Source organism: Coregonus lavaretus, assembly GCF_964263955.1.
Source record: "Coregonus lavaretus genome assembly, chromosome: 4".
Classification (NCBI taxonomy): domain Eukaryota; kingdom Metazoa; phylum Chordata; class Actinopteri; order Salmoniformes; family Salmonidae; genus Coregonus; species Coregonus lavaretus.
Window position 1 is genome coordinate 73,785,626 of NC_139991.1, and position 144,179 is coordinate 73,929,804.

General features: G+C 43.4%; 3 protein-coding genes across 3 annotated transcripts in view; all 3 read right to left on the bottom strand.

Moving 5' to 3' along the window:
- Positions 1–45,494: 45,494 nt before the first annotated feature.
- auh (AU RNA binding protein/enoyl-CoA hydratase) lies at positions 45,495–96,246 on the bottom strand. Its single transcript, XM_084158989.1, has 10 exons — positions 95,984–96,246; positions 91,876–91,943; positions 91,703–91,790; positions 91,166–91,252; positions 88,042–88,134; positions 84,074–84,130; positions 50,342–50,529; positions 49,697–49,747; positions 46,701–46,748; positions 45,495–46,357 (listed from the first exon to the last, which is right to left on the bottom strand). The coding sequence occupies exons 1-10, from the start codon at positions 96,204–96,206 to the stop codon at positions 46,280–46,282; spliced, it is 981 nt and encodes a 326-aa protein (XP_084015115.1). The 5' UTR covers positions 96,207–96,246; the 3' UTR covers positions 45,495–46,279.
- A 1,515-nt stretch (positions 96,247–97,761) lies between these two features.
- On the bottom strand, positions 97,762–104,576 carry nfil3 (nuclear factor, interleukin 3 regulated). The gene is made up of 2 exons (XM_084158990.1): positions 104,405–104,576; positions 97,762–99,569 (listed from the first exon to the last, which is right to left on the bottom strand). Exon 2 carries the CDS (start codon positions 99,412–99,414, stop codon positions 98,029–98,031), a length of 1,386 nt encoding a protein of 461 aa, XP_084015116.1. The 5' UTR covers positions 99,415–99,569; positions 104,405–104,576; the 3' UTR covers positions 97,762–98,028.
- A 17,183-nt stretch (positions 104,577–121,759) lies between these two features.
- The window catches only part of ror2 (receptor tyrosine kinase-like orphan receptor 2), a gene marked incomplete at its 5' end in the record, with an annotated part of 55,587 nt that continues 33,167 nt past the window's right edge, over positions 121,760–144,179 (bottom strand). Inside the window, 5 exons of the mRNA XM_084159354.1 lie at positions 121,760–124,673; positions 127,584–127,789; positions 128,569–128,826; positions 129,266–129,580; positions 132,200–132,321. Coding sequence (XP_084015480.1) covers positions 123,204–124,673; positions 127,584–127,789; positions 128,569–128,826; positions 129,266–129,580; positions 132,200–132,321 — 2,371 coding nt within the window. The 3' untranslated portion in view covers positions 121,760–123,203. The remainder of the gene's footprint in view (positions 124,674–127,583; positions 127,790–128,568; positions 128,827–129,265; positions 129,581–132,199; positions 132,322–144,179) is intronic.

The window sequence follows — 144,179 nt, forward strand, 5'->3', positions numbered from 1 at the left end:
TGCTTCAATACAGCCCCCATACGCGCTGCACTACAAGTCACAGCAAGCACTGCCAACGTGCTGCACGCCAAACGGCAGTGCATTGCCACACACACACCCCTCCTCCCAGACCTGCACACCCACACAAGAGCCAGCCAGTGCGCTGTATGAAATCATCACTAATGGCACTGACTGAGTCTTCTACCGGACCGAAAGTTTAAACGTGTTGTAGGCCAAATGTCCACGCCAAGTTTAGATTCCAACAGGTCATTGTTTAGATTCCAACAGGTCATTGTTTAGATTCCAACAGGTCATTGTTTAGGTTCCAGCAGGTCATTGTTTAGGTTCCAGCAGGTCATTGTTTAGGTTTCAACAGGTCATTGTTTAGGTTCCAACAGGTCATTGTTTAGGTTCCAACAGGTCATTGTTTAGGTTCCAACAAGTCATTGTTTAGGTTCCAACAGGTCATTGTTTAGGTTCCAACAGGTCATTGTTTAGGTTCCAACAGGTCATTGTTTAGATTCCAACTGGTCATTGTTTAGGTTCCAGCAGGTCATTGTTTAGGTTCCAACAGGCCATTGTTTAGGTTCCAGCAGGTCATTGTTTAGGTTCCAGCAGGTCATTGTTTAGATTCCAACAGGTCATTGTTTAGATTCCAAAAGGTCATTGTTTAGGTTCCAACAGGTCATTGTTTAGATTCCAACAGGTCATTGTTTAGGTTCCAACAGGCCATTGTTTAGGTTCCAGTAGGTTATTGTTTAGATTCCAACAGGTCATTGTTTAGGTTCCAGCAGGTCATTGTTTAGGTTCTAACAGGCCATTGTTTAGGTTCCAACTGGTCATTGTTTAGGTTCCAGCAGGTCATTGTTTAGGTTCCAACAGGTCATTGTTTAGATTCCAACAGGTCATTGTTTAGGTTCCAACAGGCCATTGTTTAGGTTCCAGTAGGTTATTGTTTAGATTCCAACAGGTCATTGTTTAGGTTCCAGCAGGCCATTGTTTAGGTTCCAGCAGGTCATTGTTTAGGTTCCAGCAGGTCATTGTTTAGGTTCCAGCAGGTCATTGCTGTAGCCTACAGAAAATGTCATCTTGGTTGTCAAAAAGTTATAAGATTAAGGAGGGAAAGTTTACAGACACATGCCACAGTCTTAGCTAGGCTACTAAAATGTAATAGTCTGGCTTTGGTTTTTAAAGCTTGACTAACCAAAAAACAAAACCTGCAACAAAGCACCATGCAAAGGAGAAACATCTCTTATTTTGTTTTAATATGTAAAAAAAATGCTATATACAGCATCCTATGTAGATAAGAGGACATTATAAAGGGCCATATTTTTTCATATAAAATAAACATACCATAACAATCTATGTATGGCCCTCCAATCCCTTGTGTTTTTTCAATATGGCCCACCAATCCCTTGTGTTTTTTCAATATGGCCCACCAATCACTTGTGTTTTTTCAATATGGGCCCCGAATCCCTTGTTTTTTCAATATGGGCCGCGAATCCCTTGTGTTTTTTCAATATGGCCTGCGAATCCCTTGTGTTTTTTTCAATATGGCCATCGAATCCCTTGTGTTTTTTTCAATATGGCCCACCAATCCCTTGTGTTTTTCAATATGGGCCGCAAATCCCGTGTTTTTCCAATATGGCCCGCGAATCCCTTGTGTTTTTTCAATATGGCCCGCAAATCCCTTGTGTTTTTTAATATGGCCCGCGAATCCCTTGTGTTTTTTCAATATGGGCCGTGACTCCCTTGTGTTTTTTTCAATATGGCCTGTTGTTACACAAAAGCACAGTGCTTTATATTTAAATGTAATTTCCGCTTGAGCCGACATCTGCAGCATTTACCCAGCCTAGATGTAGACATCCATCTCTATACATCTAGACGGACTAGAGCTAGACTGGACATCCAACTGGACCGTAGATCTAGACCAACTGGACCGTAGATCTAGACCAACTGGACCGTAGATCTAGACCAACTGGACCGTAGATCTAGACCAACTGGACCGTAGATCTAGACCAACTGGACCGTAGATCTAGACCAACTGGACCGTAGATCTAGACCAACTGGACCGTAGATCTAGACCAACTGGACCGTAGATCTAGACCAACTGGACCGTAGATCTAGACCAACTGGACCGTAGATCTAGACCAACTGGACCATAGATCTAGACCAACTGGACCGTAGATCTAGACCAACTGGACCTCCAATTCCACTATAGAACTAGACAGACTAGATATTGTACTCCACTATAGAACTAGACTGAATAGACTAGACATCCAACTTGATTACAGGCCTAGACCGTCTAGACATCAAACTCCACTATAGACCTAGACAGACTAGATTAGACTTCAAATTCGTCCATCCATCCACTCATTTCATAATGGCAGTTTTGTGTTATTATATTACCCATTAACACTAGATGGCAGTATTGATTCATTTCTAAGTAGGCTCAAGACAGGCAGACCAAATGTGGCACTTCTCATCAACAGTGACACACTTCTGATAAAGACCACCACTAGGCTTGCTAGTTTCACAATAATGTGTTTTTAGATGGAACCAGATAGTGCAGTCCACTATAATGGCAGAAATAAAACAGAGACATTTGTATCTATTAAGGATCCCCATTAGTTCCTGGCAAGGCAGCAGCTCCACTTCCTGGAGTCCAGCCAAATACATTTTTAAAACATTACAATACATTTCACAACATATTTCACTACACATTAAGTGTGTTCCCTCAAGCCACTACTCTCTACTACCACATATCTACAACACAAAATGAATGTGTACGTGTGTGTATAGTGCGTATGTTATCATGTATGGTGGGCCATATGCATGTCTGTGCCTGCGTGTGTGTGTGTTTCTCTTCACAGTCTCTGCTGTTCCATAAGGTGTATTCTTATCCGTTTTTTTAATCATATAATACTCCTCATATAATAACAATAATTTCAATATTTTAAGTGAAATTAACAACATGCTCCTATTATCTTATACCTCTTATGCTGCTGCCATACTGTTTACTATTTTTATAATAATTTATCCTGCTACCAGTCACTTTCTCCTAATCCCTGCCTACATGTACACATTTCAAATCAAATCAAATCAAATCAAATTGTATTGGCCACATGCGCCGAATACAACAGGTGCAGACATTACAGTGAAATGCTTACTTACAGCCCTTAACCAACAGTGCATTTATTTTTAACAAAAAAAGTGTTGAGAAAAAAAGAGCAGAAGTAAAATATAATAACAGTAGGGAGGCTATATACAGGGGGCTACCGGTGCAGAGTCAATGTGCGGGGGCACCGGCTAGTTGAGGTAGTTGAAGTAATATGTACATGTGGGTAGAGTTAAAGTGACTATGCATAAATAATTAACAGAGTAGCAGCAGCGTAAAAGGATGGGGTGGGGGGGCAGTGCAAATAGTCCGGGTAGCCAGGATTAGCTGTTCAGGAGTCTTATGGCTTGGGGGTAGAAGCTGTTGAGAAGTCTTTTGGACCTAGACTTGGCACTCCGGTAACACTTGCCGTGCGGTAGCAGAGAGAACAGTCTATGACTAGGGTGGCTGGAGTCTTTGACAATTTTGAGGGCCTTCCTCTGACACCGCCTGGTATAGAGGTCCTGGATGGCAGGAAGCTTGGCCCCAGTGATGTACTGGGCCGTACGCACTACCCTCTGTAGTGCCTTGCGGTCGGAGGCCAAGCAGTTGCCATACCAGGCGGTGATGCAACCAGTCAGGATGCTCTCGATGGTGCAGCTGTAGAATTCTTTGAGGATCTGAGGACCCATGCCAAATCTTTTCAGTCTCGTGAGGGGGAATAGGCTTTGTCGTGCCCTCTTCACGACTGTCTTGGTGTGTTTGGACCATGATAGTTTGTTGGTGATGTGGACACCAAGGAACTTGAAGCTCTCAACCTGTTCCACTACAGCCCTGTCGATGAGAATGGGGGCGTGCTCAGTCCTCTTTTTTTTCCTGTAGTCCACAATCATCTCCTTTGTCTTGGTCACGTTGAGGGAGAGGTTGTTATCCTGGCACCACACGGCCATGTCTCTGACCTCCTCCCTATAGGCTGTCTCATCGTTGTCGGTGATCAGGCCTACCACTGTTGTGTCGTCGGCAAACTTAATGATGGTGTTGGAGTCGTGCCTGGCCATGCAGTCATGGGTGAACAGGGAGTACAGGAGGGGACTGAGCACGCACCCCTGAGGGGCCCCCGTGTTGAGGATCAGTGTGGCAGATGTGTTGTTACCTACCCTTACCACCTGGGGGCGGCCCGTCAGGAAGTCCAGGATCCAGTTGCAGAGGGAGGTGTTTAGTCCCAGGATCCTTAGCTTAGTGATGAACTTAGAGGGCACTATGGTGTTGAATGCTGAGCTGTAGTCAATGAATAGCATTCTCACGTAGGTGTTCCTCTTGTCCAGGTGGGAAAGGGCAGTGTGGAGTGCAATAGAGATTGCATCATCTGTGGATCTGTTGGGGCGGTATGCAAATTGGAGTGGGTCTAGGGTTTCTGGGATAATGCTGTTGATGTGAGCCATGACCAGCCTTTCAAAGCACTTCATGGCTACAGACGTCAGTGCTACGGGTCAGTAGTCATTTAGGCAGATTATCTTAGAGTCCTTGGGCACGGGGACTATGGTGGTCTGCTTGAAACATGTTGGTATTACAGACTCAGTCAGGGACATGTTGAAAATGTCAGTGAAGACACTTGCCAGTTGGTCAGCACATGCTTGGAGTACACGTCCTGGTAATCTGTCTGGCCCTGCGGCCTTGTGAATGTTGACCTGCTTAAAAGTCTTACTCACATCGGCTACGGAGAGCGTGATCACATAGTCATCCGGAACAGCTGGTGCTCTCATGCATGCTTCAGTGTTGCTTGCCTCGAAGTGAGCATAGAAGTGGTTTAGCTCGTCTGGTAGGCTTGTGTCACTGGGCAGCTCGCAGCTGTGCTTCCCTTTGTAGTCTGTAATAGTTTTCAAGCCCTGCCACATCCGACGAGCGTCAGAGCCAGTGCAGTACGATTCAATCTTAGTCCTGTATTGACTCTTTGCCTGTTTGATGGTTCGTTGGAGGGCATAGCGGGATTTCTTATAAGCGTCCGGGTTAGAGTCCCGCTCCTTGAAAGCGGCAGCTCTACCCTTTAGCTCAGTGCGGATGTTTCCTGTAATCCATGGCTTCTGGTTGGGGTATGTACGTACGGTCACTGTGGGGACGACATCATCGATGCACTTATTAATGAAGCCAGTGACTGATGTGGTGTACTCCGCAATGCTCAATGCTGTCTGAAGAATCCCGGAACATGTTTTTTTTTTTTAATTTTACGTCATTTAGCAGACGCTCTTATCCAGAGCGACTTACAGTTAGTGAGTGCATACATTATTTTTATTTTTTATTTTTTCATACTAGCCCCCCGTGGGAATCGAACCCACAACCCTGGCGTTGCAAACGCCATGCTCTACCAACTGAGCTACATCCCTGCCGGCCATTCCCTCCCCTACCCTGGACGACGCTGGGCCAATTGTGCGCCGCCCCATGGGTCTCCCGGTCACGGCCGGCTACGACAGAGCCTGGATTCAAACCAGGATCTCTAGTGGCACAGCTAGCACTGCGATGCAGTGCCTTAGACCACTGCGCCACTCGGGAGATTATGTTCCAGTCTGTGCTAGCAAAACAGTCCTGTAGCTTAGCATCTGCGTCATCTGACCACTTTTTTATTAACCGAGTCACTGGTGCTTCCTGCTTTAGTTTTTGCTTATAAGCAGGAATCAGGAGGATAGAGTTATGGTCAGATTTGCCAAATGGAGGGCGAGGGTGAGCTTTGTATGCGTCTCTGTGTGTGGAGTAAAGGTGGTCTAGAGTTTTTTTTCCTCTGGTTGCACATTTAACATGCTGGTAGAAATTAGGTCGAACGGATTTAAGTTTCCCTGCATTAAAGTCCCCGGCCACTAGGAGCGCTGCATCTGGATGAGCGTTTTCCTGTTGATTTATGGCCTTATACAACTCATTCAGTGCAATCTTAATGCCAGCATTGGTTTGTGGTGGTAAATAGACAGCTATGAAAAATATAGATGAAAACTCTCTTGGTAAATAGTGTGGTCTACAGTTTATCATAAGATACTCTACCTCAGGCGAGCAAAACCTCGAGACTTCCTTAGTATTTGATTTTGTGCACCAGCTGTTGTTTACAAATATACACAGACCGCCACCCCTTGTCTTACCGGAGTCAGCCGTTCTATCCTGCCGATGTAGCGTATAGCCCGCTAGCTGTATGTTATCCATGTCGTCGTTCAGCCACGACTCGGTGAAACATAAGATATTACAGTTTTTAATGTCCCGTTGGTAGGATAACCGTAATCTTAGGTCATCCAATTTGTTCTCCAATGATTGAAGATTGGCTAATAGGATTGATGGAAGAGGCAGTTTACTCGCTCGCCGTCGGATCCTTACAAGGCACCCCGACCTACGTCCACGATATCTCCGTCTCTTCCTCATGCGAATGACAGGGATTTGGGCCTTGTCGGGTGTCTGTATGATATCCTTCGCGGCCTCCTCGTTGAAGAAAAAATCTTCGTCCAATACGAGGTGAGTAATCGCTGTCCTGATATCCAGAAGCTCTTTTTGGTTATAAGAGATGATGGTAGAAACATTATGTACAAAATAAATTACAAATAACGTGGAAAAACACACATAATAGTACAATTGGTTAGAGGGCTGTAAAACGGCAGCCATCTTCTCTTCTCCGGCGCCTACGTGTACACATCTATCTCAATACTCCAGTATCCCTACCTACATGTACACATCTACCTCAATACTCCAGTATCCCTACCTACATGTACACATCTACCCAAAATTACTCCAGTATCTCTGCAAATTGTAAATTTGGTATTGCCAAACTACATGCCCTTTAAAGTCCTTGATATATTTTTCATTTCAGGTTAATATTCCACAGTATATGACTGCTTTAACTGTCTCTGCCTGAACATCATGGAGATGAGAATCAGTTGCTAACTAACATAACATGAGATTGTTGTATGCTATACAGGTTTTAATACAGTGGAAGTGGTGTAACGTGCACTAGAGGCATCTGAGCTTGTGAATAACTAACTCTTGACCCTCAGTTGACACAACTAGGAGTCTGACACAACTAGGAGTCTGACACAACTAGGAGTCTGATAGAACTAGGAGTCAGAACTAGGAGTCTGATAGAACTAGGAGTCTGATAGAACTAGGAGTCAGAACTAGGAGTCTGATAGAACTAGGAGTCTGATAGAACTAGGAGTCAGAACTAGGAGTCTGATAGAACTAGGAGTCTGATAGAACTAGGAGTCTGACACAACTAGGAGTCTGATAGAACTTGGAGTCAGAACTAGGAGTCTGATAGAACTAGGAGTCAGAACTAGGAGTCTGATAGAACTAGGAGTCTGATAGAACTAGGAGTCTGATAGAACTAGGAGTCTGGTAGAACTAGGAGTCTGATAGAACTAGGAGTCTGATAGAACTAGGAGTCAGAACTAGGAGTCTGATAGAACTAGGAGTCTGATAGAACTAGGAGTCTGATAGAACTAGGAGTCTGGTAGAACTAGGAGTCTGATAGAACTAGGAGTCTGATAGAACTAGGAGTCTGATAGAACTAGGAGTCTGGTAGAACTAGGAGTCTGATAGAACTAGGAGTCTGATATAACTAGGAGTCTGATAGAACTAGGAGTCTGATAGAACTAGGAGTCAGAACTAGGAGTCTGATAGAACTAGGAGTCTGATAGAACTAGGAGTCTGATAGAACTAGGAGTCTGACACAACTAGAAGTCTGATAGAACTAGGAGTCAGAACTAGGAGTCTGATAGAACTAGGAGTCAGAACTAGGAGTCTGATAGAACTAGGAGTCTGATAGAACTAGGAGTCAGAACTAGGAGTCTGATAGAACTAGGAGTCTGATAGAACTAGGAGTCAGAACTAGGAGTCTGATAGAACTAGGAGTCTGACACAACTAGGAGTCTGATAGAACTAGGAGTCAGAACTATGAGTCTGATAGAACTAGGAGTCAGAACTAGGAGTCTGATAGAACTAGGAGTCTGATAGAACTAGGAGTCTGATAGAACTAGGAGTCTGACACAACTAGAAGTCTGATAGAACTAGGAGTCAGAACTAGGAGTCTGATAGAACTAGGAGTCAGAACTAGGAGTCTGATAGAACTAGGAGTCTGATAGAACTAGGAGTCAGAACTAGGAGTCTGATAGAACTAGGAGTCTGATAGAACTAGGAGTCAGAACTAGGAGTCTGATAGAACTAGGAGTCTGATAGAACTAGGAGTCTGATAGAACTAGGAGTCTGATAGAACTAGGAGTCTGATAGAACTAGGAGTCTGGTAGAACTAGGAGTCTGATAGAACTAGGAGTCAGAACTAGGAGTCTGATAGAACTAGGAGTCAGAACTAGGAGTCTGATAGAACTAGGAGTCTGGTAGAACTAGGAGTCTGACACAACTAGGAGTCTGATAGAACTAGGAGTCAGAACTAGGAGTCTGATAGAACTAGGAGTCTGATAGAACTAGGAGTCTGATAGAACTAGGAGTCTGATAGAACTAGGAGTCTGATAGTACTAGGAGTCTGACACAACTAGAAGTCTGACACCGCTAGGACACTACCAGCCATTCCACATACACATACGTTTATTCCGTCTATTGAAATAATACCAACATGTCTCTGACGTGGAGTACGTGTTTTACACTATGAATAAACAACTGAGACACTGTTACCTCCTAAAGCATTTGCTAATGCTACAATATATATTTTGAAATGTTGTGGTTCTGAAGAACACTCCAGATGAACCTCAGCCTCCAGCTTTGTACAGTAGAAGGGAAACGGTTACTCGACTTGAGGAGGAAGAGAAATCCGTTACGCTGGTTGGGCTGCGGTGACAACAAACCAACAACAACAACAAAAAAGTAGGCTTTCTCGAACATCTGCTCGGAGTGGATGTCGACCACAGTGCCCCTAGGATGTCTCCCACGAGCCTGGCCAGCGGAAAGAGTCGGCCCTCAGGTTGAAGGAGGGAGCCTCTCTTTTCTTACTCTTTTATTCTTTTTTTACGCAACCCTCACTTTGTGGTGGGATCCCCCTCGGCTCAGTGCTGGGGCATCTGCCGGAAACAGGGCAGCCACAGTGGGGATGTGCATGCTGCCTTGTCAGGCTTCACAGGCCTGAAACAGCAGCTCTGGTCAGGGCCCTAACAGTCTGTCTGCCTGTCTGCACGGGGGGGGGGGGGGGTGATAGATAGCCAGAGACCCCCTGAAGACTTCTACATGCACACACTCATGCACAGACACACACACACATTTATTTGCACAAAAACACACAAATGCGAGTGCATACACACACACACACACACTCTCTTTTTTTTTTCTCTTTCTCTCTCACTCTCACACACACACACACACACACACACACAATGGCATGAGAAACACTGGGCTGGTAAACCAGATATTATTTCTGTCAGAAGTAAGACTAGTTCTGAGAGGCATTGTGTCTGCTTGTGGTACACTGGGTTCTAGTGGAAAGTGGCACCTGTTACTCCTGGTTCTGAGGTATTTTAGTCTTTGGAGCGGTTCAACTGTCAATTTGAGTTAAAGGCACAGTTTGCAATACTAAACGCAAGCGGACTGTCAGAACACAGTGCTAAATTCACCTCTATGCTCCTTGTTCCTTTTCACCAATTATTATTCTACAATAGTATCACGTCAGGTCCTGACAAAGACCTAGTTGTCCTTTTCTCCTTAAACACTTTGGGAGCAGCATAACAGTATGCAGATTAATATTTTTCTAATCTATATTATTCTATAACAATGAGTTAAATTCAAAGAGCAAAGCAGGACCGAAATCCATTCTTCCCCTCCACAAGGGAAGAAAATTAGTGTTTACGTCAACAGAAATAGGCCTGCTCTGATCGCCAAGTGTCTGTGTCCTGGATAACACCAAGTAACAATAAATGTCTTAGAAAGTAAATCATCTGGGCTTCCCGAGTGGCACAGCGGTCTTAAGGCATCACTACAGACCCGGGTTCGATCCCAGGCTGTGTCACAGCCGGCCGTGACCGGGAGACCCATGAGGCGGCACACAATTGGCCCGTCGTCGTCCGGGTTAGGGGAGGGTTTGGCCGGCCGGGATTTCCTTGTCCCATTGCGCTCTAGCGACTCCTTGTGGCGGTCCGGGTGTCTGCAAGCTGATTTCCGTCGCCAGCTGGACGGTGTTTTCTCCGACGCATTGGTGCTGCTGGCTTTCGGGTTAAGCGAGCAGTGTGTCAAGAAACAGTGCGGCTTGGCAGGGTCGTGTTTCGGAGGACGCATGTCTCTCGACCCTCGCCTCTCCCAAGTCCGTAGGGGAGTTGCAGCGATGGGACAAGACAATTGGGGAGGAAAAAGAGGTAAAAGTACAAAAAATATATACCAAAAGAAAGTCAAGCATCTGCAAACTACTAGCGTAGTAAATCGCTGGCATATTGTCAAAGGACTACATCCATTCCTTCATAGCATTTGTGAACTTCAGCGACAGTGCTTCTAACCCCTTCAATCTACAGTACAAACATATTACACCTACAGTGAGCTCCATAAGTATTGGGACAGTGACACATTTGTTGATGTTTTGGCTCTGTACTCTAGCACTTTGGATTATAAATTATAAAATGACTATGAGGTTAAAGTGCACTGTCAGCTTTAATTTGAGGGTATTTTCATCCATTTCATCACACTTCGACATTAATGTGGATGCTACCATGATTACGGATAATTCTGAATGAATCGTTAATAATGATGAGTGAGAAAGTTACAGACGCACAAATATCATACCCCCATCATACCTCTCTCGATTACAATAACAGGGGGGGGTATGATATTTGTGCATCTGTAACTTTCTCACTCATCATTATTCACGATTTTATTCAGGATTATCCGTCACCATGGTAACATCCACATTAATGTAGAAGTGTTTAGAAACACATTACATTTCTATTTACAATAAAAGTGACTCCAAAATGACACAATACATTATTTACCATTAATTTCTATTGGACACAAAATAATCTCAAACACAACCAAAACAAACACCAAATGCATCCAACAAATGTGTAGATTCACAAGCCTGATGTAGTCATTGCGTGCTATGAATATGGGACCAAATATTTCACTTTTTACTACTTTAATACACGTTTAAGTGAATTTGTCCCAATACTTTTGGTCCCCTAAAATGGGAGGACTAAACCGTGCACCCGATATGGATGAAAGTACCCTCAAATGAAAGCTGACAGTCTGCCCTTTAACCTCGTAGTCGTTGTATGAGCCAAAACAACAAAGAATGTGTCACTGTCCCAATACTTTTGGAGCTCACTGTACTGATGGTGTCAATAAAACTGTGCCCTCTCTAAAGTCAACGAAGCATGTACTAAACAAATAGAATTACAGTCAAGCAACACTATCTCTAATCCCTACAGTCACTTGCAGCCTCAACCTGATGTGTAATTATGAGGTGTTGTATTGAATAACCCCGTGTGAGGAGACAGTGACGAAGGTGCTGTGTGGTGCGGTGTTTAATTTATTACGCGGTGCGCAGTGGAAGCGGCTGCCAGTTTCAAACCACCGGATATCTATTAGAAGTCTATAGAGTCAGACTGAGTCTTCCCTGGGCCCTGTGTGGTTGACCTGCGGTAGACCCTCGCCAGTCACGGCACTGCAGAGGCACTAGCTGAGAGCTAATGCTAAGCTAATGCTAAGCTAATGCCCAGAGGCTATCTAACTACAGCAAACTAGTAGATCAACGGACTACACACAGAGCAGATTCTTTCAACAACTGTCCATAGATGGTTGGGTTGGCTATAGTTGAATAGTTGGGCTCCCGAGTGGCGCAGCGGTCTAAGGTCACTGCATCTCAGTGCTTGAGGCGTCACTACAGACCCCCTGGTTCAATTCCAGGCTGTATCACAACCGGCCGTGATTGGGAGTCCCATAGGGCGGCGCACAATTGGCGTCGTCTGGGTTTGGCCGGTGTAGGCTGTCATTTTAAATAAGAATTTGTTCTTAACTGACTTGCCTAGTTAAATAAAGGTAAAATAAAATAGGTGTGTAGAAGCCTTAACAACCCTGTGGCTATTTAAAGTTTGTAGAAATGTTTTGGGGAAATGTGCAAAAATGCTACACTGGGCTTCAATGGTTGGAAACTTTTGTGGTAAGAAAACGGTGAAATTCTATAAAAATCGCATCAAAATGGATAAAAAGCATTGACATGATGGAAAATATTGTATAAATGTATACAAATCTGAAATGAAGTTCTATTTAGTCAGAAATCGCCAAATGTATCAACTTCACCAATCCACATTTTTGTATTTTGCTATCAAATACATCTATTCTTGAAAGAATCTATGTATAGAGAACATCTAACTTATTTTTTGTCATATTTGGTTGTCCTTTCTGGTTTGAAGCGATAACCTCATATATTAGCTTATTCGTTACCATAAAATAAATGGTAATCAATGGCAGTATTCTGACCTCATAAACCACAATTGTATTTTTTAAGATATTCATTTTTGTTATTTTGATGTTGAGGGAACATCAAAGTCACTCCTGAAGTATTTGGTTGTCCATATCTGCAGTATTTGGAAGGGAAACAATCTCTAACTTGTCTATCAATATATGAATGTGGCCTTATTTCTTGGTTTTGCAATGAGAAAGAGATGTTAAAAATGGATTTGAAGTACAGTGAGAGCTAGTGTACAAAGTGAATCACTGAAAACATGCTTAGTCCCTTTATCAACCACTAGAGGGGGCCCGTGCACAGAAGAAGACATTTGACTCGCTGTATCTTACCACTGTCTCAGGGCCGTGTCTTACCATTCCCTCAGGGCCGTGTCTTACCACTCCCTCAGGGCCGTGTCTTACCACTGTCTCAGGGCCGTGTCTTACCACTGTCTCAGGGCCATGTCTTAACACTCCCTCAGGACTGTATCTTACCACTGTCTCAGGGCCGTGTCTTACCACTCCCTCAGGACCGTGTCTTACCACTCCCTCAGGGCCGTGTCTTACCACTATCTCAGGGCCGTGTCTTACCACTGTCTCAGGGCCGTGTCTTACCACTGTCTCAGGGCCGTGTCTTACCACTGTTTCAAGGCTTTGTCTTACCACTGTCTCAGGGCCGTGTCTTACCACTGTCTCAGGGCCGTGTCTTACCACTGTCTCAGGGCCATGAATTACCACTCCCTCAGGACCGTGTCTTACCACTGTCTCAAGGCTGTGTCTTACCACTGTCTCAAGGCTGTGTCTTACCACTGTCTCAAGGCTGTGTCTTACCACTGTCTCAAGGCTGTGTCTTACCACTGTCTCAAGGCCGTGTCTTACCACTGTCTCAGGGCCGTGTCTTACCACTGTCTCAAGACTGTGTCTTACCACTGTCTCAAACAGTCCTAACCAACAACTGCTCCTCTATTGCATCCTCTACAGCAGGGATCATCAACTAGATTCAGCAGTGGGACGCTTTTTTCTTGAGCGGATGGTCAGGGGGACGGACTACTTTGGAACAGATTTCCGTAATTAAAATCAATTGGAGCTGATTTGCTCGTGTTTTATGTCCAACAATAATAATAAAACTAAAATAAAACTTGGGGCTGCCAGTTGGGGAACCCTACTCTATTCTTTGTACATTGTCATTGGGAAATCCACTGAATAGCTATAACAACCTCTGCATGTTATATCATCATGTGCACATGCTTCACACATGTTGTGCCAAAGACCTCATACCTTTACTCTACAGGAAGAGGATGTTGACATAGTCCAGCCCACGCTGGTGATTCAGGACTATGACATGCAGACGCAACAGGGCTATTCACAGCTAGGCCTGTCTTAAGAAAAAATTTGTGGGCTTTATGTAACTTTAACTTCCTTAATTGTGACTTAAGAGTGTATCATTTGGAAGTTATGGTGTTTGTTGCAGGTTAAAACTTAAAGTTAATCATATTGCTCACTGTACCTTGGTGAACAGGTTTGGTGCCTAACCTTAACCTTACCATTAACCATTTTACATTTCAACTTCAATGGGGTAGGGACGTCGCAAGGATTCCGGATAGCGAGGACCTTAAACAAATACAGTGGACTGCCTCTTGGCTTCTGTTTCCACTGACTGGTGGTGACATCAAGTTTTGGTAGAGCCACACCCAATTGTAAATGCCCCACAGCCGAGCATGCTAGGCATGCAGTTGTGACCAACTGACATTAGTGGACAGAAGAATCAGTCACAAACCCAAGGGGATATACCTTCACCATTTACTCAACTTACGGACGTTTGGTAACTTACAGCCAACGGTTATAATGCATTATGATGTGGTTGTAATGCATTGTAACACTTGTCATCAGCATGTATGACCCCCTTATAATGTCTTCTTTTTTTTTTCTTCTTTTTTTCATCATTAGGGTTAAGTGCCTTGCTCAAGGGCACATCGACAGATTTTTCACCTAGTCGGCTCGGGGATTAGAACCAGCGACCTTTCAGTTACTGGCACAACGCTCTTAACCACTAAGCTACCTGCCACTCTTATATGTTAGCCATTGTAAATCAGTTGAACATTTGCTAGATGGAGAGCTGTAATATATTAGAAGCCTTGTAATAAGGCATTGTGAATGCTCATACATGCTTCTGACAGGTAATAATGTGGTACAAGACATTTCGACAGAGGCATCAACTACTTCCTGCTTGAGAGCTAGAAATAACAGTGCTGATTGTTGCTGGTTCAGTCTTGTATGAGATAAATTAACTTGATACTGGTTTTATCACAGCCTCCTAAGTGAGACCAACTCTATCTGTGTAGAGAAGAAACAAGTCAAGTGGTATTAAGTGAAATTAAAAGCTAAAAAAATAATCAACAAGGTCTGGAATCCAAAGATATTATTGTGAATGTGGAACCAAACTATCGTACAAAAGCTGCCTCCCAAAGGCCCCCGGGCAGGTGGCCAATATGGGCAGCCACAGGAAGTAAAGTGCCTGTTTTGCCTGCTTTGTATTTGTGCCTGTCACTCAAACCTTCCACTGTAATCAAGGTCCTGTTGCATAATGCCATGAATGGGCATGTTCGCTGTGGGTGGATTAACCCACACCACATGCAGGCTTAGAGGTGTGTGTTCAGAAGAACTAAACATTGTTGTTGTGTTTTTCTTTACTGATCTTGTTTTTCATGAAGAGTACTTTATCTACAGTAGAGTACTTTATCTACAGTAGAGTACTTTATCTACAGTAGAGTACTCTGTAGTCTACACAACCATCACAGTAACTGCAGAGGGGGAATCTTTCTAGAATTACATCTTCATTTGGGTCATTTCCAGTTGACTGTTATATTTGTCTTTACGCAATGTCTCTATTTACACATCTAAGAAACAGCCCACTGGGCACAGAGGTCAGTTCTAGCTTTGATTTAGATTTGGTTGAGTTGTCAACTAACGTGAAATCAATGTGAAATCAACAAAAAATTTCACCATGTCATTGGATTTAGGTTAAAAATTAGATTAAAAAAAAAAAGCTCAAATTCCCTTACGTTGATGACTTTTTTCAAATCCAATCAGTTTTCCACATTGATTTAATGACATCACTGTCGTAGCCGGCCGCAACCGGGAGACCCATGGGGCGGCGCACAATTGGCCCAGCATCGTCCAGGGTAGGGGAGGGAATGGCCGGCAGGGATGTAGCTCAGTTGGTAGAGCATGGCGTTTGCAACGCCAGGGTTGTGGGTTTGATTCCCAAGGGGGGCCAGTATGAAAAATAAACTAACTGTAAGTCGCTCTGGATAAGAGCGTCTGCTAAATGACTAAAATGTAAAATTTCATTTTTTGGTTGAAATGATGTGCAAACAATGTTGATTCAACCAGCTTTTGCCCAGTGGGTGGTGCCTTTGTCAAGGGCAAATTTTAACAGTCCAGAGAGGGTGGATTTACATTTCTAAGGGAGCTGATGGTTACATTTAATATAGCCTATTTCTAGACATTGTAACACAAAACCAACTATTTTATTCTACATTCAGGATGAAAACAAAGGGATAGGTGCCCTCAGTTTGAATAGATACAGTGGCTTCAGAAAGTATTCACACCACTTGACTTTTGTTGTGTTCCAAAGTGGGATTAAAATTGATTTGTCATTTTTTGTCAATGATCTACACAAGGTACTCTGTAATGTCAACGTGGAAGAGAAAAAAATATATACATATATATTAATTGATTGTACAATATTTGCCCATTATTCTTTAGAGAATTCTTCAAGCTCTGTGAAATTGGTTGTTGATAATTGCTAGACAGCCATTTTCAAGTCTTGCCATAGATTTTCAAGCCGATTTAAGTCAAAACTGTAACTAGGCCACTCAGGAACATTCGATGTAGTCTTGGTAAGTAACCAGTTAGGTTATTGTCCTGCTGAAAGCTGGATTTGTCTCCCAGTGTCTGTTGGAAAGCAGACTGAACCTGGTTTTCCTCTGGGACTTTGCCTGTTCTTAGCTCTATTCCTTTTCTTTTTATCCTAACAAACTCTAGTCCTTGCCGATGACAAGCATACCCATAACATGATGCAGCCACCACCATGCTTGGAAATATGAAGAGTGTGACTCAGTGATGTGTTGTGTTGGATTTGCCACAAAAATAACACTTGTATTCAGGACAAAAAGTTAATTTCTTTGCCACGTTTTTTGCAGTATTACTTTAGTGCCTTATTGCAAACAGGATGCATGTTTTGGAATATTTTTATTCTGTACAGGCTTCCATCTTTTCACTCTGTCATTTAGGTTAGTATTGTGGAGTAACTACAATCTTGATGATTCATCCTCAGTTTTCTCCTATCACAGCCATTTAACTCTGTAACTGGTTTAAAATCACCATTGGCCTCATGGTGAAATCCCTGAACAGTTTCCTTCCTCTCCGGCAACTGAGTTAGGAAGGACGCCTGTATCTTTGTAGTGATTGGGTGTATTGATACACCATCCAAAGTGTAATTAATAACTTCACCATGCTCAAAGGGATATTCAATGTCTGCTTTTTATTTGTTTTTTTTACCCATCTTCCAACAGGTGCCCTTCTTTGCGAGGCATTGGAAAACCTCCATGGTCTTTGTCGTTTAATCTGTGCTTGAAATTCACTACTCGGCTGAGGAACCTTACAGATAATTGTATGTGTGGGGTACAGAGATGGGGTAGTCATTCAAAAACACCATTACTGCACACAGAGTGAGTCCATGCAACTTATTATGTGACTTGTTAAGCACATTTTTACTCCTGAACTTATTTCGTTTTGGCATAACAAAGTGGTTGAATACTTATTGACTCAAGACATTTCAAGCTTTTTGTGTTTTATTAATTTATAAAAATTTATAAAAACATAATTCCACTTTGACATTATGGGGTATTGTGTGTAGATCAGTGACACAAAATCAAAATGTAATCCATTTTTAAATCAGGCTGTAACACAACAAAGTGTGGAAAAAGTAAAGGGTGTGAATACTTTCTGAAGGCACGGTATATCTGAAACTTTGGTTAGGCCAGTAACCGAAAGGTCACGGGTTCGAATCCCTGAGCCGAGCAAGGCACTTAACCCTAACTGCTCCTGTAAGTCACTCTGGATAAGAGTGTCTGCTAAATGACTAAAATGTAAAATGGGTAGAATACACAGCACATCTCACCTCTAGCCTCAGTAAGGCTCAAATAGAGGGGACCTGAACCAATATACTCCAAAGTTTAATAGAGGGGTCACCCCAGTAAGTAGACAGTGTGCACGGCAGTGGGCTGTATACGGGACTACAGGCCATGTGAAAAGGCCACTCTCGTCTTACTTGGTTCTATGCTTAATCAACCGCTATTATAGGTACATTCAGCACTATGACATCATCACACTCAATGGGGTGACTTCCTGCAGCTTGGAAACACACATTCACATTGAAACACACATTCACGTAGAAACAAACCCCCCCCCCCCCCCCCCCCCCACCCTTATTCCTAGTACACCACGGCCGAACTTGTTGAACCCCCGGCGGCAAACATGCCGGTCCGACTGGGCCACGTGAGGGACGACACACAAGCGCTGGCTAGCTAGCATTTGGCTTCTGGAATGAGTCCAGCGGGCATGGCTGTTCACCGTTCAACATTCCAGCTGCATTCAGCACATCGAGCTGGTTAATAATCATGGACCAACCTTACATCAGAATTGAGGGGTATATAATATAGTCACTGATAAGCAGCTAAAATTGGGTCAGCTGTGCCGGGGCTAAAACAAACTGGTCTTTGGACTTCAAAGCATGTTTGGCTTGTGTCTTCGGTAGCTGTGTTATTTGTAGCTCTCTATTGCAAGAGCAGGCCTATATAGGCCTACTAAATTTAGATACATCTCAGATACTACACTTAGACCAAGACACTATTGTTCAACAGTAGTCTATAAGACAGTCAAAATAGATAAAAAAAATGTAATAAAAAAGGAACTAAAAGGGGATGGCCTCTTCAGCTGTGGATACGACAGCTGCTGAAAATGTACTTGTTTGAGGCCGGCTGATAGGGAAGCAGAGATAAGACTCTCTAGTACTAGTGAACTGATTACTTTGTTTATTTACTGACAGAGGGGACAGATCCCTGGACAGAGGGGACATCGTCCTAGGCAGAGGGGATATAGTCCTAGGCAGAGGGGACATAACCCTGGACAGAGGGGACATCGCACAGGACAGAGGGGACATAGCCCTAGACAGAGGGGACATAGCCCTAGGTAGAGGGGACATCGCCCTAGGTAGAGGGGACATAGCCCTAGACAGAGGGGACATCGCCCTAGGTAGAGGGGACATCGCCCTAGACAGAGGGGAAATAACCCTGGACAGAGGGGACATAGCCCTAGACAGAGGGGACATAGCCCTAGACAGAGGGGACATAACCCTGGACAGAGGGGACATAGCCCTAGACAGAGGGGACATAGCCCTGGACAGAGGGGACACAGGCAGAGGTAACATAGCCCGAGGTAACATAGCCCTAGACAGATGGGATATAGCCCTAGGTAGAGGGGACATCACCCTATACAGAGGGGACATAGCGCTAGGCAGAGGGGACATAGTCCTTGACAGAGGGGACATAGACAGAGGGGACATAGCCCTAGGTGGAGGGGACATTACCCTAGAAAGAGGGGACATCGCCCTAGACAGAGGGGACATAGCCCTAGACAGAGGGGACATAGCCCTGGACAGAGGGGACATAGCCCTGGACAGAGGGGACATAGCCCTAGGCAGAGGGGACATAGCCCTTGACAGAGGGGACATAGCCCTAGGCAGAGGGGACATAGCCCTTGACAGAGGGGACATAGCCCTAAGTAGAGGGAACATCACCCTGGACAGAGGGGACATCGTCCTAGACAGAGGGGACATCGCCCTAGACAGAGGGGACATCGCCCTAGACAGAGGGGACATCGTCCTAGACAGAGGGGACATAGCCCTAGACAGAGGGGACATCGTCCTAGACAGAGGGGACATCGCCCTAGACAGAGGGGACATTGCCCTAGACAGAGGGGGCATAGCCCTAGGCAGAGGGGACATAGCCCTAAGTAGAGGGAACATCACCCTAGACAGAGGGGACATCACCCTAGGTAGAGGGGACATAGCCCTAGACAGAGGGGACATAGACAGAGGGGACATAGCCCTAGACAGAGGGGACATAGACAGAGTGGACATCGCCCTAGACAGAGGGGACATAGCCCTAGACAGAGGGGACATCGCCCTAGACAGAGGGGACATAGCCCTAGACAGAGGGGACATCGCCCTTGACAGAGGGGACATAGCCCTAGACAGAGGGGACATCGCCCTGGACAGAGGGGACATCGTCCTAGACAGAGGGGACATCACCCTAGACAGAGGGGACATCGCCCTGGACAGAGGGGACATAGCCCTAGACAGAGGGGACATAGACAGAGGGGACATAGCCCTAGACAGAGGGGACATCGCCCTAGACAGAGGGGACATCGCCCTAGACAGAGGGGACATAGACAGAGGGGACATAGCCCTAGACAGAGGGGACATAGCCCTAGGTAGAGGGGTCATCAACCTAGACAGAGGGGACATAGCCCTAGGCAGAGGGGACATAGCCCTAGACAAAGGGAACATAGACAGAGGGGACATTGCCCTAGACAGAGGGGACATCGCCCTAGACAGAGGGGACATCGCCCTGGACAGAGGGGACATAGCCCTGGACAGAGGGGACATCGCCCTGGACAGAGGGGAAATAGCCCTAGACAGAGGGGACATAGCCCTAGACAGAGGGGACATAGCCCTAGACAGAGGGGACATAGCCCTAGGCAGAGGGGACATAGACAGAGGGAACATCGCCCTAGACAGAGGGGACATTGCCCTGGACAGAGGGGACATAGCCCTGGACAGAGGGGACATAGCCCTAGACAGAGGGGACATCGCCCTAGACAGAGGGGACCTAGCCCTAGACAGAGGGGACATAGCCCTAGAAAGAGGGGACATCGCCCTAGACAGAGGGGACATAGACAGAGGGGACATAGCCCTAGACAGATGGGACATAGCCCTGGACAGAGGGAACATCACCCTAGACAGAGGGAACATTGCCCTAGACAGAGGGGACATCGCCCTAGACAGAGGGGACATAGCCCTGGACAGAGGGGACATAGCCCTGGACAGAGGGGACATAGCCCTAGACAGAGGGGACATCGCCCTAGACAGAGGGGACATAGCCCTAGACAGAGGGGACATAGCCCTAGACAGAGGGGACATAGCCCTGGACAGAGGGGACATAGACAGAGGGGACATCGCCCTAGACAGAGGGGACATAGACAGAGGGGACATAGCTCTGGACAGAGGGGACATCGCCCTAGACAAAGGGGACATAGCCCTGGACAGAGGGGACATAGCCTAGACAGAGGGGACATCGCCCTAGACAGAGGGGACATAGCCCTGGACAGAGGGGACATCGCCCTAGACAAAGGGGACATAGCCCTGGACAGAGGGGACATAGCCATGGACAGAGGGGACATCGCCCTGGACAGAGGGGACATATCCCTGGACAGAGGGGACATATCCCTGGACAGAGGGGACATAGCCCTAGACAGAGGGGACATCGCCCTAGACAGAGGGGACATAGCCCTTGACAGAGAGGACATAGCCCTAGACAGAGGGGACATAGCCCTGGACAGAGGGGACATAGCCCTAGACAGAGGGGACATAGCCCTGGACAGAGGGGACATCGCCCTAGACAAAGGGGACATAGCCCTGGACAGAGGAGACATAGCCATGGACAGAGGGGACATCGCCCTAGACAGAGGGGACATAGCTCTGGACAGAGGGGACATCGCCCTGGACAGAGGGGACATAGCCCTAGACAAATAGAGATATCTATTAAAGGACAACACTCAAAAATGATATTTTGGTATTTTTTTCATTAGCCACTGATGTTTTGCATGTCAGCAGTCAGGTTTTCAAGATATTGGACTTTCAAGAAGCAAAGTGTCACCGGCCACATCACCATGATGATGAAATGTAATGACGAAATGTAATGTAAATGTAATGTGGGGCAAATGACACTTTGCTTTTCTGGTCAAAAGTAGTGCACTATGTAGGGAATAGGGTGCCATTTGGGAGACATACTGTGTTTGTGAGTCGAGACAGTGGTCAGACGGGTTACATAACCCTATGGACGAGAGGCCAGCGGCAGTGTATGTCCAGTGTGTGTCCAGTGGGGTGTCCAGGGTGGTGTCCAGTGGGGTGTCCAGTGTATGTCCAGTGTGTGTCCAGTGGGGTGTCCACTGAATGTCCAGTGTGTGTCCAGTGGGGTGTCCAGTGTGGTGTCCAGTGTGTGTCCAGTGTGTGTCCAGTGTGGTGTCCAGTATGTGTCCAGTGTGGTGTCCAATGTGGTGTGCAGTGTGTGTCCAGTGGGGTGTCCAGTGTGTGTCCAGTGTGTCCAGTGTGGTGTCCAGTATGTGTCCAGTGTGGTGTTCAATGTGGTGTCCAGTGTGTGTCCAGTGGAGTGTCCAATGTGGTGTCCAGTGTGTGTCCAGTGTGTGTCCAGCGTGGTGTCCAGTGTGTGTCCAGTGTGGTGTCCAGTGTGTGTCCAGTGTGGTGTCCAGTGTGTGTCCAGTGTGGTGTCCAGTATGTGTCCAATGTAATGTCCAGTGTGGTGTCCAGTGTGTGTCCAGTGTGGTGTCCAGTGTGTGTCCAGTGTGGTGTCCAGTGTGTGTCCAATGTAATGTCCAGTGTGTGTCCAATGTGGTGTCCAGTTTGTGTCCAGTGTGGTGTCCAGTGTGTGTCCAGTGTGGTGTCCAGTATGTGTCCAATGTAATGTCCAGTGTGGTGTCCAGTGTGTGTCCAGTGTGGTGTCCAGTGTGTGTCCAATGTAGTGTCCAGTGTGTGTCCAGTGTGGTGTCCAGTGTGTGTCCAGTGTGGTGTCCAGTGTGTGTCCAATGTAATGTCCAGTGTGTGTCCAATGTGGTGTCCAGTGTGTGTCCAGTGTGGTGTCCAGTGTGGTGTCCAATGTGTGTCCAGGAGGAAACAACAGCTGTGCTTACGCCATGTCAGGCCCATGTCACATTCCACACATCCACTTCCACACTGATCCACAATCAGCTGTGGGTGACAAATAGGAGCTTAGAGGACGAGGTATGCAATATACACACTCCCTTACAATAGCTTGTCTCATCCATTGGTTCTAAGCCTCCACTTTCCCGGCTTCCTACTCTGAACACAAGAGGAGAAGTCATAAAGAGAATGATGACTCTTTATGTCTTCATTATGACTCTTTATGTCTTCATTATGACTCTTTATGTCTTCATGATGACTCTTTATGTCTTCATTATGACTCTTTATGTCTTCATGATGACTCTTTATGTCTTCATGATGACTCTTTATGTCTTCATGATGACTCTTTATGTCTTCATGATGACTCTTTATGTCTTCATTATGACTCTTTATGTCTTCATGATGACTCTTTATGTCTTCATTATGACTCTTTATGTCTTCATGATGACTCTTTATGTCTTCATGATGACTCTTTATGTCTTCATGATGACTCTTTATGTCTTCATTATGACTCTTTATGTCTTCATTATGACTCTCTGTGTCTTCATTATGACTCTCTGTGTCTTCATGATGACTCTCTATGTCTTCATCATGACTCTTTATGTCTTCATTATGACTCTCTATGTCTTCATCATGACTCTCTATGTCTTCATTATGACTCTTTATGTCTTCATTATGACTCTTTATGTCTTCATAATGACTCTTTATGTCTTCATAATGACTCTTTATGTCTTCATTATGACTCTCTGTGTCTTCATTATGACTCTCTGTGTCTTCATTATGACTCTCTATGTCTTCATTATGACTCTATGTCTTCATTATGACTCTCTATGTCTTCATCATGACTCTCTATGTCTTCATTATGACTCTTTATGTCTTCATAATGACTCTTTATGTCTTCATTATGACTCTCTGTGTCTTCATTATGACTCTCTGTGTCTTCATGATGACTCTCTATGTCTTCATCATGACTCTTTATGTCTTCATGATGACTCTTTATGTCTTCATAATGACTCTTTATGTCTTCATTATGACTCTCTGTGTCTTCATTATGACTCTCTATGTCTTCATCATGACTCTCTATGTCTTCATTATGACTCTTTATGTCTTCATGATGACTCTTTATGTCTTCATGATGACTCTCTATGTCTTCATGATGACTCTTTATGTCTTCATTATGACTCTTTATGTCTTCATGATGACTCTTTATGTCTTCATGATGACTCTCTATGTCTTCATGATGACTCTTTATGTCTTCATGATGACTCTTTATGTCTTCATGATGACTCTTTGTCTTCATGATGACTCTTTATGTCTTCATCATGACTCTTTATGTCTTCATTATGACTCTTTATGTCTTCATGATGACTCTCTATGTCTTCATCATGACTCTCTATGTCTTCATGATGACTCTTTATGTCTTCATGATGACTCTTTATGTCTTCATGATGACTCTTTATGTCTTCATCATGACTCTTTATGTCTTCATTATGACTCTGTATGTCTTCATGATGACTCTTTGTGTCTTCATGATGACTCTTTATGTCTTCATCATGACTCTTTATGTCTTCATTATGACTCTCTATGTCTTCATGATGACTCTTTATGTCTTCATGATGACTCTTTATGTCTTCATGATGACTCTCTATGTCTTCATGATGACTCTTTATGTCTTCATGATGACTCTTTATGTCTTCATGATTACTCTTTATGTCTTCATGATGACACTTTATGTCTTCATGATGACTCTTTATGTCTTCATAATGACTCTTTATGTCTTCATGATGACTATTTATGTCTTCATTATGACTCTCTATGTCTTCATGATGACTCTTTATGTCTTCATGATGACTTTTTATGTCTTCATGATGACTCTTTATGTCTTCATTATGACTCTTTATGTCTTCATGATGACTCTTTATGTCTTCATGATGACTCTTTATGTCTTCATGATGACTCTTTATGTCTTCATGATGACTCTTTATGTCTTCATTATGACTCTTTATGTCTTCATGATGACTCTTTCTGTCTTCATGATGACTCTTTATGTCTTCATGATGACTCTTTATGTCTTCATTATGACTCTTTATGTCTTAATGATGACTATTTATGTCTTCATTATGACTCTCTATGTCTTCATGATGACTCTTTATGTCTTCATGATGACTTTTTATGTCTTCATGATGACTCTATGTCTTCATTATGACTCTCTATGTCTTCATTATGACTCTTTATGTCTTCATGATGACTCTTTATGTCTTCATTATGACTCTTTGTCTTCATGATGACTCTTTATGTCTTCATTATGACTCTTTATGTCTTCATTATGACTCTTTATGTCTTCATTATGACTCTTTATGTCTTCATGATGACTCTTTATGTCTTCATGATGACTCTTTATGTCTTCATGATGACTCTTTATGTCTTCATGATGACTATTTATGTCTTCATGATTACTCTTTATGTCTTCATTATGACTCGTTATGTCTTCATGATGACTCTTTGTGTCTTCATGATGACTCTTTATGTCTTCATGATGACTCTTTATGTCTTCATGATGACTCTTTATGTCTTCATTATGACTCTTTATGTCTTCATCATGACTCTTTATGTCTTCATGATGACTCTTTATGTCTTCATGATTACTCTTTATGTCTTCATGATGACTCTTTATGTCTTCATGATGACTCTTTATGTCTTCATGATGACTCTTTATGTCTTCATGATGACTCTTTATGTCTTCATGATGACTCTTTATGTCTTCATGATGACTCTTTATGTCTTCATGATGACTTTATGTCTTCATGATGACTCTTTATGTCTTCATTATGACTCGTTATGTCTTCATGATGACTCTTTATGTCTTCATGATGACTTTATGTCTTCATGATGACTCTTTATGTCTTCATTATGACTCGTTATGTCTTCATGATGACTCTTTGTCTTCATTATGACTCTTTATGTCTTCATGATGACTCTTTATGTCTTCATGATGACTCTTTATGTCTTCATGATGACTCTTTATGTCTTCATGATGACTCTTTATGTCTTCATGATGACTCTATGTCTTCATCATGACTCTTTATGTCTTCATGATGACTCTTTATGTCTTCATGATGACTCTTTATGTCTTCATGATGACTCTTTATGTCTTCATGATGACTCTTTATGTCTTCATGATGACTCTTTATGTCTTCATGATGACTCTATGTCTTCATTCTGACTCTCTATGTCTTCATTATGACTCTTTATGTCTTCATCATGACTCTTTATGTCTTCATTATGACTCTTTATGTCTTCATTCTGACTCTCTATGTCTTCATTATGACTCTTTATATCTTCATTATGACTCTTTATGTCTTCATTATGACTCTCTATGTCTTCATCATGACTCTCTATGTCTTCATGATGACTCTTTATGTCTTCATGATGACTCTTTATGTCTTCATGATGACTCTTTATGTCTTCATGATGACTCTTTATGTCTTCATCATGACTCTTTATGTCTTCATTATGACTCTGTATGTCTTCATGATGACTCTTTGTGTCTTCATGATGACTCTTTATGTCTTCATCATGACTCTTTATGTCTTCATTATGACTCTCTATGTCTTCATGGTGACTCTTTATGTCTTCATGATGACTCTTTATGTCTTCATGATGACTCTCTATGTCTTCATGATGACTCTTTATGTCTTCATGATGACTCTTTATGTCTTCATGATTACTCTTTATGTCTTCATGATGACACTTTATGTCTTCATGATGACTCTTTATGTCTTCATAATGACTCTTTATGTCTTCATGATGACTATTTATGTCTTCATTATGACTCTCTATGTCTTCATGATGACTCTTTATGTCTTCATGATGACTTTTTATGTCTTCATGATGACTCTTTATGTCTTCATTATGACTCTTTATGTCTTCATGATGACTCTTTATGTCTTCATGATGACTCTTTATGTCTTCATGATGACTCTTTATGTCTTCATGATGACTCTTTATGTCTTCATTATGACTCTTTATGTCTTCATGATGACTCTTTCTGTCTTCATGATGACTCTTTATGTCTTCATGATGACTCTTTATGTCTTCATTATGACTCTTTATGTCTTAATGATGACTATTTATGTCTTCATTATGACTCTCTATGTCTTCATGATGACTCTTTATGTCTTCATGATGACTTTTTATGTCTTCATGATGACTCTATGTCTTCATTATGACTCTCTATGTCTTCATTATGACTCTTTATGTCTTCATGATGACTCTTTATGTCTTCATTATGACTCTTTATGTCTTCATGATGACTCTTTATGTCTTCATTATGACTCTTTATGTCTTCATTATGACTCTTTATGTCTTCATGATGACTCTTTATGTCTTCATTATGACTCTTTATGTCTTCATGATGACTCTTTATGTCTTCATGATGACTATTTATGTCTTCATGATTACTCTTTATGTCTTCATTATGACTCGTTATGTCTTCATGATGACTCTTTGTGTCTTCATGATGACTCTTTATGTCTTCATGATGACTCTTTATGTCTTCATGATGACTCTTTATGTCTTCATTATGACTCTTTATGTCTTCATCATGACTCTTTATGTCTTCATGATGACTCTTTATGTCTTCATGATTACTCTTTATGTCTTCATGATGACTCTTTATGTCTTCATGATGACTCTTTATGTCTTCATGATGACTCTTTATGTCTTCATGATGACTCTTTATGTCTTCATGATGACTCTTTATGTCTTCATGATGACTCTTTATGTCTTCATGATGACTTTATGTCTTCATGATGACTCTTTATGCCTTCATTATGACTTGTTATGTCTTCATGATGACTCTTTATGTCTTCATTATGACTCTTTATGTCTTCATGATGACTCTTTATGTCTTCATGATGACTTTATGTCTTCATGATGACTCTTTGTCTTCATTATGACTCTTTATGTCTTCATGATGACTCTTTATGTCTTCATGATGACTCTTTATGTCTTCATGATGACTCTTTATGTCTTCATGATGACTCTTTATGTCTTCATGATGACTCTATGTCTTCATCATGACTCTTTATGTCTTCATGATGACTCTTTATGTCTTCATGATGACTCTTTATGTCTTCATGATGACTCTTTATGTCTTCATGATGACTCTTTATGTCTTCATGATGACTCTTTATGTCTTCATGATGACTCTTTATGTCTTCATGATGACTCTTTATGTCTTCATGATGACTCTTTATGTCTTCATGATGACTTTATGTCTTCATGATGACTCTTTATGTCTTCATTATGACTCTTTATGTCTTCATGATGACTCTTTATGTCTTCATTATGACTCTTTATGTCTTCATGATGACTCTTTATGTCTTCATGATGACTCTTTATGTCTTCATGATGACTCTTTATGTCTTCATTATGACTCTTTATGTCTTCATGATGACTCTTTATGTCTTCATTATGACTCTTTATGTCTTCATGATGACTCTTTATGTCTTCATGATGACTCTTTTTGTCTTCATGATGACTCTTTATGTCTTCATGATGACTCTTTATGTCTTCATGATGACTCTATGTCTTCATTCTGACTCTCTATGTCTTCATGATGACTCTTTATGTCTTCATGATGACTCTTTATGTCTTCATGATTACTCTTTATGTCTTCATGATGACACTTTATGTCTTCATGATGACTCTTTATGTCTTCATAATGACTCTTTATGTCTTCATGATGACTATTTATGTCTTCATTATGACTCTCTATGTCTTCATGATGACTCTTTATGTCTTCATGATGACTTTTTATGTCTTCATGATGACTCTTTATGTCTTCATTATGACTCTTTATGTCTTCATGATGACTCTTTATGTCTTCATGATGACTCTTTATGTCTTCATGATGACTCTTTATGTCTTCATGATGACTCTTTATGTCTTCATTATGACTCTTTATGTCTTCATGATGACTCTTTCTGTCTTCATGATGACTCTTTATGTCTTCATGATGACTCTTTATGTCTTCATTATGACTCTTTATGTCTTAATGATGACTATTTATGTCTTCATTATGACTCTCTATGTCTTCATGATGACTCTTTATGTCTTCATGATTACTTTTTATGTCTTCATGATGACTCTATGTCTTCATTATGACTCTCTATGTCTTCATTATGACTCTTTATGTCTTCATGATGACTCTTTATGTCTTCATTATGACTCTTTATGTCTTCATGATGACTCTTTATGTCTTCATTATGACTCTTTATGTCTTCATTATGACTCTTTATGTCTTCATTATGACTCTTTATGTCTTCATGATGACTCTTTATGTCTTCATTATGACTCTTTATGTCTTCATGATGACTCTTTATGTCTTCATGATGACTATTTATGTCTTCATGATTACTCTTTATGTCTTCATTATGACTCGTTATGTCTTCATGATGACTCTTTGTGTCTTCATGATGACTCTTTATGTCTTCATGATGACTCTTTATGTCTTCATGATGACTCTATGTCTTCATTATGACTCTATGTCTTCATCATGACTCTTTATGTCTTCATGATGACTCTTTATGTCTTCATGATTACTCTTTATGTCTTCATGATGACTCTTTATGTCTTCATGATGACTCTTTATGTCTTCATGATGACTCTTTATGTCTTCATGATGACTCTTTATGTCTTCATGATGACTCTTTATGTCTTCATGATGACTCTTTATGTCTTCATGATGACTTTATGTCTTCATGATGACTCTTTATGTCTTCATTATGACTCGTTATGTCTTCATGATGACTCTTTATGTCTTCATTATGACTCTTTATGTCTTCATGATGACTCTTTATGTCTTCATGATGACTTTATGTCTTCATGATGACTCTTTGTCTTCATTATGACTCTTTATGTCTTCATGATGACTCTTTATGTCTTCATGATGACTCTTTATGTCTTCATGATGACTCTTTATGTCTTCATGATGACTCTTTATGTCTTCATGATGACTCTATGTCTTCATCATGACTCTTTATGTCTTCATGATGACTCTTTATGTCTTCATGATGACTCTTTATGTCTTCATGATGACTCTTTATGTCTTCATGATGACTCTTTATGTCTTCATGATGACTCTTTATGTCTTCATGATGACTCTTTATGTCTTCATGATGACTCTTTATGTCTTCATGATGACTTTATGTCTTCATGATGACTCTTTATGTCTTCATTATGACTCTTTATGTCTTCATGATGACTCTTTATGTCTTCATTATGACTCTTTATGTCTTCATGATGACTCTTTATGTCTTCATGATGACTCTTTATGTCTTCATGATGACTCTTTATGTCTTCATTATGACTCTTTATGTCTTCATGATGACTCTTTATGTCTTCATTATGACTCTTTATGTCTTCATGATGACTCTTTATGTCTTCATGATGACTCTTTATGTCTTCATGATGACTCTTTATGTCTTCATGATGACTCTTTATGTCTTCATGATGACTCTTTGTGTCTTCATGATGACTCTTTATGTCTTCATTATGACTCTTTATGTCTTCATGATGACTCTTTATGTCTTCATAATGACTCTTTATGTCTTCATTATGACTCTTTATGTCTTCATGATGACTCTTTATGTCTTCATGATGACTCTTTATGTCTTCATGATGACTCTCTATGTCTTCATTATGACTCTTTATGTCTTCATGATGACTCTTTATGTCTTCATGATGACTCTTTATGTCTTCATGATGACTCTTTATGTCTTCATTATGACTCTTTATGTCTTCATAATGACTCTTTATGTCTTCATGATGACTCTTTATGTCTTCATGATGACTCTTTATGTCTTCATTATGACTCTTTATGTCTTCATTATGACTCTCTATGTCTTCATGATGACTCTTTATGTCTTCATGATGACTCTTTATGTCTTCATGATGACTCTTTATGTCTTCATAATGACTCTTTATGTCTTCATTATGACTCTTTATGTCTTCATTATGACTCTTTATGTCTTCATGATGACTCTTTGTGTCTTCATGATGACTCTTTATGTCTTCATTATGACTCTTTATGTCTTCATGATGACTCTTTATGTCTTCATTATGACTCTTTATGTCTTGCATATAAGGCTCTATAAATGCAACATACTCACCACCATAAGGTAAGTGTTACCGACAAAACTGCTTCCTACTCTAAACTCAAGAGGAGATCTCATCTTTGCGAATGGAAAGCCCTATCTGGGTAGTGAATGTAATCCCCTCTGGGTAGTGCATGTAATCCCCTCTGGGTAGTGAATGTAATCCCCTCTGGGTAGTGAATGTAATCCCCTCTGGGTAGTGCATGTAATCCCCTCTGGGTAGTGAATGTAATCCCCTCTGGGTAGTGCATGTAATCCCCTCTGGGTAGTGCATGTAATCCCCTCTGGGTAGTGAATGTAATCCCCTCTGGGTAGTGAATGTAATCCCCTCTGGGTAGTGAATGTAATCCCCTCTGGGTAGTGCATGTAATCCCCTCTGGGTAGTGCATGTAATCCCCTCTGGGTAGTGCATGTAATCCCCTCTGGGTAGTGCATGTAATCCCCTCTGGGTAGTGCATGTAATCCCCTCTGGGTAGTGCATGTAATCCCCTCTGGGTAGTGAATGTAATCCCCTCTGGATAGTGCATGTAATCCCCTCTGGGTAGTGCATGTAATCCCCTCTGGGTAGTGCATGTAATCCCCTCTGGGTAGTGCATGTAGTACTATCTGGGTAGTGAATGTAATCCCCTCTGGGTGGGTAGTGCATGTAATCCCCTCTGGGTAGTACATGTAATCCCCTCTGGGTGGGTAGTGCATGTAATCCCCTCTGGGTGGGTAGTGCATGTAATCCCCTCTGGGTGGGTAGTGCATGTAATCCCCTCTGGGTGGGTAGTGCATGTAATCCCCTCTGGGTAGTGCATGTAGTACTCTCTGGCTTTAGGACCATGCGGACGCCTCCGAGCGGTCGGGTAGGCTGTTTGGAGTGTTTATCCGACTGGATTAAAAATATATATATAATTGATGTCCCCCCCCCCACTTCCAAAACCAAAGTTGCGCCCCTGAGTGTGTATATACTTCTGTACAGTAAATTACATTTTTATAGTGTATCTTTTCATTAAATGGAGGCCGAAGTTTGGAAAAGTTTTATGTACGAGGGCCAGAATCAAAATAACACCAACCAATTTTGATGAGCCACATTATTTAAATTAGATCCAAAATGCAATTAGCGTAGTGCAATCAAAGTTTTTTCTGAAACGGCACAAGCTACGCCACAGCAAAAAGTTTTCACCGTGGCCACAGGCTGAATGAATCAGACATAGCCCAGTCTCTGCACACAGATCACTCTCATTAATTAATGGTTTTCAGCAAGGTGGTAGTTTCCATGGCGACATATAGACCCACTCATAATCATACCTTCACCGGAGGTTTGGCTGTTATGCATATGGAAGTATGGCTAGTATTCATTGGATCTGATGCACTGACAAGCATTTTCAGGGCTAAAGGTTAAGACCACTAAAGGAAGACTTAGGGCTCTATTCAATCCGTGTCGCGGAAGTTCAGAGCTAAAGCCCAACAGAAATTCAAAGACAATGTTCCCACGTTGGCGGAGACTGCATTCACGGTAAACGCTGCATATGTCTGCTTAATCTAAAATGACCTTTACATTTCAGCGATACAGATTGAATAGAGCCCTTAAAATATGATTATGACAAGTGTCGTTTGCGTCATTCATCATAGTTATTAGGACTGCCCACTCTTTTTCTCGGTGCAGTGTTGCCGAGCAACTGGAGTTCATCTCCGATATTCGAAACACGTGAACGTAAGGTAACATACTGAACATAGAGGGTTGAGAGCATGGGGACACAAGGGTGAGACTGACCCCGAATACAATAATAATGTAGAAAACAAACAATGACACACGGATGAAAGGACAAGGACACTGCTCGTTTCAACCCTGTCTTCCTTTTCATTTCTTTCTGTTGAGGATAAAATAAAAATACTTATGGTTTGAGTCAGCAGCCGGAAATTATTTCAAATGTAATTTTGTAATTGAAAAGGGCCCTTTGGTTTTCTATAAGGCATGGCAAAGGAATTGACCCAAACTCTGAAATGGGGACCATTAAATTGGCTACTTGACACACATTTGATGTCATTCCAGTTTTAACAACAGGAAGCTACGCTAAACTCTGGTAATATAAGTACATGTGCTTTGGTTCAGAGTAAGGTTACACAGAACAGATATGCTGGATTCATTCAACAGTTAGATGGCTATATCTAGGAGGGTATAATAGAGTCTTTGCAAACCATATGGGAGGTCAGTTACTCAACAGGAGGAGAAAAAGACGGAGGGTGAGAGAGAGTAAGAGAGAGGGAGAGAGAGAGAGGGGAGAGAGAGAGGGAGAGAGGGGGAGGGAGAGAGAGAGAGAGAGAGAGAGAGAGAGAGAGAGAGAGAGAGAGAGAGAGAGAGAGGGCGCAAGAGAGAAAGGGAGAGAAAGAGAGAGCGAGAGAGAGGGAGCAAGAGAGAAAGAGAGAGCGAGAGAGAAAGAGAGAGCGAGAGAGAGAGAGAGAGAGAGAGAGATATGGAGATAGGGATAAACAGTGGGAGAGAGTTGCTGACTCCAGGCCCTCCATGCCCTTGGCTTGAAGATCTAACTGCACTTGTTGGTAAGGGGGAGGGGGGGGGGGCACAGACTGTGAAACAGAGAGTCTATTTATAGCTCTTCCCCAGGAATAGCACACACGTGAAGAGAGAGAGAGAGCAGCTGTCCTGGGAGGGAGAGATGGACTGTAGGAGACCAGCAGGGCTGCCCCCAAATGGCTCCCTTTTCCACATGTAGTGAACCACATTTGACCAGGGCCCATAGGGAATAGGGTGCCATTTGGGACGCAGGCCAGGAAGGAGGGACTGAGAGGATGGATATGTTGTTCCTTGATGAGATATATTGGATATATGTATATGGATATGTTGTTCCTTGATGGGGGCCTTTCATGACCTTTCACCGCCCAGTCTTAACAGCAGCTAGGGTTTCAAAACCACTGATACCAGGACAGGATTATTATTCAACTAGAGCTGACATGGATACTCTCTCCCTCCCTCCCTCACTCACTCACTCACTCACTCACTCACTCACTCTGACACTCACTCACTCACTCACTCACTCACTCACTCACTCACTCTGACACTCACTCACTCAGTCACTCACTCCCTCACTCACTCACTCACTCACTCACTCACTCACTCACTCACTCACTCACTCACTCACTCACTCACTCTGACACTCACTCACTCAGTCACTCACTCCCTCACTCACTCACTCACTCACTCACTCACTCAGTCACTCACTCCCTCACACTACAGCAGACATGCACACTCACACATAAACTCAAAGACACATTCACACACACATAAAAGCTACCACAGACGTGTCAAGTGGCTAACATTACACTAAGAATGTAGTGTTACATTGCGGAAGATGACATCATTGGATAGCTGGGTGAGCTTACACTATGACTATAACCTATTCCTTGGGAAAACCAAGTCACCTTCCATCAGATCTAAAGGGAGAAAGTGTTCACCATTCTTTGTAGATAAAAAGCATTTTACTCTATAAACAGTTGTTCTCACACACACACAAAACATCTCCAGCACAACGCCAACGTCAAATGAATCTTCTCCAGCACCACCCCAACGTCAAATGAATCATCTCCGGCGCCACCCCAACGTCAAATGAATCATCTCCAGCACCACCCCAATGTCAAATGAATCATCTCCAGCACCACCCCAATGTCAAATGAATCATCCCCAGCACCACCCCAATGTCAAATGAATCACCCCCAGCACCACCCCAATGTCAAATGAATCATCCCCAGCACCACCCCAACGTCAAATGAATCATCTCCCGCACCACCTCAATGTCAAAGGAATCATCTCCCGCACCACCCCAACGTAAAATGAATCATCTCCAGCACCACCCCAACATCAAATAAATCATCTCCAGCACCACCCCAACATCAAATGAATCTCCTCCCGCACCACCCCAACATCAAATGAATCACTCCCGCACCACCCCAACGTCAAATGAATAATCTCCAGCACCACCCCAACGTCAAATTAATCAACTCCAGCACCACCCCTATATCAAATGAATCATCTCCAGCACCACCCCAACATCAAATTAATCATCTCCAGCACCACCCCAACGTCAAATGAATAATCTCCAGCACCACCCCAACATCAAATGAATCTCCTCCCGCACCACCCCAACATCAAATGAATCACTCCCGCACCACCCCAACGTCAAATGAATCAACTCCAGCACCACCCCAACGTCAAATGAATCTTCTCCAGCACCACCCCAACGTCAAATGAATCAACTCCAGCACCACCCCTATATCAAATGAATCATCTCCAGCACCGCCCCAACGTCAAATGAATGATCTCCAGCACCACCCCAACGTCAAATGAATCATCTCCAGCACCACCCCAATGTCAAATGAATCATCTCCAGCGCCACCCCAACGTCAAATGAATCATCTCCAGCACCGCCCAACGTCAAATTAATCATCTCCAGCACCACCCCAATGTCAAATGAATCATCCCCAGCACCACCCCAACGTCAAATTAATCATCTCCCGCACCACCTCAATGTCAAATGAATCATCTCTCGCACCACCCCAACGTAAAATGAATCACTCCAGCACCACCCCAACATCAAATGAATCAACTCCAGCACCACCCCAACATCAAATTAATCATCTCCAGCACCACCCCAACGTCAAATGAATCATCTCCAGCACCACCCCAATGTCAAATGAATCATCCCCAGCACCACCCCAACGTCAAATTAATCATCTCCCGCACCACCTCAATGTCAAATGAATCATCTCTCGCACCACCCCAACGTAAAATGAATCACTCCAGCACCACCCCAACATCAAATGAATCAACTCCAGCACCACCCCAACATCAAATTAATCATCTCCAGCACCACCCCAACGTCAAATGAATCATCTCCAGCACCACCCCAATGTCAAATGAATAATCTCCAGCACCACCCCTATATCAAATGAATCTTCTCCAGCACCACCCCAATGTCAAATGAATCCTCTCCAGCACCACCCCTATATCAAATTAATAATCTACAGCACCGCCCCAACGTCAAATAAATCATCTCCAGCACCGCCCCAACGTCAAATAAATCATCTCCAGCACCGCCCCAATGTCAAATGAATCATCTTCAGCACCACCCCAATGTCAAATGTCTCCCGAGTGGCGCAGTGGTCTAAGGAACTGCATCGCAGTGCTAGCTGTGCCACTAGAGATCCTGGTTCGAATCCAGGCTCTGTCGTAGCCGGCCGTGACCGGGAGACCAATGGGGCGGCGCACAATTGGCCCAGCGTCGTCTAGGGTAGGGGAGGGAATGGCCGGCAGGGATGTAGCTCAGTTGGTAGAGCATGGCGTTTGCAACGCCAGGGTTGTGGGTTCGATTCCCACGGGGGTATGAAAAAATATAAAAAAATTAAAATAATAACAAAAAAATAAAAAATGTAAGTGGCTCTGGATAAGAGCGTCTGTAAAATGTAAAAAATGAATCATTTCCCGCACCGCCCCAATGTCAAATGAATCACCTCCAGCACCACCCCAACATCAAATGAATCATCTCAAGCACCACCCCAACGTCAAATGAATCACTCCAGCACCACCCCAACGTCAAATGAATCATCTCCAGCACCACCCCAACGTCAAATGAATCATCTCCAGCACCACCCCAACATCAAATGAATCATCTCCAGCACCGCCTCAATGTCAAATGAATCATCTCCAGCACCGCCCCAATGTCAAATGAATCATCTCCAGCACCACCCCAACGTCAAATGAATCATTTCCCGCACCACCTCAATGTCAAATGAATCATTTCCCGCACCACCTCAATGTCAAATGAATAATCTCCAGCACCACCCCTATAACAAATGAATCATCTCCAGCACCACCCCAACGTCAAATGAATCATCTCCAGCACCACCCCAACATCAAATGAATCATCTCCAGCACCACCCCTATATCAAATGAATCATCTCCAGCACCACCCCTATATCAAATGAATCATCTCCAGCACCGCCCCAACGTCAAATGAATCATCTCCAGCACCGCCCCAACGTCAAATGAATCATGTCCAGCACCACCCCAACGTCAAAGGAATCATCTCCAGCACCACCCCAACATCAAATGAATCATCTCCAGCACCACCCCTATAACAAATGAATCATCTCCAGCACCACCCCAACGTCAAATGAATCATCTCCAGCACCACCCCAACATCAAATGAATAATCTCCAGCACCACCCCAACGTCAAATGAATCATCTCCAGCACCACCCCAACATCAAATGAATCATCTCCAGCACCACCCCTATATCAAATGAATAATCTCCAGCACCACCCCTATATCAAATGAATCATCTCCAGCACCGCCCCAACGTCAAATGAATCATCTCCAGCACCGCCCCAACGTCAAATGAATCATGTCCAGCACCACCCCAACGTCAAATGAATCATGCCCAGCACCACCCCAACGTCAAATGAATCATCTCCAGCACCACCCCAACGTCAAATGAATCATCTCCAGCACCACCCCAACGTCAAATGAATCATCTCCAGCACCACCCTAATATCAAATGAATCATCTCCAGCACCACCCCAATGTCAAATGAATCATCTCCAGCGCCACCTCAATGTCAAATGAATCATCTCCAGCACCACCCTAATATCAAATGAATAATCTCCAGCACCACCCCAACATCAAGATAAGTGAAAACAGAATATCATTTTACAAACCACACATACAGGTAACTGCCAAAATAAAGGAATCACTTGAGTAAATGAGGGACACAAGGTATATTGAAAGCAGGTGCTTCTACACAGGTGTGGTTCCTGAGTTAATTAAGCAATTAACATCATATCATGCATGTATATAAATGCTGGGCAGGCCATTATTTTGGCTACCATGGCTATGCCCCCATTGGATGATAATGCCCTCATCCACAGGGCACGAGTGGTCACGGAATGGTTTGATGAGCATGAAAACTATGTAAATATGCAGTCTCAGTCACCATCTCAACCCAATTGAAAACGTATGGGAGATTCTGGAGTTTTCCACCACCATTAACAAAACAACAAAATTATGGAATTTCTCGTGGAAGAATGGTGTCGAATCCCTCCAATAGAGTTCCAGACACTCGTAGAATCTATGCCAAGGTGACATAAGACACTTTATGTTGGTGTTTCCTTTATTTAGGTAGTTACCTGTAGGTCGCTCTAAAACAAAAACAAAAATCCTATTGTAAAGGCTTGTACAATGAAGCCACGCCTGTCAACCCTGTCAACCCTGTCTCCACTGATGACTGTTTAGACTGTGTCGCAGGGCTGTAGCAGCCTGCTTCCATGGCCTCTCTATTCCAGGAAGGAATGCAAGGTATTTCGTCAGCACAGCTGAAGGGGGTGGAGGGACACATAGGCCTGGACCCCGGGGCCTATAAACACACAGGCTATGAGCTGGCAGCTGGGTTTTCATTTAGTTGTTGTTGATTTCTGTAAACAGGAAGTCACCCCATTGAGTGTGATGATGTCATAGTGCTGAATGTAAGCTATAATAGCGACTTTGATTAAGTATAGAACCAAGTAAGACAAGGGTGGCCTTTTCACATGGCCTGTAGTCCTTCTGAAATCTGTTCCGGCTTTAAAAGTACACACCCCCACACAAGAAGATATGCAAGCCCAATGTTTTGTTATAGCTAGACAAAGAACTTAATACAGTTTAACCCATTTGCCCATTTAACCCATCGTCCCATGCAGGACGTGTTACCACAGTCAAATGCAGCTCTTTGCCTCCTTTCTGAGCTGAAATGCTTGTTTTACCTACATTTAGCCCAGAGATATAATACTTGTTTCACCTCCATTCAATTCAACCCAGATAAATAATGCTGGTTTTACCTATAGTCGTGGTCAAATGTTTTGAGAATGACACAAGTATTGGTCTTCACAAAGTTTGCTCCTTCAGTGTTTTTAGATATTTTTGTCAGATGTTACTATGGTATACTGAAGTATAATTACAAGCATTCCATAAGTGTCAAAGGCTTTTATTGACAATTACATTAAGTTTATGCAAAGAGTCAATATTTGCAGTGTTGACCCTTCTTTTTCAAGACCTCTGCAATCCGCCCTGGTATGCTGTCAATTAACTTCTGGGCCACATCCTGACTGATGGCAACCCATTATTGCATAATCAATGCTTGGAGTTTGTCAGAATTTGTGGGGTTTTGTTTGTCCACCCGCCTCTTGAGGATTGACCACAAGTTCTCAATGGGATTAAGGTCTGGGGAGTTTCCTGGCCATGGACCCAAAATGTTGATGTTTTGTTCCCAGAGCCACTTAGTTATCACTTTTGCCTTATGGCAAGGTGCTCCATCATGCTGGAAAAGGCATTGTTCGTCACCAAACTGTTCTTGGATGGTTGGGAGAAGTTGCTCTCGGAGGATGTGTTGGTACCATTCTTTATTCATGGCTGTGTTCTTAGGCAGAATTGTGAGTGAGCCCACTCCCTTGGCTGAGAAGCAACCCCACACATGAATGGTCTCAGGATGCTTTACTGTTGGCATGACACAGGACTGATGGTAGCACTCACCTTGTCTTCTCCGGACAAGCTTTTTTCCGGATGCCCCAAACAATCGGAAAGGGGATTCATCAGAGAAAATGACTTTACCCCAGTCCTCAGCAGTCCAATCCCTTTACCTTTTGCAGAATATCAGTCTGTCCCTGATGTTTTTCCTGGAGAGAAGTGGCTACCTCGCTGCCCTTCTTGACACCAGGCCATCCTCCAAAAGTCTTCGCCTCACTGTGCGTGCAAATGCACTCACACCTGCCTGCTGCCATTCCTGAGCAAGCTCTGCACTGGTGGTGCCCCGATCCCGCAGCTGAATCAACTTTAGGAGATGGTCCTGGCGCTTGCTGGACTTTCTTGGGCACCCTGAAGCCTTCTTCACAACAATTGAACCGCTCTCCTTGAAGTTCTTGATGATCTGATAAATGGTTGATTTAGGTGCAATCTTACTAGCAGCAATATCCTTGCATGTGAAGCCCTTTTTGTGCAAAGCAATGATGACGGCACGTGTTTTCTTGCAGGTAACCATGGTTAACAGAGGAAGAACAATGATTTCAAGCACCACCCTCCTTTTAAAGCTTCCAGTCTGTTATTCTAACTCAATCAGCATGACAGCGTGATCTCCATCCTTGTCCTCATCAACACTCTTACCTGTGTTAACGAGAGAATCACTGACATGATGTCAGCTGATCCTTTTGTGGCAGAGCTGAAATGCAGTGGAAATGTTTTTTTGGGATTAAGTTCATTTTCATGGCAAAGAGGGACTTTGCAATTAATTGCAATTCATCTGATCACTCTTCATAACATTCTGGAGAATATGCAAATTGCCATCATAAAAACAGAGGCAGCAGACTTTGTGAAGATTAATATTTGTGTCATTCTCAAAACTTTTGACCACGACTGTACATTCAGCCCAGAGATATAGTTTTACCTACATTCAGCCCAGAGATATAGTTTTACCTACATTCAGCCCAGAGATATACTTTTACCTACATTCAGCCCAGAGAAGTAATGCTTGTTTTACCTACATTCAGCCCAGAGATGTAGTTTTACCTACATTCAGCCCAGAGATATAGTTTTACCTACATTCAGCCCAGAGATATAGTTTTACCTACATTCAGTCCAGAGATATAGTTTTACCTACATTCAGCCCAGAGATGTAGTTTTACCTACATTCAGTCCAGAGATATACTTTTACCTACATTAAGCCCAGAGACATAACGTTGGTTTCCTACATTCAGCCCTGAGATATAGTGCTTTACCTACATTCAGCCGATATAGTTTTACCTACATTCAGCCCTGAGATATATTGCTGGTTTTAACTACATTCAGTCCAGATATATATTTTTACCTACATTCAGCTCAGATATATAGTTTCACCTACATTCAGCAAAGAGATATAATGCTTGTTTTACCTACATTCAGCCCCAAGATATAATGCTTTACCTACATTCAGCCAAGAGACATAATACTTGTTTCACCTATATTCAGCGCAGAGATAAAATTCTTATTTTACCTACATTAAGCTCAGATATATAAAGTTTTACCTACATTCAACACAGAGATATAATGCCGGTTTTCCTACACTCAGGGCCCCGAGTGGCTCAGTTGGTAGAGCATGGTGCTTGCAACGCCAGGGTTGTGTGTTCGTTTCCCACGGGGGGGGCCAGTATGAAAATGTATGCACTCACTAACTGTAAGTGGCTCTGGATAAGAGCGTCTGCTAAATGACTAAAATGTAAATGTAAATTCAGCCCAGAGATATACTCCTTGTTTCACCTACATTCAGCTGAGAGATATCAAGTATTAACTGAATTCAGCCCAGAGATATAATGCTGGTTTCACCTACATTCAGCTGAGAGATATCAAGTATTAACTTAATTCAGCCCAGTGATATAATGCTGGTTTTACCTACATTCAGCCGAGAGATACAGTTTTACCTACATTCAGCCCAGAGATATTTGACCCCGATCAGATAGCGCTCAGGAAATGGCAACAGACGCAGAGTAAGCACTTCTCAGGGGATTTGTGCATTCAGCTAACTGTTATACAGAGTGAAACAACTGGGCCTGTATTACAATGTAGTCTATAGCCCGAATAGAGGCGGGGATGTTTTTGTGTGAAAGTACTGTAATGTCTGAAAAACAGTAATCTTTCCTGTCGAATTACATTGTCTCATTCCTTTCATTTTTTTAAAAAGCGATAAATAGACCACATTTACCCTCAAGGGACAATCTTACTCTACGTCTAATAAAATAAGGATACGTCAAACACGTGTAGCAACATGGTGTTGACTGTTAACACTAAAACACCAGTGACAATCCAAAGGTATGTCGATTAGAAATGCATGGTTGGATAAAAGGCATGCTGCGAATAGCTGGTTGAATACATATTATTGTTGCATCATGGGAAGTAATCATGCTCCAACCTGTTGAAACGCCTACACAGTTCCTATCCTATTGAGGTTTTATTGCTATTTTGTAATGGAGCACGTTTGCTTAATGTTTCCGACTAACCCTTCCCATCACTGTGTAATAACTTTTTATGATCGTTAAGTCAAAGACTATGTACCACAAACTGCTGAACAAGTGTAATAAAACTTTAGCTCAGCTGGTAGAGCACGGCGCTTGTAACGCCAAGGTAGTGGGTTCGATCCCCGGGACCACCCATACACAAAAAAATGTATGCACGCATGACTGTAAGTCGCTTTGGATAAAAGCGTCTGCTAAATGGCATATTATTATCATGTCCAATGGACCGCGCATGGATCAAACCAGCTATATCTTGTGTCTGCACAACTTCCGTATTAAATTCCTTGATAAGTGACTAGTTTTACATGAATAAATTACAGTGGGGAAAAAAAGTATTTAGTCAGCCACCAATTGTGCAAGTTCTCCCACTTAAAAAGATGAGAGAGGCCTGTAATTTTCATCATAGGTACAAGTCAACTATGACAAACAAAATGAGAAAAGAAATCCAGAAAATCACATTGTAGGATTTTTTATGAATTTATTTGCTAATTATGGTGGAAAATAAGTATTTGGTCAATAACAAAAGTTTCTCAATACTTTGTTATATACCCTTTGTTGGCAATGACACAGGTCAAACGTTTTCTGTAAGTCTTCACAAGGTTTTCACACACTGTTGCTGGTATTTTGGCCCATTCCTCCATGCAGATCTCCTCTAGAGCAGTGATGTTTTGGGGCTGTCGCTGGGCAACACAGACTTTCAACTCCCTCCAAAGCTTTTCTATGGGGTTGAGATCTGGAGACTGGCTAGGCCACTCCAGGACCTTGAAATGCTTATTACGAAGCCACTCCTTCGTTGCCCGGACGGTGTGTTTGGGATCATTGTCATGCTGAAAGACCCAGCCACGTTTCATCTTCAATGCCCTTGCTGATGGAAGGAGGTTTTCACTCAAAATCTCACGATACATGGCCCCATTCATTCTTTCCTTTACACGGATCAGTCGTCCTGGTCCCTTTGCAGAAAAACAGCCCCAAAGCATGATGTTTCCACCCCCATGCTTCACAGTAGGTATGGTGTTCTTTGGATGCAACTCAGCATTCTTTGTCCTCCAAACACGACGAGTTGAGTTTTTACCAAAAAGTTCTATTTTGGTTTCATCTGACCATATGACATTCTCCCAATCCTCTTCTGGATCATCCAAATGCACTCTAGCAAACTTCAGACGGGCCTGGACATGTACTGGCTTAAGCAGGGGGACACGTCTGGCACTGCAGGATTTGAGTCCCTGGCGGCGTAGTGTGTTACTGATGGTAGGCTTTGTTACTTTGGTCCCAGCTCTCTGCAGGTCATTCACTAGGTCCCCCCGTGTGGTTCTGGGATTTTTGCTCACCGTTCTTGTGATCATTTTGACCCCACGGGGTGAGATCTTGCGTGGAGCCCCAGATCGAGGGAGATTATCAGTGGTCTTGTATGTCTTCCATTTCCTAATAATTGCTCCCACAGTTGATTTCTTCAAACCAAGCTGCTTACCTATTGCAGATTCAGTCTTCCCAGCCTGGTGCAGGTCTACAATTTTGTTTCCGGTGTCCTTTGACAGCTCTTTGGTCTTGGCCATAGTGGAGTTTGGAGTGTGACTGTTTGAGGTTGTGGACAGGTGTCTTTTATACTGATAACAAGTTCAAACAGGTGCCATTAATACAGGTAACGAGTGGAGGACAGAGGAGCCTCTTAAAGAAGAAGTTACAGGTCTGTGAGAGCCAGAAATCTTGCTTGTTTGTAGGTGACCAAATACTTATTTTTCACCATAATTTGCAAATAAATTCATAAAAAATCCTACAATGTGATTTTCTAGATTTTTTTCCCTCAATTTGTCTGTCATAGTTGACGTGTACCTATGATGAAAATTACAGGCCTCTCTCATCTTTTTAAGTGGGAGAACTTGCACAATTGGTGGCTGACTAAATACTTTTTTTCCCCACTGTAGCTTTATGTGCTGAATGTGGATTGTGAGAAAAACAACGCAGTTCTTTCCTGTTCCCTATGTGTTTATGAGATAACCATTACATCACGCTGGCTAATCATTCCCAGAATGCCGCAGTAAAGGTGACCATCCCCCATGACCCCTTGGGGCACAGTTCCAGTTCAGTTAATAAACAGCAAAGTTGCGGAGTCCTGATTTTTTTCTCTCCTCTTGTCACATTCTTCAGCCCTGAGGGAAACGAAGTGTCCTTAAGCAGACAAAGTGGCTAAAACTCCCTAGTCCTTGCCAATGACAAGCATACCCATAACATGATGCAGCCACCACCATGCTTGAAAATATGAAGAGTGGTACTCAGTGATGTGTTGTGTTGGATTTGCCCCAAACATAACGCTCTGTATTCAAGACAAAACGTTTGTTGCAGTATTACTTTAATGCCTTATTGCAAAGAGGATGCATGTTTTGGAATATTTTTATTCTGTACAGGCTTCCTTCTTTTCGCCCTGTCATTTAGGTTAGTATTGTGGAGTAACTACAATGTTGTTGATCCATCCTCAGTTTTCTCCTATCACAGCCATTTAACTCTGTAACTGGTTTAAAATCACCATTGGCCTCATTGTGAAATTCTCTGAACGGTTTCCTTCCTCTCCGTCAACTGAGTTAGGAAGGACACCTGTATTTTGTAGTGACTGGGTGTATCGATACAACATCCAAAGTGTAATTAATAACTTCACCATGCTCAAAGGTATATTCAATGTCTGCTGTAATTTTTCTACCCATCTACCAATATGTGCCCTTCTTTGCAAGGCACTGGAAAACCTCCCTTGAATCTGTGCTTGAAATTCACTGCTTGGCTGAGGGGCCTTTTTAAATCATGTTAAACACCATTATTGCACACAGAGCTAGTCCATGCAACTCATTATACGATCTGTTAAGCAGATTTTTACTATTGAAGTTATTTCGGCATAACAAAGGGGTTGAATACTTATTGACTCAAACTTTTTTACTATTAGTACAAATTAGACATGGGGTATTATGTGTTGATCAGTGACTCAAAATCTAAATTGAATCCATTTTAAATTCAGGCTGTAACAACAAAATGTGGAAAAAGTCAAGGGGTGTGAATACTTTCTGAAGGCATCGTATGTGTCCTCAAGCAGACAAAGTGGCTAACCTTCAGCCCTGAGGAAAACTGTGTCCTCAAGCAGATAAAGTGGCTAACCTTCAGCCCTGAGGGAAACTGTGTCCTCAAGCAGACAAAGTGGCTAACCTTCAGCCCTGAGGGAAACTGTGTCCTCAAGCAGACAAAGTGGCTAACCTTCAGCCCTGAGGGAAACTGTGTCCTCAAGCAGACAAAGTTGCTAACCTTCAGCCCTGAGGGAAACTGTGTCCTCAAGCAGACAAAGTTGCTAACCTTCAGCCATAATGCTAACGTTTTTACAACTGACTGTTAGAAGTATGAGCTTAACCTTCCCACCAAAACAAGATCATTATCTCAGGAACGTTCCACTAATGTTTAACAGCTTATGTTTCATCTTTGAAATGCATTCAGAGTGAAATAAATGACCAGTGGGCTTTTGAACGGGATGAAACGCCATTCTCCAAAAATGTCTCTCTTAGGGTGAAATGTCATAAAACATCAATATATTGATGGTAATCTAAAACAATAACTGGGCTTACATCCTAGGTTGGCGGAATGTATTCACATTTGTTTTTACCAGCGAAGTCCCAATATATGTTTTTATGCAAAGCTACAGTATGTCATGTTGTGTAACCAGCTTCAAAACATGAGACGAGAAGCATGGACAGGCGACAAGAGTTTGAGACAGAACTTTATTGTGATAGCTCAACAAAGATTTCCTCTGTGATCTAGGAACATATCCTTTCTCCTAACATTCAAACATTAGAAAACACAGTGAACTTGGGAAGTGCATCGCTTTTATCATGTGATTTGCTGTTAGTGAATGGCCTGCCTGATATCATGAAATGTAATTCGAAAATGGATTGGATGCGCTGACGACCATTCGCTGCTCAAACAAATAGGGCATTTCAGGGACGATTATATTCTGCGTTATACTAGGGTTCTAATCTCATCATAGTTACCAAATTCTTCATTATTCTGATCTCATGAATGTGCTTCTGAATCACTGAGGAACAATGACGTTAACATACAGCAGACAGACCACATGTTGGACACGACAACAAGGAAAGGCAACTCATGACATTAGAAACTGGAAAAAAATAAAATAAAATAAAGAGTCATCATGCAGATTAGCGGTTCTGGTTATTAATCAGCTGTAAAGTTGTTCTCTCCCTAACTTCTATCTCTGTCCGGATACAGTACTTTCACGTGACCTCTCACCTCTCGGTTAGGACACCCCACTCCAGTTCTAGTGCGGAGGGTACTGGCTATAATGTCATCTTATGGGAATCTGACAGAAGCAGTGAAAGGAGGAGAACTGAAGGTAGCTGTTTGCGATTGCTCTTGATTGGCCCAAGGTGGCGTTTACTCTCCCTTGATTGGCCCAGGGTGACGTTTACTCTCCCTTGATTGGCCCGGGGTGGCGTTTACTCCACCTTGATTGGCCCAGGGTGGCGTTTACTCTCCCTTGAAGCGAGGGGGCCTCTTCTCCTTGAACGCAGCCAGTCCTTCCAGCCTGTCTTTTGTCGGAATCACCTTGGAAACCACAAAAGATGTGTCAATGAAAGACAACGACGTAGATGTTCTATCTTTAGTGATCCTGCGAGCGCTAGTGCTTGTGTTGTTTATGTGTCATACTGTGTGAGTTGTTTGAAAGATAATCGAAGACTGTTGGCGTCCAAAGTGAGCGTAGGTATGCAGGTGGAAGAGGTACACTAGGTTAATAGACGCTATCTAACCTTGACAAATCGTGGCGTCATTGTATGTGAACTGCATATAAAAGTGTACATTTTAAATAGTTCTAGCAAAAAATAAGCATAGAAATTCTAGAGAATATGGGCTATTTAACAGAAGGGTTGTTGTTCATGACTAGACCTACCTGGGCATAGCATGCTTCTTCAATTGCTAATCCCGTATTTAAATCCACCTGAAAAATATCAAGATATTAGAGAACATAACTAACATATGCAGCAATATAGACCGTAAAATATCTATTTTCTACCATCTTTATTCTTGACCAGCTATGTGGTTTCCTTGTTTCATTGTTTCCAGTCATTCCTACAGGATCGAAACTACAGATGTAGGATCTTAATTTGATCACCCTGTTGCAGAAGAACTGAAATGTAAAACTTGTAGTGTAGTATTTGAGGTTTAAAAAGGCTTCTGAAGTTTGTAATTCCCACTTTGAAATTTCAGACTTGATTTTCCCTTACGAAAAATGTATCAACACCTACAAAAATGTCCATTAATTACACTGAACAAAAATATAAACGCAACATGTAAAGTCTTGATCCCATGTTTCATGAGCTGAAATAAAAGATCACTGAAATTTTCCATACGCACGAAAAGCTTATTTCTCTCAAATTTAGTGCACAAATGTGTTTACATCCCTGTTAGTGAGCATTTCTCCTTTGCCAAGATAATCCATCCACCTGACAGGTGTGGCATATCAAGAAGCTGATTAAACAGCATGATCACCACACAGGTGCTGGGGACAATAAAAGGCCACTCTAAAATGTGCGGTTTTGTCACACAACACAATGCCACAGATGTTTTGAGGGAGCAGGCAATTGGCATGCTGACTGCAGGAATATCCACCAGAGCTGTTGCCAGATAATTAAATGTTCATTGCTCTACCATAAGCCGCCTTCAACGTCATTTTAGATAATTTGGCAGTACATCCAAATGGCCTCAAACCGCAGACAACGTGTAACCACGCCAGCCCAGGACCTCCACATCCGGCTTCTTCACCTGCGGAATCATCTGAGACCAGTCACCCGGACAGCTGATGAAACTGTGGGTTTGCACAACCAAAGAATTACTGCACAAACTGTCAAGGAAACTCATCTGCGAGCTCGTCGTCATCACCGAACGCTCATCTTTGATGGCCACTGGCACGCTGGAGAAGTGTGCTCTTCACGGATGAATCCCGGTTTCATTTGTACCGGACAGATGACGTTGTGTGGGTGAGCGGTTTGCTGATGTCAACGTTGTGAAGAGAGCGCCCCATGGTGGCGGTGGGGTTATGGTATGGGCAGGCATAAGCTATGGACAACGAATACAATTGCATTATATCGCTGGCAATTTGAATGCACAGAGATACCGTGACGAGATCCTGAGGCCCATTGTCCTGCCATTCATCCGCCGCCATCACCTCATGTTTCTGCATGATAATGCACGGCCCCATGTCGCAAGGATCTGTACACAATTCCTGAAAGCTGAAAATGCACCAGTTCTTCCATGGCCTGCATACTCACCAGACATGTCACCCATTGAGCATGTTTGGGATGCTCTGGATCGACATGTACGACAGTGTGTACCAGTTCCCGCCAATATCCAGCAACTTTGCACAGCCATTGAAGAGGAGTGGGACAACATTCCACAGGCCACAATGAACAGCCTGATCAACTGTATGCGAAGGAGATGAGTCACACCAGATGCTGACAGTTTTTTTTTTTTTTTAAGGTATCTGTGACCAACAGATGCATATCTGTATTCCCATTCATGTGAAATCCATAGATTAAGGCCTAATTTATTTATTTTAATTGATTTCCTTATATGAACTGTAAATCAGTAAAATCTTTGAAGTTTATATTTTTGTCCAGTGCATAATCCACACTGTAGCAAACTGGCTCAAATTAAGATCCTATATCTATATTGAGCATATGTCTGTGCATTGGTAAAATGTTTACAAAACTTTAACAAACCTACCTTGATCCAAGACCCATTCCACATTCACACTTTAAAGGTTAAATTATACAGAATTAAGGGCAGCATTTATTTTCCCTGACAGCACAGAGGGAGGAGAACCCTACATTAATAGGTTACCTTGGCATTTAACTGAACCAGAAATATCTCCTGTGCCATACTCTCCTTGAGAAAATTACCTAAATTTAAAGAGATCTTCCTTGAGCAATATAATAAAGGAATGCACAGGTTCTTTGTGGAGTAGAATTTCTCTCTGTTTAAAAATGTGCACCTTTCAAGTGGGCCAGATGCTGTTCAAAGTAGGCAGGAACACGTTAAGCTTTAATGACCCGAATTCATATAGCCTGAGAAAACTACATGAAACCAGGCTGGTCTTGCTTGTGATTTGCGTGATTTGACCATTGGTCGTATTTTGCCCCAATATGGATATTGCCAGTTTGTATAGCCTATGACACATTAACTTGGTAGTACAGGCTGTCTACCAACGACACAACACCTGTCAGAAAGTGCGGTTTGGAGATATCTTCACTTGATTCGTCAGTCGTGACCGTTGGCCTCTGGGATAACGAAGTCACTCAACAGATTCTCTCAGGTTTATCTGACGGCCTTCAGATGTGACATGGGTCTCTTTGGCAAGTGAGCTGACTCACTGACTACTGAATCAGATGCTAACTTCAAACCTCGACCATGCTTTGTGGCACCAATTCCTAAATACAGCAAGATCCAAGAGGCCATTCCCAAATAATATTGCTAGACCTAGGAGATCATTCCCAAACACTGTTGCTAGACCTAGGAGATCCTTCCCAAACACTGTTGCTAGACCTAGGAGATTCTTCCCAAATACTATTGCTAGACCTAAGGTCATTCCCAAATACTATTGCTGTAACCAGGAGATCATTCCCAAATACTATTGCTAGACACAAGAGGACATCCCTAAAAGGTCATCCCTAAGGGGCCAATCTCCGATATTATTTGAACCCAGGTCTGCTTAGAACATTACATTGACTTAACCTGTGCCCTGACCATTCAATAATAAACATACGAACAGATTTGGTCAAATTATAAAATACTGTACTCGAGGCCAGTGTGTTGACTGGAAACCGAATTTGGGGACATTTGATCACTTATTACAGAGATGGAAAAAGTACTGTTATGTATGAGTCTTACCTCTATGCCCTGGTTGATGGCCAACTTTGCCATCCTAATTGCAATGGGACCCTGAGGAGATCAAAAGCAACACAATGGTTTGTTTAGGGTCAAAAGTTCATGTAAATAACAATGGTCGTTGTGTCTACCCTGAGTCTATATACCAGGTGGTTGTCCGGTATAATGTTGCAGGTCACTAGAAATCTAATCCGTACATAAAAGGTACAACATCTGCATTCGCTCAGGTGTTATTTCTGATACATCACGACTGTATGCTACACTCCAAATCATTCAGCCTATTCTGAGTATAGGTTTGATTTCAGGTCAACCACAGTGTCAATGGCCATGTCCGAATAACCGTACACTGCGTTCGAAATAGTACGCTGATTGGGTATGCAAAAATAAAACATTTTATAGTATGTGAAATTTCAAAAACATTTAGTATGCTTTATATATGCCAGGATGTAATCCTCATTTCAGTTTTTCATCTAGTATGAATTCGCTGCACGCTATTGAGGAAGAAAATTACATTTTTTAGACCCAGCTGATAATCAGGTAAGGGCACACGATTTCGGACACAGCCGACGTGTAATTTCTTCCCTGCCTTAACGGTGGTATTACACAGGTTTCGATACAATATACACACATGCTTTATCGTCCACTCACATTTGGGTTGAACTCGCGGGCCAGGTCCAGAGCTCTCAGGTAGGCGGCATCTCCACTGTTGTTCTGCTCCACGGCATGGCTGACCAGGCCCAGTCTCTTCGCCTCAGTTCCGTCAATCGCCCGCGCCGCAAAGATCAGCTCCTTAGCCAGGGCTACCCCGATGGCCCTGGGCAGTCGCTGGGTACCACCTGGACAGAGGAGGAGGAGGAGGAGGAGGAGGAAGAGGAGGAGGTGGTGAAAGAAGCGGAGAGAGTGGGCGCTACAGTGAGTAACGTTATGTTAATGAATAAAGATGGCCTGCCTGCTGACGCGGAACAAAATATGAGCTATAATTCTATTTGCGAGAGGTGGCAGTTTTTATTCATTCATGTTGGATTATTCATGGACTATAACACCCAAAGACAGTCTACAGTCGTGGTCAAAAGCTTTGAGAATGACACAAATATTGGTCTTCACAACGTTCGCTGCTTCAGTGTTTTTAGATATTTTTGTCAGATGTTACTATTGTATACTGAAGTATAATTACAAGCATTCCATAAGTGTCAAAGGCTTTTATTGACAATTACATTAAGTTTATGCAAAGAGTCAATATTTGCAGTGTTGACCCTTCTTTTTCAAGACCTCTGCAATCCGCCCTGGCATGCTATCAATTAACTTCTGGGCCACATCCTGACTGATGGCAGCCCATTCTTGCATAATCAATGCTTGGAGTTTGTCAGAATTTGTGGGTTTTTGTTTGTCCACCCGCCTCTTGAGGATTGACCACAAGCTCTCAATGGGATTAAGGTCTGGGGAGTTCCTGGCCATGGACCAAAATGTAGATGTTTTGTTCCCCGAGCCACTTAGTTATCACTTTTGCCTTATGGCAGGGGGCTCCATCATGCTGGAAAAGGCATTGTTCTTCACCAAACTGTTCTTGGATGGTTGGGAGAAGTTGCTCACGGAGGATGTGTTGGTACCATTCTTTATTCATGGCTGTGTTCTTAGGCAAAATTGTGAGTGAGCCCACTCCCTTGGCTGAGAAGCAACCCCACACATGAATGGTCTCAGGATGCTTTACTGTTGGCATGACACAGGACTGATGGTAGCGCTCACCTTGTCTTCTCCGGACAAGCTTTTTTCCAGATGCCCCAAACAATCGGAAAAGGGATTCATCAGAGAAAATGACTTTACCCCAGTCCTCAGCAGTCCAATCCCTGTACCTTTTGCAGATTCCTGGAGAGAAGTGGCTTCCTCGCTGCCCTTCTTGATACTAGGCCATCCTCCAAAAGTATTTGCCTCACTGTGTGTGCAGATGCACTCACACCTGCCTGCTGCCATTCCTGAGCAAGCTCTGCACCGGTGGTGCCCCGATCCCGCATCTGAATCAACTTTAGGAGACGGTCCTGGCACTTGCTGGACTTTCTTGGGTGCCCTGAAGCCTTCTTAACAACAATTGGACCTCTCTCCTTTAAGTTCTTGATGATCCGATAAATGGTTGATTTAGGTGCAATCTTACCAGCAGCAATATCCTTGCCTGTGAAGCCCTTTTTGTGCAAAGCAATGATGACGGCACGTGTTTCCTTGCAGGTAACCATGGTTAACAGAGGAAGAACAATGATTTCAAGCACCACCCTCCTTTTAAAGCTTCCAGTCTGTTATTCTAACTCAATCAGCATGACAGAGTGATCTCCAGCCTTGTCCTCGTCAACACTGTGTTAACGAGTGAATCACTGACATGATGTCAGCTGGTCCTTTTGTGGCAGGGCTGAAATGCAGTGGAAATGTTTTTTTGGGGGATTAAGTTCATTTTCATGGCAAAGAGGGACTTTGCAATTAATTGCAATTCATCTGATCACTCTTCATAACATTCTGGAGTACAGTAATCCCTCGTTTATCGCGGGGGTTACGTTCCGAAAATGACCCGCGATAAGTGAAATCCGCGAAATAGAAAACTTTTTTTTTTTTACAATTAGCAACTATTACATGTATACAAATACAGTGACTCACGTGTAGGCCGTTTCGTCGACATTATGGGTTTAGAAGATGTTCGAAATTACAAGATAATTTGGCCAACTTAATGTAAATTTGCCAAGCTGTTTTATGTACGTACACATAACTGCACGAGACGACAAAATGATAGCACAATTCGTAGCATGTTTTGATACAAGAAGCGGGAGTGAGTTTTTAGCGAATCAGAATGCAGAGCACAATGCACCAAAAAAAAAAAAAAAATGCATTATGAAAATCCGCGAAATAGCGAATCCGCGATAAGTGAACCGCGAAGTGGCGAGGGATCACTGTATATGCAAATTGCCATCATAAAAATTGAGGCAGCAGACTTTGTGAAAATTAATATTTGTGTCATTCTCAAAACTTTTGACCACGACTGTACAACACTAACACACCTCATTTAAAACATTAACCAATCATGGAACGAAAGCCTCCACACCCTGTGCAGCTGTCCAGGACCTTTGGAACTGGAGAGGAGACCCCTGGTCTACAGTATATCTTTGTTGAAGTTTTCAGTTTAATTTATTGTGATGATTTGACAAGTATGAGATAAGGATGAAAAGTGATGTTTGAACAATGCTGTGGGTCATGGCACAATCCTCCTGGGCTGTGATGTAATGGGCTGTGATGTACTGGGCTGTGACCTCCTATGGCTGTGATGTACTGGGCTGTGACCTCCTGGGCTGTGACCTCCTGGGCTGTGACCTCCTGGGCTGTGATGTAATGGGCTGTGACCTCCTGGGCTGTGACCTCCTGGGCTGTGATGTAATGGGCTGTGACCTCCTGGGCTGTGACCTCCTATGGCTGTGATGTACTGGGCTGTGACCTCCTGGGCTGTGACCTCCTGGGCTGTGACCTACTGGGCTGTGACCTACTGGGCTGTGATGTACTGGGCTGTGACCTCCTGGGCTGTGATGTAATGGGCTGTGACCTCCTGGGCTGTGACCTACTGGGCTGTGATGTACTGGGCTGTGACCTCCTGGGCTGTGATGTACTGGGCTGTGATCTCCTGGGCTGTGATGTACTGGGCTGTGATGTACTGGGCTGTGACCTCCTATGGCTGTGATGTACTGGGCTGTGATGTACTGGGCTGTGACCTCCTGGGCTGTGATGTACTGGGCTGTGACCTCCTGGGCTGTGACCTCATGGGCTGTGATGTACTGGGCTGTGACCTCCTGGGCTGTGATGTAATGGGCTGTGACCTGCTGAGCTGTGATGTACTGGGCTGTGATGTAATGGGCTGTGATGTAATGGGCTGTGATGTAATGGGCTGTGATGTAATGGGCTGTGACCTCCTGGGCTGTGATGTAATGGGCTGTGACCTCCTGGGCTGTGATGTAATGGGCTGTGATGTACTGGGCTGGAATGTACTGTGGAGGCAGTTTACTTGGTGGATCACAGGAAAATGACTAGAGCTTTATGTAATGTACTAGGCCTCTAGTATATACAGTACACAACACTAGAATATAGAGTACACAACACTAGAATATAGAGTACACAACACTAGAATATACAGTACACAAAACTAGAATATAGAGTACACAAAACTAGAATATAGAGTACACAACACTAGGATATAGAGTACACAAAACTAGAATATAGAGTACACAACACTAGAATATAGAGTACACAACACTAGAATATAGAGTACACAACACTAGAATATAGAGTACACAAAACTAGAATATAGAGTACACAACACTAGAATATAGAGTACACAACACTAGAATATAGAGTACACAACACTAGAATATACAGTACACAAAACTAGAATATAGAGTACACAAAACTAGAATATAGAGTACACAAAACTAGAATATAGAGTACACAACACTAGGATATAGAGTACACAAAACTAGAATATAGAGTACACAACACTAGAATATAGAGTACACAACACTAGAATATAGAGTACACAACACTAGAATATACAGTACACAAAACTAGAATATAGAGTACACAAAACTAGAATATAGAGTACACAACACTAGGATATAGAGTACACAAAACTAGAATATAGAGTACACAACACTAGAATATAGAGTACACAACACTAGAATATAGAGTACACAACACTAGAATATAGAGTACACAACACTAGAATATAGAGTACACAACACTAGAATATAGAGTACACAACACTAGATTATAGAGTACACAACACTAGAATATAGAGTACACAACACTAGAATATAGAGTACACAACACTAGAATATAGAGTACACAACACTAGAATATAGAGTACACAAAACTAGAATATAGAATACACAAAACTAGAATATAGAGTACACAAAACTTGAATATAGAGTACACAAAACTAGAATATAGAGTACACAAAACTAGAATATAGAGTACACAACACTAGAATATAGAGTACACAACACTAGAATATAGAGTACACAACACTAGAATATAGAGTACACAACACTAGAATATAGAGTACACAACACTAGAATATAGAGTACACAACACTAGAATATAGAGTACACAACACTAGATTATAGAGTACACAACACTAGAATATAGAGTACACAACACTAGAATATAGAGTACACAACACTAGAATATAGAGTACACAACACTAGAACATAGAGTACACAAAACTAGAATATAGAGTACACAAAACTAGAATATAGAGTACACAACACTAGGATATAGAGTACACAAAACTAGAATATAGAGTACACAACACTAGAATATAGAGTACACAACACTAGAATATAGAGTACACAACACTAGAATATAGAGTACACAACACTAGAATATAGAGTACACAACACTAGATTATAGAGTACACAACACTAGAATATAGAGTACACAACACTAGAATATAGAGTACACAACACTAGAATATAGAGTACACAACACTAGAATATAGAGTACACAAAACTAGAATATAGAGTACACAAAACTAGAATATAGAGTACACAAAACTAGAATATAGAGTACACAACACTAGAATATAGAGTACACAACACTAGAATATAGAGTACACAACACTAGAATATAGAGTACACAACACTAGAATATAGAGTACACAAAACTAGAATATAGAGTACACAAAACTAGAATATAGAGTACACAAAACTAGAATATAGAGTACACAAAACTAGAATATAGAGTACACAACACTAGAATATAGAGTACACAAAACTAGAATATAGAGTACACAACACTAGAATATAGAGTACACAACACTAGAATATACAGTACACAACACTAGGATATAGAGTACACAACACTAGGATATAGAGTACACAACACTAGAATATACAGTACATAACACTAGAATATAGAGTACACAAAACTAGAATATAGAGTACACAACACTAGAATATAGAGTACACAAAACTAGAATATAGAGTACACAAACGGAAGCAAGCTAGAAGGGCAAGACAACTGAACAGCTAATAATTAGACAAACAGTCACTATCTCACCCTATAGTCAATCCTAACCAGTGAACACGGTACAGAATATTTACAAAAATTGTATGTTCATACAAATAGGTCAATAAAAATGTATTTTTATATGGAGAGTTGCTCCTCACAATAGTTAGCAAAAAGTCAATTTTTTTTCCCATCCCAGGATTAAACATTCTATAACCACTTCTCTGTATCTCCTGGGAAACGTGTACAGTAGTGAGTCAATTTATTCCTTTGTTCGAGGGACACTGTAAATCCTGACCTTTGCTTTAAAGGCTGACATACTTTCTCATTCAGTGCAAGCAATTACCTCACTCCGTCTGTGGGAGTCACATATCTGGGGAGGTGAAATACAAAGAGAAAGAAGGCCATGGCTTCTCACCACCTGAATATACAGTAACCCCATCTTGCAGGAGCTGTGATGCACCTGGCAGCAGTTATGTCAAGCCTAGATCTAGACATATTAAATATCTAGAAGGCGAACACTGAACTAAATGAGGGGTAAAAAAAAAAGGGAGAAATTTGAGATAAAAAACAAAACAGCAATGGCCTTTTTTATTGGGCTTCTCATAAACTGCTAAAGTAGATCGCTTTCCTGTAACCACGAGGGGAATGCTGAAGTAACGCTACGACTAACTTCCTTATCAGACTAGAACGGCGGTTATATTGCTCGCGGCACTGCTCAAAAAGGTAATAATCTCAGTCCGGATGCATTTCTACAGCAAATACAACATTTACATACGCTCTCTGAGGAGACAAAACAATGCAATGCACATAGTCCGGGGGAAAAATAAAACCAGATATGTTGAACTAATGGCGGTGTAGTTCCTCGGTAATAGGGCCTACAGTGAATATGGGTCAGCCACTTAATTTGCAGGGTCTCCTCCCGTCTCACTGGTGTATTATCAGTATGTCTGAGAGTGGTTTTTGTTTACAGTGATCACAGACACTTTCTTCACCTCCCAGACGGGATGCTGACACACACTCATTCTGAATGGATCAGGTTGAGCAGACGGAACAGGACAGGGGGAGTGGTGGCGGCGATAGTCATCTTGGTTAGTTGTGTTTTCTTTCTGACAGCTGCCTACAGCCACATATCTAAGCCACTTGGAAAAAACTAAGACAAAATGATAACACAGAAAAATAAGGGACATCACTAAAAAGTGACATATTATTATTATTATTATTATAATATATTTGTATAAATGACAGGTAAACTATACACAAGCTCAGGTAGAATGTAGCTGTTGCAGACTTTTGGATTTAAATAAATGCCATCTGTTTTTGTTCTCATGAAAGTAGTCGGTTTGAAGCGTTTGGCCTTGTTGCTCAACTCTTACACAAGAACTTGGATGGAAAAGTGTTTACCCGTGGAGGAGCCTGCATGAGTTATCACAGAACCCTGATGGCGCAAAGACAAAACACTAATTTGTTTCCAGTTGCTGTTTTTCGCTGTCTCTGTCTACCTCCCTTTCCTTTGGACTGTTTCGCTGTCTCTCGGTCTACCTCTCTTTGCTTTGGATAGCCTCTCTTCTTACTTGCTTCATCAACTTATAACAGATAGCTTAAAATAACGCAACATAACGTAATGACAGAACTTTGAAGGCTAAAAACTAGCCAAAAATTTGCCTATTGTTTATCTATTCTACAGCATGGTGCACGGCAAATTCTCAGACAACATTTTCAAGACTCCCTCGACAGACAATTAGTGAAGAAGAGACAGATGAGAGATAAGATGTTACATAGAATAGTTGTGTCACTCATCATTTATAGTATTAATCACACAATTCTGGTAAATTCTGTGGCTCAACCTCATAGCCTTGCATAACATTGTGTAACCAAGTTTTAATACACCAGAAAAATGTTGCAACAACTTCTAAGAAATCATTGTCACAATGCCACTTTCCCCATGGTGGTTGGTCAATTTGCTCATTGCTTAACCATTGCCTGAAGTGTAAACATTGCACATTGCCTTGTGTAAAAAAAAAAAAAAAAAAAAAAAAAAAAAAAAAGGGAAAGGCTACAGTTAGTGTCTTGACATACCTCGAGACAGTATGCTAATAATGTTGCACAGTGCTATCATGTCGAGGCGCTGCCTTTGGGGCGTGTGTTTGAAATCAGTGGGCCGGACAGCAAATGAAGCGAAGTGAAAACGCATTCTGGCTTCAAAGAAAAGTTCAAGGTCGGCGCTGAAGAGGACTCACGACACATGGCAGCTTTGTGAGGAGTCAGACACTTTCTGCAGAAACGTGGCTCCTGGAATCCCAACATGAACCCTTCCGAACAGCCAGCGCTATAGACTTACAGTGCTGTGAAAAAGTATTTGCCTCCTTTCTAATTTTCTCTACTTTTGCATATTTGTGATACTGAATGTTATCAGATCTTCAACCAAAACCTAATATTAGATAAAGGGAACATAAGTGAACAAATAACACAACAATTACATATTTATTTCATTTATTTCATAAACAAAGTTATGCAACACCCAGTTCCCCTGTGTGAAAAAGTAATTGCCCCCTTACACTCAATAACTGGTTGTGCCACCTTTAGCTGCAATGACTCCAACCAAATGCTTCCTGTAGGCAAATAGTTTTTCCACATAACTGTATATCTAGTAGAATGCTGCTGTTTACCACAGACGTTTGGGGTCAATTCAGGATTGAAATGACCAGACAATTCTCCAACATGAAAACATGAAACATGGTGAAATACCTGAATAATTGAAATCTTGCTGGAACGTACCTCAGCTCTGCTGAGTACCGAAAAAAAAATAAGTTTGTTGAAATCCCAACGTGCTATCACTATGCTTTCAACCATCTAAAAGCACAACCAAATTCCAACGGAAAAACAATGTCTGAATTTTGGTTTAGTTGTCATCTAAATGTGTTATCACTGCACTTTCAGCCATTTAAAAGCACAACAATGTTCAAATGGGAAAACAATGTCAGATATGTTGTATTTAAATACAACAACATAATGTTTTACCACTGTGCTTCATCTAATAGCAGAACCAAATGACCTGGATTGTAGTTCAGATTACATTAAATGTACATTGTGCAAGAGATCAGTGCTGTTTGAGATTCTGAGCCGATTATTAATATTGTGAAGATCTTAAACATGCACACTTTCTATGATTAAATAATAAGCCATTTATAGCTAGCTCAAAATGTGACCATGGATGAGTTACTAATTTTGGGGTTGAATAAAAACTGCTTGGATAGTTTCATCAGAGCCACTGGCTTAATCCTATTCTTTAACTTTTATTTTTTGGTTTAGTTGGAGACGTGAATACAACATATAATTTGTTAACTTGTGTCCACAACTTAATAGACATTTTGCAAATCCAATGTATTTTCCACATAGATTTCACGTCACAATAAGTGACAAATGACGTTGGAACAACGTTGACTTAACTAGTTTGTGCCCAGTGGGCATGCACTGACTTATAACATACTATTTTAACTGAATACATTTTTCAATATCTGAAATAACATTTCATGAAGGGCACAAAAACAATCTCAATCAATTTGAGAATATGGCAGCTCATTCTTGACAGGACAGTCCTGATTTTGTCAAATGCAAAATTCAAATGAGATTTATTAGACTATCTAAATAGAATCCGAATCAAACTGTTGTATCTAACGGAAACAGACAGGCCCAGTGCATTCGAAAAGTATTCAGACCCTTGACTTTTCACCACATTTTTTACGTTACAGCCTTATTCTAAACATTTTCCTCATCAATCTACACACAACACCCCATAATGACAAGGCGAAAATATATATTTTTATTTTATTTATTTTTGTATACCTTATTTACATAAGTATTCAGACCCTTTGCTATGAGACTCGAAATTGAGCTCAGGTGCATCCTGTTTCCATTGATCATCCATGAGATGTTTCTACAACTTGATTGGAGTCCACCTGCGGTAAATTCAATTGATTGGACATGATTTTGAAAGACACACACCTGTCTATATAAGCTCCCAAAGTTGACAGTGCATGTCAGAGCAAAAACCAAGCCATTGGGTCGAAGGAATTGTCCGTAGAGTTCCGAGACAGGATTGTGTTGCGGCACAGATCTGGGGAAGGGTACCAAATAAAAATGTCAGCTTTGAAGGTCCCCAAGAACACCGTGGCCGCCATCATTCTTAAATGGAAGAAGTTTGGAACCACCAAGGCTCTTCACTCTGACAGAGCTCCAGAGTTCGTCTGTGGAGATGGGAGATACTTCCAGAAGGACATCCATCTATACAGCACTCCACCAATCAGGCCTTTATGGTAGAGTGGCCAGACGGAAGCCACTCCTCAGTAAAAGGCACATGACAGCCTGCTTGGAGTTTGCCAAAAAGGCACCTAAAGGACTCTCAGACCATGTGAAACAAGATTATCTGGTCTGATGAAACCAAGATTGAACTCTTTGGCCTGAATGCCAAGCGTCACGTCTGGAGGAAACCTGGCAACATCCCTACGGTGAAGCATGATGGTGGCAGCATCATGCTGTGGGGATCTTTTTCAGCGGCAGGGACTGGGAGACTAGTCAGGATCGAGGTAAAGATGTGCGGAGCAAAGTACAGAGAGATCCTTGATGAAAACCTGCTCCAGAGCACTCAGGACCTCAGAGTGGGGTGAAGGTTCACCTTCCAACAGGACAACGACCCTAAGCACACAGCCAAGACAACGCAGGAGTGGCTTCGGGACAAGTCTCTGAATGTCCTTGAGTGGCCCAGCCAGAGCCCGGACTTGAACATCTCTGGAGAGACCTGAAAATAGCTGTGCAGCGACGTTCCACATCCAACTTGACAGAGCTTGAGAGGATCTGCAGAGAATAATGGGAGAAACTCCACAAATACAGGTGTGCCAAGCTTGTAGCGTCATACCCAAGAAGACTCGAGGCTGTAATCGCTGCCAAAGGTGCTTCAACAAAGTACTGAGTAAAGGATCTGAAAACGTATGTAAATGTGATATTTCAGTTTTATATTTTTTATAAATTTGCCCAAAAATCTAAAAACATGTTTTTGCTTTGTCATTATGGAGTATTGTGTGTAGATTGATGAGGGGGGAAAAAAAGATTGAATCCATTTTAATAATAATAATACTTTCCGAATGCACTATATGTGTGCCATTCTTAGGGTGAATGGGCAAGATAAAATATTTCAGTGCCTTTGAATGGGGTATGGTAGTAGGTGCCAGGTGCACCAGTTTGTGTGTGTCAAGAACTGCAACGCTGCTGGGTTTTTCATGCTCAACAGTTTCCCGTATGTATCAAGAATGGTCCACCACCCAAAGGAAATCCAGCCAACTTGTGGGAAACATGGGCCAACATCCCTGTGGAACGCTTGACACCTTGTAGAGTCCATGTCCCAACGAATTGAGGCTGTTCTGAGGGCAAAACAGCAGGGCCTCTAACCCATTGCTTTCATGAGCTTAATCTGTACACCAAAAAAAAAGTGTAAAGAAACTCATAGTGAGAAATACATACTTACACCTCTGGGCTACATTTCACCTCTGAATTCCTCTGTGGCCTACATAAAGTGTTGCCTACTTGGGGTCATATTTTTGTTGACAGAATAAAGAGAAGGTCTAAACAAAACACTGCCACCGTAGCAACTGTGGAACTAAAACAAAACTTTACCGTAGCAGGATACTTTGCGAGAAACTTGGCAGTGATGCCACAAACATGTAGAGTGGCTTGCGAAAGTATTCACCCCCATTGGCATTTTTCCTATTTTGTTGCCTTACAACCTTGAATTTAAATTGTTTTTTTGGGGGGTTGTATAATTTGATTTACACAACATGCCTACCACTTTGAAGATGCAAACATTTTTTTATTGTGAAACAAACAAAGATATAAGACAATTAATTCACCACCCCCCCAAAGTGAATACTTCGTAGAGCCACCTTTTGCAGCAATTACAGCTGCAAGTCTCTTGGGGTATGTCTCTATAAGCTTGGCACATCTAGCCACTGGGATTTTTGCCCATTCTTCAAGGCAAAACTGCTCCAGCTCCTTCAAGTTGGATGATTCCGCTGGTGTACAGCAATCTTTAAGTCATACCACAGATTCACAATTGGATTGAGGTCTGGGCTTTGACTAGGCCAATCCAACACATTTAAATGTTTCCCCTTAAACCACTCAAGTGTTGCTTTAGCAGTATGCTTAGGGTCATTGTCCTGCTGGAAGGTGAACCTCCGTCCCAGTCTCAAATCTCTGGAAGACTGAAACAGGTTTCCCACAAGAATTTCCCTGTATTTAGCGCTGGGAAATTGTGGAGCTTTGCAGCTCCTTCAGGGTTATCTTTGGTGTCTTTGTTGTCTCTCTGATTAATGCCCTCCTTGCCTGGTCTGTGAGTTTTGGTGGGCGGCCCTCTCTTGGCAGGTTTGTTGTGGTGCCATATTCTTTCAATTTTTTTAATAATGGATTTAATGGTGCTCCGTGGGATGTTCAAAGTTTAGGATATTTTTTTATAACCCAACCCTGATCTGTACTACTCCACAACTTTGTCCCTGACCTGTTTGGAGAGCTCCTTGGTCTTCATGGTGCCGCTTGCTTGGTGGTGCCCCTTGCTTAGTGGTGTTGCAGACTCTGGGGCCTTTCAGAGCAGGTGTATGTATATATACTGAGATCATGTGACAGATCATGTGACACTTAGATTGCACACAGGTGGACTTTATTTAATTTAATTATGTGACTTCTGAAGGTAATTTGTTGCACCAGATCTTATTTAGGGGCTTCATAGCAAAGGGGTGAACACATATGCACGCACCACTTTTCCGTTATTTATTTTTTAGAATTCTTTGAAACAAGTTATTTGAATGTCCATTACATGAAATCCAAATAAAAATCAATTTCAATTACAGGTTGTAATGCAACAAAATAGGAAAAACGCCAAGGGGGATGAATACCTTTTTGCAAGGCACTGTACCTTGGCGCATGTTTGGAACTTTGTTCAGGGAAAAATAGGTATATTTATATATATATATATAAATACAGTGGGGGGAAAAAGTATTTAGTCAGCCACTAATTGTGCAAGTTCTCCCACTTAAAAAGATGAGAGAGGCCTGTAATTTTCATCATAGGTACAGGTCAACTATGACAGACAAAATGAGGAAATTTTTTATGAATTTATTTGCAAATGATGGTGGAAAATAAGTATTTGGTCAATAACAAAAGTTTCTCAGTAGGATTTTTAATAAATTTATTTGCAAATTATGGTGGAAAATAAGTATTTGGTCACCTACAAACAAGCAAGATTTCTGGCTCTCACAGACCTGTAACTGCTTCTTTAAGAGGCTCCTCTGTCCTCCACTCGTTACCTGTATTAATGGCACCTGTTTGAACTTGTTATCAGTATAAAAGACACCTGTCCACAACCTCAAACAGTCACACTCCAAACTCCACTATGGCCAAGACCAAAGAGCTGTCAAAGGACACCAGAAACAAAATTGTAGACCTGCACCAGGCTGGGAAGACTGAATCTGCAATAGATAAGCAGCTTGGTTTGAAGAAATCAACTGTGGGAGCAATTATTAGGAAATGGAAGACATACAAGACCACTGATAATCTCCCTCGATCTGGGGCTCCACGCAAGATCTCACCCCGTGGGGTCAAAATGATCACAAGAACGGTGAGCAAAAATCCCAGAACCACACGGGGGGACCTAGTGAATGACCTGCAGAGAGCTGGGACCAAAGTAACAAAGCCTACCATCAGTAACACACTACGCCGCCAGGGACTCAAATCCTGCAGTGCCAGACGTGTCCCCCTGCTTAAGCCAGTACATGTCCAGGCCCGTCTGAAGTTTGCTAGAGTGCATTTGGATGATCCAGAAGAGGATTGGGAGAATGTCATATGGTCAGATGAAACCAAAATATAACTTTTTGGTAAAAACTCAACTCGTCGTGTTTGGAGGACAAAGAATGCTGAGTTGCATCCAAAGAACACCATACCTACTGTGAAGCATGGGGGTGGAAACATCATGCTTTGGGGCTGTTTTTCTGCAAAGGGACCAGGACGACTGATCCGTGTAAAGGAAAGAATGAATGGGGCCATGTATCGTGAGATTTTGAGTGAAAACCTCCTTCCATCAGCAAGGGCATTGAAAATGAAACGTGGCTGGGTCTTTCAGCATGACAATGATCCCAAACACACCGCCCGGGCAACGAAGGAGTGGCTTCGTAATAAGCATTTCAAGGTCCTGGAGTGGCCTAGCCAGTCTCCAGATCTCAACCCCATAGAAAATCTTTGGAGGGAGTTGAAAGTCCGTGTTGCCCAGCGACAGCCCCAAAACATCACTGCTCTAGAGGAGATCTGCATGGAGGAATGGGCCAAAATACCAGCAACAGTGTGTGAAAACCTTGTGAAGACTTACAGAAAACGTTTGACCTGTGTCATTGCCAACAAAGGGTATATAACAAAGTATTGAGAAACTTTTGTTATTGACCAAATACTTATTTTCCACCATAATTTGCAAATAAATTCATTAAAAATCCTACAATGTGATTTTCTGGATTTCTTTTCCTCATTTTGTCTGTCATAGTTGACGTGTACCTATGATGAAAATTACAGGCCTCTCTCATCTTTTTAAGTGGGAGAACTTGCACAATTGGTGGCTGACTAAATACTTTTTTCCCCCACTGTATATATATATATATAGTTACAGGAGGGGATCTACTTCTTGTGTTACCATTGCTCATCACTAGGCAACAGGGCTCTACTGTGCTAGCCTTTCTCCATTCAACCTGGGTTTGTTAACATTTCTGCTCACACTGCTCTTGAGAACATTTGCCATTATCCAATTTATCAATTGAGTTCTATCTCAATTGGCCCAGTTTTGAACTCTGACCGTGGCAAATGCGTAACTATGGTTCCAAGGATTGCTCACAACCAAGATAAACATTCTTTTTTTTTTTTTATGTTTACATCTATTATCTGCACCAAACAAATGCATATATTCCTACACTGTCTCTCTATTTACTGTAGGTCAAAACGGTGATAAAGCAAGTCCAACCCATGCCACTATGCTACCTGATACAGTGCTTTTAGATATGCCTATATCATGTCCTGTCTGTTATCCCCATGGGGTTGTTGGACATGAATAAAGGGCCTGTGATATTAAAAACGCCTACTTCTGAGACAAAGTGGCTCTTTTAAAAGGAACTGGGCCAAGCACCAATTGTTATGAGGAGACCTGGAACTGGGTCAGTGGAGTCATGCAGATACAGTATGTTCTACTTCACAGATACAGTATGTACTACTTCACAGATACAGTATGTTCTACTTCACAGATACAGCATGTACTACTTCACAGCTACAGTATGTTGTACTTCACAGATACAGCATGTACTACTTCACAGATACAGTATGTTCTACTTCACAGATACAGTATGTTCTACTTCACAGATACCGTATGTACTAGTATGTACTACTTCACAGATAAAATACAGTATGTTCTACTTCACAGATACAGTATGTACTATTTCACAAATACAGCATGTACTACTTCACAGATACAGTATGTACTACTTCACAGATACAGTATGTATTACTTCACAGATACAGTATGTTCTACTTCACATATACAGTATGTACTACTTTACAGATAAAATACAGTATGTTCTACTTCAAAAACACAGTACGGTCTACTTCACAGATACAGTATGTACTACTTCACAGATACAGCATGAACTACTTCACAGATACAGTATGTACTATTTCACAGATACAGTATGTACTACTTCACAGATACAGTATGTACTACTTCACAGATACAGTATGTTCTACTTCACAGATACAGTATGTTCTACTTCACAGATACAGTATGTACCACTTCACAGATACAGTATGTTCTACTTCACAGATACAGTATGTACCACTTCACAGATACAGCATGTACTACTTCACAGATACAGTATGTTCTACTTCACAGATACAGTATGTTCTACTTCACAGATACAGTATGTACTACTTCACAGATACAGTATGTACTACTTCACAGATACAGTATGTTCTACTTCACAGATACAGTATGTACCACTTCACAGATACAGTATGTTCTACTTCACAGATACAGTATGTACTACTTCACAGATACAGTATGTACCACTTCACAGATACAGCATGTACTACTTCACAGATACAGTATGTACTACTTCACAGATACAGTATGTACTACTTCACAGATACAGTATGTTCTACTTCACAGATACAGTATATATTCTACTTCACAGGTACTGTATATATTCTACTTCACAGATACAGTATGTTCTACTTCACAGATACAGTATGTACTACTTCACAGATACAGTATGTACTACTTCACAGATACAGTATGTACCACTTCACAGATACAGTATGTTCTACTTCACAGATACAGTATGTTCTACTTCACAGATACAGTATGTTCTACTTCACAGATACAGTATGTACTACTTCACAGATACAGTATGTTCTACTTCACAGATACAGTATGTACTACTTCACAGCTCGTGGTACCTGTTGGCACACTTTATGATGGGGAGCGAAACTTGTCATAACACCACGTTCTCAGTATTGGTGTCTGGTACTTAGAAATGGATTATGCGTACCAAATGGCACCCTATTCCCAGTCAAAAGTAGAGCACTATATATGAACCCCATTTGGATGCAGCCACAGTCTTAATACAGGTACCAGAATCACAATGGACAAAAAAGGGAAGAAGTGCTCTCAGGTTTGAACAATACTTCAAGTGCACTTTTTTAATCTCACCTTGACCCTGAGTAAAATAAACTAAATGGGTGTGAGGATGTCATTTCTGACTTCTCAGAAATAGTGAATGGCCTTTTTCTGAAGGAAGAGAAAAGCGTCTTTGGCAATTCAAGAAGCTAATAAAAGGTATTCCAATAATGTTTTCTGTACGATTTGCATCAGGGCAACCACTACATACTGAGAGGAGTAACTCAAACCTGAGTTCTTAGAATCAGAGCTGATGCAAACACCATTATCACAGGAAATCACGGTTGATATAAAATTAAGATTGTGACAGTCACAGTTGGGTAACACTTCAAAATAAACATAAGGACTACGTAAGATTCATTACACCTTCATAACACTGCCAAAGTCTTTAAGAATTAGTCTTTAATTTTTGTATGACACAACATACTTACAACAATAAGAATGCATTAATACTTTCTATTATTATATATTATGAGATTTATTAGGATCCCAATTAGCTGACACCAATGGCGACAGGTAGTCTTACTGGGGTCCAGCACATAACTACAATTTCAATTAGTTTACAATGCAGTAAACTAATTGAAATCATCATATTATGACATTGCAGTCCAGACTAGTCAAAGCACAGTATACATTGATCCAAGTAGAGCTCATTTGGAAACCAGCAGACAAATCTGGCCATGCCAAACGAATGAGCTTTCATTTATTTTCCCGTAAATCCTAACTGGTGTTCTCATTAAAGAACAGGCCAAGACTCTGTGTAAGGGTAGTACTGTATTCTTAGAATTTAGGTGAGTCATGGCTGATAAAAGTTTGCCTGGGACTACGGTGCATCACAAAATGTCACCACATTCCCAAGATAGTGCACTACTTTTGACCAGGGCTTTAACTCTACTAGGGCTCTGGTCAAAAGTAGTGCACTATATAGGGAAAAGGTGCCAAATGGGACACAGACTACATCTGGCACGCCCACTTCCCTGAGTGTTTCGGAAAACCCCTCAGATGACAAGGGCACTTATTATCAACATCTATATTACTAACGTCTTTATTATCGACATCTTTATTATCTTACCTTATTAACAACGTCTTTATTATCTTACCTTATTATCAACATCTATATTACTAACGTCTTTATTATTGACGTCTTATTATCAACGTCTTTATTATCTTACCTTATTAACAACGTCTTTGTTATCTTACCTTATTAACGTCTTATTATCAATGTCTTATTAACAACGTCTTTAATATCTTACCTTATTAACAATGTCTTTATTATCTTACCTTATTAACAACGTCTTTATTATCTTACCTTATTAACAATGTCTTTATTATCTTACCTTATTAACAACGTCTTTATTATCTTACCTTATTATCAACGTCTTTATTATCAATGTCTTTATTATCTTACCTTATTATCAACGTCTTTATTATCTTACCTTATTATCAACGTCTTTATTATCTTACCTTATTATCAACGTCTTTATCAACGTCTTTATTATATTACCTTATTAACAACGTCTTTATTATCTTACCTTATTATCAACGTCTTTATTAATGTCTTTATTATCTTACCTTATTATCAACGTCTTTATTATCTTACCTTATTATCAACGTCTTTATTAATGTCTTTATTATCTTACCTTATTATCAACGTCTTTATTATCTTACCTTATTATCAACGTCTTTATTAATGTCTTTATTATCTTACCTTATTATCAACGTCTTTATTATCTTACCTTATTATCAACGTCTTTATTATCAACGTCTTTATTATCTTACCTTATTATCAACGTCTTTATTATCTTACCTTATTATCAACGTCTTTATTATCGACGTCGGCAGGTGGCCTAGCGTTTAGAGCGTTGGGCCAATAACCGAAAGGTTTCCCGTTCTAATTCCCAACCTAACAAGGTGAAAAATCGGTCGTTCTGCGATTGAGCAAGGCAGTTAAGCCCCCACTACAACAGCTCCCAGTGTGGCAGCCTTTAATCCTTTATTATAGACGTCTTTAAAAAAATTAAGTAGAAACCATTTGTCTCTGTACAGACCGCTCTCTGGCCTTGGCGTTGAATGCTGAATCGCTGAAAACGGCTCAGTCGGCTGCCAAAGGGTTTGTCAGGGAGCTAAGAGTTTCAACGTAAGGAACTTTGGAAGGGAGAATGGCATGCACATTACCTTTTAAGGTTTTGTTTCGTGTTTATAGTCGGAGAGAAACAATATTTTGATTATTTTCCATTCATACCCCAACAACCTAGTGAGCGGATTAGCTGTAACGTGTACGCTAGGAGTCAGTAAGCAAGTACAGGGAATGAATTTAATAATAAATGAAACATGGAACAAAACAAGAAACACAAGTAGCGTACAGACATGACACACAGGAACAGAATCAATAACCAAAGGGATTGACACATATAGGGGAGGTAATCAGGAAGGTGATGACTCCTAGGGAAGGAACCAAAGGGAGTGACATATATAGGGGAGGTAATCAGGAAGGTTATTGAGTCCAGGTGTGCCTGATGATGACGTGCAGGTGCGCGTAATGATGAATCCCAGGACCGGTGACCTCAAACGCCGGAGAGGGAGTATACGTGACAGCACCCCCCTCCTGACGCGCGGCTCCAGAGGGACGGTCCCGAAGACAGTCGCTTCTCTGAGACCCGGGAGCCGGTCGCTTCTGCTGAGGTGCTGAAGACTGTCGAGCCAGCCGAGGCGCTGGAACCTGTTGAGCCAGCCGAGGCACCGCAGGACGACGCCGACCAGAGGGACGGTCCCGAGGACCAGGGGCGGAACAGCCGCTTCTCCTGAGACCTGGGACCAAGTCGCTTCTGCTGAGGCACGGAACCTGTCGAGCCAGCTGAGGCATGGGAAGCTGTCGAGCCTACCGAGTCTTGTGAACCTGCCGAGCCAGCTGAGGCATGGGAAGCTGTCGAGCCAGCTGAGGCATGGGAAGCTGTCGAGCCAGCTGAGGCATGGGAAGCTGTCGAGCCTACCGAGTCTTGTGAACCTGCCGAGCCAGCTGAGGCATGGGAATCTGCCGAGCCAGCTGAGGCATGGGAAGCTGTCGAGCCTACCGAGTCTTGTGAACCTGCCGAGCCAGCTGAGGCATGGGAAGCTGCCGAGCCAGCTGAGGCATGGGAAGCTGTCGAGCCAGCTGAGGCATGGAAGCCTGATGAGCTAGCTGAGGCATCCTCGGTAGACTCGGCAACGGACGCTTGACGGGCCAACCGGGTCTTGTGAACCTGACGTGCCGGCTGAGGCATCCCCGGTTGCTCCGGTAGTGGCACCCTGACCCGACGTCACCTACACTAACAAAAAAACAAAAAACACTCCCTGATGCTTCCCTTTGGTGAGGCATTATTCTGTAACGTGTACACTGGGAATTGGGAGGCAAGTACAGGGAGTGAATTTAAAAATACATGAAATATGGAACAAAACAAGAAACACGAGTAGCGTACAGACATGAAACACAGGAACAGAATCAATAACATCTGGGGAAGGAACCAAAGGGAGTGACATACAGTAAGAGAAACAAGTATTTGATCCCCTGCTGATTTTGTACGTTTGCCCACTGACAAAGACATGATCAGTCTATAATTTTAATGGTAGGTTTATTTGAACAGTGAGAGACAGAATAACAACAACAAAAATCAAGAAAAACGCATGTCAAAAATGTTATAAATTGATTTGAATTTTAATGAGGGAAATAAGTATTTGACCCCCTCTCAATCAGAAAGATTTCTGGCTCCCAGGTGTCTTTTATACAGGTAACGAGCTGAGATTAGGAGCACACTCTTAAAGGGAGGCTCCATGCAAGATCTCACCTCGTGGAGTTGCAATGATAATAATAATAGGTCATTTAGCAGACGCTCTTATCCAGAGCAACTTACAGGAGCAATTAGGGTTAAGTGCCTTGCTCAAGGGCACATCGACAGATTTTTCACCTAGTCGGCTCGGGGATTAGAACCAGCGACCTTTCGGTTACTGGCACAACGCTCTTAAGCTACCTGCCGCCTCATGAGAACGGTGAGGAATCAGCCCAGAACTACACGGGAGGATCTTGTCAATGATCTCAAGGCAGCTGGGACCATAGTCACCAAGAAAACAATTGGTAACACACTACGCCGTGAATGACTGAAATCCTGCAGCGCCCACAAGGTCCCCCTGCTCAAGAAAGCACATATACAGGACTGTCTGAAGTTTGCCAATGATCATCTGAATGATTCAGAGGAGAACTGGGTGAAAGTGTTGTGGTCAGATGAGACCAAAATCGAGCTCTTTGGCATCAACTCAACTCGCCGTGTTTGGAGGAGGAGGAATGCTGCCTATGACCCCAAGAACACCATCCCCACCGTCAAACATGGAGGTGGAAACATTATGCTTTGGGGGTGTTTTTCTGCTAAGGGGACAGGACAACTTCACCGCATCAAAGGGACGATGGACGGGGCAATGTACCGTCAAATCTTGGGTGAGAACCTCCTTCCCTCAGCCAGGGCATTGAAAATGGGTCGTGGATGGGTATTCCAGCATGACAATGACCCAAAACACACAGCCAAGGCAACAAAGGAGTGGCTCAAGAAGAAGCACATTAAGGTCCTAGAGTGGCCTAGCCAGTCTCCAGACCTTAATCCCATAGAAAATCTGTGGAGGGAGCTGAAGGTTCCAGTGGCCAAACGTCAGCCTCGAAACCTTAATGATTTGGAGAAGATCTGCAAAGAGGAGTGGAACAAAATCCCTCCTGAGATGTGTGCAACCTCTGTGATTGCCAACAAGGGTTTTGCCACCAAGTACTAAGTAATGTTTTGCAGAGGGGTCAAATACTTATTTCCCTTATTAAAATGCAAATCAATTTATAACATTTTTGACATGGGTTTTTCTTGATTTTTGTTGTTGTTATTCTGTCTCTCACTGTTCAAATAAACCTACCATTAAAATTATAGACTGATCATGTCTTTGTCAGTGGGCAAACGTACAAAATCAGGAGGGGATCAAATACTTATTTCCCTCACTGTATATAGGGGACGTAATCAGGAAGGTGATTGAGTCCAGGTGTGCCTGATGATGACGTGCAGGTGCGTATGGACAGATACTCAGATACTCCAATCTCTGCTGCGGAGCTTTGCAGCTCCTTCAGGGTTATCTTTGGTCTCTTTGTTGCCTCTCTGATTAATGCCCTCCTTGCCTGGTCCGTGAGTTTTGGTGGGCGGCCCTCTCTTGGTAGGTTTGTCGTGGTGCCATATTCTTTCCATTTTTTTATAATGGATTTAATGGTGCTCTGTGGGATGTTCAAAGTTTCAGATATTTTTTTATAACCCAACCCTGATCTGTACTTCTCCACAACTTTGTCCCTGACCTGTTTGGAGAGCTCCTTGGTCTTCATGGTGCCGCTTGCTTGGCGGTGCCCCTTGCTTAGTGGTGTTGCAGACTCTGGGGCCTTTCAGAACAGGTGTATATATACTGAGATCATGTGCCAGATCATGTGACACTTGCACACAGGTAGACTTTATTTAACTAATTATGTGACTTCTGAAGGTAATTGATGCACCAGATCTTATTTAGGGGCTTCATAGCAAAGGGGGTGAATACATATGCACGCACCACTTTTCCGTTATTTATTTTTTAGACTTTTTTTGAAACTATTTTTTTTCATTTCACTTCACCAATTTTGATTATTTTGTGTATGTCCATTACATTAAATCCAAATAAAAATCAATTTAAATTACAGGTTGTAATGCAACAAAATAGGAAAAATGCCAAGGGGGATGAATACTTTTGTAAGGTACTGTATGTTGCATTACTCATCTCATCTGTATATACTGTATCCTATACTATTCTACTGTGTCTTAGTCTATGCCGTTCTGACATTGCTCGTCCATATATTAATTTATATATTCTTAATTCCATTGCTTTACTTAGATTTGTGTGTATTGGGTATGTGTTGTAAAATTGTTAGATATTACTTGTTAGATATTACTGCACTGTCGGAGCTAGAAAAAGTATTTTGCTACACCCGCAATAACTAAATGCTAAACACGTGTATGTGACCATTAAAATTTCGATTTGATTCATTTGAAAATCGCTCTAACTCATCTCGCATTCAAGTGTGCTCCATTTCCTATGTGAGCAAGTGACTGCGCTAAACTCTGACTGGGCAAAAGGTTACATCCTTAATGACTATTTACAGACAGCGCTCGCACACAAACACACACCGGGGTTTCCGTTAGCCGGTAATTGGCAGCTTTTGTCAACAACAAAAAAATATGAAAAAACGATAAATACAATTGTTGCTGGCCAAATTGACCGGGAGATAAAACAAACGTAGGCAGGCTATCAGCACGTCACCCCACCACTTTACAATGTGAGCTGGAAGCAGTATGCATTTTGAAAACATACTTAAATTGTTTGAAACCTGACTGTTTTACTTCAGGTCTTACCTTGCTTGAAAATCCGACCATAGAAACATGGAGGCAATTCTTTTATAAAGACTTCATAGGAGGGGCATGAGTTTCAAGTTTGGGGAAGCATACAATTGATTATATCTACCATTTCTACCGATCTGCGTGCCAGTTATGATTTTCATGTGCGCATGTGGAACGGTTTAATTTTTAAAAAATAATGTTTTTGTTTCTCATAATCATTGTCACGTGGTTAATCATACTGTACAAATCTTAATGAAAAAAAATATAAAAGTAAAACATTAAACTAATGCGAGAGTGTCAGCCTCTGCCATATGGACACATTGATACACCGTGATCACTGGCGGCTAAATAGCCAAAAAAAAATTATATATATATATATATATTTTTTTTTTAGTCATTTTTACAGACGCTCTTATCCAGAGCGACTTACAGGAGCAATTAGGGTTAAGTGCCTTGCTCAAGGGCACATCGACAGATTTTTCACCTAGTCGGCTCGGGGATTAGAACCAGCGACCTTTCGGTTACTGGCACAACGCTCTTACCCACTAAGCTACCTGCCGCCCCAGATGTGTTAGAACTCAGAGACGGGCCAATGCAGCCATTGGCCTATAAACTTCCATTGTCAACTAAGTAAAAATACAGAAAAGCAGACAAATAAAAACAGTAAAAAAATATGCAGGTGAAAATTGAAAAGGTTGTTTCAATCACAATCATCTCCCTACAGTCTGTCTGTCTGTCTGTCTGTCTGTCTTCCATTCTATCGGTCTTGACTTGAGCTATTGCTAGTGAAGTGCAACATTGTATCAAAATCAATCAAACTGGATCCAGCCAAAAGCTGTCTCTAGCAAATTTTGCAACACTGTATCAACTAGTCTATTCCCTCAGAGTTTTCCATGCCAGTGAGCTCAGGACAGACAGCTGGGACAGACAGCTGGGACAGACAGCTGTTTTTGCACAAGGGAAAGTTATCTTATGATGTTTCCACTGGATACATGGGATCATCGGGCGATGATTCTTTTTGCTCTTTCACACCGAGGCTTGGTGATTATCGAGGGGGAATAGGCCTACTGTGAGGAACTATTAGGCTATCAAGAATACTTTGTTGACTTCCTGTGTGAGGTGAAGAAAATATGACTGGGAAGCTCTGCTTATTAGTGGTGGACGTGGTGAGTTAAGACGATTAGAAATCAAACATCACCAAAATGGGCACTTTCCTTACATTTATGAGCAGCAGACGAAGTAGGCTGTGGTCCTCTGTAGCTCAGCTGGTAGAGCACGGCGCTTGTAACGCCAAGGTAGTGGGTTCGATCCCCGGGACCACCCATACACAAAAAATGTATGCACGCATGACTGTAAGTCGCTTTGGATAAAAGCTTCTGCTAAATGGCATATTATATTTCTATGCGTGCTCAGATGTGCACGCTCCCTCAACTTTAACAGAGATCATTGCACACATGAATGAATGTGGTCCTCTGTAGCTCAATTGGTAGAGAGCATGGCGCTTGTAACGCCAGGGTAGTGGGTTCGGGACCACCACCATACGTAAAAATGTATGCACACGTGACTGTAAGTCGCTTTGGATAAAAGCGTCTGCTAAATGGCATATTATTATGAAGCACTCCAAAACAAAAGACAATGTAGCTCAGTTGGTAGAGCATGGCGCTTGCAACGCCAGGGTTGTGGGTTCGTTTCCCACGGGGGGACCAGTATGAAAATGTATGCACTCACTAACTCTTAAGTCGCTCTGGATAAGAAGAGCGTCTGTTAAAATGACTAAAAATGTAAAAACGAAATGAAAAAAAATTGACAAGTCATAAATTATGGTTATGATATAAAACCAAAACTTGTTTCTCACAAGTGAACTCTGCAAACAAGAATGAGTATGGTAAACAACTATAGGCCTAATTAGTAATACAATGCATTAACAGAAATTAATGTAACCAAATGACGGGGATTAACGGTACATTTACTATTTTGGTATTTTATTAGCATCCCCATTAGCTGTTGTGAAAGCAGCAGCTACTCTTCCTGGGGTCCACACAAAACATGACACATGACATAATACAGAACATTAATTAGACAAGAACAGCTCAAGGACAGAACTACATCAATTTTTTAAATGGCACACGTAGCCTACATATCAATACGTACACACAAACTATCTAGGTCAAATAGGGGAGAGGCGTTGTAACATGAGGTGTTGCTATATCTGTTTTTTGAAACCAGGTTTGCTGTTCATTTGAGAAATATGAGATGGAAGGGAGTTCCATGCAATCATGGCTCTATATAACACTGTACACGTTCTTGAATTTGTTTTGGATTTGGGGACTGTCAGACATAGTGGGCCAGACATAGTGGGCCAGACATAGTGGGCAAGACATAGTGGGTCAGACATAGTGGGCCAGACATAGTGGTCAGACATAGTGGGCCAGACATAGTGGGCCAGACATAGTGGGCCAGACATAATGGTCAGACATAGTGGTCAGACATAGTGGGCCAGACATTGTGGGCCAGACATAGTGGGTCAGACATAGTGGGCCAGACATAGTGGGTCAGACATAGTGGGTCAGACATAGTGGGCCAGACATAGTGGGCCAGACATAGTGGGCCAGACATAGTGGGCCAGACATAGTGGTCAGACATAGTGGGTCAGACATAGTGGGTCAGACATAGTGGTCAGACATAGTGGTCAGACATAGTGGGTCAGACATAGTGGGCCAGACATAGTGGGCAGACATAGTGGGTCAGACATAGTGGGTCAGACATAGAGGGTCAGACATAGTGGGCCAGACATAGTGGGCCAGACATAGTTGGTCAGACATAGAGGGTCAGACATAGTGGGCCAGACATAGTGGGCCAGACATAGTGGACAGACATAGTGGGCCAGACATTGTGGGCCAGACATAGTGGTCAGACATAGTGGGCCAGACATAGTGGGTCAGACATAGTGGGCCAGACATAGTGGGCCAGACATAGTGGGCCAGACATAGTGGGCCAGACATAGTGGTCAGACATAGTGGGCCAGACATAGTGGTCAGACATAGTGGGCCAGACATAGTGGGCCAGACATAGTGGTCAGACATAGTGGGTCAGACATAGTGGTCAGACATAGTGGTCAGACATAGTGGGTCAGACATAGTGGGCCAGACATAGTGGGTCAGACATAGTGGGCCAGACATAGTGGGTCAAACATAGTGGGTCAGACATAGAGGGTCAGACATAGTGGGCCAGACATAGTGGGCCAGACATAGTGGGTCAGACATAGTGGGCCAGACATAGTGGGCCAGACATAGTGGGCCAGACATAGTGGTCAGACATAGTGGGCCAGACATAGTGGGTCAGACATAGTGGGTCAGACATAGTGGGCCAGACATAGTGGTCAGACATAGTAGTCAGACATAGTGGGTCAGACATAGTGGGCCAGACATAGTGGGCAGACATAGTGGGCCAGACATAGTGGGTCAGACATAGTGGGCCAGACATAGTGGGTCAGACATAGAGGGTCAGACATAGTGGGCCAGACATAGTGGGCCAGACATAGTGGACAGACATAGTGGGCCAGACATTGTGGGCCAGACATAGTGGTCAGACATAGTGGGCCAGACATAGTGGGTCAGACATAGTGGGTCAGACATAGTGGGCCAGACATAGTGGGCCAGACATAGTGGGCCAGACATAGTGGTCAGACATAGTGGGCCAGACATAGTGGTCAGACATAGTGGGCCAGACATAGTGGGCCAGACATAGTGGTCAGACATAGTGGGTCAGACATAGTGGTCAGACATAGTGGTCAGACATAGTGGGTCAGACATAGTGGGCCAGACATAGTGGGTCAGACATAGTGGGCCAGACATAGTGGGTCAAACATAGTGGGTCAGACATAGAGGGTCAGACATAGTGGGCCAGACATAGTGGGCCAGACATAGTGGGTCAGACATAGTGGGCCAGACATAGTGGGCCAGACATAGTGGGCCAGACATAGTGGTCAGACATAGTGGATCAGACATAGTGGGTCAGACATAGTGGGTCAGACATAGTGGGCCAGACATAGTGGTCAGACATAGTAGTCAGACATAGTGGGTCAGACATAGTGGGCCAGACATAGTGGGCAGACATTGTGGGCCAGACATAGTGGGTCAGACATAGTGGGTCAGACATAGAGGGTCAGACATAGTGGGCCAGACATAGTGGGCCAGACATAGTGGGTCAGACATAGTGGGTCAGACATAGTGGGCCAGACATAGTGGGCCAGACATAGTGGACAGACATAGTGGGCCAGACATTGTGGGCCAGACATAGTGGTCAGACATAGTGGGCCAGACATAGTGGGTCAGACATAGTGGGTCAGACATAGTGGGCCAGACATAGTGGGCCAGACATAGTGGTCAGACATAGTGGGCCAGACATAGTGGTCAGACATAGTGGGCCAGACATAGTGGGCCAGACATAGTGGGCCAGACATAGTGGGCCAGACATAATGGTCAGACATAGTGGTCAGACATAGTGGGCCAGACATTGTGGGCCAGACATAGTGGGTCAGACATAGTGGGCCAGACATAGTGGGTCAGACATAGTGGGTCAGACATAGAGGGTCAGACATAGTGGGCCAGACATAGTGGGCCAGACATAGTGGGTCAGACATAGTGGGCCAGACATAGTGGGCCAGACATAGTGGGCCAGACATAGTGGTCAGACATAGTGGGCCAGACATTGTGGGCCAGACATAGTGGTCAGACATAGTGGTCAGACATAGTGGGCCAGACATAGTGGGTCAGACATAGTGGGTCAGACATTGTGGGCCAGACATAGTGGTCAGACATAGTAGTCAGACATAGTGGGTCAGACATAGTGGGTCAGACATAGTGGGTCAGACATAGAGGGTCAGACATAGTGGGCCAGACATAGTGGGCCAGACATAGTGGGTCAGACATAGTGGGTCAGACATAGTGGGCCAGACATAGTGGGCCAGACATAGTGGACAGACATAGTGGGCCAGACATTGTGGGCCAGACATAGTGGTCAGACATAGTGGGCCAGACATAGTGGGCCAGACATAGTGGGTCAGACATAGTGGGTCAGACATAGTGGGCCAGACATAGTGGGCCAGACATAGTGGGCCAGACATAGTGGTCAGACATAGTGGGCCAGACATAGTGGGCCAGACATAGTGGTCAGACATAGTGGTCAGACATAGTGGGTCAGACATAGTGGGCCAGACATAGTGGGTCAGACATAGTGGGCCAGACATAGTGGGTCAGACATAGTGGGTCAGACATAGTGGGTCAGACATAGAGGGTCAGACATAGTGGGCCAGACATAGTGGGCCAGACATAGTGGGTCAGACATAGTGGGCCAGACATAGTGGGCCAGACATAGTGGTCAGACATAGTGGCCCAGACATTGTGGGCCAGACATAGTGGTCAGACATAGTGGTCAGACATAGTGGGCCAGACATAGTGGGTCAGACATAGTGGGCCAGACATAGTGGTCAGACATAGTGGGCCAGACATAGTGGTCAGACATTGTGGGCCAGACATAGTGGTCAGACATAGTGGGCCAGACATAGTGGGCCAGACATAGTGGGCCAGACATAGTGGGCCAGACATTTCCGTGGGTAACTGCAACAGCCCTTCAGATAGATGGCGCTTAATAACAGGTCAGCAAGCAAATTTGTTCAAGGGCACAGGACGGCAATCTGGCCAAACAAAAAATGTATCCTGCCGACGTCTCCCCCCCCCCTATTTCCAGGGAGCGCGGCAGTGGTGAATAAATCTCCAAAGACTTGGACGGGCGCCAGGGATCTGGTGACCTATTTTCAACCAGGGAGAGAGACAGGCAACAGGCAAGCAGAGGAAAGACTCTCTTTTGTGGCTGTCTTTTTCTCTCTGCAGAATGCCACTGCTTCCAATGATTGAGACCTAGATGAGAACGCTTTATCTCGCTCTCAAATTTCGATAAGAGACCAAACATATTTTAAAAAGGCATTTGGGTGCACTGGTGAGACCTCATTAGAAGACAGGCAGTCTTCTCTGAACTGCTGCTAGGCCCCAGGTTTATTCAGCTGTGGTAGTGAAGCTTTGTGCCCTATAAAATCAATTTTGCAGTCCAGACATTAAAACGGACTACAACTATTTTCTAAAATGTGTTGAACTTAGTAGGAAATCAACTAAATGTACTGAACTTAGTAGGAAATTATTTAATTTGCCCAAGTTAATCATAAGACATTAACAAAATGCATTAGTGATTGGTATTTTCCTGCAACTTTCTGAAACGGCACAGGAATGCCCGTCTGTGTGTGTTGTGTGGTGCAAGTATGTCTCCACTTTGTGTAGCCGTTAGCGATAATGCTAATGATAACCGTCTGCTGGTAGATGGAAAGGCTTTTCCCAAAAACCTTCTCAATTAAATGTTAACTACAAAGTAGCCTATGCCTACCTGGCACAATTAAATCATGATTATTTGCATCATTCCAGTGGCCATTTGTTTTGCAAAACTCTGCAATCCCATGAGCGCTACAGAAACACCACTAACCAAACAATGGTCTCTGGCTGGTCCGCACTTGCATTAAAGGGTAACTACACCAACAATTCAGTGAAAATGTACTTGATACGATTGTGATGTTTTGTTGTCTCACCTAGCGATCTTTAGATGAATGCACTAATTGTATGTCGCTCTGGATTTATGCATAAGAGCGTCTGCTAAATTACTAAAATGTAAAAAAATCGACACTTCTTAGATTTTTCCCAGAGCTCAAAAGTGGTCTACTGATGTGGGTTAAGTGTTGTTGTGGACTCAGAACATCAAATGTTGTTTTTCTATTTTTAAAAAAGTGTGATTCTGAAAGCGAAAATCTGAAAAAATTGTGAAAACTGAAACCTGGAAAAACAAAATGGAAAAAAACGAAATTTGAGAAAAACATGAATTGAATAATAAATGAACGGATTCTAAAGGGACATAGAAGCTCCTTCAGCCTGATGGAGTTTACCAATTATCTCTCCTTCTTCCCAAAGTGTGCACTTGTTCACTTCCCTTCACTGATTTGAAAGGAAATGACAGGTGTAAGAAATATGGTGGACACTCCCACTAGCTTTTGGCTACACCAATCCAATGCGAGTGCACACTTCAGGAGAAAGGAGATATTATTGGGACACACTCCTTGGACTGATGACCTTCAGTTTATCAGCTGTGATGGTACAGGATCTGTGGATACTGGAGAACCTCAAGAGCTCTTTGTTGCTCTCAATTCAGAGGACCTTTAATATCCAGGGAAAAATACAAAATAAATTCCCCCAAAAATCCTTAGAACATTATTTGTAAGGGGAAGTGACTTGTAACATTTTAAATGATGCCCAGCGAGAAGGCGGCGTTTATTTATACGAGATTGAAGTAAATAGTGCATCAATGAGTTGCATGCGATGCAATCACCAGCTGTCGTCCTAAAGTTCATTTGGGTTTGCATCCATCTACATCAAATCTGTTATTTTGGGAAACTTTTGGCGCTGCGAGAGCTTTTCTGTGGACACGATTGATACTCTAATGAACACAACTCACTACTAAAATCTCAATAATGATACATTTTAGGCCACTGACAGATCATTAGGTCAATCCTCAATAGTCAAATTTGACTTAAAAATAATGAAATGTGTGACAACTGTGGCTGTCAAATATCCAACAAAATAAATTGTGAGGAGAGATCAGCAGAGAGAGAAATGAATTTCAGAGAGGGAGCCAGCGAAATGTCAAGAGCTAAATCCCTTAGGCCTTGAGAGAAAGACAAAAGGGTACCCGAATCCCTGGATGAGACCGAACAGAGACAGACAAAGCTCTGACATCAACCCTGATGAATCATACAGCAATGGGCTGGTGGTGCCTCAGAAATGACTGACATGCTCTCTGTAATGTAGAACACCTGTCAGATCCAAACAGCAATTCACACTGACATACATATATCTCTGTGACAGATAGGCCCAACATGATGCTCTATACATTTGAGTGAGGGAAATGTCATTGGTGGTACATTGGTGGGGCATTGGTGGTACATTGGTGGTACATTGGTGGGGCATCTGGATAGATGACAAGTTGTCTTTTAAAAAAACACATTGATGAGTTAACTAAGAATCAGAGAATATAAATGGACTTGTTCTATAGGAACAGGTCATGCCTATTGCTTAACAGTAGAAAGTGGATCATTCAGTCGACTTCCCTACTGGTCCTAGACTACAGTGACATCATCTATATGAATGCAGCTGCCACTTCATTAAAGCCGTTGGATGCAGTCTACCAATAGCGAACTGCGTTTCATTACAGACGACAGGTTTAGTAGTCTACACATCTTCAAAAATTCTCTCCCTTCCTTTTTGGGTGGCTGGGCAGCTAATAGCTATAAAACTAGACACAGGACCTCTGTTGATGCCTCTCTATTCTTAGACTGGGGGAGCAGTAAGCTGGTTTTATTAAACAATCCTTGGGAGGGGCTTCAACACCAGTGCAGCTCTGTCAGACATGGATAGACCTATTCCCTTACTGTGTCCTGCCTCACAACTACTTCCTCAACTGTCTTCATCCAAAGTTCCCAACCGCTGCCACCGCTGAGGGAACCTGGATCTTTGGCCATATGGAAACGAGAGGAGCTCCTACTTTTACATGACAAAGGGGAAGACTTTCGTAAAACCATCAGCGGACTCTAGAGAAACGTCAAGAACATGGGGCGACAGCGTAAATGGGAGACACGTGGCCTACTGTAAAAGAGCATTCATGTAGCGAATATGGCACAGTTACATTGCTTAAGTGATGTTCGAAAGAGTTTGGGTAGCATACTGTACGTGCAATAAAAACTGTTGAGGCATATGCGCTAGAATGAGTCAGTATAAGCTTCTCCTAATGAAAGGCTGATCCACAGCAGTTCAGGGTTGTGTACATTTGTAGGTGAACAAATCTGAATTGTGCTCCTTCCTGGTTACAATGGATGAACAAAAGCAGGAAACAAACATGCATTTACCACATACATACATACATACATACATACATACATACATACATACACAAGGATACATACAGTGGGGAGAACAAGTATTTGATACACTGCTTTTGCAGGTTTTCCTACTTACAAAGCATGTAGAGGTCTGTAATTTTTATCATAGGTACACTTCAACTGTGAGAGACGGAATCTAAAACAAAAATCCAGAAAATCACATTGTATGATTTTTAAGTAATTAATTTGCATTTTATTGCATGACATAAGTATTTGATCACCTACCAACCAGTAAGAATTCCGGCTCTCACAGACCTGTTAGTTTTTCTTTAAGAAGCCCTCCTGTTCTCCACTCATTACCTGTATTAACTGCACCTATTTGAACTCGTTACCTGTATAAAAGACACCTGTCCACACACTCAATCAAACAGACTCCAACCTCTCCACAATGGCCAAGACCAGAGAGCTGTGTAAGGACATCAGGGATAAAATTGTAGACCTGCACAAGGCTGGGATGGGCTACAGGACAATAGGCAAGCAGCTTGGTGAGAAGGCAACAACTGTTGGCGCAATTATTAGAAAATGGAAGAAGTTCAAGATGACGGTCAATCACCCTTGGTCTGGGGCTCCATGCAAGATCTCACCTCGTGGGGCATCAATGATCATGAGGAAGGTGAGGGATCAGCCCAGAACTACACGGCAGGACCTGGTCAATGACCTGAAGAGAGCTGGGACCACAGTCTCAAAGAAAACCATTAGTAACACACTACGCCGTCATGGATTAAAATCCTGCAGCGCATGCAAGGTCCCCCTGCTCAAGCCAGCGCATGTCCAGGCCCGTCTGAAGTTTGCCAATGACCATCTGGATGATCCAGAGGAGGAATGGGAGAAGGTCATGTGGTCTGATGAGACAAAAATAGAGCTTTATGGTCTAAACTCCACTCGCCGTGTTTGGAGGAAGAAGAAGGATGAGTACAACCCCAAGAACACCATCCCAACCGTGAAGCATGGAGGTGGAAACATCATTCTTTGGGGATGCTTTTCTGCAAAGGGGACAGGACGACTGCACCGTATTGAGGGGAGGATGGATGGGGCCATGTATCGCGAGCTCTTGGCCAACAACCTCCTTCCCTCAGTAAGAGCATTGAAGATGGGTCGTGGCTGGGTCTTCCAGCATGACAACGACCCGAAACACACAGCCAGGGCAACTAAGGAGTGGCTCCGTAAGAAGCATCTCAAGGTCCTGGAGTGGCCTAGCCAGTCTCCAGACCTGAACCCAATAGAACATCTTTAGAGGGAGCTGAAAGTCCGTATTGCCCAGCGACAGCCCCGAAACCTGAAGGATCTGGAGAAGGTCTGTATGGAGGAGTGGGCCAAAATCCCTGCTGCAGTGTGTGCAAACCTGGTCAAGACCTACAGGAAACATATGATCTCTGTAATTGCAAACAAAGGTTTCTGTACCAAATATTAAGTTCTGCTTTTCTGGTGTATCAAATACTTATGTCATGCAATAAAATGCAAATTAATTACTTAAAAATCATACAATGTGATTTTCTGGATTTTTGTTTTAGATTCCGTCTCTCACAGTTGAAGTGTACCTATGATAAAAATTACAGACCTCTACATGCTTTGTAAGTAGGAAAACCTGCAAAATCGGCAGTGCATCAAATACTTGTTCTCCCCACTGTATCTCTCCCTTGCTTACGTATCGGAGCAGCTTTTCTTTTAGAATACACAGAGACACAGACACTGTCATAAGCTCTGTTTCTTATGCCACATTAAACAATTCCGCAACCAAAAATATATCTCTGCGTAGATTTTAATGCGGTGCACCATTTAATCCAAATTTACCCAGTCAACCTCACGTCTGGTCAACAGTTAGAGTTGGTACACCAGGGATGCTAAATAAAGAACTCTCTGGGATTCTGGGAAAGAAAAAGCCATGTGGCCCATCGACATAGGACGTGATAACAGCCAATAGAGAGAATGTCTCCATACCTGGACAAACGGTGCTATTTATTTTAAATAACAACATGCACTTGAGCTTGCCATGTCTTAGAAACACAAAACTGTTTAATTTAGAAAGGGGTTGTATATTCACCATATTGCTTGTGGTCAAATTTGGAAGGCAAGCATTTTTGGTTTGAATGTCAATTTCAGGAAATGTAGGCTTAGCACACACTGGCACAACAGCACTCTAGGAAATGAAACCTTACCTGCTCCTGGAATTATGGCGAGTTTGGTTTCAGTCAGGCCCAGCTTTGCATTGTTAGCTACAGAAAAAGGTAAATATGACAGAGTCAGAATATCTGGAATCTATCAGTTCTAGACAAACATCAGGTTATCTTTGCTCTATTTCCTTACAATAGAAAGTGAATTCCAGCATCGGCTTAGAGCAAACTAACAAACCACATATGCCTTGGCTTGAATATGTACAGTGCCTTCGGAAAGTATTCAGACCCCTTGACTTTTTCCACATTTTGTTACGTTACAGCCTTATTTTGAGATGGATTAAATAAATAAAAATCCTCATCAATCTACACACAATACCCCATAATAACAAAGCGAAAACAGTTTTTTTTAGATTTTAGCAAATTTATAAAATAAAATAAACGGAAATACATTATTTACATAAGTATTCAGACCCTTTGCTATGAGACATGAAATTGAGCTCAGGTGCATCCTGTTTCCATTGATCATCCTTGAGATGTTTCTACAACTTGATTGGAGTCCACCTGTGGGAAATTCAATTGATTGGACATGATTTGGAAAGGCACACACCTGTCTATATAAGGTCTCACAGTTGACAGTGCATGTCAGAGCAAAAACCAAGCCATGAGGTCGAAGGAATTGTCTGTAGAGCTCCAAGACAGGATTGTGTCAAGGCGGAAGAAGTTTTGAGCCACCAAGACTCTTCCTAGAGCTGGCCGCCCGGCCAAACTGAGCAATTGGGGGAGAAGGGCCTTGATCAGGGAGGTGACCAAGAACCCGATGGTCACTCTGACAGAGCTCTAGAGCTCCTCTGTGGAGATGGGAGAACCTTCTAGAAGGACAACCATCTCTGCAGCACTCCATCAATCAGGCCTTTATGGTAGAGTGGCCAGACGGAAGCCACTCCTCAGTAAAAGGCACATGACAGCCCACTAGGAGCCAAAATGCACCTAAAGACTCTCAGACCATGAGAAACCAAGATTAGACTATTTGGCCTGAATGCCAAGCGTCAAGTCTGGAGGAAACCTGGCACCATCCCTACGGTGAAGTATGGTGGTGGCAGCATCATGCTGTGGGGATGTTTTTCAGCGGCAGGGACTGGGAGACTAGTCAGGATCGAGGTAAAGATGAGCGGAGCAAAGTACAGAGAGATCCTTGATGAAAACCTGCTCCAGAGTGCTCAGGTCCTCAGACTGGGGTGAAGGTTCACTCTTCCAACAGGACAACGACCCTAAGCACACAGCCAAGACAATGCAGGAGTGGCTTCGGGACAAGTCTCTGAATGTCCTTGAGTGGCCCAGCCAGAGCCCGGACATGAACCCGATCGAACATCTCTGGAGAGACCTGAAAATAGCTGTGCAGCGACCCTCCCCATCCAACCTGACAGAGCTTGAGAGGATCTGCAGAGAAGAATGAGAGAAACTCCCCAAATACAGGTGTACCAAGCTTGTAGAGTCATAACCAAGAAGACTCTAGGCTGTAATTGCTGCCGAAGGTGCTTCAACAAAGTACTGAGTAAAGGGTCTGAATACTTATGTAAATGTGATAGTTCTATTTTTCATTTTTTATAAATTAGCAACAATTTCTAAAAACCAGTTTTTGCTTTGTCATTTTGGGGTATTGTGTGTAGATTGATGAGGGGAATAAATTATGTATATACAAATACATTTTAGAATAAGGCTGTAACCTAACAAAATCTGGAAAATGTAAAGGGGTCTGAATAGTTTCCAAAGGCACTGTGTATTTAGAGTGACTTATGCAAGTCGGTAGCCTATACAGTGAATCCATAGCAGGAAGGTAAGCCTGTTCATGTCCTGCCAATAAATATAATATAATATAATAATGCGGAAACATCTTTTTTCTTTAGTTCACCAGTTGAAGTGTCCTGGGGTAAGGAAATGTTTTGGGGGATTTTCAAGTCCCCTAGTTGAGCACCCGATTCCCCTTTTTGTTTGAAGCTGGGCTGAAGCGCGTTTGGGTGCACTTTCTTACCATTGCAGGTGTCGTTTAGAAACAAGGGAAATATGGAATACTGTATGTCTACTTGTTTGTTGCGAAAACAAGGGAAATATGGAATACTGCATGTCTACTTGTTTGTTGTAAAAACAAGGGAAATATGGATTACTGCATGTCTACTTGTTTGTTGCGAAAACAAGGGAAATGTGGAATACTGAATGTCTACTTGTTTGTTTGCGAAAACAAGGGAAATATGGATTACTGCATGTCTACTTGTTTGTTTGCGAAAACAAGGGATATATGGAATACTGAATGTCTACTTTTTCTTTTGCGAAAACAAGGGAAATATGGAATACTGCATGTCTACTTGTTTGTTGTGAAAACAAGGGAAATATGGAATACTGCATGTCTACTTGTTTGTTGTGAAAACAAGGGAAATTTGGAATACTGCATGTCTACTTGTTTGTTGCGGGAAAAAAGGGAAATATGGAATACTGCATATCTACTTGATTGTTGCGAACACCAGGGAAATATGGAATACTGCATGTCTACTTGTTTGTTGAGAAAAACCAGGGAAACAAACGAGCTGCTGTGTGAGTCTCCATCCCTACACAGGGTGTGAAATGTGACATGAGTGACTTTTTGGTAGGGATGCACAACATCTTCATATCGGTAACAGACGGCAATGGCTAAAAACATATCTGTCATTTCGTTGTTGCGTCCCTACTTTTGTGTTTATCTTCTGGTTTACAGGCCACAGAAATGCTGCAGGTATCTTTACTGTCAGTAAAGAGGGGATTATACCTTCTAGGTTGTAAATGTTTTCTGCACTCATCCTGGCACCGATAACCACACAGCTACTGAGCAGCCCTTAGTTTCATCCCTCACTAAAACAATGACAACCCCTATCGCTGTCGACAGTTGATTCATTCAGAGAGGACTCTTCAGTCACTCAGTCTGGCATGCATGATCACATCTGCGGTGTTATGATGCCATGAAACTTTAAAGCCACTTTCATCTGTGAACACCCCCCCCCCCCCTCCCCCCCATGCTTAAAATAGCTCCCCTGCCTTTAGCTCTGACTAATAAAACGATCAGAGAACATGTGTGAAAGCATATGGAATATCGCCTCTCTCATACGGCGAAGGGGAGTGACGTGTTAGAAACGAGGAACAGATTTAACTCTGAGGCTGAGAGAAACATTGCACACGCTGACATCTGTTCCTTGGCAATTTAAAGACGGTGTGTTGATTCGCTCCAGCAAATGGAAGCCGTGTGAATCTCACTAGAAGGGACTAGTCATGCTCGACGAGGACAACAACATGTACATTCAACAACAATTACAGTGATGTTTTTAGATCGGCATTCATCTTACACATATCATTATGCTAAATCAAACCATCAGTAAATGAATCAACCAACTGCCATAGTCTAATCTCTCAATGTGGGAAACTAAATATAGGTCTAGTACATTCTACTAGATCTGTTCTGTACAGTCTACTCATTCATCAGGGCATGTGGGGGCATGTACCCTCTCTTATATCTGCTCGGTGATCATTTGTCAACTAGAGAATTACAGTATTTGGAAAAACATGTCCATAACTCTGCTGAACAGGAATGTTGTCACGTCTCATAATGGACCCAGCACAAAGACAGTGTGTCAACACTTTGTTTTACTAGTATGAATCATTGGAGGCTCTAGAGAAATGCTAGCTGTCTTTACTGTAATGTCTATGTTACACCCCTATATATTATTCATTTAGCCACACTCTCTTATCCAGAGCGACTTACAGGAACAATTAGGGTTAAGTGCCTTGCTCAAGGGCACATCAACAGCTTTTTCACCTAGTCGGCTCTGGTATTCGAACCAGTGACCTTTCTGTTACTGGCCCAAGGCTCTAAGAGCGTCTGCTAAATGACTAAAATGTAAATGTAAATGTAGGCTACCTGCTACCTGTGTGTACCTGTTTTAGATACAAGCACCTGATCACCCATTTTAAAACAATGGGTTACTTACAGGCAATTCTGATGTCACAGGACAGAGCCATCTCCAGACCCCCACCAAGGGCAGCTCCATCGATAGCTGCGATCGTTGGCATGGGCAGATTACCTACATAGAGACGGGACGGGGGGGGGGGTATTTGTCAAATGGAGTATGATGGAAAACATTTTTCTCCAGCAGACACAAAGAAAATAAAGAAAACATGGTGTACTCTCTTCAGATCATCTCTCTGAAGACTTGTCTCACACACATCCACAATATAAAACAATACAAATGAAAGAGGTATAAATGACGACGCTACGAATTAGCAATGTGTCCTTAGCCCTCGATCACAGTAGTGTAAAATGTGTACAGGCGATATGACTAAATCTCCCTGAAGCACTAAAGCTTATAGCCAATGTTTAAATACATTGGTATGGGTTTATGTCATCTTTAAAACAAAGCAACTTCGTGTATGGATTTTTTGTGAAAGAACAGAGACGTAGGGAAACCTGGATGCATCAGGATAAAAGTATGAGGCATGTATAGACTATCAGCTTCTCTAAACGATGTAGGTAGTGTGGCATCTGAGTGTTAATCCCATATAGCCCTAGTGCCCTCAAACTCAACCCCTCAAAGCCAGTTCCACTGTGTTTTTTTCATTGTTCTTTTGTAATCAGGGACTGATTTAGACCTGGAAAACCAGGTGGGTGCAATTAATTATCAGGTAGAAGAGAAAACCAGCGGGCTCCGGACCTCGTGGGGTAAGAGTTTAACACCCCTTGGCCTAGTGAATAACAAGGCTCTAAAAATGGAATAAAATGAGTCATCTCATTCCAGTCCACCTGGCATGAATTTATAACCACAGGAAATGAACAAGACAAAATTATCATCAATGAATAGAATGGATTCGAGGATGATGAAATGATTCATGTGCTGCTTTGTGAACATGAAACAATTTGGGACATTATGTCCGCTTGGCGGACTAGGAGAGAAAACCAGACTCATTTGTGTGAAATACTAGGGCCGGGACGATACTAGTTAATATCGTGGAAAGGAAACAAAACACAAAGCGGATTTAACTTCTTTAGGAAAACATCCCTAATGTTGGAAACAAACATTATGTTGTCATCCAGTCAAATTTATAAATTTTCCAAGCTATAAGACACAATATTTTACATACAGCAGGTTTTTAACCCTTTAGAGTCGATGTCCGTGCCCCCGCGAAAAATCGAATTAGCATAATACAAAGATCCCCATCAGAATCCGTCAGTTTGAAGGACCAAAGTGTTTGGTCTGCTTCCTGTTTTCATCAGAATCCGTCTGTTTAAAGTACCAAAGTGTTTGGTCTGCTTCCTGTTTTCATCAGAATCCGTCTGTTTAAAGTACCAAAGTGTTTGGTCTGCTTCCTGTTTTCATCAGAATCCGTCTGTTTGAAGGACCAAAGTGTTTGGTCTGCTTCCTGTTTTCATTTTGGGATTGGAAGAAATTTTGCGATACTGGTATCGTCCCGGCCCTATAAAATACAGTACCAGTTAAAAGTTTGGACACACCTACTCATTCACGGGTTTTTCTTAATTTTTTACTATTTTCTATGTTATAGAATAGTAGTGAAGACATCAAAACTATGAAATAACACATATGGAATCATGTAGTAACCAAAAAAGTGTTAAACAAATCAAAACACATTTTATATTTGAGATTCTTCAAAGTCGCCACCCTTTGCCTTGATGACAGCTTTGCACATTCTTGGCATTCTCTCAACCAGCTTCATGAGGTAGTCACCTGGAATGCATTTCAATTAACAGGTGTGCCTTCTTAAAAGTTAATTTGTGGAATTTATTTCCTTCTTAATGCGTTTGAGCCAATCAGTTGTGTTGTGACAAGGTAGGGTTGGTATACAGAAGATAGCCCTATTTGGTAAAAGACCAAGTCCATATTATGGCAAGAACAACTCAAATAAGCAAAGAGAAACGACAGTCTATCATTACTTTAAGACATGAAGGTCAGTCAATACGGAAAATGTCAAGAACTTCGAAAGTTTCTACAAGTGCAGTCACAAAAACCATCAAGAGCTATGATGAAACTGGCTCTCATGAGGACAGCCACAGGAAAGGAAGACCCAGAGTTACCTCTGCTGCAGAGGACAAGTTCATTAGAGTTACCAGCCTCAGAAATCGGCAATTAACTGCACCTCAGATTGCAGCCCAAATAAATGCTTCACAGAGTTCAAGTAACAGACACATCTCAACATCAACTGTTCAGAGGAGACTGCGTGAATCAGGCCTTCATGGTCGAATTGCTGCAAAGAAACCACTACTGAAGGATACCAATAAGAAGAAGAGACTTGCTTGGGCCAAGAAACACGCGCAATGGACATTAGACCGGTGGAAATCTGTCCTTTGGTCTGATGAGTCCAAATGTGAGATTTTTAGTTCCAACCTCAGTGTTTTTGTGAGACGCAGAGTAGGTGAACGGATGATCTCTGCATGTGTGGTTCCCACCGTGAAGCATGTAGGAGGAGGTGTGATGGTGTGGGGGTGCTTTGCTGGTGACTTATTTAGAATTCAAGGCACACTTAACCAGCATGGCTACCACAGCATTCTGCAGCGATACGCCATCCCATCTGGTTTGCGCTTTGTGGGACTATTATTTGTTTTTCAACAGGACAATGACCCAAAACACACCTCCAGGATGTGTAAGGGCTATTTGACCAAGAAGGAGAGTGATGGAGTGCTCCATCAGATGACCTGACCTCCACAATCACCCGACCTCCACCCAATAGAGATGGTTTGGGATGAGTTGGACCGCAGAGTGAAGGAAAAGCAGCTAACAAGTGCTCAGCATATGTGGGAACTCCTTCAAGACTGTTGGAAAAGCATTCCAGGTGACTACCTCATGAAGCTGGTTGAGAAAATGCCAAGAGTGTGCAAAGCTGTCATCAAGGCAAAGGGTGGCTACTTTGAAGAATCTCAAATATAAAATATATTTTGATTTGTTTAACACTTTTGGGGTTACTACTATGTGCTATTTCATAGTTTTGATGTCTTCACTATTATTCTACAATGTAGAAAATAGTAAAAAATAAAGAAAAACCCTTGAATGAGTAGGTGTGTCCAAACTTTTGACTGGTACTGTACGTCGTCATCGATTCCCTCACCAAGTTCTGAGATTAGTGCCCTTGCTTTGGACACAAAGGGTCCCACTTCACTTTGGTGCATTTTGGCCCGCTCTTTAAGGTCCGCACCTGTACAGAGAAAACAACATGTCATAATCATACTTGCAAAAACATTTTTTTTGTGTGTGTGTGCATCAGTAGAATGCATTACATTTGCCTGAATCCAATAAATCTTCTAATAGAATGAAAATGTGAAACATTTTCTGTTTTTCAGCCAGTATCTAGGCTACGACATAGGTTACATCAATTGGTGAGGAGTTACAGACAGCATAAAAGCAACAATGATTTACACAGATTATGGCTACCGATAAACTGATTCCACACCCGTGATTTCTAAAAAAAATAAAAATAATAATACATGCAGGAAATATTCAAAAATACACATATAAATATTGGCCTTTTAAATTAACGACATACCCATTGAATTATTAAGAATATCACTTACACAGTAAATGCATCAAGGACACAGTTCAAACTGTCTAACCCCATCATCACCCAAAATATTAAGCTGTTGTGTACCTGCACAGAATATCCCAGGCACCATACTACAAATGATGACAGTCCGCACTTTGTTGTTCTTTTTCACACTCTCCACAGCCTCAGTCATCTAACAGAGAACACAATCATGATGAAAATGGGTGCTAATAACAGCCATACTTGATCTAGGCTACCTCACTGATGTCCATACATACCCTAATCACAAGGTTTTTGCTGATGGCATTTTTTTGCTTTGGTCGATTGATCCCAAAGACGACAATCCCTAAAAGATAGATAACATGTTAGAACCACAGAGAGGGGACCATGAATAACAGACAGAGAGGACCATGAATAACAGACAGAGAGGACCATGAATAACAGACAGAGAGGACCATGCATAACAGACAGAGAGGGGACCATGAATAACAGACAGAGAGGGGGCCATGAATAACAGACAGAGAGGGGACCATGAATAACAGACAGAGAGGACCATGAATAACAGACAGAGAGGGGACCATGAATAACAGACAGAGAGGGGACCATGAATAACAGACAGAGAGGGGACCATGAATAACAGACAGAGAGAGGACCATGATTAACAGACAGAGAGGGGACCATGAATAACAGACAGAGAGGGGACCATGAATAACAGACAGGGAGGACCATGAATAACAGACAGAGAGGGACCATGAATAACAGACAGAGAGGACCATGTGTAACAGACAGAGAGGGGACCATGAATAACAGACAGAGAGGGGACCATGAATAACAGACAGAGAGGGGACCATGAATAACAGACAGAGAGGGGACCATGAATAACAGACAGAGAGAGGACCATGAATAACAGACAGAGAGGGGACCATGAATAACAGAACAGAGAGGACCATGAATAACAGACAGAGAGGGGACCATGAATAACAGACAGAGAGGGGACCATGAATAACAGACAGGGAGGACCATGAATAACAGACAGAGAGGGACCATGAATAACAGACAGAGAGGGACCATGAATAACAGACAGAGAGGGGACCATGAATAACAGACAGAGAGGGGACCATGAATAACAGACAGAGAGGGGACCATGAATAACAGACAGAGAGGGACCATGAATAACAGACAGAGAGGACCATGAATAACAGACAGAGGGGACCATGAATAACAGACAGAGGGGACAATGAATAACAGACAGAGAGGGGACCATGAATAACAGACAGAGAGGGGACCATGAATAACAGACAGAGAGGGGACCATGAATAACAGACAGAGAGGGGACCATGAATAACAGACAGAGAGGGGACCATGAATAACAGACAGAGAGGGGACCATGAATAACAGACAGAGAGGGGACCATGAATAACAGACAGAGAGGGACCATGAATAACAGACAGAGAGGGGACCATGAATAACAGACAGAGAGGGGACCATGAATAACAGACAGGGAGGGACCATGAATAACAGACAGAGAGGGACCATGAATAACAGACAGAGAGGGGACCATGAATAACAGACAGAGAGGGGACCATGAATAACAGACAGAGAGGGGACCATGAATAACAGACAGAGAGGGGACCATGAATAACAGACAGAGAGGGACCATGAATAACAGACAGAGAGGACCATGAATAACAGACAGAGGGGACCATGAATAACAGACAGAGAGGACCATGAATAACAGACAGAGAGGGACCATGAATAACAGACAGAGAGGGACCATGAATAACAGACAGAGAGGGACCATGAATAACAGACAGAGAGGGACCATGAATAACAAACATGATATATGATATAATATAGTACAGTACCATGATATAATATAGTACAGTACCATAGTACTATGATATAATATAGTACAGTACCATAGTACTATGATATAATATAGTACAGTACCATAGTACTATGATATAATATAGTACAGTACCATAGTACTATGATATAATATAGTACAGTACCATGATATAATATAGTACAGTACCATAGTACTATGACATAATATAGTACAGTACCATAGTACTATGATATAATATAGTACACCCATAGTACTATGATATAATATAGTACAGTACCATAGTACTATGATATAATATAGTACACCCATAGTACTATGATATAATAATTTGTAGCATTTGTGTTGAGATGAAACAATCATTGTGAGCAGTTGATATTGACATTGCTTCCAGTCCCCTAAATAACCCTTCTGGATGTATTTAGGTTTGTTTTGTTTTGGTCCATTTAAAGCCGACAAATGGTAAGGTCTTTGTCTTACTTGAACAGTGGAAGGCATGCGTTTGCTCATCATTATATTTTCTCCTAAGCAGTGGGAGAACAGTCATTTACAGTCATGGACCACCATTACTTTTATTGCAATACTGATTGAATGTAGCCAGGAAGGGCATAAAGAATAATAAAACAAAGTTTCAAAGTAATGGAAATGCCACTTTACCTAACTTATTCTGGAGAAAAACTAAATTATCCCATTGTACCTGTTCAAGCTGATTATCTGTTCTTAGTTCACCAACCGCCATCATTTTCAGATGTGCAAAATTCCAAGTTCTGTGGTTGATAAGAGTCCCCTGTAGCTCAGTTGGTAGAGCATGGCGCTTGCAACGCCAGGGTTGTGGGTTCGTTTCCCACGGGGGGCCAGTATGAAAAAATGTATGCACTCACTAAACTGTAAGTCGCTCTGGATAAGAGCGTCTGCTAAATGACTAAAATGTAAATATAATACGGAAATTATATAATCTGGTGTGGCATAAATCAATATAGACATCACCATTACTTACTAGGTCTGTGATCATCAAATTTTATTGGTCACATGCGCCGAATACAACAGGTGCAGACATTACAGTGAAATGCTTACTTACAGCCCTTAACCAACAAAATATTGAATACCATCAATAATATTATGGCACTGTGCCCCAGAGGCTCATGGGAATGTATTATTGGTTCCATGTCTCTAAACAGAAGGCAATGGCCATGGGTGAATCTCAAAAATGTTTTCCTGGATTCCTCCAGGATTTTCCTTGCCTCCTCAATCAAATCAAATCAATTTGTATTCGTCACATGCGTCGAATACAACAGGTGTAGACCTTACCGTGAAATGCGTACTTACAAACCCTTAACCAACAATGCAGTTTTAAGAAAAATAAGAGTTAAGAAAATATTTACTAAATAAAACTAACGTTTTATTTTGAGAAGTAGGCAAGGAATTGAGCAAAATACTTTTGACATTCACTGGCAAGTCCTGGACTGGGGATTGAAGGGACAATAGCAAACAGCAAACTCATCATTTATATTGACATGGGACACCCTTAGGACAAGATCACAAGGGTGGGAGGTGGTGAGATTTTGCAAGAGTCAAGAAATTGACACTGACAAACACCTTGCAGTCAGTTTGAGCATGGATGTTGTGGGCATTTCCATTGAAAAAGTTTTAAAGGGCTTTGCTAATAATAATAATAAGCCATTTAGCAGACGCTTTTATCCAAAGCGACTTACAGTCATGCGTGCATACATTTTTGTGTATGGGTGGTCCCGGGGATCGAACCCACTACCTTGGCGTTACAAGCGCCATGCTCTACCAGCTGAGCTACAGAGGACCACATTGCTACTTACTTGACTTCTGGATAGTTATCTCTGACATTGCTAGAGAAAACGTGACAAATATTTTTGGAGAGATGATTTATCTAGATTTACAATTGGATCAGTTGGGAATCTTTTTACCAAAAATAGCCTCCCGAAAAATTACAAAAATAAAGACAATAATGGCCGTTTTCAAGCTTTCTTCAGTGTTGTGTGTCAGTCATTCAAATCCTCTTTTTATAATAATAATATGCCATTTAGCAGACGCTTTTATCCAAAGCGACTTACAGTGATGCGTGAATACATTTTTATGTATGGGTGGTCCCGGGGATCGAACCCACTACCTTGCTCTACCAGTTGAGCTACAGAGGACCATTAGCCAATAGGTCATGCATGTGATTAGTGGTTTCACCACAGCATTAATTTTGCAGTCTACACTAGTGACATAGGATTCGTTCTCGACGTTTTCTTTCAACGTTTGGTAATTAGGACATTGTAACAACTATTGAGGAACAATGTTTCTCTTTCAAGGATTAGGCATTTTAACATTGTTTTGACAAGTTATGACGTTGAGCAACAGATAGCGTAGCAGCTAACAGAGCAGCTTTATCTGCAGGCAACTCAAACGTGTCGCGTTTAGTTGTTATAGCTATTTGATTTGGCAACACTTTCTGAAACAAAGTCGTCTTACACCATCAACACGATTTGGGATTGTTTTATACACTAATTGCAATGGCTAGCTACCTGAATCTTCTCCGTCCAGATATCTAATGCTCAAGTCATCCTTAATATCGGAGCTGTAATGACGGGTCGCTCCATTGCTTGTCGGACGAATGCACAGTAGTTTGTTGTTGAGGACATTGTGCAAAGACTTCGCATGCTCCGGCAATCTGCGCACTCCCTCGAGGGTACCCGTTTGGGGTCGAATAGCTTGCAGAAGAACTCGGCACCCCACAAGAACCGCCATACTGTCGTGCTGCAGTGTTGTTTTGACTTTCAACTTTGAACCGAGTGTGACGTGTGTTGATCACGTGACTAGCCACACAATAGTATTCCCTCTGCTAGCTACAGCAATACAATAATGCTATCTCCATAATTGTTAAAACATTTTTTTAAATAAAAACTTCTAAATCCATCACTTTTACCTGTGTATCTTCGTCGAGTGCGTAATAACACTACAGTGAAATTCTGAGCTATGGCACGAACGCATTTTTGCCCAAACATGCATTATATGGGCAAAAACAAAGCAACTTGAATGGTTGCTTGCGCTCAGAATGCATTGGTCTCAGGTTGTCCATCAAACCATCAAAGAGTGATTCCACCAACAAAACGTAAACACTGCAGTGTGCTGTATCACATTACATTATCACATGGTAACTGCCCTTGGTCCTGTATGCAGTGCTCAAGGAATGACATTCCATGAAAGTAACCAGTTTGGCTACTAGAAAACATGACTGTGCATGACTCCATTGTTCTCCTATGGCTTAGTTTCATAGTTATGATGGATTAAGAAAGACAGTTGTATTAATCTCATTAAGGTACGCTATTCATGAAAATCAAGTGGTATTTCATTAATTGAAATGACTGAGACTGGAGTCTTGAAACAAGTATTTCGGTAGTACCCCAGTCAGCCAGTGAAGGAATGTAGACATGCCAACTGTATCGTCGTTTTTTCTGTGATGAGGCTGGATTACTTTCCCAGATTTGATGAGATAGTAATATTGTTATTATTGGGTGTTTGTAGCCTTGCATCCCAGGCATCATCTTGTAAGTGGATACTGGGGACAGAGCCAACATGGTCTGCAATGCTTTTCTATGTTATAGTTGTGGCCATATGACCCCAAATCAATAAACCCTTTTTCTGACAAAATGCAAGTTAGGTTGGTTGCTGTGAGAAAACAGGTCCTCAACGGGATAATATTTGTTGGCTTCAGATAGCAATAATATATTCATACATGGGATGTTCTCATTTCAAGGTAAAGGCTGCATAGTTAGTTGTACGTTAGTCAGCTCATTTTCAGGGTTAAAGAGGGTATTGTTTTGCCTATGGGTGCTCTTGAGCCAAAATGGTTCCCCTAAATGGACAGAAATATTGTCCAGAAATGACATATAGGCTATTGTTGGCCAAATACTAAGCATTTGTGTGGTTTCATGATATACTGTAAGAAACTGATTATTAACATGAATGTATATGACTTGAACCATTCAGCCAAGATTCTATCCAAAATTGTACATAAATAATTAGCAATTTAACTCATAGTGTTTCTTTAACTTGTAGGGGCGGGAACACAAAAGTGGGCATCTGCAGAGCTACCTTCATTAACATGCCTCATCAATAGTTTTTCCCCTGCTAAACTCTTCAGAGATTGTGATGGACATGAACGGTTTCTGATGAGTGTATTGCATTAATCCTACCAGTATCAGAGACAATGATTTATTTGCATCCTTGTCCTGAACTGTTTGTTGAAATACTTAACAGATCAACTGAAAATAATACTGTTAAAAGACACACACGCACAAGGTTCAGTGCTTACACATATTTATTGTCAACAAAAAGTCACCATTTACAACATAACTTTAAAAAGTTAACATAAAATGTGCATGTACAGTAGCCTCAGCCTGACATTTGGCTTTGGGTTACAGGTGGAGTTATCAAGAAGATACACCGAACTACAACAGCAAGTGCACAACACACCATTAATTTTAAATGTACTGCATTTATACACCATATCAACCGCACAGCGCAATAGTAAATGCAGTGGAAAACAAGGCATTGTGCAAAACAGAAATCATTTTGAGTAACATCCTTTCGATAATGACTCATGGTCAGTAGTGCTTTTGGTTGATTCTATCACGGACCCTTGCCGCGTCGTTATCAGTCTTTTCAGAGAGAGAACTTCTACAGACAGGTCAGCTATGCCTCGTTTTAAGTACAAGTTCTCAGAGTCTGACTGGGCGTAGGAGCCATCATCAAGGTCCACATTGAGTTTCTTGGAGGCAGGGCCCGGGGAGAGCCTGTTCTGGTAGCCATTTTGTGGCTTCTCTGAGCTGTCTTTGTGCCAGTGCTCTGGCCGGTGGGTCCAATCCCGGATGTTGGTCACTTGGAGTGACAAGGGGCTGAGGGACGACTGCATGTAGTCTGCCGCGGCACTCTGGCCCCTCTGGTAGCATTCTCTGGCCGACATGTCAATGGGAGAGGAGGACTTTCCAGAGGAGTCGTAGTCAGGGTCGATGGCCTCCACTTTGATTGGAATGGCCCTGGTCTTGATCCGCAGTTTGTGGGGCAGAGCCGATGAACAAGCATCTGGCGCTTTGAGGCGGGCGACAATGACACTCTTCTGGTCGGCTGCATGCGGCATGGGGCCTTTGGGGACCTGCTGCTCATCCTCGCCGTCCGAGGACTTACTCAAGGCCCCGTCGTCCGAGGTCCTCGGGGAGTTGCTGGACGACCTGGTGAGCGGCAGGAACAGGGAGGGTTGGGAGTAAACCCCGGGGAAAGGGCTGGCCATGTAGTTCCTGTACAGTTCGTACGGACTGCTCCTCTCACGCGCGTAGCTTCCGTGCTCGGCTGGCTCTTGCTTGATGATCTCAGGGGTCCTGCACATGCTACCCTTGGTCGCTGCAGAGATTTCGGCCATGTCAGATAGCGCGCTGTGAGGGGAGTGCTTGATGACCGATATGCAGCTGCTGCCCAGGTGAGGGGACTCTAGGTCCCTGATGTAAGAGCCTCGGGCTTCGCCAGGCGAGACAAAGTCGTGGTAGAGGGCGGCCGTTGACACAGAGATCTTCTGCACCTCCTGCGTGTAGGCCGCAGAGCTGACCAGGCCGAATTTGAGCTTCAGGGCCAGCAGCTCTCCTTTGAGGGAAGCATTCTCCTCGCCCAGGGCCAGTAGCTTGTTCTCCAGCACCATGTCGTTGAGGCGCCGCTTCTCCCGCGAACGCTTGGCCGCCTCGTTGTTCTTGCGTCGCCTCTCCCAGTAGAGATAGTCTTTCTTTTCGTCCGGGGTGAACTCCCGTTTCCTGCGGCAGGTGGTGCCTTTGGCCTTGAAGGGCATGGCGGAGAGCTTGTGGTCCATCAGATCCCTGTCGGCCCCTTGAAGGGCCACAGCCAGGACCAGGGCATCGTCTCCGCTGTAGGAGCCATTTGACAGTGGCTCGCTCTTGATGGTCTGCATATTTCAAAGATTGGGATATTTGTGTTCAAGAAACTCATAGGTCCTTAGTCCTTTTGACTGGACATCTCGTTATCTTAAACCCAAAGGTACCAATGACATTTGTGTCCAACAATGGTACTTCTAACAGGGGGATGGTCCTTTGGAATTCACCGAAGCTGTGAAGAAAAGAAAATGGCACGTTTTAGATATCAAAGTTTAAGATCAGACGGCTTTTCACAATTGTCTCTGGCTTCCATTTCATGTGCTCAGTCGCAGTGTACATCACTATTACATTAATCTTTCGGCTGCGTAAACATAGATGTTGCTTAGTACTCATGGAGTACTGTAAGAAACAAAATCTTGAAGATTCACACTCACCATTTCTACATACTACTTAATAAAGGGTTGAAGAATGGCAACATTTGTGTTTGAAGTTTTTTATGGGGATTGTTTTGTGCAGAACATACCATATATACCCGAAAAGGAGTAGCCAGGCTAGTTCATTGTTTATACAGTGCCTTGCAAAGGTATTCATCCCCCTTGGAATTTTTCCTATTTTGTTGCATTACAACCTGTAATTTAAATGTATTTTTATTTGGATTTCATGTAATGGACATATACAAAACAGTCAAAATTGGTGAAGTGAAAAAAAAGAACTTGTTTAAAAAAATTCTTACAAAATTAATCACGGAAAAGTGGTGCGTGCATATGTATTCACCCCCTTTGCTATGAAGCCCCTAAATAAGATCTGGTGCAACCAATTACCTTCAGAAGTCACATAATTAGTTAAATAAAGTCCACCTGTGTGCAATCTAAGTGTAACATTATCTGTCACATGATCTCAGTATATATACACCTGTTCTGAAAGGCCCCAGAGTCTGTAACACCACTAAGCAAGGGGCACCGCCAAGCAAGCGGCACCATGAAGACCAAGGAGCTCTCCAAACAGGTCAGGGACAAAGTTGTGGAGAAGTACAGATCAGGGTTGGGTTAAAGAAACTTTGAACATCCCACGGTACACCATTAAATCCATTATTAAAAATGGAAAGAATATGGCACCACAACAAACCTGCCAAGAGAGGGCCGCCCACCAAATCTCATGGACCAGGCAAGGAGGGCATTAATCAGAGGCAACAAAGAGACCAAAGCTAACCCTGAAGGAGCTGCAAAGCTCCACAGTGGAGATTGGAGTATCTGTCCATAGGACCACTTTAAGCCGTACAAGCCACAGTGCTGGGCTTTACGGAAGAGTGGCCAGAAAAAAAGCCATTGCTTAAAGAAAGAAATAAGCAAACACGTTTGGTGTTTGCCAAAAGGCATGTGGGAGACTCCCCAAACATATGGAAGAAGGTACTCTGGTCAGATAAGACAAAAATTGAGCTTTTTGGCCATCAAGGAAAATGCTATGTCTGGCGCAAACCCAACAACTCTCATCATCACAGTGAAGCATGGTGGTGGCAGCATCATGCTGTGGGGATGTTTTTCATCGGCAGGGACTGCGAAACTGGTCAGAATTGACGGAATGATGGATGGCGCTAAATACAGGGAAATTCTTGAGGGAAACCTGTTTCAGTCTTCCAGAGATTTGAGACTGGGACGAAGGTTCACCTTCCAGCAGGACAATGACCCTAAGCATACTGCTAAAGCAACACTTGAGTGGTTTAAGGGGAAACATTTAAATGTCTTGGAATGGCCTAGTCAAAGCCCAGACCTCAATCCAATTGAGAATCTGTGGTATGACTTGAAGATTGCTGTACACCAGCAGTGGTTGGCATGTTGTGTAAAAACAAATGATACAAACCCCCCAAAAATCCATTTTAATTCCAGGTTGTAAGGCAACAAAATAGGAAAAATGCCAAGCGGGGTGAATACGTTCGCAAGCCACTGTAACACCATAGCTACATAAGCAAGCAAGGTACATTAGTATGGTTTTGTCTTCAACCTTACAGCTTACGAACTTGAAAAACTGGTTTTGGGGTTAGTGATGCCATAATCTCCTCATAACGTTTAGTATAATTGACTCACAAAGTAGCTGAAATCCTCTGCGGATTTGAGATGTGAAATATCCTCCACACCATTATTCAAACTCATCTTGTATTCTTACACCATAATATAAAGCGACTTTCACAGCAGAGGAAAATGAACGTCTGAGCTGATGTTGAGCTTCGTAACAGATGAATTAGCGCAGACGGAATGTAATGGCTTTAACATTTACCTTCTGCTTTACAGTAGATTTACACCAGTCCGTGTCCAATTAAATACACTGTTTTGGTATAGGTATGTATTATTCTTTATTCTGTATTGTTTACTGACATGGTGCCTGTGAGCAGGTTACACCACTCAGGGTGGCCCTTGGCCAAATACAGATCTTACAAATCTGACCCTGCTGGTCATCTATGAACGTTTGGACATCTTGAAGAACAATCTGGCCTTAATGGCCATGTACTCTTATAATCTCCACCCGGCACAGCCAGAAGGGGACTGGCCACCCCCTCAGAGCCTGGTTCCTCTCTAGGTTTCTTCCTAGGTTCTTGCCTTTCTAGGGAGCTTTTCCTAGCCACCGTGCTTCTACATCTGCATTGCTTGGTGTTTGGGGTTTTAGGCTGGGTTTCTGTACAGCACCTTGTAACATCCGCTGATGTAAAATGGGCTTTATAAATACATTTGATTGATTGAACTCATCCTGAGAGCAGACATAAACTGTTAAACTTTGCAACCTCTTCAGATCACAATATCAAGAGGGATATGCTTGCTGAACCAGGTCTTCATTTCCCTATTACAACAGACCAATCAGATTCCCTGTCTTCATTCTTCACTTCAGAAAATGTATTACAGTGGATTCAAGGTTTTATGACCTATTACCAATAGTTGTGTCCCATTCTCTCTCTCCCTCTCAAATTCTAATTCAAAGGGGCTTATTGGCATGGGAAACGTGTTTACATTGCCAAAGCAAGTCTCTCTTGCTCGCCTTCTCTCTCTCTCTCTGTCTCTCTTTTTCGCTCTCCCTCTGTTTCTCTGTCTATCTGTCTCTCTCTCTCCCTCTAAAAGTACAGTGTAGGAATTAGGTAAAAACATTATCATAAATACATTAGATTGTCCATCTATATCTACAGGCAAAGTAGATGCTTGTAACAAGTCCAACCTTTTCCAGGCCGAATGGAGGACTAGACTACTCTGACATTTTAGGGTGACACAACTGCGAAATCCATTGCTCGGAGAGTGGCGAAAATTATGCGATTTTTGAGCGCGCACGACCCCATTCAGCGCTACAGATTATGTCATCGCCAGAGGTCTTCACGCATTAAGTCATGCACACTGAAACAATGCCCGTTTCAAAACAGTCTAGGAGGAAAAGCTATTTGCTATTTTCTTGCAGCAAGTCAGTTGAAAAGCAACATCTATTAGTGCCGTCAACCCACTGCCCTAAACATAGATTTTTAGCTCCAGTCGTAAAAGCGCCGAGAGACTGCCTGACAATGACCTTCAATGGTCAAGCTTGGTGGTGCGTTCAAATCCAATGAGATAAACATCTCGAAGCCAAATGCGTGGGCTTTACAAAAGGCGTAGTCCTTTAGTAACCACTAACTACCGCCTAGGTTTATAGTCAGATTAAGCAGCAATTGGAAGAAAAAAACTACGCAGCTATACTGTAGTTACATTGTGTTCCTATATTGGAGCCTACAACATGCTCCCATAACTCCTAAAAACAAGGAACAAAGGAATGCGTCCAGCCATAATCATCACACGTGGTTGGACAGAAACAACAAAATAAAGACAAAATCAGGGAACAATGACGCCACACTCACACAATTGACACTAGGTTAACTAAAGGCCCGAAACACGTGCGAATGAGTCTGCGATGCTTTTGTACACATTTATAATGGAGTCGCTTTTGGAATGAATTTGAGTCAATATCGCGCCAATAATGTAGCCAACAACGGAATAATAACGTATTATACAACGGTAGCTTAGAATGTCGCCAATCGCGCACCAAATGGAACAATACATTATGCAAATATTGATTCCCCGCTCTTTTTTTGATACCATGCTCGGATTTGTGAGTCATTTTAGCCTATGGGCATCAACTCCAGACAGTATAGGTGTAGCATGCATAGTTCGTCAATCGTTCAACAGCGACGGAATGTTCTGATTGTCAGTTGGAAGGACGCGAAAGGATGAGGTGCTCGTTCACCGTCATGTACCATTGCCCCTGTCAGAATTATAAAATAAGCGCGATCAACACCCTCCCTCCGCAGAAAATTCTGAGGCTGAAGAGGTTATGCAATTTTAGCCTATACTGGACTGGTAATTGGTTTAAATAAAAAATTATCTAACACTAACAACAAATGCAGGTCTACTTGAAATATATTATCCAAGCCTATTTCCTCAGCGGAAAGCATCACACATAGGTAGTACCATGCATGTCTTACATGCTGTATTGGTATTTAGTCTAATGCCCATTTTAAACTGCAGCGGTGTGATGTAAAGCAATGCTTGGATAAGCCACCAACCCAGGCATATTAGGCTATTATATTATTATTATTATATATTGACTTATTTCCATCCGCAGAGCGACAGCAGCAAATCCACCCACATCGAATTCCAGGTCACTGTGCCATGCTCCGTCTGCGCGTGATGTTTACTGGTAGTTATCTAGCCTACAATGATACAAAATATCCAACTAAACCGCACGCTTGTTACTGTAGCAACATGTGAAGTCTCCAGCCGTTACAGCTAACAAAGCAGGCGAACCTCATACGTAACCTCATACGTGATACCACAGCTGTCCAACTAGCTAATTACACAGTAATACACTTGTTATGAGTTAATGTAATACGTAAGAAAAGAAAATAACACGTAAACTTTTTAAATAAATGAATATGGTGCAATACAAAAGCTACAGAGCTTTTGTCTTTAGAGACAAAATAGTTAGGGCGGCCAACTAGACTACGTAAACATAATTTCTACCAGTATGGCTGGCTTTCCAACGCTGAACTAAAATAAAAATTACCTTTTCAAGCATCAGGTTGATCAAAAATGTATTGTTTTCCGATGTATACCGTGTAAAAGAGTAAAGGCTAAGTTTCTGATACACAAAAACTAATAGTTTTGCCGGTGGTAAAATCCAGTAAATTTGAAGTAACGTTCCTTGTCTGCTTCGCTTTTCCTTTCGGAGTGACACTAGTATTCGGCCAGCAGCACAAACGATGACGTATGCTAATAAAGAATTCTTCAAAATAAAAGCCCGCATTTCAAAACATTGCAATGTGGATAACTAATTCATTAAAAAGATATTAGATTTTAATCAATGTCCATTTTTATTGTGATTATAAGCGAATGAAAGAAGGACTTTGTGGAAACAATTACAAATATGCTTCTAAAAACATTTCTTAAGACCACTATCGAAAAATACAATGTTCAGATATGTTCACAATATTGGCCTTTCTACTCCACCCATTTCATTGGTCCCAATGCAATACACTGTAGGGCCTATACATTACATATTGGCTTATAGAGAAAAAACTATTCTATGTGCCGAGGTAAAAGTGGGGTTTGGGTATACTCAGTTGGGTCTATAGAATCTATATATGGTGTTATTTCATGGGGGACTGCGGTCTAAATACCCAGCAGCAGTTTATACTCCAACCACTCCATTCACTGTAATGCCTATAAATTACAAATTGGCGTATAGAGAAGAAAACGAGGTCATAAAAATAAAAATAAACACTTTAACCAAAGGCACATAGAATATTTTTTTTCTCTATAAGCCAATATGTAATTTATATGCCTACAATGTATTGCATTGCAGTGAATGTAATGGGTGGAGTAGAAAGTGCTTCTGGGTATTTAGACCACAGTCCCCCATGAAATAACACCATATATAGATTCTATAGACCCAACTGAGTATACCCAAACCCCACTTTTACCTCTGCACATAGAATAGTTTTTTCTCTATAAGCCAATATGTAATTTACAGTGTATTGCATTGGGACCAATAGAATGGGTGGAGTAGAAAGTGCTTCTGGGTATTTAGACCACAGTCCCCCAATAAATACAACCCATATACAGATTCTACAGACCCTGCTGAGTTTTCCCAACACCACTTTAGAAATACAAGAAAATCCGCAATCGCGACGCCAGCATAATATCCTGCTGCCAGGAGAACAGTAATCGAAGTGACCGCTACCTCATGAATTTGTGTTAGTAGGTCAGTGGAGAAGTGTATTGGCAGCGTGCAGTGAGTGAAAGCCCACACAGCCTATTGAAACCCAGTATTTTCTGCTTTGAGCCAATGATTATTTTATTCCAGTAGACATATCAAGTCCGATGCTCGTGAAGTCACAAATGTTTTTCGGGGAACACAGTAACAAGAGATATTCATATCAATTTAAACATTGTGTATTTTTGATTGATGGCAATTTTTTATATTTTAATTAGATGGAAACATTTAAGTACAAATATGATTCTAGAAAAAAAAACATTCATGTGAAAGATTTTTGCATTAAAGTAACCAAAGCCAACTCTTTAGTAGGCTAACATACCCAGCAAAACAAGAGTGCCCTCTATTGACTAAAATAGATACAAAACGATATATTTTTGCACCTGTTTGATGCCATATTTACAGGCCATTTCAATCATTTATGTTACAAGAAATAAATAAAAATATGACAATAACTTAGGCCAAGTTAATATAAATCGAAATGTGCAGTGCAGTTTCTAGGCTACTCAAGCGAAATGACTTGGAGTAATCGAACAGGAGTTAGGCTAGACTAACTGATTGACACAAGTAAGATCATTTATCCAAGTAGCTACATTTCGGTTTATAAACGGATGAAAAACGAATTAGTATGAGCAGTCTTTGTGCGAGGGCACCTACTAATGTGTAGGTAGGCCATACTGGCTCATGCGCTTTATAGAGAAAGCGCGACATCACCTGGCTGTAAAGTCCATATTCATGATTTTGCAAGCCTAACAACGTTGTTACTGTAATGTACTGTGCAATGTATGATTGAATAATAAACGAACTAGGCATACAATAGGACCGTTGTCGTTTAGGGAATTTTAATCATGACATAACATTTAATTTTCATTTTATAATAGGCTTCAATAGTTTTAAGCCAAAACAGATGATGGAAGGGCAACACAATACCATAATAATATTTTTTGAAAAGGCTATATAAAGTTATAACAGTCAATCGGGTTTCAATCCAAAAATCTGTGTGATTTTGCCAAAATGATTTGCTTTAGGTTTTTCACCTCGGCACATAGCGACGCCAACTGTTGCCTTAAATGTCCATTCTCAATTATTTCACCTGGGACGATTGTGGCAGGTGAACTTGTCATTATTTCTGGCGTAGTTGCTTCTTTTGACACTAACAGTTTACTGCAAGAGCTGGCAAAATATTGCGGCAACTTGTCTTTGTCAGGTTGAACGATAGACCAACTTGAATTAGGCTTACTTTCTTTTGCGCAATCCCTTTGTGCCAATTCTTGCTCATCCATAGGCCTACTCCCATTGTAGATGCACAGTTGACCACTGTTCTTTATTTCATTGTCGTTATCTGTCGAAGCTCTGCTAAACCAATTCGTTTGTTCCTTTAAAGGTTTGTTAGCTTTGAACCTTAATTTGTGTGGTAAAAGGTACATTGTCCCACCGTCAGATGTTTCGGTGGTTGTTCTGTCATGGGCTTGTGCGGCCCTTTCATTTCTTTCCGAAGAGCTCGGTTCTATACTGTGACTCTGTCCGTCAGTTGAGATTCCTTTATTTGCGCGGTCCAAATCCACACGTTTGCTTCCGTTTGCCCAATCTTCAATGACGGCATCTCGCGCATGGTGCGCACGTGCATTGGGGTATTGAGCGCTTGACCGAATCACTGAGTATGATATGCCTACATTTGGAGAGGTGCTATATCTGGATGGTGATTCAAATATATGAGACGGATAATGTCCAACATTGCATGCAATACCAGCATTTCTGTAGCACTGATAGTCATTCAAACTTGGCACCGGTGGATAAGAATCGGGAACTCCAGCTCCAGAGAAACATTCCTTGTCTGGAGAATGGAATTGGTGGGAAACATCTGAACAGTTAAAATGGGTTCTTCGACAGGTGCCAACGTTGGGGAAACCTGGGTTATGGATTAATCCAGGAACATCAGTAAATGTATTGTCCAACACATCTTTTAAAACGTTAAAGTGTGTGCCAGATGACACGTCAGGAGGCAGCATCCAAGGAGCCGCACGAGGTACACTAGTTGAGGACGGATGAAAACAATGTGTTGAGAAGTGTTGTTCATCAACGGGTTTATCATGACCACCCTGCACTCCCATGGCGCGATATTGGACAGCCGAAAGGGTCGCTTTTAGTTTTTCGTTCTCTCTGAGAAGGTCATTAGCTCGGCCCTCCAAAAGAATCCCCTCCATTCTCCGACGCTGCCTTGACATTTTCGCTGCCTCGTTGTTTCTTTTCCTTTTGAACCAATAATTTCCATCTTTTTGCTCCTCGGGTATGAACTCTCTCTTTCTGCGCACTCCTATTCTCCCTTTAGGACTAAAGGTTGAATTTAATCCCAAAACGGATTTTGCGTAAAGACTCACAGGGCTGCTGGAGTTGTCACCAGACTCGTGAGAAGGAGAGGACAACATGGTGGTCGTGGACATCACATTTGGATAAAGCGATGTATCTTGGCTAGTCTGCATCCCACCAACACTTATCCATTGGGTTGCCATAAATTATGTGCGTAAATCCACCCTTTTTCTGTGCACGGGCAACTTCCATTCTGTAGGCCACAACTTCGAGGTCCATCCCATGTGCATGCCTTTTAAGTGAATTCAGAGGGACGTTCAAGGATGCTGTCATGTCAGTTGGATCAGTGAGGCACGCCTACACTTTGCAAAACCACAAGGATAAATCGAGTGAAGCTGTGTGTCTGTTATGTTTTTACGCGCCAGCCCAGCATCGGGCAGCTCGTGCACTTTTGTTAATCACAATGCAGCATTTGACAGCGCTTTACGTTTTTATCCGAATCAAGGCCATTTTGTTTTTCATTTCAAACACTTAGAAATGGGATGCCAGCAAGGGAGAGATATCAAAACCACTCAACGTGTATGTTCACTGCAGATATTATGATCGTTTCAGATTTTCCTAATTTAATACTATTTCCTGTTCATTGTAATGCATTTATATATTTTTGCTTTTGATGGTTAAGGTTATGTAAAAGGTTCATTCTCCCCTTTGCTTTTTTCATGGAAAAATATCAGCAAATCATTTACATTAATTACATCTCTCTTCTTCAGGGGATGAAGTGGATAGATATAATAATTAAAAGATAGATATACAGTACCCTCCGTAATTATTGGGACAGTGGAGCATTTTATCTTCGTTTGGCTCTATACTCCAGAAGTTTGGATATGAAATCAAACAATTACAACGAGGTTAAAGATCAGACTGTGAGCATTAATTTGAAGGTATTTTCATCCATATCGAATGAACCGTTTGATGTAGTCATTGCGGGCTATGAAAATGGGACCAAATACTTAACGTTTTACTACTTTAATACACATATAAGTACATTTGTCCCAATACTTATGGTCCCCTAAAATGGGGGGACTGTGTACCAAAAAAGTGCTGTAATTTCTAAACGGTTCACCCGAAATGGATGAAAATACCCTCAAATTAAAGCTCACAGTCTGCACTTTAACCTCATAGTAATTGTTTGATTTCAAATCCAAACTTTTGAAGAAAAAATGCTTCACTGTCCCAATATTTATGGAGGGCACTGTATTGATTGAATTATACATATTCAGTTACACTTACGTGGAATGATGAAAAAAAGAAATAGTTTTGTTTGACTTTTATTTTCAGGTTTACTCTGATCAGTTGAACTTTAAGTGCATTCGGAAAGTATTCAGACCCCTTGACTTTTTCAATTTTGTTACGTTACAGCCTTATTCTAAAATGGATTGAATTGTTTTCCCCCCTCATCAAGCTACACACAATACCCCATAATGACAAAGCAAAAACAGTTTTTTATAAATGTTTGCAAATATATATTTTAAAAAAATAAACACGGAAATATTACATTTACATAAGTATTCAGACCCTTTACTCCGGACTTTGTTGAAGCACCTTTGGCAGCAATTACAGCCTTGAGTCTTCTTGGGTATGACACTACAAGCTCGGCACACCTGTATTTGGGGAGTTTCTCCCATTATTCTCTGCAGATCCTCTCAAGCTCTGTCAGGTTGGATGGGGAGCGTCGCTGCACAGCTATTTTCAGGTCTCTCCAGAGATTCAAGTCCGGGGTCTGGCTGGGCCACTCAAGGTCATTCAGAGACTTGTCCCGAAGCCACTCCTGCGTTGTCTTGGCTGTGTGCTTAGGGTCATTGTCCTGTTGGAAGGTGAACCTTCACCCCACTCTGAGGTCCTGAGCACTCTGGAGCACGTTTTCATCAAGGATCTCTCTGTACTTTGCTCCGTTCATCTTTCCCTCGATCCTGACTAGTCTCCCAGTCCCTGCTGCTGAAATACATCCCCACAGCATGATGCTGCCACCACCATGCTTCACTGTGGGGATGGTGCCAGGTTTCCTCCAGATGTGACACTTGGCATTCAGGCCAAAGAGTTGAATCTTGGTTTCATCAGACCAGATAATCTTTGTCCTTTAGGTGCCTTTTGGCAAACTCCAAGTGGGCTGTCATGTGCCTTTCACTGAGGAGTGGCTTCCATCTGGCCACTCTACCATAAAGGCCTGATTGGTGGAGTGCTGCAGAGAAGGTTGTCCTTCTGGAAGGTTCTCCCATCTCCACAGAGGAACTCTGGAGCTCTGTCAGAGTGACCATCGGGTTCTTGGTCACCTCCTTCTCCCCCGATTGCTCAGTTTGGCCGGGCGGCCAGCTCTAGGAAGAGTCTTAGTGGTTCCAAACTTCTTCCATTTAAGAATGATGGAGGCCACTATGTTCTTGGGGACCTTCAATGCTACAGAAATTTTTTGGTACCCTTCCCCAGATCTGTGCCTCAACACAATCCTGTCTCGGAGCTCAGTAAACCAATGCCGTCATACAGTGCTGAAATAGGAAAGGGCCTTCCCCAAACTGTTGCCACAAAGTTGGAAGCACAGGATCATCTACAATGTCATTGTATGTTGTAGCGTTAAGATTTCCCTTCACTGGAACTAAGGGGCCTAGCCCGAACCATGAAAAACAGCCCCAAACCATTATTCCTCCCCCACCAAACTTTACAGTTGGCACTATGCATTCAGGCAGGTAGCATTCTCCTGGCATCCGCCAAACCCAGATTCATCCGTCGGACTGCCAGATGGTGAAGTGTGATTCATCACTCCAGAGAACGCGTTTCCACTGTTCCAGAGTCCAATGGGGGCGAGCTTTACACCACTCCAGCCGACACTTGGCATTGTGCATGGTGATCTTAGGCTTGTGTGCGGCTGCTCGGCCATGGAAACCCATTTAATGAAGCTCCCAACGAACAGTTCTTGTGCTGACGTGGCTTCCAGAGGCAGTTTGGATCTCGGTATTCAGTGTTGCAACTGAGGACAGACCATTTTTACGCGCTACGCGCTTCAGCACTCGGCGGTCCCGCTGTGTGAGCTTGTGTTGCCTACCACTTCGCGGCTGAGCTGTTGTTGCGCCTAGACATTTCCACTTCACAAAAACAGCACTTACAGTTGACTGGGGCAGCTCTAGCAGGGCAGAAATTTGATGAACTGACTTGTTGGAAAGGTGGCATCCTATGACGGTGCCACGTTGAAAGTCACTGAGCTCTTCAGTAAGGCCATTCTACAGCCAATGTTTGTCGATTTTATACACCTGTCAGCAACGGGTTGTGGCTGAAGTAGCAGAATTCACTAATTTGAAGGGGTGTCCACATACTTTTGCATATATAGTGTATCTGCAATGCACACAGAGATAGTGTACCTGCCTCCATGGTTATAATGCCATTTGTGCGAAGATTGCAATGTATGCCACAGATTTTCAGGATTCCAAACATTATGATTCTGAAGTAGTACACCCCCCTCACTCACACTCTCACTGGTGCTGTGAAAAAAGCCTGGAAAAGACAGAACACATATGGGTTTCTCCCCCCCTCACCCCTCTCTCTTTCTCGCTCTCACAACGCTTACAATATACAACTGCAGTGAAGGATACATTATAATTCACCATTTGTTGGGTTCTAGTGCTTGCCGATGTTAGTGAGGATGTTTTTTGTAGACCAGGGAAGTATATTGAAGGGTCCATAGTAACCACTAGTCCCCAAAGTAACAGAGAATGCCACCTTCCATTCTGTAAGAGGAAACACACACGCACGCACGCCTATCTGTGTCTCACCTGTGTTCTCCATCTTCAGTTCCTCCACCTCAGTCTCCTGCAGTTCCAACCTGGCTCTCAGTGTGGTTGGAGCGGACATCAATAGGCCTCAGCTCCAGGGCTTGGGCTGGAACCAGAGAGTTCAATCGATCAATGGTTAGAGTAACAAATTACAAAATATTGGTAGATTATCCATTTCACCAAAAAACAGCCCAAATATCTTGTTTTCTGTGTCATCACCTGCATTCTCTACAGCTCTTCCACCTGCATTCTCTACAGCTCTTCCACCTGCATTCTCTACAGCTCTTCCACCTGCATTCTCTACAGCTCTTCCACCTGCATTCTCTACAGCTCTTCCACCTGCATTCTCTACAGCTCTTCCACCTGCATTCTCTACAGCTCTTCCACCTGCATTCTCTACAGCTCTTCCACCTGCATTCTCTACAGCTCTTCCACCTGCATTCTCTACAGCTCTTCCACCTGCATTCTCTACAGCTCTTCCACCTGCATTCTCTACAGCTCTTCCACCTGCATTCTCTACAGCTCTTCCACCTGGCTCTTACTGGCTGTCAGCCTGGCCTGTGTTTCTGAAATGTAATGACAGTAAGGGCTCTATTCAATCTGTATCCTTAAAACGTTACAGATTGCGAGATATACAGTTGAAGTCGGAAGTTTACATACACCTTAGCCAAATACATTTAAACTCAGTTTTTCACAATTCCTGACATTTAATCCTAGTAAAAATTGTTGATCCTAACTGTTTTAGGTCAGTTAGGATCACCACTTTATTTTAAGAATGTGAAATGTCAGACTAATAGTTTATTTAATCACCTTCCCAGTGGGTCAGAAGTTTACATACACTCAATTAGTATTTGGTAGCATTGCCTTTAAATTGTTTAACTTGGGTCAAACGTTTCGGGTAGTCTTCCACAAGCTTCCCACAATAAGTTGGGTGAATTTTGGCCCATTCCTCCTGACAGAGCTGATGTAACTGAGTCAGGTTTGTAGGCCTCCTTGCTCGCACACACTTTTTCAGTTCTGCCCACAAATGTTCTATAGGATTGAGGTCAGGGCTTTGTGATGGCCACTCCAATACCTTGACTTTGTTGTCCTTAAGCCATTTTGACACAACTTTGGAAGTATGCTTGTGGTCATTGTCCATTTGGAAGACCCATTTGCGACCAAGCTTTAACTTCCTGACTGATGTCTTGAGATGTTGCTTCAATATCTCCACATAATTTTCCTTCCTCATGATGCCATCTATTTTGTGAAGTGCACCAGTCCCTCCTGCAGCAAAGCACCCCCACAGCATGATGCTGCCACCCCCGTGCTTCACGGTTGGGATGGTGTTCTTCGGCTTGCAAGCACCCCCTTTTTCCTCCATTATGGCCAAACAGTTCTATTTTTGTTTAATCAGACCAGAGGACATTTCTCCCAAAAGTAAGATCTTTGTCCCCATGTGCAGTTGCAAACCATAGTCTGGCTTTTTTATGGCGGTTTTGGAGCAGTGGCTTCTTCCTTGCTGAGCGGCCTTTCAGGTTATGTCGATATAGGACTCGTTTTACTGTGGATATAGATACTTTTGCACCTGTTTCCTCCAGCATCTTCACAAGGTCCTTTGCTGTTGTTCTGGGATTGATTTGCACTTTTCGCACCAAAGTACGTTCATCTCTAGGAGACAGAACGTGTCTCCTTCCTGAGCAGTATGACGGCTGCGTGGTCCCACGGTGTTTATACTTGCGTACTATTGTTTGTACAGATGAGCGTGGTACCTTCAGGCGTTTGGAAATTGCTCCCAAGGATAAACCAGACTTGTGGAGGTCTACAATTCTTTTTCTGAGGTCTTGGCTGATTTCTTTAGATTTTCCCAGAATGTCAAGCAAAGAGGCATTGAGTTTGAAGGTAGGCCTTGAAATACATCCACAGGTACACTTCCAATTGACTCAAATGATGTCAATTAGCCTATCAGAAGCATCTAAAGCCATGACATAATTTTCTGGAATTTTCCAAGCTGTTTAAAGGCACAGTCAACTTAGTGTATGTAAACTTCTGACCCACTGGAATTGTGATACAGTGAATTATAAGTTAAATAATCTGTCTGTAAACAATTGTTGGGAAAATTACTTGTGTCATGCACAAAGTAGATGTCCTACACCTCTCACACAACGTCAACAAAACAAAGGAGCTGATCGTGGACTTCAGGAAACAGCAGGGGGAGCACACCCCTATCCACATTGACGGGACCGCAGTGGAGAAGGTGGAAGGCTTCAAGTTCCTCGCGTACACATCACTGACAATCTGAAATGGTCCACCCACGCAGACAGTGTGGTGAAGAAGGCGCAATAGCGACAGATGCACAATTGAGAGCATCCTGTCGGGCTGTATCACCGCCTGGTACGGCAACTGCACCGCCCGCAACCGCAGGGCTCTCCAGAGGGTGGTGCGGTCTGCCCAACGCATCACCGGGGGCAAACTACCTGCCCTCCAGGACACCTACAGCACCCGATGTCACAGGAAGGCCAAAAAGATCATCAAGAACAACAACCACCCGAGCCACAGCCTGTTCACCTCGCTATCATCCAGAAGGCGAGGTCAATACATGTGCATCAAAGCTGGGACCGAGAGACTGAAAAACAGCTTCTATCTCAAGGACATCAGACTGTTAAATAGCCATCACTAGGCGGCTTCCACCCGGTTACGTAACCCTGCACCTTAGAGGCTGCTGTCCCATATACATAGACTTGGAATCACTGGCCACTTTAATAATGGAACATTAGCCACTTTAATAATGTTTATGCACTGCTTTACTCATCTCATATGTGGTCCTCTGTAGCTCAGCTGGTAGAGCACGGCGCTTGTAACGCCAAGGTAGTGGGTTCGATCCCCGGGACCACCCATACACAAAAAAAATGTATGCACGCATGACTGTAAGTCGCTTTGGATAAAAGCGTCTGCTAAATGGCATATTATTATTATTTTTATTCTATTCTACTGTATTTCAGTCTATGCCACTCTGACATTGCTCGTCCTAATATTTATATATTTCTTAATTACATTATTCTACTTTTAGATTTGTGTGTATTGTTGTGAATTGTTAGATACTACTGCACTGCTGGAGCTAGAAACACAAGCATTTCGCTACACACGCAATAACATCTGCTAAACATGTGTATGTGACCAATAAATTGTATTTTATTTTATTTGAATGCAGTCTCTGCTCAGGCGGGAACATTGACTTTACATTTCAATACGCTGTAACGCTGAACTTTAGCGATACAGACTGAGTAGAGCACTAAAACGTGACATAATGGTGTGTGTGTGTGTGTGTTTGTGTGTGGGTGAGTGAGTGTGTGTGTGTGTGTTTCTGTGTGGGTGAGTGTGCGTGTGTGCATGTTTACCTTCATTCTCAGCCTTAACTCCTTGTCTGGAACAACAACAACAACAACAACAACAACAGTGATAGATCTGTTGTTGGACTCTATATCTGCCGATATATATCATAGACAGTAATGGTTTGAGAAAATTCCATGATTTGAAAGATACATACAGATTACCGGGCAGGTGGGCGGGTAGATCGAGATATGGGGGTTAGGGACTGACAACCAACCTCTGTTGCTAGGAGGGTTGGAAAACATGGTTTCCAGGTGGGGGGAGGGATGTTGGGCTGGGGGGAATGGGATGGGGAGTTTGGGGTGATGTTGGGCTGGGGGGAATGGGATGGGGAGTTTGGGGTGATGTTGGGCTGGGGGGAATGGGATGGGGAGTTTGGGGTGATGGGATGGGGAGTTAGGGGGTAATGGGATGGGGAGTTGGGGGTGATGTTGGGCTGGGGGGAATGGGATGGGGAGTTTGGGGTGATGTTGGGCTGGGGGTGATGGGATGGGGAGTTAGGGGGGAATGGGATGGGGAGTTGGGGGTGATGGGATGGGGAGTTGGGGGTGATGGGATGGGGAGTTAGGGGGGAATGGGATGGGGAGTTAGGGGGGAATGGGATGGGGAGTTAGGGTTGATGGGATGGGATGAGATGGGGAGTTGGGGGTGATGTTGGGCTGGGGGAAATGGGATGGGGAGTTTGGGGTGATGTTGGGCTGGGGGTGATGGATGGGGAGTTGGGGGTGATGGGATGGGGAGTTGGGGGTGATGTTGGGCTGGGGGTGATGGGATGGGGAGTTGGGGGGGAATGGGATGGGGAGTTAGGGGGGAATGGGATGGGGAGTTGGGGGTGATTGGATGGGGAGTTAGGGGGTGATGGGATGGGGAGTTGGGGGTGATGGGATGGGGAGTTAGGGGGGAATGGGATGGGGAGTTAGGGGGGAATGGGATGGGGAGTTGGGGGTGATGGGATGGGGAGTTGGGGGTGATGGGGAGTTGGGGGTGATGGGATGGGGAGTTGGGGGTGATGGGATGGGGAGTTGGGGGGAATGGGATGGGGAGTTGGGGGTGATGGGATGGGGAGTTGGGGGGGAATGGGATGGGGAGTTGGGGTGATGGGGAGTTGGGGGTGATGGGATGGGGAGTTGGGATGATGGGTAGTTGGGGGGAATGGGATGGGGAGTTGGGGGTGATGGGATGGGGAGTTGGGGGGGAATGGGATGGGGAGTTGGGGTGATGGGGAGTTGGGGGTGATGGGATGGGGAGTTGGGGTGATGGGTAGTTGGGGGGAATGGGATGGGGAGTTGGGGGTGATGGGATGGGGAGTTGGGGGTGATGGGATGGGGAGTTGGGGGGGAATGGGATGGGGAGTTGGGGTGATGGGGAGTTGGGGGTGATGGGGAGTTTGGGGTGATGGAATGGGGAGTTGGGGGTGATGGGGAGTTGGGGGTGATGGGGAGTTGGGGGTGATGGGATGGAGAGTTGGGTTGATGGGATGGGGAGTTGGGGGGGAATGGGATGGGGAGTTGGGGGGAATGGGATGGGGAGTTGGGGGTGATGGGATGGGGAGTTGGGGGTGATGGGATGGGGAATTGGGGGGGAATGGGATGGGTAGTTGGGGGGAATGGGATGGGGAGTTGGGGGGGAATGGGATGGGTAGTTAGGGGGGAATGGGATGGGGAGTTGGGGGTGATGGGATGGGGAGTTGGGGGGAATGGGATGGGGAGTTGGGGGGGAATGGGATGGGGAGTTGGGGTGATGGGGAGTTGGGGGTGATGGGGAGTTGGGGGTGATGGAATGGGGAGTTGGGGGTGATGGGGAGTTGGGGGTGATGGGGAGTTGGGGGTGATGGGTTGGGGAGTTGGAGGGGAATGGGATGGGGAGTTGGGGGTGATGGGGAGTTGGGGGTGATGGGGAGTTAGGGGGGAATGGGATGGGGAGTTAGGGGGGAATGGGATGGGGGATTAGGGGTGAATGGGATGGGGAGTTGGGGGTGATGGGATGGGTAGTTGGGGGTAATGGGATGGGATGGGTAGTTGGGGGTAATGGGATGGGTAGTTGGGGGTGATGGGATGGGGAGTTGGGGGTAATGGAATGGGATGGGTAGTTGGGGGTAATGGGATGGGTAGTTGGGGGTGATGGGATGGGGAGTTGGGGGTGATGGGATGGGGAGTTGGGGGTGGAGGCACACCTCTTTTTGTACCAATTGTATTATTAGAAAATCCTGTGTGATCAAAATGATAATTTCTCTGTATGTATTTATTTGTCATTTTTGTTTTGGAGTGGCAGCCGACGGGTACCTGTGGTATTAACGGTATAAATTGACATGAGTATTGTACCTGTAACCCCCACCCCAAACAAAACAAGCTAATAAAAATATACAATAAAAATAACTCTTATTGAGCCCATTTATACCTGGTATTAATATGGTCTTGTGTTTTCTATCTAATTGCAGTTCAGAGCATTTACTCCGGGTGTCTTCTATCCACATTATATTCAATATGCTGTATTGGGGTGACTCGTTACATGAATTCTGTGTCTTCATGTTCTCCAGTAGACTCTGAGTGACAGCCAGCTCCATTTTCTGCTCCACCACCATGTTCCCCAGCTCCACTTTCTGCTCCACCACCATGTTCCCCAGCTCCATTTTCTGCTCCACCACCATGTTCCCCAGCTCCACTTTCTGCTCCACCACCATGTTCCCCAGCTCCACTTTCTGCTCCACCACCATGTTCCCCAGCTCCACTTTCTGCTCCACCACCATGTTCCCCAGCTCCACTTTCTTCTCCACCACCATGTTCCCCAGCTCTACTTTCTGCTCCGCCACCATGTTCCCCAGCTCTACTTTCTGCTCTGCTACCATGTTCCCCAGCTCTACTTCCTGCTCTGCCACCATGTTCCCCAGCTCTACTTCCTGCTCTGCCACCATGTTCCCCAGCTCCACTTTCTGCTCTGCCACCATGTTCCCCAGCTCTACTTCCTGCTCTGCCACCATGTTCCCCAGCTCTACTTCCTGCTCTGCCACCATGTTCCCCAGCTCCACTTTCTGCTCTGCCACCATGTTCCCCAGCTCTACTTCCTGCTCTGCCACCATGTTCCCCAGCTCTACTTCCTGCTCTGCCACCATGTTCCCCAGCTCTACTTCCTGCTCTGCCACCATGTTCCCTAGCTCCACTTTCTGCTCCACCACCATGTTCCCCAGCTCTGCTTTCTGCTCCGCCACCATGTTCCCCAGCTCTACTTCCTGCTCCACCACCATGTTCCCCAGCTCCACTTTCTTCTCCGCCACCATGTTCCCCAGCTCCACTTTATTTTCCGCCACCATGTTCCCCAGCTCCACTTTCTGCTCTGCCACCATGTTCCCCAGCTCTACTTCCTGCTCCGCCACCATGTTCCCCAGCTCTACTTCCTGCTCCACCACCATGTTCCCCAGCTCCACTTTCTGCTCTGCCACCATGTTCCCCAGCTCTACTTCCTGCTCCGCCACCATGTTCCCCAGCTCCACTTTCTTCTCCGCCACCATGTTCCCCAGCTCCACTTTCTTCTCCGCCACCATGTTCCCCAGCTCCACTTTCTTCTCCGCCACCATGTTCCCCAGCTCCACTTTATTTTCCGCCACCATGTTCCCCAGCTCCACTTTCTGCTCTGCCACCATGTTCCCCAGCTCTACTTCCTGCTCCGCCACCATGTTCCCCAGCTCTACTTCCTGCTCTGCCACCATGTTCCCCAGCTCTACTTCCTGCTCTGCCACCATGTTCCTCAGCTCTACTTCCTGCTCTGCCACCATGTTCCCCAGCTCTACTTTCTGCTCCACCACCATGTTCCCCAGCTCTACTTTCTGCTCCGCCACCATGTTCCCCAGCTCCACTTTCTTCTCCGCCACCATGTTTCCCAGCTCTACTTCCTGCTCCGCCACCATGTTCGCCAGCTCCACTTTCTTCTCCACCACCATGTTCCCCAGCTCTACTTCCTGCTCCGCCACCATGTTCCCCAGCTCTACTTTGTGCTCTGCCACCATGTTCCCCAGCTCTACTTTCTGCTCCGCCACCATGTTCCCCAGCTCTACTTTCTGCTCCGCCACCATGTTCCCCAGCTCCACTTTCTGCTCCGCCACCATGTTCCCCAGCTCTACTTCCTGCTCTTTCACCATGTTCCCCAGCTCTGCTTTCTGCTCCGCCACCATGTTCCCCAGCTCTACTTCCTGCTCCACCACCATGTTCCCCAGCTCCACTTTCTTCTCCGCCACCATGTTCCCCAGCTCCACTTTATTTTCCGCCACCATGTTCCCCAGCTCCACTTTCTGCTCTGCCACCATGTTCCCCAGCTCTACTTCCTGCTCCGCCACCATGTTCCCCAGCTCTACTTCCTGCTCCACCACCATGTTCCCCAGCTCCACTTTCTGCTCTGCCACCATGTTCCCCAGCTCTACTTCCTGCTCCGCCACCATGTTCCCCAGCTCCACTTTCTTCTCCGCCACCATGTTCCCCAGCTCCACTTTCTGCTCCGCCACCATGTTCCCCAGCTCCACTTTCTTCTCCGCCACCATGTTCCCCAGCTCCACTTTATTTTCCGCCACCATGTTCCCCAGCTCCACTTTCTGCTCTGCCACCATGTTCCCCAGCTCTACTTCCTGCTCCGCCACCATGTTCCCCAGCTCTACTTCCTGCTCTGCCACCATGTTCCCCAGCTCTATTTCCTGCTCTGCCACCATGTTCCTCAGCTCTACTTCCTGCTCTGCCACCATGTTCCCCAGCTCTACTTTCTGCTCCACCACCATGTTCCCCAGCTCTACTTTCTGCTCCGCCACCATGTTCCCCAGCTCCACTTTCTTCTCCGCCACCATGTTTCCCAGCTCTACTTCCTGCTCCGCCACCATGTTCGCCAGCTCCACTTTCTTCTCCACCACCATGTTCCCCAGCTCTACTTCCTGCTCCGCCACCATGTTCCCCAGCTCTACTTCCTGCTCTGCCACCATGTTCCCCAGCTCTACTTTCTGCTCCACCACCATGTTCCCCAGCTCCACTTTCTGCTCCACCACCATGTTCCCCAGCTCCACTTTCTGCTCCGCCACCATGTTCCCCAGCTCCACAACCATGTTTCTCAGAGCTCTCATCTCAGCCCAGATGTCCGGCTCGGCGGATGTCTGTCTGTCTGCTGACGTTTTGATCTCATTTCCTGTCTCGAACTCTACACCTTTACCTTTAGTGAACTGTATACTTTAACCTCTCGTGATCTCTACCCCAGACAGACCGAGCAGTAGCAGAGGAACAACAAAGACTTGCATTTTCATATCACAAACACACCTTTCTTATGGAAAAGGAGGGGGGGGGGTCTTTGAATATCTCTCACCCTTATATGCACACACACATATGCAGGTGCAAGGAACCCACACACACACACTCACACACACACACACACACACAGCCTGTGCAGGTGTGTGATAGTCAATCATTACCTGTGTTTGTCAACAGCTCTGCAGTGTTACAGCTAGTTTGGTCTGGTTAACAGTGTCCTCAACTGCCCTGGTCAAAAGAATAGGGTACCATTTTGGATGCAGCATAGGATTTTGGAGGAAGCATAGGATTTTGGAGGATCAAGTGTACATCTATATTGTAATACCACAAACTTGCAGCGGGGTCTGCTCCTACAATTGTATACAGATTTTCTTCATTTTAGGCTCAGGAGAACATGCCACAGGCCACTTAATGTTTGGTATTTGTGTTTATTTTTCAGGTTTTTTGTTTTTGGCATGTCTGTAACCCAAATCAACCCTGATGTCACAATGCATGCTACTTAATTAGGCTAATTAGGAAACTGTAGAATGACTACATTACCCATAATGCTCTATATATCGGCTTCCATAGAACTATGTGATGTCATGAATATGCATCATAATGCTTTTGGTACAAACCTCACAATGACCAATTGAACTATGGCTCTGCCAAACAGGTGTTGAAGGTAAAAGCTTGGTGTCCCTCATATCAGCAATCTCAAGGGCACGGCCCACTGTCACGCTTCCCTGTTTACACAAACTCCTAAAAAATCCCTCAAATCCTTTCAAATAATGCTGCTTTTAAATAATGCTGTCAAATGAAGCAAGGTTTATAATGAATCAAACAAGCACTAGGCCTAAAACATAGGCAACAAACGTGAGCGGGTAGATTTGTCAGCCTACACTGGACAAATAGCCTATATCGTCACTCTTTGTGAATTCTGTCTCTCTTTGTTTCTGTGTCTGCGTGTGTGTCTCTCACTCGCTTTCTTAGTTGTCCCTGTCTATAGAGCAGGAGAAGCCTATATGTAACAATGTTTACCTAATTCAATGTGCCTACCTATGTAACTAATCATTCTCTGGGTGGACAGCATCTGACCAAATGACACAATATTTTAGTTCTGGTTAACTAAGATTACTATGTAACTAAACATTTTTTACATTTTTTTAGTCATTTTAGCAGACGCTCTTATCCAGAGCGACTTACAGGAGCAATTAGGGTTAAGTGCCTTGCTCAAGGGCACATCGACAGATTTTTCACCTAGTCGGCTAGGGGATTAGAACCAGCGACCTTTCGGTTACTGGCACAACACTCTTACCCACTAAGCTACCTGCCGCCCCATGTAGGGGTACTTATTGTACTGCGGTGGGCTTTAATAAAGAGAGGAACAAGGCTGATGTCTTTATAATGTATCACTTTATTGGGCACTCCATGTGGCTGGATGTATACAATATATGGTTTACATTTGTTATTACACCTTTGGGGAAAAAAAGCAAATATCTGGTTGCAATGACATTTAAGTATTAACCTCAGACTAAACACTCTTTGCCAACAAGGCATGATAAAACAAAAATTGTGTTAAAAAAATTATAATTACATAAATTACAAATCTGTAAAACAGGGTATCAAAGTTGAAGTTGAGCAATGTCTAACATACAAGTCCATACAAAGGAGAATATGAGCATAAGGCAGTCATACGGAATAAGGCTAAACATCAACAATTCCCACGCTAATATACTTATCATGTACAGTTCTTTCTTGTCTTATCACATGAAGATGTATGTTGAGTAGTGACACATCCATGTTCAGTGACAGTGAGCAATTTCAATCTACTGAGTATACAAACGATTTGATAAAGTTTTATCCAAATACTGTTTCTAAGGAAGGTGTAAAAAGGCAATTCCAACCTCATACGCTACGTTTCAACCTCATATTCATTATCTCCAGCACCATACCGGTGTCTACATACTGTATGTGAAAACAGTGCTTCTCTATGATCTGCGGTTAAAGAGATAAGGTCCTAAAAAATGCTTCTCTGTGACATCACATTGTAGGATTAAAAGTCAGATTTTTTAATTAAAAGTAAGACAGTGATTTTCAAAATCGGCAATGAGTTTCTAAAAAAATCACTTTTTTTAAATTATTATTTTTTTTAACTTTTGATGATGTCATCAGGTAGAACTTTTTAACCTCCTATTTATTTCTACAAAACGTAAAAATGTGCCATTTTTACATATGAAGACAATGAAAATGAGGTTGAAAAGTGGTGGAATTGCCCTGTAAGCTCCAATTAATTTTCTGTCCATTCATCATACATTCTGCCAAATTGACACACTCCTATCTCACGTAAAACCACAGTATAAAATCGTGTCTGGAGTAGGCCTACTACTATACAATTTAAAAGTTTGAAACATTAACACAAGGAAACTTCAGGAATCCTTGTCGAAAAGAAAAGACTTCATGTTGCACAGAAACAGTAAGAATGTACATTCTTCTGAATGGCTTTGCAACTAAGTGAAAACACTGTCCATGCCGGTCGCACCCACAGCCCAAATGGTGAAAACGGTTCTCTTCATTGACGTTTTCTGTCGAGCGGCTTTCAGGGTTCAGGGTTAGTTTCATGACACTTCGCTAAAGGGGTCCTGCAGGGAAGAACCTGAGACACTGATAGCATTCGGATGCACCCGTGACAGCTAAACAACCCATAAATAACATTCAGTCACTGTTTTTCCAATGCGTTCCCTTCACTTATTCATGACGCTCAATTGAACTCAAACAAACTAAGTTCACAGAGCGTTTCAGCTCTAGTTTGTTCCCCAGTCCTCCAGACTTTCGGTCCCCCTATGCCTCAGAGTGAATCTCCATGTCGTCAGTCTGTGGCAGGTCATTGTCACCCAGTAATTCCGTTTCGGGGACTGTCGTGTCCTCCCCATGCCCCAGCCCGTTCTGTGACGCACCGTCCGCCATGTCCTCCATGTTTGCCTTGGGGCTATCGCTGAGCAAGGCTGCCCGCTCCGTACCTGAGGTGTTGGAGGGCGCCGTGGTGACGTAGCCCGTGGAGGTGGAGCCGCTGCCACTGTGGTGCGATCCCGCCTTGGCCACCATCTGCGGCGGGTGGTGCGCCATCTGCTGGTGCGCCATCTGGTGCATTGACATCTGCATGGGGTAGAAGTTCTGCAGGTATGGGTACGCCGGCATGGGCTGGTAGCCGTTGACCGGGATGTAGAGCTGCTGCGGGTGCTGCTGCAGCATGGGCCGGTGCATCTGGCCCTTCATGGGCATGAACTGTGGCTGGGGGAAGGGCGAGTTCTTCTTGGGGCTGGCGTAGCGCGCGGCGTTGGTTGCACTCATGCTGATGTTGCTGATGGGGCTGGTGCTCAGGGAGCTGGTCTGGGTGGTGTTGCTGGTGCCGGAGGTCTGAGCCGAACTGTTGTAGTTGGACAGGCTCTCCCAGGTGCGCAGGCGCGTGTGGACGTCCTTAAAGCGTGGGCGGCGTGCCGGGAACTCGCTCCAGCACTCTAGCATGAGCGTGTAGATCCAGGCGGGGCAGTCGTCGGGACAGGCCAGCACCTGACGGTTGCGCACCATCTCGATGACATCCTGGTTGGAGTAGCCGCAGTAGGGCTGCAGACCGTAGCTGAAGATCTCCCACAGCACCACACCGTAGGACCAGATGTCAGAGTCGGTAGAAAACTTGCCGTACATGATGGCCTCCGGGGACATCCAGCGGATGGGGAAGGGGCTGGCGCCCATCAGCTTGTAATAGTCGGCTGAGTAGACCTCCCGGAAGAGGCCCAGGTCCAGGATCTTGACGTTGAGCTTGTCGCAGACTAAGATGTTGCGGGCGGCCAGGTCCTTGTGTACCACGTGGTGGCTGGAAAGATACTCCATGCCGGCGGCCACCTGTGTCACCACGTGCAGGAAGTCGGCCTGCTCCAGCGTGGACTTCACCGTCTTGTCGTCGTCTGAGCTGCCCACGTCCGAGTGCGGCGAGCGCATGACCAGAAACTCGTGCAGGTCGCCCAGGCCAGAGTAGCTGAAGATCATGCTGATGGGCTGCTCCTTGGTCACCACGCCCAGCAGGCACACGATGTTGGGGTGCTGGAGGCGCGAGCGCAGCATGGCCTCGTGGCGGAACTCCTCGCGGAGGGTGCCCTCATCCTTGTCCTTGACCGTCTTGATGGCCACCACCTGGGTCTGCTCGCCGGGTGCCGTGCCGTACAGGTGGCCCTTGTAGACCTTGCCGAAGCGGTCCTCACCCAGCTCCTCCATGAAGCGCACCGCCGAGAGGTTGATCTCCCGCAGCTTCGCCTGGGTCACAAGGAGAAAACAGAGAGAATCAGAGTTAATAAAACAGACAATGATTCATGCTGATGTTTCATTACCACATATGACAGTAGCTAGCCAATACAGTGGCTTGCGAAAGTATTCACCCCCCTTGGCATTTGTCCTATTTTGTTGCCTTACAACCTGGAATTGAAATAGATTTTTTGGGGGTTTGTATCATTTGATTTACACATGCCTACCACTTTGAAGATGCTAAATATTTTTCCTTGTGAAACAAACAAGAAATAAGATTAAAAAACTGAAAACTTGAGCGTGCATAACTATTCACCTCCCCAAAGTCAATACTTTGTAGAGCCACTTTTTGCAGCAATTACAGCTGCAAGTCTCTTGGAGTATGTCTCTATAAGCTTGGCACATCTAGCCACTGGGATTTTTGCCCATTCTTCAAGGCAAAACTGCTCCAGCTCCTTCAAGTTGGATGGGTTCCGCTGGTGTACAGCAATCTTTAAGTCATACCACAGATTATCAATTGGATTGAGGTCTGGGCTTTGACTAGGCCATTCCAAGACATTTAAATGTTTCCCCTTAAACCACTCAAGTGTTGCTTTAGCAGTATGCTTAGGGTCATTGTCCTGCTGGATAGTGAACCTCTGTGTCAGTCTCAAATCTCTGGAAGACTGAAACAGGTTTCCCTCAAGAATATCCCTGTATTTAGCATCATCCATCATTCCTTCAATTCTGACCAGTTTCCCAGTCCCTGCCGATGAAAAACATACCCACAGCGTGATGCTGCCACCACCATGCTTCACTGTAGGGATGGTGTTCTCGGGGTGATGAGAGTTGTTGGGTTTGCGCCAGACATAGCATTTTCCTTGATGGCCAAAAAGCTAAATTTCTGTCTCATCTGACCAGAGTACCTTCTTCCATATGTTTGGGGAGTCTCCCACATGCCTTTTGGCGAACACCAAACGTATTTGCTTATTTTTTTCTTTAAGCAATGGCTTTTTTTTCTGGCCACTCTTCCATAAAGCCCAGCTCTGTGGAGTGTACAGCTTAAAGTGGTCCTATGGACAGATACTCCAATCTCCGCTGTGGATCTTTGCAGCTCCTTCAGGGTTATCTTTGGTCTCTTTGTTGCCTCTCTGATTAATGCCCTCCTTGCCTGGTCTGTGAGTTTTGGTGGGCGGCCCTCTCTTGGCAGCTTTGTTGTGGTGTAATGGTGCTCTGTGGGATGTTTAAAGTTTCGGATATATATTTTTATAACCCAACCCTGATCTGTACTTCTCCACAACTTTGTCCCTGACCTGTTTGGAGAGCTCCTTGGTCTTCATGGTGCCGCTTGCTTGGTGATGCCCCTTGCTTAGTGGTGTTGCAGACTCTGGGGCCTTTCAGAACAGGTGTATATATACTGAGATCATGTGACAGATCATGTGACACTTAGATTGCACACAGGTGGACTTTACTTAACTAATTATGTGACTTCTGAAGGTAATTGGTTGCACCAGATCTTATTTAGGGGCTTCATAGCAAAGGGGGTGAATACATATGCACGCACCACTTTTCCGTAATTTTATTTTTTTAAATTTTTGAAACAAGTTATTTTTTTCATTTCACTTCACCAATTTGGACTATTTTGTGTATGTCCATTACATGAAATCCAAATAAAAATCAATTTAAATGACAGGTTGTAATGCAACAAAATAGGACAAAACGCCAAGGGAGATGAATACATTTGCAAGGCATTGTATGACAGCAGCTAGCCCATATGACACTAGTTAACCCCCATATGACACTAGTTAACCCCCTAGTTAACCCCATATGACACTAGTTAACCCCCTAGTTAACCCCCATATGACACTAGTTAACCCCATATGACACTAGTTAACCCCATATGACACTAGTTAACCCCCATATGACACTAGTTAACCCCATATGACACTAGTTAACCCCCTAGTTAACCCCATATTACACTAGTTAACCCCCATATGACACTAGTTAACCCCCTAGTTAACCCCCATATGACACTAGTTAACCCCCATATGACACTAGTTACCCCATATGACAGCAGTTACCTCCATATTACACTAGTTACCCCCATATGACAGCAGTTAGCCCATATGACAGCAGTTAGCCCATATGACAGCAGTTAGCCCATATGACAGCAGTTAGCCCATATGACACTAGTTACCCCATATGACTGTAGTTAGCCCATATTACAGTAGTTAACCCATATGACTGTAGTTAGCCCATATTACAGTAGTTAACCCATATGACACAAGCTAGCCCATATGACACAAGCTAGCCCATATGACACTAGCTAGCCCATATGACACTAGCTAGCCCATATGACACTAGCTAGCCCATATGACACTAGCTAGCATACATTTCAGTATTTAACCCATATGACGGTAGCTAGCCCATATGACACTAGCTAGCCCATATGACACTAGCTAGCATACATTACAGTATTTAACCCATATGACACTAGCTAGCCCATATGACACTAGCTAGCCCATATGACACTAGCTAGCATACATTACAGTATTTAACCCATATGACACTAGCTAGCCCATATGACACTAGCTAGCCCATATGACACTAGCTAGCATACATTACAGTATTTAGCCCATATGACGGTAGCTAGCCCATATGACACTAGCTAGCCCATATGACACTAGCTAGCATACATTACAATATTTAACCCACATGACGGTAGCTAGCCCATATGACACTAGCTAGCCCATATGACACTAGTTAGCATACATTACAGTATTTAGCCCATATGACACTAGCTAGCCCATATGACACTAGTTAGCATACATTACAGTATTTAGCCCATATGACACTAGCTAGCCCATATGACACTAGCTAGCCCATATGACACTAGCTAGCATACATTACAGTATTTAGCCCATATGACGGTAGCTAGCCCACCTGGTGCTTGTGCTGATTGAGCAGTGGCAGCTCCATGTCCTGGCTGGGCGAGGCAGTAAGCTGACGGCGAGGGGGCGTGTCAGTGGGCTCCTTCTGCTTGTTGCGGCACATGCAGACAAGGAAGAAAAGGCAGGCGATGACCAGCGGGATGGCGATGCTGGGGATCAGGATGTACAGGATCTCCTTCTTCAGGTTCTCTGGCGGTGCTGGAGGTCAAAGGTCAAACAGGGTATGTTGTTAGTCAGCCTTAAACTGAGACTCAGCAGTATAACGTCGCCGCGAGCAGCACCGCACATATTTAGATGAGCACGTTGCAAGACTTTGCTCTCACACACGTGCACAGGTGCATTTCACACTGCTATGTGGTAGCTATGGGACCAAAACAGCTGAGAAGTTTACCCTCGCACTTAGTTGTTTGGTAATTGACCCGATATTGCGGTTTACTTCGTGTATCGCTGACTCTACCTTTAACTGGGCCTTGATGAGTTATCTACTTTAGTGTTTTTATTGATTTAATGCTGGTTTTCCCGATTCAGATTGAGCCTATTCCTGGACTGAATAACATTTTCTCCATTGAGTCTACATTTTAGTCCATTAAAGGCTTTATCTGGGTCCGGGAAACTGGCCTATAATGTGTGTACATATAATCCAATGTAGAAAAAGTCCAAGTGTACTCTTGTAAGAGGAATGGAATGGCATGTAGTAAAATTAAACGGTATCATTATGCACATATGGTACCACTGGCAACACAAACAAACACATTCCCTTTTGTTACACATTTTCCACCAGACTGTGACTCTCAGATCTCACACCTTTTATGTGAAGGGGGGGGGGAAATGTGCCAAATCGGTGACAAAATGCTAAAAAGACATGCTCAGCTCTTACTAAGTTTAGTAAATTAGTCTTTGTAGTGCTGTAGCCCAGGATGTAATTTCCATGCAAATCAGCGGCCAGCCATAAAATAACTCTGGGCTTCAGTACTCACTGCAGGGGCGGACGTCGCACAGGTCCACTCTGACCTGCTGGTCCAGGGTGAAACACCATGGACCCTCCATCTGGCCCCCGGGGTTACGGCAGAAGTTGTGGCCTCCTCGCAGCTCAGGGTACTCCACGGGTGACAGGTGGTGGCTGTGTGGGTACTGGGCACTCCATGGCTGGCAGGGGTAGCCCGACTCAGAGACGCTCACCGTGCCCTTGTAGTTGGCTCCGCTGCCGTTGTAGCAGCTGTGATCTGTTGGCGAATCTTTCACGAAGATTGAAAGTTAGTTTTGGGTGACTTCAACTATGTTTTTACAATGTTTGAATTATAACTGCCAGGAAATGAAATAAGGAAGATAACAAGAAGAAAGTTGAACGTTTCTTCAAATGTAGTTCCCCCTGCATAAATGTACCAAAATACCAATCTCCAGAAATGCCACAAGAGGGCCCCCTAGATACACAACACAAACAACCATAGTTCCTTGACCTTATGATGTAATGAAATGTCATCCAAAAATATGCATAATACAAAATATAGGCTACAGCCTCTGTCCGTCTGTCTGTCCGTCTGTCCGTCTGTCCACTTCTGCCTGCATGTTTGTGTTCAGGTGTCCACCTACATGTCCATGTCTTGTGTGTCCCTGTCTTGTGTGTCCCTGTCTTGTGTGTTCATGTCTGTGCGTCTATGTCTATTGTCCACTTACATGTGCCCAGCTTGTCCAGGGGCACCCCGATCCTCATGCAGCTGGCAGCGTCGGGCGAGCCCGGGTGGGGCAGTAGGTGGCAGCTGGGCAGCTCCAGCTGCATGAGGATGAGCGGGTTGGAGCGGGCGATGGTGTACTCCGTGTGGCACAGCTCGTTCTCCAGCGCCTCGCACTCGTCCCGGCACAGCTGGCGGCGCCGCGGGCCGCGCGACCCCTCATCGCACAGCGGGAACACGTAGTGGCAGAAGGAGGGGATGGCGAACTTGGAGCACTGGTCCGAGAGTTGCGTGGACGTGCCGATCATGGTGAAGGCGGCTGCGGGGGGGGGGGGGGTCGAGAGTCATTATATTGTAGCGACTTTAGTGCAACACCTAGTGACCTCATTAAAAGGTTCAGACCTCTAATGGACCCCCGAGTGTTCCGGGGCTCCTGTTCATTAAGCGTCTCAGACTAGGAGTGCTGATCCAGGATCAGGTCTCCCTGTCCATGTAAATCTTATTCATTGCGACCTAAAAGGCAAAATTGATCCTAGATAAGCACTCTTACTCTGAGACATTTTGAATAATTATGGGCCCTGGTCAAACAACACCTTGAATTCACAAGAATATATGATGGTGATGAGTTTGGTCAAATGTAGAGATGATGCCATTCTAAGAGTATATTCTGATTCTAGTATTTAGCATTGTATTAGGATCTCCATTAGCTGTTGCTGAAGCAGCAGTTACTCATCCTGGGGTCCATTCTGCAGCACTACTGTCTTTATATCAACTTTTGTATGCAATCAATGCAAAGTAAGCAAAGTGAATGGGAAATTCTTCCCATAAGCCTTTTCTGTTCTGGGGGGTTAGTCTCTACTTGAGGTAGGGACACCATGTCCTCACTATAGATATTATTACATAGAGGAGTGAAAGTAATGAAATAAAATACCCTAATTTCCCGAGAGAACGCATGCCAAACAGAATGGGGGTACGTCCGAAATGGCACCCTGTTCCTCATGTAGTGCACTACTTTTGACCAGAGCCCTATGGTCAAAAGTAGTGCACTATATAGGGAATAGGGTGCCATTTGGGATGCAGCCTGAGTTTAGGATGAAGGAATCATGGGGCAATATCTTCTCCGACAGAGTTATTGCTTCGAATTTATTTCATTTGAGGGGCTTAGCGATAAGATTATACTTCTTAGTCGTATTTTCTGTGTCCTTATGGTATCTTAAACTCAAGTTAGGTAACTGTACTTGGCATCTGTTTTGTGTAGAGACCCGTGCATTCCAAAGGTTTAAAACCTCCAGAACCCCCAATTTTACAGATCTGATGTACCGCGATCTGCCAGGGCAATTTTCACCAATCAGATTTGGTTGCCATACATACTTTAATAGCCTCCAGATCTATACAAAAATAATCCTTTCCTTATGTATCCTACAAAACGACCACTTGGAAAACATGGAAACGTTCAAAACACACATCATGCCTGTGCGAAGGCATGTTTATGTGCATGCATTTTTGTGTGTGTGTGTGAATAAGCGAGAGAAACAGACAGTGTTTTACTCCAGCAGAGCTTGTGACTGTATTTTGGCATACCTCCCCACGGGCAGCCCCGGGACACGCCTCCCCACGGGCAGCCCCGGGACATGCCTGCCCACGGGCCGCCCCGGGACATGCCTCCCCACGGGCAGCCCCGGGACATGCCTCCCCACGGGCAGCCCCGGGACATGCCTCCCCACGGGCAGCCCCGGGACATGCCTCCCCACGGGCAGCCCCGGGACACGCCTCCCTACGGGCAGCCCCGGGACACGCCTCCCCACGGGCAGCCCCGGGACACGCCTCCCTACGGGCAGCCCCGGGACACGCCTCCCCACGGGCAGCCCCGGGACACGCCTCCCTACGGGCAGCCCCGGGACACGCCTCCCCACGGGCAGCCCCGGGACACGCCTCCCTACGGGCAGCCCCGGGACACGCCTCCCCACGGGCAGCCCCGGGACATGCCTCCCCACGGGCAGCCCCAGGACACGCCTCCCTACGGGCAGCCCCAGGACACGCCTCCCCACGGGCAGCCCCGGGACATGCCTCCCCACGGGCCGCCCCGGGACATGCCTCCCCACGGGCAGCCCCGGGACATGCCTCCCCACGGGCAGCCCCGGGACATAACTTCTCATGGGCAACCCCAGGTCTAGGGTTGCAAAATTCCGGGAACTTTCAACAAATTCCCCGGTATTACCGAAATCCTGGTTGGAGGAAACCAGATTTCCTTATTATTCCCTTCTGATACCGGGAACCCTCAACCGGAATTCAGGAAAAAACAGGGAATTTATTGAAGGTTCCCAGAATTTTGCAACCCTACCCAGGACATATGAGTCACAGTGAAAATAAAAGAAGCGCTGTACAGTGGGTCAGAACAGTATAATATAAGTGGGCAGCAATTTGGCGAATGATGACTGAGAGATAAATGCAAGGCGCATCACTACTAAACCAACAAAGCAGACATAAAGCAGACAAAATATTTTCTTCATGACATGGGATCATTGCATTTTTATTCCAATTCCAGTGTCCAGTTTTCCAATTCTAGGTGTTGAACTGGATGTGGAACATCTACATTATGGCCAATAAATGCATGTATTATTGTCTAATAATTGACCAGCCTTGGAATGGATCTGAGCAACACTATGGACGTCGTCAGGGTATTGTTGATCAATGCACTATGCTTTAAATCAAAATAAGACAACACAACATTGTATCTCTGGTAGTAATGGAGACAAAACACAGTGTACTGAATTTGCCCCTAGATGGCGCTGCTCTTGGGTCAGTTTTGAAGTTTCCTCCACCAATAGTTAAGGTTAGGATTTGGGGAGGGGAAGCTGATCCTAGATCTGTACCTAGGGGGGAACTTCACCCCAGAGCATAACGCTGGTCGAGGGGGGGGGGGGGGGTGTGGTCTCACCTGTGATGCGGTTCTCGCTCTCTCCCTGCATCTGCAGAGACTCCACGTAGATGCTGCGGTTGCCGATGAAGCGGGCACAGGCGATGCCCCGGTATGGCTGGCAGAAGCCCTTCTCATGCGTCCTGTAGGAACACAGACAGACCATTTAACATTTTAGTCATTTAGCGGACGCTCTTTTCCAGAGCGACTTACAGTTAGTGAGTGCATACATTTTCACTCAGTGTTTCCCCTGCCGTTGTATAGACGGGGCAGAGAGAGAGAGACACACACACTTACTTAGATACTCAAACAGACACACACACACACACACACACACACACACACACACACCGTGTGTTGAAACCGTGACAGGACACAGAGAGCATGTTCAGCCAGATCTCTCGGCTAGGCTACATGCTAACACTAACATGCTACCGTATCACATAACAGCCTCTCCTGTGTACGCTGATGTACAGGTAGCCTGTGAGCTAAACCGAAGGGGAAATGTCTAATGTAATCTTGCCTTGTTTTGAAACTTCACTTTTCTCTGAGAACCATTTTGTGTTTGCACTGGGCTTAATTCTGGTTCTAGATCAGTCAGGGAGCTGCCAGGGTCAACTACAGACCTTAATCCAAAAACACAAACAAGCAGTGGGTTCAGTGACAAAACCTGTATGTTACCGAAATGTGAGACTTACCTTAGGTTTGCACATTATCTAGAATGGGTGGGATCATTTTCTGTATCCCTGAGAGGTTGGTGTGTGTGTCTTTCTGTGCAGTGTCTCTTTTGAATAGCCGGTATATGAAAACACATTGAACTGAGCGTGTAAACTCATTAAACAGACTGAAGGTAGGAATATGATTTATAGAAACTCAACGCAATTAACCGATTAGCACCTTGCAGTTGGTAGTCTGCAGAGAAAGATAGAGAGAGGCTACATAAATGTAGCAACAAGTAGCATTGTGACTTGCGAGTGTTGAAAACCGACTTAGTACTACATCTAAATTGGAGTTCACAATCCCAGAGGCATTGCAATAAAAGGGCCTAAAACAGCCTTTAAATAAGCAGGCCAATAGTATTTGCTTCACTGTCTTTATATAAACTTTGTATAAATGTGACCGATGCATGACCACTTGCGTTGCCCCTGTCTATGTGTGTGCGGTCTACCACTTTGTGTGGCAGTTAGCGATAATGCTAATGATAAATGTCTGCTGGTAGATGGAAAGGCTTTCCCCCAAAAAAACCTATCTCAATTAAATGTTAACTACAAAGTAACCTACTCTTACCTGGCAGAATGATATCATGATTATTTTCATCAATCCAGTGGGTATTTGTTTTGCAAACTCTATCATCACGTGTGGACTACAAAGACACCACTAAACAACAGCCTTTTGCCAGGTGCACACTTGAATTAAAGGATAGCCACACCCAAAGATCTACATTTCTCAATACTTTTCTCAGACCTCAAAAGTGGTCGGTCTCCTGATGTGGTTTAAGCATTGTTGTGGACTTACAACATCCAATTGTGTTGTTTTTATATTTAAAACGTTTGATTTTGAGAGTGAAATCCTGAAAACAATTGGAAAAAAACTGAAACCTGAAAAAACAAAACCTTTTTCTAGATAATGTGGGCTATTTACTTCATTTTTACTGTTTTAATCAAATACATAATTTAAAGAACAAACATCAGTGTTAAACTGTAAATAATACTTAAATCTCAAGAGAAGACGGGTTAAATGTTTAAAAAAAAACAAAGAACAGGTTGAATGTTCTCTTACTTAGAAAATAGTCCAGATCATATAGGCCTAGATCTAGGTAATATCCAAAATAACTAACACACTGAATTCATACATTTTCAGTAATTTAAATGGTAAAGTCATGTCTTTCTACACAATACCACAACACACTTTTTCCAATCCGGGAGGTAAACACAATAAAGTATTCAATAAATTCGCTGTGAATGTCAAATGGAATCAAGGCATTAGAATGTACCAGAGGCCACCAAAAGAGAGCTCCTTTGACCCAAGGGTGTGCCTGGCTGGCTACCTTTTCTATTTGGCTGGCTACTCTATGTACTTGTAGAAAACACTGCTTTGGGTGAGCTTGAATCATACTTCCTCACAACAGAGAGTGGGGAGTGACACGGGAAGAGCATGGAATATCGCCAAGCTCCCAATCCTACAACTCAGCTGCCGCTCGCAGACCTCTCAGCTGACAGGCAGCCCATAGGTATAGGGTGATGTTGCCTCTAGATCTTGGGTCAGTTTTGCATCTTTCCCACTAATGGTTAAGGTCAGGATTGGGGGAGGGGAAGCTGATCCTAGATCTGTACCTAGGGGAAACTTCATCCAGAGCCAGCCCATTTGGAAGCAGCATGAGGTGGGAAGGGGAAAAAGAAAGCTGGGAAGCAAAGCCACAATGACGTACGTCGACTCGCCAAGAGAGACTTCAGCATTCTAGAGTGTCCCGTGATCTGCCCTTTTCCCAGATGAAAGAAAAGTGGGATCCAAGCAAAAGACGTGGGCCAGTGGCGAGGTTAAGGATTTCAACTACAATACTGTGGGTTGGGAATCTTGGGATAAAATTCACTGTTCGTAAGACTCTTGTAGGATACACAGTAGTCCTACCTTCCTTTAGTAAAGGTCTTGTTGATACACAGTAGTCCTACCTTCCTTCCTTTAGTAAAGGTCTTGTTGATACACAGTATGCCTACCTTCCCTTTGAGTACAATGCGTTTGCTTTCCCGAAAGGATCTTGGTGCAGTAGTCAAATAAGAAGTGAGGACATCCTCTTTTCCAAACCCAAGCAAGCAATCCGGAGAACCTGATACTGATCTCTTAACCCGTACCAACACAAACTGTCTGGAGAGCTAGCTCAAGGCTGCGGTTACTGCTCGCTGCCCTTAACAACTGAATTAAGATCAGTTCCCCCAAACCCCAGTCCTGAGCTTAAGCAAGATTAACTAGAACACTGGTCCAAGGCCAGTTGTTAAAAATTTACAATAACCACACACAGATCTTGAATATCAGATTCATAGTAGGGGAACATGCAAACTTCCCAGCTAAGAGGCACACCTTTCCCTAGGCACAGATCTAGGACCAGTTTAATCCTAAAGACAAATCATAACCCCAATCCATACAGGACATAAACTGATCTCAGATCACTGTCTAGGGGCAACTTCATCCAACTCCGATTTAAAGGGATTTTGGCACTTAAGCCATTCTTTTTACTCACCCTGAGTCAGATTTCTCTGCATGCAGTTTGCAGAAAGTTGAAGGTAGTTTCTGGCACCATTGCTAACTAGCATTAGCGCAATGACTGGAAGTCTACAGGAACAGCTAGCATGCTACTGACCCCCAGATATAGATTAGAGAGACTGGCGAGATCTAGCCTAGGGAGATCTGGGGTCAAGCCTGTGTTTGGGCTTGCCCTGTAATCAGTAGCAGACAAGACCTGCCGTCGTAAATCAATCTAGATTATCTCAGGGAACACAAATCAGAGAGTGCTCGTGCTTTGTGTGTATTGTGTACCTCAGCGTGTTGTCTTCCTCAGATTATCTATAATCCCCTTCACGACGGTTATCGTCGACACCTCTGACTGAATCTTTCCCCTATGACCAATAATATTGTACTGTCGTCATCCGTGCTTGGCTTCAATTGCTCACAAAAAAGCTGCAGGTACACGTGAAGTTGTCGTGGATTTGAGAGGTTGAGAGCCAATTTCCAAAACGTCAAAACATAAAGCAAAAAAGCAGCCAGCGGTCAATACGCCTCAGAGAAAGGAAACTTGCTTGATTCCTAAAAAAAGGAGAACCTTTGTAGTTATTCCTCAACGGAAGAGGGGAAATGCAGGAGTAGATGTGGCAGATAAACTGGGGACATAATTGCATGTGGCGGGCCAACAAAGGCTACTTTGAAAACGGCCATGCCCCTGGGGACTTTGTCCAGACTTTGTTCAGCCGTACTGTAAACACAAAAGGAGTTACTAGAACCAGACCGCTTTGAGAGCACAATGATGCTGTAAAAGTTTAAAGGTCAGGAGTAATAGTGTTATGACATATTTTCTCCAATTCATGGGTTAAGATTACAACAGCTTGGATATATGGATCCTCTTTTCAGTGTGTTTGTGTGATTTGTGCGATTTGTGCTTTCTCTCTATTCAAACAAATGGGGTGTGTGAATGGATATGGTGCAGAGTGTGGCACCTCTAGAACAGGAATGTTTCCACCATTCACTTCTCGTTTGCTTCAATGTCCTCCAGAGAGGCACGTTGCCAGGAGAGCTGTCAATGCTTTAAGCCCCGCAGTCCTTCCAGCTTCAATATCCCATATGGTTACAATTTAACTCCAGCTTGGATCAACTGCGGGGGATTTTTGCCCCAAAACTCACGTTTGAAGACGTGAACTTTAACAAGAATTACTGTAGGTTCGACATCCTACTTTCTTACTTCTTTTTGGCCGACAAATGCGTGGTGAAGGTAAAAAAATAAAATACTTGCGTGAATAAAAAAATAAAAGGGAGGACGGAAAACGTTTCCAACTGGACACAGCCAAAACGCAGCTACAGAAGCTGGAGTGTGTTAAAAATGCTTGTGGGTACTGAGGGTCAGATGAGTTTCAGAAAAGAGAGAGAGGAGAGGTCACTATAGTTCAGAGCTACAGGGTCATGGACAAAGGCGTCAAAACTGACAGGAAGAACTCCCTAAGGCTACTCTGGCATTGACACTGTTTATAGACCTATGGCATTGATTTGCCTCCCTGTTTTTTACAAATGCAGCTCAAGCATTATTAGCACACATTCCACACAAAAAAAAGTATTAAAACGACATGCGTGTAGTGTACAATTGTGTGATGTGTGTGGAAACTGGATCGGATAATTATGCACCAAAAAAATAAAATAAATAATAATTCACTTCATTTAGCCCTCATTCACATCAGCTGGACTGAAAAACACTGGAATTGTATTTATAAAAAAAACGCCTGCATGTGGTGCGAGCAATTTCAAACAGCTTTTGATCTACGCGAGCATCTACTTATAAAGCTATGGCTTCCTTCTCGGCCTCAACCACCTATTATCTTTGTGACTGCACAAAGTATATAGAGAGTCTGGAACCTAACCTATATTTATGCGAGAAGGTTGTGGACAGTAAAATAACTCCAAAGCAGCCAAGACGAGTTGCCGGATGGTTTTCGATGTGATTGCACAAAAGGGGGAGATACTCAAGAAACAAATTTAATCGGCACGATCCGTTGGGCTGTTTTGCTACGAAGGATACTTTTCCAACTCCAACCCCCCCCCAAAAAATAAATAAAAACATTGTTGATTATCTGCAAAGACACCGGCTTGATTACTTGGCTTTGCAGTTTGTCCTGCAAAGAAAACTTGACAATACCAAAACCTGTATCATCTTTTCTCCAAGCCTGCTGAACTCTCCAAACAGAGAGAGAGAGAGAGAGAGAGAGAGGTATTGGTATCATAACATGCAAGCTCCAAATAAACTCTTTGTTCTGCATATCACAGCAAAAAAAACAGCATCATCTCCACACTACAAAACACACCATTCCAAACCTGCTCCACTCCACACTGAGAGAAGTGGGTAACATTACAAGCACATAACATGCAAGCACCAAATATGAAATTCCCTTTGCTGAAACCCAACGCTCAGAAATGCCGTTTGTTTGGGCATTTCACAGGGGGGAGCCAGCCTGAAGGTGTGTGGAGTGGGGCGAAGGGGCGAGGGAGAGACAGAGGAGGGTTTGTGTGAGTCGAAGAGAGGGGAGAGAGGGGAAAGCAACCAGGTCAGGCCAGAGGGCCGCAGAACACAGAGAACCTGTATAAAGGCAACATTCTCCCTGATCAGCATTAAGCTATGTACACACACACACACACACACACGTGTGTAGAAACACAAACCGCACACCCACACACACACACGGACGGACGCGCACACACACAACCATTTTGCAAATTGCAACCTGACAAACACAAACCAGACCCCTTCACCAGAAATCGCAAACCTGGCTAAGAACGCTTTCTCAAACTGACAAATTCTTAAGAAAGTACTTTTGGCTAGGTGAGACATTTGGTTTCTGTTTCAAGGTAAAATACATATTTTCCACTGTAAGTGAACCATTAAAGTTATACATCCTATTCACCTCTATTGCAATAATCTACTCAATTCTATATCACTAGGTTAAAAGGTTACGTTTTACATTGGCAGCCAGATATTCTAAAAGCATCAGTAGTAATAGTCAATCTGTGTATTGGATCAGAGACAGGCTCCTATTGGCCAGTTAGTCTCACACTCTTCAGATGGCTCAACAACAATGTAGTTAGTTGTAAACACACCGAATGCGGGGGGGGGGGGGGGGGAGAAAAGTCTCCAGTTTTCCATTCATTCTAAAACAATGTACTCTATAGGCTTTTAGAAAGGGTGAGATTCTCTGAAACAAACAACTTGTCAACAGAGCTAGTGTGTGGAGTTGGACTGGGAGTAACAATGACTACACATAATATGAAGCACACAGTTGCTGCTAAAATAATTGTAGGTTTATTGTCTGTCTTTTGAGAGTGCCCCGTATGCCGTTCAACTCCGTGGCATAAAGAGCAAAGACTTAGCTGTAGTTTGACTTATCTTAACTTTACTTAAAAACAACACAAGCTTTAAATTGTGCACACCTGACTAACAACAGCCCCATATCTCCACACGAAGCCCGCTGAGGTAAGCCAAGCCACACATGAATTACGCTCACAGAGTGAGGCTGGCACCTCTTTTGAAGCCTGATGAGACATTTCCTCACAACTCACGGGTTCTCACCATTGATTGGGCGATGCCAAGTAGCAGGTGACCTATTACAACCCTCCACAAACAAGCATGCTAATTGCTAGGAAGCTCTATAAAGATCTGAGGCCCTCAGCAAGGTTGAGCTCTATTGCGTCCTTGCAGGCTACGAATGGAAAACTTCGCCTTTGGTGGCAGAGAAACATCACATTTACCTCAGCGGATAGGTGAATATTGCCTTCTGAGGTAAAATGTGATAGTTTACGACCGTTTCATTTACTTTGGCTGAATTCACCAAGCCATGTAAATGAGTTCCTCCAGGGGTAAAATTGGGTTTAATGGCGTTACTAGAGGCAATTATGTATTTACGCACGGGCAGTGTGGTTTGTTTTTCTAATAGAGGGGAAAGCTACAGAAATGTCACTTGTTTGGCCTCTGGATTAAATTAAAAACAGTTCATGCAGTGGCCTTTGTGGCAGTAAAGGACAGTGGACATTGCAAGTAATAAATGAAGTTCACCACAAGGTGGCGATAATGAATTAAATAATGGGATAGATTGGTTTATATAGAAGTGCGGCCAGGCCGTTAATAACTGCTGTTCACAAAGTTGGAAAAAACTAAATCTGTTCCATCTCACCAGTGACAAAACAGACAGGACCATCTTCAGTGCCACATGTGAGACTCGGTCTTGGTAATTCCATACAAAAACTATGAGTGGAAAACCCTGGGCCATCTTCGCTGCGCCACTGAGGTTTATTTTAACCCACACAACACTACGTCTCCCATGACGACAAAAGGGTGAGAGAGTGGTGCTCTCCTTTCTCCTTTTACCATCTCTGAACACACAGCATCTCTCCCTCGCTCTGTAAAATCAGTGTGTGTGTGTAGTAACCATTAGCATTACAGGGTCTTGACTGGGGGGCTACTCAGAGATACAAAGGCATTCTTCCAGTGTGGTATTTACGACAGAGCACTAATCTACCACCAGTCCTCCGTTTGATTGGGCTAGGGAACCATCGTCACGGAAACAGCCCCCCACTATCAGTACTAGCCCGAGAGCCTCTTCTTCGCCCATGAGCCTCCAGGAAGGGACAGATCTAGGATCCGCTTCCCCTCCCCCAAATCTGAACCATTAGTGGGGAAAAAATACTAAACGGACCCAAGATCAGCATCTAGGTGCAACTTCAACGCTACTCCTTATATTGTGTGACCCCTTTGGGATAATAATGACTGTCTGAATTTGCAGTTGATCAAAACATTATTTGCACATAGCTTATTGACTGCATCCCAAATGGCACCCTATTCCCTATTTAGTGCACTACTTTAGACCAGGGCTCTGGTCAAATGTAGTGCACTAGGGTATAGGGTGCCACATTTGGGCCGCAGACAAGATCACAGAAGAATGATTCACTACTCTTACGTCTTCCTCCAAGTTCTACTTCAAAGGGAATTATCTTGGTTGTTTATTGCTAAGTAAGGTGTTGTTAAGAGATCTGTCGGAATCATTACTTAGTCAGAATTCCAGTTTAGGTGACGAGGGTTACAGTTGAACTCCAATTGAGGTAACCACACACTGAATGGAAGAGTGGTGGCTCACTTGTGGGTTCATTAGAGGTGTGTGTGTGCGTGTGTGTGTTGGGGGGTTCATTAGAGGTGTGTGTGTGTGCGTGTGTGTGTTGGGGGGTTCATTATTGGTGTGTGTGTATAAAATTGACCACACCCCATCAACAGCTCGCACTTCTGAAACAACCAATCCACAACAAGTCACTACCTAGCCCTGTCTCATATCAGTGTCCCCTAAAAAACATCCCCCCTTCAGTAGCCTACTTTGGTTAACATGCTACATTCAGTGTGCGTCGCTTTCAGAATGCCCCCTCAGACATGGCACTATTTATTTGACCTTGACTAGGAACAATTACGACCCCAAACCGAGGGTGACCGACAGCTTTCTTAAGGCTCTCTGGGACATTAGACAGGACCTGTCCAGGATTAGAATGAGTCTTTTTGTTTCCCAGCCTACGTAAAGCGGTCCCAAGCAGGGGTCCCAACACTACTGCACCTACGGAGGTCCACCACTCCTTTCAGACACCCCAACCCCCTCGCTTATCGGCTTCAACTTCCAATCATCAACCGCTTTGTTAGGCTTTATTAGGACGCCACAGCGGCCAAAAGCAACAAGTACTTTTTTTTTTGTAACTGGGTGTGTTGCTGTGTGTGTGTGTGTTTTGGGGGGCAACTAGCAGTGCCAGGGTCATTGAGCTGGTCTGGTCTTGAGGAAACAGAGTGAGTGGGAGTGTGATTTATATTGGCCAAGCGCTCTGTTGAGTTAGACACGGTCTGCGTAGAGAGTGTGTGTCTGTGTGGACAGGGGTGGGCGGTGTGAACGGAGCAGAATACCAGGTCTGACACACACACACAGACAGGTCCAGTGCTAAGCTACGCTAACGCCGAAGCTTGACGAAAGAAACACTGACTGGATTCTAGAACATGTCTGCCCTTAATAAAAACAATAATAACACATGGGTTTCATATAAGCCTAGTGCTTTTCGAAGTCACTTAAAGCTAGGCTAGCAATTCACATGACGACTGGTTAGCATCCTGCATTTGACAAAACTGCTTCAGACAGCTAATTTCATTGTTAGCCTACTAAAGATACAAGCTACTTGGTCTGAGAGAGGTTCCAAAAACAACTGGTCACAATATAGAGACTATGAATCAGCCAGTGTTGTGTTCGAGACCACCTAAAGCACGACCGATTCAACACCAAGACCCGAAGCTAATCAAGTCAGAGTCAAGAATATGGAGACTATGAATCAGCATTCTTTCCACTTTTGGACCAACCTCGACAAAAACCGCTAGCGTCTGACTCATTGAAGGAATTTATTCCCAGCTCTGTCTTTAACTCATTCACCTCAAGAGAGATTCAAAGGACAGGAGAAGAGGAACCTCAGTTCTCAAATGAGTTCTGCTTCCATGTATCTTCTGTTCAATGACATGCTGCTACATTTTACATTTAAGTCATTTAGCAGACGCTCTTATCCAGAGCGCCTTACAAATTGGTGCATTCAACTTATGATAGCTAGTGGGACAACCACCCTAGGTGTTATATTTTTATAGAAGGATTACTTTTATACTATTCCAGGTAGACTATGTATTGATAATTGCGTAAACCCACAATGGTGTGGAAATCATGAGAGTGGGATAGAGGTAGAGAGTGAACATGCCTGTATTTGAGTGTGTTTTTGGGTGCAAGTGAAGTCACGTACTCATATATATATATATATATATATATATATATATATATATATATATATATATATACAGTGCCCTCCACAATTATTGGCACCCCTGTTTAAGATGTGGTCGAGGACTTCCAAAAATTCTCCTTTTTTTTTAAACAACATAGAACCCAAATGCAAAAAAAGAGAAAAATCCAACCTTTTATTTAAGTACATTACTTTGGTGTAAAAAAAAGAAATCACACATTTAGAAAAAAAAAAACTTGAAATCATGTGTCCCACAATTATTGGCACCCCTGATGTTAATACTTTGTACAACCCCCTTTTGCCAACAAGACAGCACTTAATCTCCTCCTATAACATTTCACAAGATTGGAGAACACAGAGAGAGGGATCTTTGACCATTCTTCTTTGCACAATCTTTCTAGATCATCCAGTGTCCTGGGTCCTCTCTTATGCACTCTCCTCTTTAGCTCGCCCCACAGGTTTTCGATTGGGTTGAGGTCTGGGGACTGAGATGGCCATGGGAGGACCTTGAGTTTGTGACTGCTGAACCATTTTTGTGTAGATTTTGCCACATGTTTTGGATCATTATCCTGCTGAAAGACCCAATGACGACCCATCTTCAGCTTTCTGGCAGAGGCCATCAGGTTTTTATTTTAAATGTCCTGGTAGTTCAAAGCGTTCATAATGCCATGGACCCTAACAAGGTTCCCAGGGCCTTTGGAAGAGAAACAGGCCCACAGCATCACAGATCCTCCACCATACTTCACGGTGGGCATGAGGTGCTTTTCAGCATACTCATCTATTGTTTTACGCCAGACCCACTTAGAGTGTTTGTTGCCAAAAAGCTCAATCTTAGTCTCATCTGACCAAAGTACACGATCCCAGTTGAAGTCCCAGTGCCGCTTAGCAAACTCCAGACGTTTACGTTTGTGAGTGTTAGTGAGAAAAGGCTTTTTCCTTGCATGCCTCCCAAACAGCTTGTTGGCATGTAGAGAGCGTCTGATGGTTGTTTTGGAGACTTTGTGACCCCAAGATGCCACTATTTGATGCAATTCTGTGACAGTGAGCTTAGGACTTTTTTTTACTTCTCTTACCATCCTCCTCACTGTGCGTTGTGGCAAGATAAACTTGGGACCTCTTCCAGCCTTGTTTGTCACTGTTCCAGTTGTTTTAAACTTCTTAATGATTCCTCTGACTGCAGATACGGGCAAGTTAAGGCGAGTGGCTATTTTCTTGTAGCCATTGCCTGACTTATGAAGGTCGACACAAATCTGCCTTACTTGAATGGTGTGTTCTCTTGTCTTTGCCATGTTGACAAATGGGTAAGAGAATTAGGCCTCTGTGTCACGTCATATTTATACCCCAGGGAAACAGGAAGTCATGAATTACTAATTAATTCCTAGATACCCTGACCAACTTTAGCAACTACAGAAAAATATATTTTTAAAAAAATCAATTAAAATTTTCAGCGGAATTGTTAGGGGTGCCAATAATTGTGGGACACATGATTTCAAGTTTTTTTTTTTCTAAATGTGTGATTTCTTTTTTTACCACCAAAGTAATGTACTTAAATAAAAGTTTGGATTTTTCTATTTTTTTGCATTTGGGTTCTATGTTGTTTAAAAAAAAAAGAGAATTTTTGGAAGTCCTCGACCACATCTTAAACAGGGGTGCCAATAATAGTGGAGGGCACTGTGTATATATATATATATATATATATATATATATATATATACACACACACACACATACATACATACACACATATACACAGTGCCTTCGGAAAGTATTCAGACCCCTTGATTTTTCCCACATTTTGTTACGCTACAAACGTATTCTAAAATGGATAAAACATTTAAAGATCCTCAGCAATCCACGCCAAACTGAGCAATCGGGGGAGAAGGGCCTTGGTCAGGGAGGTGACCAAGAACCCGATGGTCACTCTGACAGAGCTCTAGAGTTCCTCTGTGGAGAT

What these genes read in the sequence shown, in the direction of transcription:
- auh (XM_084158989.1), bottom strand. Translation starts at nt 96,206, where the DNA reads ATGGCGGTTCTTGTGGGGTGCCGAGTTCTTCTGCAAGCTATTCGACCC. An exon ending in GGCACTAATCTCAGAACTTG is followed by an intron (nt 88,135 to 91,165) that starts GTGAGGGAATCG and finishes GTCTCTATGTAG; the next exon opens with GTAATCTGCCCATGCCAACG. An exon ending in AAGAAGCATGCTATGCCCAG is followed by an intron (nt 46,358 to 46,700) that starts GTAGGTCTAGTC and finishes GTGGTTTCCAAG; the next exon opens with GTGATTCCGACAAAAGACAG.
- nfil3 (XM_084158990.1), bottom strand. Translation starts at nt 99,414, where the DNA reads ATGCAGACCATCAAGAGCGAGCCACTGTCAAATGGCTCCTACAGCGGA.